The 144,179-nt window shown below is 38.1% G+C and overlaps 2 protein-coding genes across 2 annotated transcripts; one reads left to right on the top strand and one right to left on the bottom strand.

Moving 5' to 3' along the window:
* Positions 1-71,541: 71,541 nt before the first annotated feature.
* Positions 71,542-89,484, top strand: LOC139717159 (amidase-like; the record flags this gene model as incomplete). The annotated part of the gene is made up of 12 exons (XM_071628660.1): positions 71,542-71,557; positions 72,117-72,214; positions 79,836-79,966; positions 83,125-83,297; positions 83,698-83,837; positions 84,525-84,725; positions 85,757-85,831; positions 86,274-86,439; positions 86,819-86,881; positions 87,432-87,532; positions 88,070-88,256; positions 88,666-89,484. Coding segments are annotated over 12 exons (1,581 nt in total), but the record flags the coding sequence as incomplete, so codon positions are not given.
* A 4,707-nt stretch (positions 89,485-94,191) lies between these two features.
* LOC139717158 (monocarboxylate transporter 12-like) lies at positions 94,192-117,586 on the bottom strand. Its single transcript, XM_071628659.1, has 6 exons — positions 117,174-117,586; positions 114,713-115,009; positions 102,187-102,623; positions 99,147-99,372; positions 96,075-96,218; positions 94,192-95,319 (listed from the first exon to the last, which is right to left on the bottom strand). The coding sequence occupies exons 1-6, from the start codon at positions 117,385-117,387 to the stop codon at positions 95,114-95,116; spliced, it is 1,524 nt and encodes a 507-aa protein (XP_071484760.1). The 5' UTR covers positions 117,388-117,586; the 3' UTR covers positions 94,192-95,113.
* Positions 117,587-144,179: the final 26,593 nt, after the last annotated feature.

Here is a 144,179-nt window from a genome sequence, read left to right as displayed (position 1 = left end):
TCGAACCAGAAAAGACAACGTGTAATGAGTAAGTTAAAAAAATACTAACGTCATCCAAATTGAACCAAAAACTTGACAATTCAAATCGACCTCGACTGCGATGCAGTGGAAGTATTTATGAAATCAAACAGGTGTGCAATGTGTGATGCCTCCATGATGAAATGTAGGAGCACTTTGGCAGTGTTTCTATCAAAATCGATAACGTGAGATTGTTGTTTGTCTTTGAAATAACGACCTCGGTGTAAAAGGACCTCAATCTAAGTAGTAATTACACACGTAATACCTTGTTTAAAGTCACATGGGAAATCACTGCATATTATTATCATATAGCGTGTGGCAAATAGATTATTTACGCTGCCCTTACAATGCATGCTAACAAAACACACTTGCAACCACACCTAACAACGCCTGCGGGGGGAGAGGGATAAATCCATACGCGTAAGTCGGTAAGTGTTGATTTGAACTATTGCTGTGATAACTGACAGTGATAAAGTGGTATTAACCTTCTAAATATTTGAATTTCTCCTCACCTTCTTCTACATGTTTCTAATGACATCATCTTTATGTTTTCCCTTCCAGGTATGTTCTGTCGTGGTGACGCACAGTCATTATAAACGAAATGTTTTCTCCGCAAATAGTGATCGGTGAAAGTCGGTTGGTTACAGTTGGGTGGATAAAATCAACAAATCACCTGTAACCACCGCATTTCTTGCCGGCGGGATTAACGATTTTCTCAATGTCACACGTAACAAAATGTGATCCTTAGTATTAACATAGAGCTGAAAAACTCGAACAAGGCAATCAAACAATCTGAGCAAATGAAGTGAAGGACGAAAAAAAAGCCACCCACAACCAAATAAATAAACATAAGAGGAAATCTGTCACAGTCGAGCTTTAAAAAGATGCGTAGCCAACACATAAAGAAATTCACAACTTTTTCAATTTCCCGCAGGGCATCGCCACTTCAAATTCATCATTATAAAGATCAGTGAGCGATCACCACGAACGTTGACTGAAAATACACGCGCAGGAGCTGCAGTTACCTCTCAGTAAAACCACCAAATTCTTCCATCACAAGTCTAGTAGAAGGACTTTCACACTTATCATGAATTCGTTTGTAAACTTGTTTCTTAACACGTTTCATGTATAGATGGAGTTTTTTTTTTTCTGGTGGGGGCGGAGGGAGACTGAGTGCAACCCTTGATAAAATCAAATCGGGTTAGACAGAATCAGATGTTTTTATATACAAATTTACTCTACTCTGGGTGAGGGTTTTTAGTATCATAGGTTACACTGCTGAAACCCCATCACTGGCAATACGAGGGGGTGCCCTCCTTGACCTTGTATTACGTTCCGCAGTTTTTTGCTTGCACATACTACGCTTCATTGGTAAGCAATGGACTAATTTCTGTGTCTTGTCACTTAGTGTCACAAAACACGTATCAGATACATGCTGAAAAACGAGTTTCTACTACGTGTAAAACCTCCCTATATCTCTGCGCCAAACGCAATTTTAGCTACAGATATTTATACTCGAACATGTTAACAACCCATATACAGAGTTACGAAAAATTCTGGTGCCGCTGGACGTGGTGCGTGGTTTGGTTTGGTTCGTTTACTTCACCACATACGACATAACGACATATCCAGGGGCTGTGAGAATCATTTCTTTCAATCAATCTTTTCCTTTCTCAGTGACGATACTGGTATGCTGTTAAAACATGCGCAAGATCAATCATACACGTTTATTTCGCCAAGAGGGAGCGGTCGACAATTTGTAGGCTGTTTGCCGCTGAGCTATTCTACGCCTTACTTTGACTTCAGATTATGTGCATACGATATACTTCTCATTACGAGAGTGACGTACTCATGAAAAGATGGCCGGCGAGGGGGACGGGGGTGGGGTGGGCCCTCCTTTTTTTTGCAGAAGATATAGGGACTGAATGTCCCCCCTCCCTTCCCCACTGTTTTGCAGCAAATATAGGCTGGGAGGGAAGTAGCGCTGAAATAAAAAATGCATACCTTTTTAAATTATATCATTTATCTATTTATTTTTGCTTGTCAGCCACTTTGGGCCCCCTTACTATCAAAAATGTAGCGCCGCCCCCGATATATGCTCTCATTTTCAGAGTGCTTTCAGATCTGTGCAAAGCAGACAATCTGATGTAATATGAATTCAGAAGTTGGCCGGTTTCGAGCAAACTCACTTGCAGGTTACATAAAAAGAAAGAGAAAAAGAAAGGCCTAGAGAAGCCGCGAAGCAGCTGAAAGGCCAAGGCCCTGTAGGCGCACACCAGGCTGCCGGACCGCAGCTGATGTAATTTCTCGCATGTCTTACAACTCTGAAATTAGCGAGGGGGTACGCTCAACACGTCAGTCACTACAGTAACCTGCTGGGCAATTATCCAAAATACTCTTAGATATCGACTGTAAAATAGAAATGCAGGGGATATCATTGTGAGATGTACACACACAAAAAAAAATCAAACGTGCTGGAATAACTCATTGATGTTCTCTCTCCCCTCCCTCTAACCCCTCCCCTCTCTCTCCTTCTCTATCTCTCTCTCTTCTCTCTCTATGTAGGCCTAACAATGTACAAAATGCACTGGAAGAGGGATAGTGAGGAACTTTGGGTGATGTTCGTTATTCCGAAAGTTCGTAATCCGAAAATAAAATTATGGTTGATTTTATACATACCGTTTTCCAAAGGCTCTTTATTCCGAAACACACAAATGTTCGTTAATCCGAAAATGGAAAAAAAAAAGTTATCGTTACTCAAACATTGTTTTGTGAAATTAATCCAAAGGTTCGAAATTCCGAAAATGAAACTAGGTTCGTTATTCCGAAGGTTCGTTAATCCGAAAATGAAATAAGGTTCCTTATTGCGAAGGTTCGTTAATCCGAGAATGAAGTAGGGTTCGTTCATTCGAAAATGAAAATAGGATGCGTACTAACGACTCTTCGGAATTGCGAACCCTATTTCGTTTTCGGATTAACGAACCTTCGGAATAACGAAATTTATTTCATTTAGGGACTGAAAAACCTTCGGAATGAAGATCTGTAACTTCAGCTTCATGCGAGGCAAGCTCAGTGCAGAATTCGTCGTAAGTATGCTTGTACACTAAAACGGGAAAGAAGGAATCGGATTTCCGCATTTAAGATCTGAGAGTCTGATCTCTCTCCATATGCTTTTCTCTTCTCTTCTCTCTGTAGGCTTTGTCTTATACTGTGATCCTCTATCTCTTTCTCGAGTTGTACATTTTAATGCTGTTGAAAACAGGTGACGATTCAGTTGCTGCTGGGTGGAAAGTTTGTATTATGTAGTCAATGATTACTTTGGGTTTAAGTTCACTCGATTGACCTGTGCGGAAGATAAAGGCTTGTTGACTACATATCGGAAGCAGCCTCCCCTATATCTTCCATCAGTCACAGGTCGTTATTCCCAATGTTCGTTATTTCGAAAACGAAATAGATTCGCAATTCCGAAGATTCGTTGGTGCGCACCTTTTTTTTTTATTTTTTTTCATTTTCGGACTAGCGAACCTTCGGAACAACGAACCTTATATGTCATACTGATCAAGGAACCTTATAGGAACAACGAATCTTATTGTCAATTTTGAAATTACGAACCTTCGGAATTACGGAACTTTGCAATAACGCCACAAATGTTCGGATTATAGTGAACCCTTTTCATTTTCGGATTAACGAACACGTAGGTATAGGGAATTTATGTGCTTCAGAATAACAAACCTTCACATAACGAACATCACCCCTCTCATTTACCATGCGGATAAAACAGTTAACATGACGAGAATAACATGGGGATACAAAATATACCTCTGTACGAGGTTTTATGATCTCAGCTTTATATGGCACTGACATCATGACCTTAAATCTAAGTAAATCCTGATGATTTACTTTCGAATTCATTGATATGACATTTGGTATACTAGATTACAATCTTGTTGAATTAAGAAATTTCAAATTCTCGTACTTATAAGAGCTTATGTCCTTAATCACTCACTTTTTCATATTAAGATAATTCATCTATACACATCGCATGCGTTGCAATGACCAAATCAATTTTACTGTATGTATCGTGACGTAGAAAGTTACATGTGTCTGTTAAGTGGACCCCTCTTGAAAACAACTTTCCATGTCGTCATTGCTGAGTAAGGCCACCAACCCGTATTTTTGGCAACTAAAATGGAATTATTATTTCATATAGATAAGTGTTAATTATTATCTTTAGTCGGAAATAAATTAACATACCATGCCGTCTCGGCCCAATTCTCTGATATATCTAATATTGTTAACTCGTGTCTAAATAAGCGAAACCTCTTAGAAGGCTCTTTGAATTCTCACACTGCCTGTAATCTGTGGACATATTTTTCATCTATACAATTACGTTTGTAATTCTAGTAGTTTACAGCGTGGCTGTTCATTTTTACAATGTTTGAACTACATAAGGAGAGAAAAACAAAGAAAACAAAGAAAGTAAGAGAAGGATACGTTTTTCAAATCGGTTGTAATAAAGCGCAGAACAGAATTAATGCTATGCACACTTGACGTCACACTTGTGCAGCGACATGAACAGTGTTGGGAGCTTGATGCAGCAAAGTCAGGTTAATAAGAACTCGGTATAAGAAGGCAATAACAAAATTTAAAAAAAAGATCAGTTTACTGTATCATCCGGAGGCTGTCACTGGAATCATCACGAAAGAAAAAGAAAGTGGAAGGCGGGAATTATATTCTGTTCTTGAATTCACGAGTGTAAAAAGTTAATTGATCGTTTGTCGTACGAAATAACTGCTGAAAGATGTCACCCGTCTGAGCAACAACAGTCGTAATTCGATTTCTTACATTGTCCATCTCCTCCCACTGCGCGGCACAGTATTGAATTTGGAAGAAGGTTCCGGATGATGGGGTGTACATACGCATGCGTGGTCAGTCCGTAATTCGATTAGACAATATGCGAAGGAAAAAAAACAACAACATTTGACAGCCGTGGCTCAGGTAGGAAGGAAACAAACAACCACGAAGTTTGAGTTGAAATGGGACGTGAAAGAGAGGAAAAAGAGGGAAGGATTAAAGGAAATGAGGAAGATGACAGGAAGGAAGGAAGGAAGGAAAGAAGGACAACAGATTTGATAGGATGGATAATGTAACACGTGTCAGGAAGGCAAAGCCATATCATGCGAAATGGAACCGTCAGAAAGCCTGGAGCTTATAGAAACGTACAGAGTGGGCGTGTGTTAACCTAGTGTGGGCGAATCTGCAAAAGGTTCATGTGATTTTTAAATGACGGTAAAATGAGAGAAATGGGTTACAGAAATCGGAACCAAGTTCTGATGTAGGTACGTTAATTTTGAGAGAGAGAGAGAAAAAAAACCCTGCTTTGAACATCGCAAGAATTCACGAAGAGATATAAGTATATCCATGATCACCGTAAAATCGAAAACATTCATTCATCAAACAGGTCATTTGGAGTCTCCAAACTGCACTCAAAATCTTCTTGTTTAATACATTTCAACCGACGGTATGACGTTAAATTGTCTACGTGAACTCCAGTCTGCTTATCAAAACTATTTTGAAATGTATCTAAACATGCCATATGAAAATAATGATTACTGTGTGACATTCTTTAATCCTACCATATGTAATCTAGTGTGGGCTACAAGTGCAAAAACTAATCTCAACTCTATTTATTTATTACAAAAGAAAGCCATACGCATCTGTACTGGCTCACAATACTTAGCCCACACCAATCCGCTTTTTTATCAGTTAAAAACACTGAATGTATTTGATATAAATACATTTCACTCTTTGCTTTTTATGTTTAAGTATTTGAACAACTTACTTCAAAACACTTTTCACGATTTCTTTAAACTGAATTATACTGTCCATTCGTATCCCACTCGCAATTCGCAAAATTTTCATTTACTGGTAGTAAATCCCCAAATTATTAATTGCACAAAAATCTATAAGACATAATGGACCAAATCTTTGGAACACACTCCCAGATTATGTTAAATCATGTAAAACGTTATATTCTTTTAAGGCTAGATTGAAAACTGTCAGATTACAATCTATGAACATAGCATCTGAATATGGAATTTGTTTTGTTTGATCACATTTCTTTTCCTGTAAATTGGATTTAAAACTACAGCAAATGTACGCAATGTTTCTGTGTCTATCATTTCATTTCATTCCCATTATCTTCATCATCACCACCATCACTTTCATCTTTATTATCACATTTTCCCCCTCATCATTACCCTGTCATCATCATTATCATCATCATAATTCACTTTACTTTTATTCGTATCTATGCACTAGAATATAAAACATAATGCATTTAAAGTGTATTATATTTTGTAGTATATCCCCTTTCCGCAAACAATATATGTGTATTATGTAGATAGGTCCCTGGGCTGCCACGTGTTCAAGCTTTTGCTTATAGTGGCCGTCCTTCTTCCGCATAATTTCTCAGGTAATTATTTGGAAATTTGGTAATACGAGTTATATTTTGTTAATGGAATTAATTTACACATCAATTTTCCTTCTTTGAAGCATGTACATTGTAATCTGTTTACTGATATTCTGTGTGATATTACTGAAAAGAATCTTGATTTATGCATGAAATTGTGTTGGAAGAAAAATAAATCAAACAAACAAACAAACAAACAAACAAATTGTACAGAATACGTCTTCCGACCTAACGAATACTCCTTCCATATCCCCCAACACCTTTCTCTTTCCAAGGAGGAAAGATTGCTCTCATTCCATCAAAGTAAATCTACTGTAGAATGCTCTGTCTTCACAATAAGCCAGTTCGTAATTATCTCATGTATAGGCTGCACAATTGGACAAATTTGACCTTTCTCTTTTTTTTTCTTTCTCTCATTTGGTTAGGAACTTCAGTCGTTGTCATAGCGACATGATGTATAAACTTGACCGACGTAACAATCTATGGAACTCATGTTCAAACAAAGAATGAAAATGCGTAGACCAGGTGACTAAAACAACCAGTCAATTTACACATGGAGAAGGATCGATTTGATCAGTCTACATTGAAAGCATTGACGAACCTTTCCTACTTATATTCCCAAATACTAGGCTTTAATGAACACATTGTTGCTATCAGGTGGATATGCAGACAAGCACTATTTATAAGGATTACGTCATGAATAATCATTACATCACAGATGCTTATCTTAGTGAATTTAAAGCCACCATCGTAAATGACCCTTTTTTTCTGCTCATGCGCAAAGTGGATCCACGAACTGGCTTAATGTTCTTCAAGAGCTCATCCCGTCGCCGAATTATAGCCCTATACAAGTCCGATTTACTAGTAACAGATCTGTTTGCTGTGCTGCATCGACCTACGGTTGGGTGTCGAAGGGTCATCATTACGAATGTGGCCTCTTTTTCCACATAAAAAATTGTTTTTACATCCTCAGTGACAGCCCAAGTAGAATTGAGGAGAAGGAGAGGGGACAGGAAGGAAGAAGAAGGGGGGAAGGGAATTATAACTCTTGATACTAATGGCTGTGGAAATTCCGCTCTATTTTCTCACTGACTTTGATAGGAAGAACGAAGCCAAACACACAGAGAGTAAAAAGTGTCAGTAAAACTCGACGAAAATGGAATTGTATATAATTAAACATATCAGAATCATGAAGTTGTTCTCTTATACGTCAATAGTAGGGCTATCAAATAAAACCACATGGAAATTGAATATGAATCATTTACGAAACATCCCCTTTGTAGAATCATTCTAACGTGAAGAACGCAATTTCTTCTTGCACGAATGATACCTGAACAGGCATGCTGACAGGATAGTCAGAAAGAACCTCTTGTTTTTGTCGTATTGAACAGGGAATGGAGTTTTACCTTTTGAATCAATTTTTTAGAATGTGGCAAAGTTTTCAGGAGAAGAATGAACTATAAATCAAAAAGAACATCTTACACTTTTTTAAAATGCAAATTCTGTCATCTTTTTTTTTTTACCTCTGTGTGCGTTGCACTTATACCCATGCCGCCTGCCAAGAACCTTCGTCCTAGTAGCATAAAAATCTTGTTAACTTTAAATGGTGCATTTTCTCTACATTGCAGTGACAAATAACATAACGCCTGTTCTCCATATAAACTGTCGATTACCACTTAAACAAATAAAATATCATGTAGTGATAGCTGAATTATATTCCTTTCACATTGTTCCGTACATTTGCATAATCTTAGTAGCACCCACGGGCTACAGCGGTCTCTGTCTGCAGTGGCGACGGCGAATACATTTTTACAACATTCTAGTATCAGAACAGACGATGGAAAACACTTCTTGCACTTCAGGCTTTGGTGTGAATTCACATTAGAAGAACATACACGTGACATAACCCATTACGGAGGAGAGAAATAAGTAACGGAAAACAGTGTCCCATTTCTTATCTCGCAACTTTTAGCAACATTTAATTGACAACTTTGTTAAAAACTTTTTTTTTTGAAGTAAATGGAGCCTACCAGGAAAAAGAGCTGTCGTACTGTATTTTCCCTCTAATAAAATTCTCTTTATTATACCTTTGCGTAGAATGAATTTACGTTGGCATTTTCAGGATCATATATTTCCTCCAGGATGTTCAAACTCTCTCCTCCTCCCCCCCCCCCCCCCTCCCCCCGCCTCGGTTCGACGAGGAGAATTATAGGGGCTGAAATGCTCGTAGCACAAAATTATCTTCTTTTTTTTTTTTGGAGGGGGGGAAATAAAGGCGGGTAAACTGTAAAGTATAGAAACAACGAATCAAGTCAGCACAATGAGCTACTCTTTCAACAACAAAAAAAGAAAAAAAAAGGCGTTTGTCCATAAGCACCGATTACCTGACCGATTGATATAATGATACGGATTGAATTTACTGCAGATGGTAGACACATTTTTTTTTTTGTATCAAAGGTAATTGAAAAAATATCACGAGAATATATTAAGCCTTTCTTCAAGCCCACTACTTTCCATCCGTCATCATTGTGCTCTTTCGAATATAGGCCTACCTCATTTGTCATATTGCTTCGCATCGACTGAAATGTCACTGAACTTTTCTTTTAGGATAATTAAGTAAGACTTCAGGTTCCTCTGTCATTTCGATTATTTTTCGTCTGGGGTATTCAACCACAGCCATGCACAACCACTTAAAATAACATAAGTACAGGTTTTATACTTTGCAATTTAGCCGAAGAAAATCTGATGCTATCTTTCTTTTTATTAAAGAAAATAGACGTGATGCTATCTTCTCTTTCTTTTTTTTAAAATTAGCATATGCGGGAAGCATTCTTTAAATTGATTTGGAGTCTGGTATTGAAATAATTGCCCAAGGTCAAAATACATGATGAAATCCGTATGTAAGATGTAAGCGTATGAAACGAATTATCGAGTAATAAAACTGCGACGGTTTCATAATTTGATGATAACCGATTTTGATCAATCATTTTGATTTGGGAAATACATATCAAACTCTTTTGGATAAATTACTTCTGCTACAAAAGAAGTCACTACGTATTATATGTCACACTGCATATTTGTCTCATACTGATCCGTTATTTTTTGAAAATAAAATATTTAAAATTAAAGATTTGTATTTGTTTAATTTAGGACAATTTATGTATAATTACAATAAAAATAATCTTCCATATATATTTGAACCAATGTTTTCAAAAAATCAATCTGTTCATAATTATCCTACAAGGCAATCCAACGAATTTCATTTAGCATTTTTTAGGACTTTGCTGGTTTCTTTTACTTTGTGTACGTATTTTTTGAGGGTCCCATACCCTACAAGCTTTGCTTTTTAAGTGGGACCCTCCATTTCCATTCTAATCTTTGTATTAGGTATATACCTTAGAAACGAAATTCTGTTGTTACTCGTGACCACTTGTACGTTTTCTTTGAAATTGTTATAAATTTGTTCTGTAAATGGATTGTATATATTTTTTCTGTTTATTCAATGGAAATGGAAATAAAATTGAATTGAATTGAATTGAATTGATCAATTTTTGTCACTAAACTCCAGTCAGATATGAATAATAAAGGTAATAGATTTGTATGTTTAGCGTTGGATGATCCTGACACCGGTTTTGTTTTGTTTTGTTTTGTTTTGTTTTGTTTTGTTTTGTTTTAGAAGCAAAGAGACAATATGTATGAAACGCCTTACAAATATTTGTATCATACCCAGCAGCTTCAAGTGGTCAAAGTTGATGGCATCTCCAGGGACCAAGTAATTGATGATTATGGTGAAAAGGGAGCCTTTTCTTTCACTTTTCCCCCTAAAAGGAGGGCAGAAAGAGGGAGTGACAAAAAAAAGGAAAGAGAAGGAGAGAGAGAGAGGGGGGAGGGGGGGAAGAGAGGCTGGAAGATCAATCAAAGCAGAAAGTGGATAAGTAAATGATGAGCCATGAAATTTGTGCAAAGAGGCAAAATATGCAACGGAAAATGAAAAGAGCGGGCAATTGCCATGTCCGCTGCGCGAGCACGCACCAACAAACACTCGGACGGGGTGACGGCCCGGTTTCATAATGCAGTCTCCTCCCATATTTCCAGGCTCCCTCCTTAACTTCATTAGCTCTCAGTAAATGACGGTAAGACGAGGCCGATGAAAAGCTCATAGCTGCCATTAGGTGCCCATAGCACCCTTTTAACAACTATTTAAGGCTACAAAATGAGATATAATCACAAAGAGAAGCATTTTGCAATATGATTACGCAAACTTGCAGGTTAGAAAACACTCAGAAATATAAAAGCACTTCTCTATTGACACGAGACATAACGCTAAAGTAAGAAAGAGGACATACAAGTATAGTGAATTCAATTTTACATGGGGTCGCTCAAGTGGTGTGCATTGATGGAGCGTTTGGTCGGGCTTGCCGATTTTCGTTGATTACCATGACGACGGCTAAAGGTGAACAGATTGCAGAACGTGGCCAGGATGCCGGGATCGAAGATTAAACTGAGTGATTTATTTAAAATTTAAGGGAAGGGATCATCAAACTAGACCTTCTCTTCTTCAGAATTACCACTAATATCCGTGACTGACCGACCAATTTTACAAGAGCCCCGCTGTTTTTAGCGTATATCAGCCATGTTTATTCGTCTGAGTGATGTTAGTTCTCCACTCATCGGGCGAACTCTTGACTTCACGATAAACTTTGCCTTTTGTCGTGTATAGTTGTAACGAGATTGGTATGGTTGGCACGTAATAGTTCGGTGAGTTTGTTCTTCAAAGGAGGGAAAAACACCAAACAAACGAGGTTTAATCAAGTGTAATGAGAATAACTGCCCAATCTCAAGGGGAAAAAAGTTGTAGCGATGTTTTTATTCAATAAACAGCTTAAACATCGGGCTATAATTTCGCTTCTGACTGATCATATGGTAATTCAAAAGGTGACAGGTGTGTAAAATAATTTGAAAAAAAAAGCAAACCCACCGATGATTCTAGTTCGCCGTGCTCTTCCGGTTTCCACAGATTTAGTCTTTTTTCGAGGACGTTTTCCTTCCCTATACTTCATTTCACTCGCAAGACACAAATGCCTGGTATGGTCATTTTCCAGTCCGTGGCACCAATCATGAGGGTTAATTGAATAGTAATAATAATAATAATAATAATAATAATAATAATAATAATAATAATAATAATAATAATAATAGTAATAATAATAATAATAATAATAATAATAATAATAATAATGATAATAATAATAATTGTTTTGGATATAAACTCCAAATTTTATTGTTCGAGAATGGAAATTCTTTTTGCCCAATTGATCGTGGGCCCGGCAGCCACTGAGCAGTGCCAGATCGACGTTGCTCTAACCTTTTCAACTGTTGAACGGCAAACAGGTAGCAGCAACTCCCATCTTTTAACGTCTTTTGGTATGACGCGGCCGGGGTTTGAACCCACGACCTCCCGATTGTGAGGGCAGCCGCTCTACTCACTGAGCCAACACATCGGTAGTTACTGGGTGCACTTTTGAATGAATTCTGGGGTAGTGAATTCAACTGTAATAGCCATAACATTACAATAAGACCTGAAGATGATATATGTTGGTTATCCCCCGTCTATGGATTCATCCCTAAAATACTCATCCGTTCGTGACTCTGATGAGAAACCCCATGTAATATGGATTCATCACCATATTTGATATCCCCTGCCGCACCAAATAACGAACAACAAACGAGCTTATTTGGTCGAACAGAGGAAAAGGGAAGCAGAAAAGAAAAGTATGCCATGATACTATTTCAACACAAAGACCATCAAAACAACTGCCTTGATCTCCTTAGTTTGTCTATTTTTGACGATTGTTTTGAGTGCACATCTAACACGACCTGAAGAAAATCAGAACGATACAAAGACTGCAGGGATAACTCCAAACAGTGCCGAAGATGTGTCGCTCTTTCAATGATAATACCTGGCAAATGATTTGGCATAACAAAGAAATAACACCATTTTGACCTACTTATTAACCTAGTTTGTGTGAATGTGTCCTGAGGGAAAATCATGTCGGTAAATAAGGTTCTAGTGTTGCATAGCATTTGAATGCATAATTGAGTTAGGCAATTACGTCTAATTGCACCTCACAGCTATTTTTGTTCTACTTAAAATATCACTCAATGACATAATCCTCGGGGTCAGGCACCTTTTGTCTCACCGTACGTGCGATATGATGATTAATGCAAGAAAGGTCGCAACATTGAGTTCATGGTATTCATGAATTTTCAGATGAAGTAAAGTTGGAAACTTGTTTTTGTGAACTAAACGTCTTTTTTTTTTGTCTCCTGACAGCTTCTGCATACTCAATACGTTCGTCATGTCAAGTGCATGGAAACTTAAACTTTCTCATCGTAAAGGATGAAATATGTTTTATGTACAGATTAAAAAGGGATATAACTCTACTGCCAGACATCATGACTGAGGGCATTTAATCATAAGGCTATCTCGCTTTGTGACTTTATACTGTCAAATTCTAACAACACATCGCATGGTCAAAACTAACTTTAGAATCAACTTATACACAGGCGGTCCCTGCCAAGATGTTACAAATATTACAGCGGAAAAGTTGTGTCTTCTACGCACCGAGGCTACCAATCGCTCTTCACACTCATAGTGTCATAGCAATCACCAAATTGCACAAAAGTATGATTTTTGTACCCCCTTCACGCATCCTTGAATACAGGAGAGTGGTACGTCTTATTTTGGCCGCTTTCTGAAAAAAAAGCCAAAATAACATCCTTCAAAGTCTACCAGAAAGCAAACAAACAATCAATTGAATAAAGAGGGAATTCAGTCAACCTTAGAAAGAGTCTCAATGTTTGTTTTCAGTAGCTGTCTGGTTTCCTGACGAGATCCTGTAGGAAATGAGAAAGAGAAACTCCAAACCAGAGCCGGATGAGGCTGACGGCAGGTGTAGGGAGCTCGAATCTCATGGCATCACATCGGTCATGTCTTCACCAAGGAGATACATAGCCAAAAGATACCCTATCGCCTATAGAGCTTTTAAAGAGCCGTAAAATGTGCTCAACAACGCTGTTGACGAAACTTTTCTCGTCTAACCTCGCTGGAGAGACCAGTAATTGATATCGACGACGAGGATCTTCGAGCTGGGGAAAGTTGACCGACGACCTCGAGAGGCACGAAGTCGCATCGTCTCATCGCCCTGGAGCTCCGTGGAGCACCAGGACTTCTGCCGTAAAATCCCCCATAGTCCATCGTAGCGGAATTCACCACATCGCATCAGGGACTTGGTACTAGTACTTCGCATAAAGCGCTGCATGTAAATAAAGTGATATAGTATCGGGAATGGATATGACATTTGCGATTCTGTAGCTTCTTGTATCATTGCTGTATTTTGGTGGGTTTTTTTTTCGAAAAAAAGGACAATGACATTATAATACAATTGCAAATGACAAAGACTTATTAAGATATCGATGTTTGATGGCAACCGCGACCATACAACAGGTGAGTCATCTGGAAATGATAAAGACATATCAACCATGATGATGATGACGATGATGACGATGATGATGATGATGAAATTCAAAATCGTAATGCTAATGACCATAGTGATAGCAATGATAAGAAGTAGTGATCGCGATATGAAATGATGCCATCAAATTATTTCTTGGGCATATGATGAGATATAGGAAGGTCCGTGGAAGAAGGTCGTGTCAGCCATGTGAAAAAAAAAATGGATAACTTGAGGTTCTAATGAATCGTGATGGTACTTGAGAGGATCATGACTGATATCAGATCACGTCATCTCCCACGATGGCAGTGGATAACTAGCAATACTGATTCCCGATTCACATTTATAAGGTACCATGTAAGTTCATATAATATTGCATTCACATCAGAAATTAGTAAAGGCTATTATTCCTTGTACTAATACAAGGAAATTTCAGAAGATAATTTGAACTACTATACCTTGTGCAATGAATAGTTTATTTTTTACCTCTCTCTTCAGGTGAACTTTATCCCGTGCCCTATGTCCTATATCATGATTACGCCGATTTTACATCGCTAAAATAGAATATAAAAAAGACTAAATCGTTCAATGTTACAATTCACCAAACTTATGTCTTGACATTAAATGCTTGTCGGCAATGACGCTTTACTACGTGTAAGTTTTTCTCTCGCTCAAACAAATGAATGCAAAAGTCTGCTTTTTAGGTACATGGATTTTATAACAATAGCTAGTAGTTCACTGGTACTGCGTCATTAGATCAGATTTTATGACCTCCTTTTACAACGGACTTGATCTGATATAGAAGGATTACTTCAAAAGAACACCATGCACACTCAGAAAATGCATCAAGTATTGAATAGAAGGAAAATGATTACGACAGTTCAACGTGTCCTGCTAATCTCTGCAAAATCAATACCCTTTTCTCTTCGAGAGAGAAGGGTCTCTTTCCAGTATTAATCGCAAAAGTGCATGCCTGATTTTGTCAAAGGATTTTTTTTTTTTACTCACCCTCGATCGGCCAGAGAGGAGTGCGACCTCCTTAATTAGGTCGTGGTAGAAGGGAGGTTTTGCGTTGATATCTTGTCGGTGTCTTCATGCTAGTGATGTCATTGATGACGTCTGAATGTCTGTTTGTACTCCTTAAGGCAGGAAAGAAAGGAAGAAGCTTGGAGAATTCGGCGCCATTACGAAAATGACGAGGGAAAAAAAAACCTCACAAAATCTGGCAGGAGCATTAATGGTCTCTATTCATGCCCGCAGTGCGGATAGCTCTTAGTAGATACTCGTGTGCAGACGTTGGGTGCGAGGCATAGCCGACCGTGCGAGCGGCGCAAAATGATCACCTAGCGAGCAGATCACAATATGACACAGACTTTGGTGAAAGATGGCAAATGCCAGGGGGAGACAGTCTGTGCTGCGTTTGGATCCCTGATTAGCTACCTGAGTGTGGAAAATCGACAACAAAAGCCCATCTTTAATGTCATTCCGGCAAAATCTCCTTCCTTGGCGTTGGCTTTCTTTCTTTCCTCTTTTTCTTTTTTGTTCGCCCCTCCTTGCCAGGTTTAATCATGAAAGGTTGAATGCGGCCTTACTTGTACTTTACGCCATCATCTTTCACATCTCCTGCGCTTTGCTTTATCTTTTCAACATGAGCTGTAGGAATACAGGGCCCCTTGATCTGGCTAAATGATTAAAATGCATGTGTCTTGTGACGATACTTGATGTGTTGTTAGAAGCCATCATGACCTTTCACCTTGTCTTTATGTAAAAGGGTGTTGCGCCTAGAAAATTAATGAAAAGATTTACGGGTGTGGACAGTATAGGAAACTAGCGCCTCTTTTCCCTATCTATAAGACGCAGCCCAACACTTCGACTGAAGGTGAGGTATGAGAGATATACAATATCTACACACTCGAAATAACAGTATGCCTACATGATAATTACAGAATACAAAACACAAAAGTACAATCTAACACATAATTAACCTGTATACATTGCATGTTGTGAATAGTTTTCCCGGGTAGCTCTGGTCGTAGAGGGAGTAAACGATGACTCGGGGTGAGAAGAATAATGTTATCAAACTTTCATGTCAAATTGTGACAATGAGACGATCTATAGTTACAACCACATGGCTTTGACGGCAAACAATACTACGCTGAAATCCATCTAACATTAATGGGTTGTGTTAACGTTACCCGTAGCCAGTGCTTCAGTTTTTCTTCTCAAATATTTGAATCGACCGTAAAACGTGATAATGTGGTCAGCTGGTGAAAAGGGTGAACGCACATTACATGTTCTGTTGCGTCTGCCTCACGCCCCGCCCATTTCGAGCTTCCCTCTTTTTTTTTTTTTTTTTTTGTGGGAGGTGGGAGGGAGTTGAATACTTCTTCTCCTACTTTCCCTTCTTCTTCTACTTCTTCATTCCTTCCTTCTCTCTATCTCTCCCGCGAAAATACACACATCCTTTCATACTCCATTCTGTTACGCGAGCCGTGCCGTATGCTCGTACGCTCCGATAATTCTTCTTCCCCTTCTCTGGTGTATTATCTTCCCCAGCATCTTTTTTTTCCCTACCACATTGTCATTTCCTCTCGTCAAACTTATCGTAATACAAATGAGGATTTTTTTAATAGTTGTATTATATACATTGTATGTAAATTCATGAAACTGGCGCCATATCTAAAAGACCTGTATAATATATTATTTTTAAATTCCCTATTGGAAACTAAACTCTGCGTGATAGCCTTTTTATACCCTCACTCAAGTCCTTATCCTTTTTGTCAGAGCAATACAAAGCTCAAGTGTGGTATAAATTACATTTCTTTTCGCTCACAAATTGTCATGTCCGTTCTCATGTAGGGTCTTTCTTGTTGTTCTCAAATTTAGATGTCTTTTCAGTAACTATGAAATATTTAGTTGAGCCTCTTTTGTTACTCTTTATTTCAAACTATGCTGGTTCTTGCTTTATTATCAGCAAATACAACATATTTTGATTTGTAACAATAATCAATTTAGATTCTTTTCTTGCATTTGGTCATGGAAAATGTATATGACGTCCAACAGTCAGAGTTTAGATATCTCAACAAATGGTATATCTTATTTCGAACGATTTCTTTGTCAAATTAGCAGATTTTATGCTTTACACTGACAGTTACTTTCATTGCTTTAATCTGTTAATCAAAGCCGCTTGCTCTTGCATTGTTTTCCCCCTTAATAGCACACGTATAGAGCGACGATGAGTGAAGACATGCCTTTAAACCGCTTTACTTCACTCCTGACATGACGGTATTCCCACCAAGCGTTATACAGTGACCATGGGTATACTACAATACAACAATGGCCATTCAATTGTCAACTTTCCTCCTACATTTTAGTTACAAGATTCCACTAGCATTTTACGGTATGTATTTGATAACACACACACACACACACACACACACACACACACACACACACACACACACACACACACACACACACACACACACACACACACAAAACAACAAAAGGATACACTCTTTCACTCAGGCACACATGATATGTCATGTACAATGATTTTCACGTGATACAGCACCATGTCAAACCTCCCGTAGTAAAGATATGTTGTGTTGCCCATCTCTCTCTGTCTCTCTTTCTGTCTTTCTCTATCTCTATCGCTATCTCTATCTCTTCAAGACACTTTTAATTGTTTAAAAGTAGCAAATCCTCTTATATCTCATAATGCATGTTTACAGATATGTTTTTCGATTCTGATGTGCCTTGATTGAAGTTGTTTGCATTGTAAGTTGATAAAGTTGTCTTATTTTTTCAAACGATAAAATGACAAAAATGTATTCCTTTTGACTACCATAGATTGAAATCTCAAAGCAGACTTTACCTTTGTCGTTAAATCATTATTTCAGGTTCTGGATTCTTCCTGAAGAGGAAGAGGAGGAGGAGAAGGAGGAGGAGGAGGAGGAGGAGGAGGAGGCGGAAACACTGGAGTTACCATAAATTATACTGCATACATTTGGTGATGACGAAAAATAATGGCGATTGCATTCCGGAGGTGAAAGCTCTCCAGCAACACGTGGGAGCCAGTTGAATACACGAGTTGATGCATGGAATGTAACACTTAACACTTAACGTCAAGCATCACCATAATAGCCTTCAACACCGCATGACACCAAGTATCCTATGACAACACCAAATATGACACCAGTGCTGTATCAGCAGACACGTAAGAGGGCGATCACGTGGCGACATGTTAACATTTTACCGGTGACAATCTCAATGACGTCTCTCCTCATTATAGCGATGCAGTCATCACGAGTGTGACAGCAGCCTAATTAGTACGCCTGAAGCCTCGCAGCTGTATGTCGAACGTGATTCTGGTTGCTGGAAGAAACTGTAGCCATGCTTGACACATGTCCACAAGCTGATAAAGCACATGGTGCCTTGTCATACGAGAACGTCTGCTCATTCAAGATTATTTGAATAAATGTATCAACTGAAATGTCAGAGAGGAACCCAATTGATATACTAGCACCTTTAGTGGGTTACAAAAAACGTTATCATTCTTCAATTCAGAGTCATATTGTATCACATATAGATTCAACGTCCTCGAGCGGGGATTGGATCAAGAAATGCAAATGGGGCTTTCTACCTTCATTTAAACCTTTCTAGCAAGATGACTTGCGCTGACAGGCACAGACAAACGTATTTCCAGTAACAGAAGAGAGAATGACGTGAGCGAAAAGAAAAACTCGACGACGTGCAAGGAAGGTCAAGCCACTTTTCGTACAAGCTATCAGTGACTGGTCCGTTGCATCGAGCATTAGACAATCAAATATCCTAACGAAATAAAGGCAGTCATGCCGGCATTGCTCCTTCCTCCACAGTTTCGATCTCTTCCGAGCTTTGCGTCTGCATCCCACGCGGTGGTCCAGTGGTGGACATACACAATGTCATGTAGATCAAACAATTCTCTTTACCCCCTCAAACAAACAAACAAACAAACAAACAAACAAACAAACAAACAAACAAACAAACAAACAGACAAACAGAGCCAATAAGAAACATACATACAATCAAACCAACAAACAATATTAAATAAGTATCGTCAACAATCCTCTCTTTAGGTTTAAAATGCGATCTGATAAACCTTCATTAAAGTCGGCTTTCATGGTTTTCTAACCGACGAAAATTTTTCTCAGATTTTCATGGTTCACATTCTTCCAGCAACCGCAAAACAAAGTGAATTTCGATCTCGGGATTGAAACCTCTCCCTGAATCTTTCTGTAATGAACGAATAATTTCCTTTCATCGATACCTGCGAATATGAGCTTTCTCCCATTCTTACAATGCTCACAATTTGAATCAAAATCTACTAAATATAATGATTTACAAACTACTAGAGATAATACTAGGGAAACGTGGATTTTTGTAGTCATGCATTAGCTTGTTCGCCTGGCACATAACAAGCGAACGACACAATGTGCACCATCTTTACTTCCTGAGGAACATTGAGTGCATGCATGCTGGATAGCTGTACGTCAAGAGCAAATGGCAAGAAATACAACGCCCTCTTTACGTATACTGTTTTGAGAGAGATGCAACTGTGTGGATAATAGATGTCCGACTTTATTAAACTGGTTCCATGATGACAAAATTTAAGCCATAATCGTACTGTCAATTTGCAGAGTATTCAACTATGCAGACTGTGGATTCACAACAAGGCTGAAAAAGTGTAGAGAGCTTGTAATACCTGTAATCAACATTTTTAAAAGTTTTTGAAACGAGGGCAGCTCCTGTTGCCTCGCTGGTCACTTCCCCTGTCCAGTCGGGGATGATCTCCCTCCCTAATTGGTCATCAAATCAGATCAAAGAGGATATAATCAAAGAAGTCATGAATGGATCATGAACAATTCTGTTTGCTGGTCATCGGTCGAAAGCAATATGGTTTATCTTTTCCCCGGACAAATCGTGACATTTATACAACCGATCAACTTCTACAGGTTTTTTGTTACGAAACCTTTAAAATTCGGAGTACCCCTCCTCCGCGTTAGTTACCCTACACTTATTTTCAATCCCAAGAACAGATTTTACGTTTGAAAGAGATGAGAAAGACGGTGGAGGCGTAATTGATCGCTTGTTGAATGTGTGGACGATTTGTCCAGCGGACAGCATGATATCGATTCATTGCGAACAAAACGATCACATTTCCTCTTCTCGTATTATGTTCATCGAAAGTGTTTTGTTGTTCTTTTTGTTTTGTACCAATGGTCCACCCTGGAAGGATGTCCAATTGTGTTGACTGCTGCGAATCTTTGACGGAGAAAGAAAAAAGAAAAGTGTGGGTAGCCGCACGACGCCGCTGCTCCCAGCTAGGCTTATTCGTGGCGAGGCTGAAGAAATAGAAGTACAAGGCATATAACAGGCAGCAGGTCACTACGCGACACAGACACATTTAATTAAAAACGAAAATACACCGTGAAAACTGTAATGTGATATAACCATGTAGAACATGTTCTGTTTCATTACACATCCCTCTCTCCGATGATGTATATATATATATATATATATATATATATATATATATATATATACATACATATATGTATATATACATATATATATACATATGTATATGCATATGTGTGTGTGTGTGTGTGTGTGTGTGATTACAAACATAAATGTGTGTACACATGATATGAAAAGAAAGTGTGCTTATATTTATAAGCATTTATTTCACTTTATTTAGATATTCATTTTATTCGATCTTATTCAACAACGGGGTAGTCTTTGCAGAGCCCTACTTATATTCCATCTATATCGAAACATTATCAAAATATTCCATAGATTGTGAAGCCTAGATGCATGATATCTATATCAACTGTATTATGTGAATAATATCGTTTTTGTTCTGCTTGTTTGTTTGTATGTTTCCTTTTTTTCATTTAAAAACATGGTTGGATAGCCCACATTCTGAGGATATGTCACGACAAAAACTATCATTGTGAGGCGTCCAAGAGAGCTTACTGTCTGGTCTATGGTTAATTTTTTTTTTAACTGTCTTTTTACAATACGAACACGGAAACCTGACTGACAATATACAATTACAATGAAAAGTACACACAAATACGGATGCAATCCGTATCATATCAGCTCAACTCAATTTGGATTGTAGAAGGTGATATCTTATGAAGATATAAACACATTGAAGAGTGAATAAACAGTGAACGTTCAGATTTCGATGAGGATCTTAGTCTCAATCTCACCAGGTCTCCCCCCCCCCCCTCACATCTGTCCCTTTTTCACCTTTGGGTTTCTTGACAATGATCATTCCTGAATCCACAGTTTTAAATCTTTGCTTTCCAGACCTCTTGTCACCCTCTGGTATAGTGCTTGAATTAAGAGGTATCATGGCAAGCTTTCATTGATAAAGGCTGCCTTGAACCTAATGAAGTCTTTTCTCGAGTTGAATCTGGCCTCGCAGACGTCCTCTCTGTAATTTGGCTTGTACCGCATCCATGTAGATCATCTAAATTTTCCATTGTCTTTGTCTGCGTTTTTGTTGTTGGTGTTGCTATTCATGCATTAAATCAATATGTATTTAAATGAAGCGCACATATACCCTGGATTCAACCACACGTTAAAATCGTGACGTCAGTGTGAGCTCACAAACGCACCTGGACGTAAACCACTTTTTGACGTCATAATTGCCAATGTACGCAGCCAGTCATATTGCAGAGTACAGTTCGTCGCTAATACTTTAGCATTCGTAATCATTATACACACTATTGAGTGTCGCATTGGTTTAAACTCTATATTATGAATAGAATGAGAAGAACAAAAATAATAGTTCAAATGATTACTTACTTTACTTAAGTGTGCAAACAACCAGCGAAAGCACTCCTATACAGAAAATACGGTCGTGTTGATTGATATTAATTTTGCTTCATACATGTGACTAAACCTATTCAATAAATATAGTTTTCACTTATGGTTTTCTTCACTTTCAAGTTTTTATTTTCATTCTTTATTTTCCTTATAATTACCAGGATAAAAGAAGTGACACAAAACAAAGAGAAAGCAAAACATGGAAAGGGTAGTGATCTTTAAAAAAAGGAAACCCACGCAGATAAACACAGATACGATCAAGATATGGGGCAAGAAGGCGAGGCGTGATTTCATCGAGGACTATTATCAATCACTATCTTGACAGCCACTCTGCGGATTTCTAGAAAGGAAAATCTGAAACTGTTTATGCCACTATGTAGACTCACAACGATCCATCAACACGACATTGTCTCTTGATAATCATAAAGATAAGTATTAGCATCTTTCTCGTTACCTTCTATCCCGTCATCACTCTGCTCTGATGATGACCATGACTACTACTGGGTTAATCATTCCCCATAAATCGTAAAAATCACCACCACCATCATCCATAGAGAACTTTTGCAGTCTTCCTTAATGTCCAAACAGTTTGTTTTGCGGTTTCCTCGGTTTTTAATACCACGTTAACAGTTTAAAACATACATCAATAACACCGTATCATCATTTTAGCACTATTCTCTTTTGTGACGTCATTGACGAGTCCAAACTCTTGATCATCGTCATTGGGACGATGATGACCGAGAACTACGTCATCATCAGCAGTATCGTTGTCATCATAATCTTCCGTCTACCACTGTCGATGTCATTGTCGTGGTCGTAGTTATCGCCATCATGATTTTGGCCACCAACATGTGATCATCATCATCTTTTAAATGCTCTTCGACTTAAAGGAATGATATAATTTTGGTTGAGATGGGGCTTCAGATGTTTTCCTTTTTTAGAAGATAATGAGAAACCACTTGTGAAATATGAAAGAGTATATAATTGAAGTGGAAATGCAAATTAATTTAAAGAAAATTGGTTTTGAAATGGCTGAGATGTCCAAAACAAGCGATCCTAATAATAGGTGAGACCCACCTTTTATTTGAATTGTTTTGTTTTACTTTGTTTTTGGATATCTCAGCCGTTTCAAAACCGATTTTCATCAAATAAATTTTGGATTCCGTTTTGAATGGTATGCTCTTTAATATGTTTTTCATAAGTGGTTTCTAATTATCTCACAAAAAGTTGAAAGCTGAATCCCTATCTCACCAAAACTATATACTATCCTTTAATAACTTCCATCGTTGCTGTTGTCATGGTAACTGCCATTAATATCATGACTCTAATCAGCATCATCATTATGTTACTGTCATCATTACCACCGCCACCACCATCATCAGTATATCATAGAGGCAGCAGTTGCTTAGTTGCTTAGAAAGATATGCCCGCAAAATCCACAGACCGGCGCCCTGGCAAGCTGTTCTTTAAGCCTGTTTCAGGCGATGTGATTGATGGCTGTTTGTGACAACTGAAAGCCCTCCAGATAATTAATTCTGGTCATCTCGTCTCATAGTCCCTGACAGGAACAGGATGGAAGCTAGTAGCCATCCAGCTGAGGTCTTTGTTATCAGACTCTGAAATTGTAACTCTCTTGCCACCCACAAAAGAGTGGCTATAGATCGCTGCAGAGTGAACTGAACCGCTGTGGAGCACCATTACGAAGGGGATTGGTTGCATGGGGAAAATCATTTGCGGCGGGAAAGCATCTTCAGAAAGCGAGTCCATAGTTTCCCGACTTTAAGATGACTCGAACCGAGAGTGATACAAACAGGGAGATGACACAAAGAGGGGTTTAAATGACGCTTAGAGCGCCATGTGATTATGTTTCGGGGAAAGTCAGTAAATAGGATTTAGGAGCGCATTGATTTCACTGCGATCACAGCCAGACGAAAAAAAAAAATCATTTTAAAATAGAATGGTGGTCATTGTGTCGTTATGTCATCGTACTTGATTGTCAGTGACGTTCAAAACATAGAATAAAGATATGTTCAATTCAATTCAAGAGAACGTAACATAATACAAAATACACATTTGGGAGAGAACATTGCATATATTGCAAAGACGGCAAGTACATCACACGCTACCAAAAACTACGGAATGACAAAGCATCTTTCACTAAAGGAGGCGATTTTCTGGCGATTTTTTTTTTTTTTTTTTGGGGGGGGGGGAGAGACAATGAAGATCTGTTAATTGTTTTAGAGCTTGTATGTTTCCCAGGTTTTTGAATATACAATATGAGATACATGTTTTTCTTCCACAGACTTCTGTAGGCAAGCAAGTCAGGTATTTTTTATTCCTATTACGTGCGAGGAGAGCGAGCGAGCTTCAAAGGTCAGATCACATGTGCAAGGGAATGGTATGAAACCCTGGTCTTGGAAATCAACAGATCCAACACATTTTTTTTTTTTTTTTGGTAAACTGCACAGACTCACAGAAGAGCGGCCATTGGCTGAAGTGAGCGAACCGTGCAATGTAATGAACGCAAACTCAAACACATTATCTCGTAAGACTACAAGTAAAAGTGATGTGACATTAAACAAACAATCAAACAAACAAACAAACAAACAAACAAACAAACAAACAAACAAACAAACAAACAAACAAACCTGTGCCATTGTCTCTCCAATCATTCGACATTCCTCTTTTGATAAGTTGTTGGTCACGTGGTCTGCTGCATCGGATGACGTTTTACATGACAGCGTGTTTGCGTGTCTTATTTCTTTAATATGAATACACCTGTAAATAGGACAAATCTGTTGGGTGCTACATTTTCTATACATTTCTTTGCATGGAGCGGGAAAAAAGGCAACATTTCTATTTTCGAGGGAAGGGAACAAGAAGCCAAAGTGAAAATCAAAGCATACATCAGTAAGGTTGCATTTATCCTTTATCTGACCAAGTATTGAAATATGGTTTACGTCATTCATGATGGTGTAATAATCATTTTGTTATCAGGTCCTACGGTAAGTATATCTCAGAGAGATATGAAAATATGATGATGGCCTAATAATGACCTTGCTATTTTGTTATCATGTCCTATATATTTCAAACCTCGTGGGTGAGGAGGGAAGGCCTTTGCATACCAATTAGCTCGCCTGTTTCGACTGTGATGAAAATGACCTAGACACATCGTACCGCTCAAATAGATTCATTTACTGTAATTATCATAACTTTTTCAAGCTTTGTGGCTGGCCCCATTCATCTGATCAGCCAATTTTATCTACTGCATACCAAAAGCAGTTATAACAGAAATTCAGACGAGCAGTTATAGCGGTGACCTTTGCAACACAGTGTCGAACAGGCGCGTTCATTCCTTCCAGACGGAGTACATAGTTACCTGCTCTTCAATAATTTTTCGACATCACATACAATACCACAGTTACCGCTATAAAATTATTCAGGAGAATATAGGCAAGAAGCAAACGCAAGTATATATATATTTCTTTGGATAAAGTGTCCCTAAATATCAGTTGCACAATTGCAGCGCTATTTTTGATAGAATTCAATCTTTGCATTGTACACAACATACGATTCAACATAAGATTATCAACATAAATGACTCATGATTAACCATTTTACGAAATTTCCCTCTGGGCGCGACACAACGACAAGAAAGTAATGAATCATCTAAAGAGTATTTCCATTGAAATGATTACAAATGTCTTATTTTTCCTGTACGGTAATGGCATCAAGAAGTACAATAATACGTATGCTTATATAAATGTGTACAAAAAATATCTCCTTTCCACCATTACGTGAACACACACACACACGCTTTCTAATCTATTTGATTGAACCTTCCGCTTAAAGTGCTTGTTCAGATAAAAGAAAATGTAATCATATACCCCCTTACGCACCGATTTAAATTTGTCTAAGCACACCAACTAAGACAAAGAGACATGTAGTAGACACACACGCGTCATCTGAAGAGACATGCACCAGCAGAATTCCCGCAACTTCAGGCGTCATCAGTGGCGCTTCCCCCCCCCCCCCCCCTTCCCCCTTTCCATGGAGATTAATGTAATGCCGTTTAATAAGGCCATTGTGTGACAATCAACCAATTCAGATTCAGGAAAGAAGGGAGAGATAGGTAGAGAATGATGAAACACAAACCGACATTTGGTTAGAGAGACGCAAGATGTATTTCAGTTACCCCGAGTAATAAAGCATTACAACCCGTCTAAAGTCAAGTCACTTTCCCCCCCACATGTATTACATTGCCAGTCAGCCCCTGGTAGCGGAGATGATCAATAGTCATCTGTTGGGGGCGTTCTCCATGGTGAGCATAATTTTTTGCCTGTTAAGTGAGGAGGTCCGTGCGGTACATCAAACTGATCGGCCGACAAGGGTATGGCATTTCAGCTAACGACTTTGCTACCACAGCTGGTCTTTACATCCTGGAGAAACAACGAGTGCGCCATCAAGTTCAACCTCCCAACGATTCTCATGCCCTCACTTTTCCAGGGGGAAAGAAAAACCATCTCACCCTTTTTGCATTACTAACAGCTTGAAGACCGTGAGCTTTTGAATCTCTTACAGGGCAGAAACTTCATCTCTAGCTGTCTGTAGTTCTTCTAGCAGAGGCTTCTCTCTAAAAAAAAAAAAATACTTCAAATCTGAATATGGTACTAAAATGAATATAGCATCAGTAGATGATCTTTTGCAGAACCTTTATTGCAGATTCATAAGGAGAAAGAGAGAGAAGAAAAGAGAAAAAGAGAGGATAATATCGTTCATTCTATAGTTATATAAATAGGCTTTGTTGACAACATAGATCAAACTGAGGGACTTCGATGTACTTGCGAAACTAGAATGATAAGAACGGTTAAAATGATAAAAATCACCACCTTTTTTATTTTCGTTGTCCTGTATTTCGGTTGAACAATAAACATCCAGGGTGTGTAGTTCAAGGGTTGAGGAAAAAATATCAAATTTTGGTTTAAATGCGTTCAAGGATCATCCAAAATGAATTCTCATACGATTTTCTCAAATCTCTGGAATCTTCGTTGGTGATGTTTGCTGAAGTTTTTTTTTTTCTCGTAACTAAGTTGTCACAGATCGTATTTTCTCGTTTGCACTATGATTTGCTTGTGTAATGAGAGTTATGATCGTGACGTTGTAACTAACGTAATTTTAATCACAAACTGGATGAGCTAAACGAGAGAGGGCGCTGGTGAATATATCTGTCCTCGCTGTTGGAGTACGTGTTCCTATATTTTCCCGTCAGTGTAGATTTGAAAACCAGAAACACAAAATGGTGAGAACTGAGAACATAAAATCCTTCATACATAGATGTAAACGAATATGACGATAGGAGCTCGGTGATGAAAAACTGTTGATTGGTAGAGGGTAATAGAGATAATGTGCATGATATAATTTCATAAATCTTGTATTTAGTCCGACAAAATAACAGTTTAATAACAGCAACAACAAAAAAGTTTACGATTTTTTTCTTAATCTCTGTCATACAGCATTATCAAGGAAGGTGAGAAATATATACTTTATAGAACATAACGAAATTGAACTGAAAAAATTATACACTTAAGCATAAGGGAGGGATACAATTCATAGAAGCATATAGATTGTAAAGCACAGGTTATCAGTGACGTAATGGCCAGAGGTATGGAAATATTCATAATAACAACTGAGCTTTTAAGGAAATACGAAAAAAGAAATCATAGTCTCTCTATCCTTAACCAGTGGAAAGTGACCATAGAAAATATATGGGAATCTTTAAAAGGAAACACTTTCGGATGATGTGCAACTTTCTATAGTTCAAAATGTACCTATTATCAAGTATCTTATTGTATTTCACTGTGATCTTTGATAACTGATGAGGTACATTGTAGTAGAGTGGTTAGTGTATACTTCTGTATGTTTGTCTGTCCGTCTCTCACTGTCTTCCTTTCTCGTTGTTTATGTTGACACAGACATCACATTTCGTTTACTATGAAGGACATTTCACGCCGTTTGAAAAACATGAAAAGGGTCGAACAGGTGAATTATTACTGGTCATACAGTATATGTAGCAAATTCTAAAGATTTTACTCACGTAGGTGGTTGGCGACTGAAAATTTTAACTACATAGCTTTAGACTATAGATGGCGTTATCCAGCTTTGCTCGGTGGAAAGATCGGTTCTCGTTTAATGTCGGTCTCACACCAGTGGAGAATAAGCCAGCAAAAGCTCATGTACACATCGATACAAATGACCTATCTCCTTTTGTTTTGTTATGTTTTTTTTTTCTCAGTCGGTTAAGCACTTCACTCGTTTACAAAGCTACATAATGCTTAGACTTGCCCGACGTAACAAATGGAAACAATTAATCATCTGCAAACACAAGGCTTGCGTACATGTCCAGGTAACCAGGATGGTCCTTAAATAACTCTTGGGAAAGCATCCATTTTATTATTTTACATTGAATATGTTAATAGTCTTTTTCTATTGAATTCATCTTTTGCTGTCCGGTAGATGTGCTGGCTAGCACCATTTGCAAGGTTATTTGAATAATCATTACATCACAGATGTTTATCTCAGTTACTTTAAAATTCAGCATGCCAAATTGGTACAAATGACTTTTTTTCTGCTCATGCGCAAATTGGAACCCCGAAATGGCTCATTCTTCGTAGACACATGAATTTAAATGAAATATTGAAAATATGTAAATACATCAACAATAATCATTCAATGTTTGAAAGTTCCATATTCATGTTAAGATAATTTGTTTCACTTCAATCATGAAATTTGCCGGGGAGGGAATGTGGTTAAGTTTAAAGTCCACCTCGAAGTCATTATCATTATCATTATTATTATTATCTATTATTGTCATTATTTTCTAGAGATACGCTAAACAAATATTCTATCAAAAAATTCACAAAAATTAACCATATCTGATGCGTATTTCCGCGCATGAATAACTTACTTTAGATTCATATACCACGATCATTTATTCTTTAATTGCTATTTTTTTTTTTTTTTTTCAACGAAGTAAGGGCACGGCAAGGATTGGTCCAGTCTATTGACACACAAAAGAATAATTATCATGGGAAAGTTAATTTTTTCACCTTTCTCTAAAGAAGCAAAGGAGAAGAGGTGTCAATGTATCGGTAACCTGTTTGTACTGATGATACACATAGGGATTCCAAATATACGAGGAGCACTTGAGACCGGGCGTATGAGGAGGCAGGTTAGATCGGAGATCACAGCAAATCATACGCGTACATGCCGGCGCCACGTTTTCATATGTGGGGTGGGGGCTCACTTCCGGGTTTCATGAGCTAACAAGCATGCAAGCAATCAAGAAAAAAAAAGAAAAAAAAGAAGGCCTCTGTTGCCACTTCCGGGTTTCTGCTTTCTTTCTTTTTTTCTAGTGCCACTTCCGGGGTAAAAAAAAAAGTGGAGGGGGGGGGAGCAACAAGTGGTGACACCCTATGTATTCCTATGTAAGGGTGCAAAAAAAAAAAGAGAAGAAAAAAGTAGGGGGTGGGGCGGCCCCTCCCCTGGTTCCGCCGGCCCTGATGTATTTAGCTAAGTAGTCCATATTATTAGGCACCTATATAGCCTGGACTGTCTTCGTACTCCCCTTACCGTATAATATGAGCGAGAAAATGCCAATTGTCGCCGCTGATGGCGTAGTGTGTGGCGAATCCCGAAGAGAGGCGGGAGCTTCGTGGGCATATAAATCGAGAGACGAAAACACATGTCGCTCACATACGAGAGTTGTGAACGATAAAAAAGGGCCAGAATTGGTCTAAGGTTTGATATGACTCCTGGAATGCAGTGAACATTTTTTGTAGACTTGCCCACATGTTCCATGTTTCTGTTTCAGGTAAGCGCACTGGTTGTCAGGTGTAGCTTCAATAAGTATGTTATTTCTGCCTTTCTGTCTACAAGTATGGCGTGCAACGTTATACACGTGTATAAAGTCGTTTTGGCCCATGGAAGTAGAAAAAGGCTCGAAAAAAGGACCGATTCAGGACAATTTGTCTATAGAGTGTAGTTTATCTTGATCATCATAGTCATGCGCATGAGATTTTTCTCATAGATCAAACACTTCTCTTGTTGTGTGTTATTACATGTTGTAGTATTTAGTATATTTAGATGTATGATATTCTAAAATATATCATTTATAATACAATTGTAACATTAGATATCATAAAATTCATATAGTATATGCGTATATATGTATGTATCTGTGATGTGTGTATTAATTATATTTAACATGTATTATGATAAATGTTGGTAGAGAGAGAGGGAGAGAGGGCTTGTTGAGATTTCCATTCATATGTACAGATATTTCAGGAAATATAGACATATCGCACAACAATACTGACGCTGTGACCGCGATGACAATGAGAGGGACAATAGCTTCTATGAATGACATTAAAATGTTACTAACATTTGCAGATGAAAACAAAAGCTTTAGTTCTTCAAAATAGTTCTAAAATGTGAGATAGGGATAAAAATAACTTTTAAAAGATAAATCGGTATAATGACTTTCAAGCATTGTTAGATATGCAAAATTTTAACAATAGTTTTATCAACGACTTTTTTTCGAATAAACTGTCACCGTGACGATTTATTGAGAAAATTAGTGATATCTCCTCATATTTCCGGCTTTACTGAGAAGTGTTTGTATGTATAGGATGTTTTGTGACAAAACTTAACTATACATATGCATCTGTGATAATTCATACATTTTTTGAAATCGCTGCTCCCAATGTTAAATAGTAGCTTTAAGCTAGAATCACACGCCCCAGATTGTCTCCTCCTTCTCCCCCTCTCCCTTTCCTCCCTTCCTGTTTTTTCCCCTCTCTTTCTTTCGCACTCTCTTCTTCAATCAGTACAGGAGTAGTAATTAGGATTTGTTTAGAACCATCTGACGCGATACCATCAGTGACCGTAATCCCTCTACCAGTCACGAGCCCGGTAATAATAAGCGTCACCGATGCAACGGCTCGCCGCCGCATCATCCTTCCACCGGGAGCCGAATGACACCCGCCGGGAGAACAGCGGCGGAGTAACCGACGGAGAATGCTAGGAATCCGACTCGACATTTGAACGGCTACTCGTGGGACAGGAACGCCAATTATACCATCAAGATTTGGCGGCCAGAAGCGCGGAGAGACCGCTGGAGACGGGCTGAGAATGAGAGGATGGATTGTCCCCTAGGTCAACGATAACATGCTGACGGTCTCCTGCTTCCTTCATGTCCTTGTTGAATCAAAATGCTTCTTTCATGATTTTATACAGCCATAAATGTTTTTGAGTTATAACGAGTATGCTGCAGTAGTTAGATTGTATTTTTAATTGGCTCTTTTGAAATCTAGTTAAATTGTGTTTAATTCTTTACAACAATGGGATTTTTTTTTTTTACTTGAGAAGCAGAATAATGCAAACAAGCAAACAAACATTGGGAATGCAATAAAACTCTAACGGTTATACAGCAGCATGCTAAGTAACAAAGTTGCGTTTGTGTGTATGTGTGTGTATTGCGTGTGGAAACACACACACACACACACACACACACACACGCACGCACAGACAGACAGATAAACAAACGAACGAACGCCGAAAGAAAAAAACAAAACAAAACATAACCTCTGTGGCGGAGGTTATTAGCTGTTTAAAGTTCAAACACGTGTACCGTCAGTTTAGCACGTTCATAGCGTGCCAGATATTTAAAATAAGCACCAGGGCATGATTGACGGTCGAACTGTGATGTCTCGAAGGTATGCATGGTGTGTAAGCACAGAAGGTCATCGGATTAAATGCTAGTTACGTGTGCATTTGGACCTTAATCACCGTATCAGGACCGTCCAGACTCGCACATTGCATTCTAGTTCAAACTAATATGCCCATGTTGACTAGGCAGATTAAGGAATCTGTAAATATGTAGACCCTTGCTATATAAATATTTTTTTTTTCATGCATGAGTGTTTTCTCTTTCGATTTGCATTTTTAAATTTTCAAAAAGAAAGACATGCTAGTTTTGATTGGACCATGAGAGTGAAAGCAGTATGCTCCACGTCCAAGGTTTTATATGTTACTATATCAATATGGCTGATTTCCAAGTACTATATTCAAGGGGAAGTATACTCAGAATCTAAACCCAAATCATATGTACTCATGAGAGGCGCCAGATTCTGTTTTTAATTCATATGCTAGGTATTCATTCTCTTGTATATTTGATGTCTGGTTCTGTCTGAGGAAAAGGAACATAAGCAGGAACGTATGTGATTTCAATTTCAAAGTGTGCTCACAAACTTTGTTAAGATCATGTTGATGACAATGAAGAAGTTGACAATATGATTTCATATTTGTGAATATTTTAGTTTCAGAAATTCTTTTCTAGCAAAGTTATCAAAGAACCAGCAGTATGAAAATTAATGTATTTCGGTAAATTTGAGTCTCGCCGAAGAGGGATATGACTATACATGGATCGTCTCAGATGTGAACAAGTTAATTAATGCCAATTTCTTCAAATAACGAGAAATTTTGTGAAAACAGATAAACAGAAATGTTACACAGTGAAAATAGAAAAAAAAAATCGCTTGTGTTTTATGTTGCGTATTTCAGGTTTGTGCCTCTGTGTGTGTGTGTGTGTGTGTGTGTGTGTGTGTGTGTGTGTGTGTGTGTGTGTTTGTGTGTGTGGTTGTGTGTGTGGAGATGGTGCATGGTTGGTTGAGGAAGGGGCGCTGTTTTAGTCATTTCAATCACTTGTTACTTTGGTGCCATGTCTCCTTGGTAACGACGGCACAATGAGAATAATTACCGATCTGTCTTCCTCATTATAAAGTAAAGAGCTGCTGTTGCACTAGGCTAGCTAGATGGACTTATAGTCTCCTCTTCCTCTTGAAGAAGAATGGTTAAAGAGAACCCAGAAACTGAAAGTTCTTTAGGATCTTTTTGTAGCTCCCCTGCACAGACCATTTGTACAACAACAACAACAACAACAACAAACAGAAAAGAAGGAGAAGCTTTCTTTTGAAAGGGAAATCAACGTTCTAGGGATCATTGGACGGTTCACTATGCATTGACAGCATAATTCTCAAGAGCTGTCTGCAGTGATACATAAAAATTTTCCAGCAGACGCTGGCGTCCTTTATCTCTATATAACCATCCTCCTGCACAATCACTCTTTCCTTTCTTCTATCCTTCCCCTCTGTCTCCTATTGATATGCAGATTATTTGCTTCCTGAATGTTTCCTCATACAAGAAAAAAATGTGAGCGATTTCAGCCACAGTGCGTGATATTCTCTGAGTGTATGTACGTTTTTAGTTTCGATGGGAAAGGAAAAAAAAATCTGCTCCTTCCTATTATCCCATAAAGGACAAAGGACATACTGATTTATTAAGTGGCTTTATTACAATATAATCCTACGAGCGGTCTAATACAACGTGCATTAAAGTATTATACATGTATTAGTATAGGCAGAGAAATTTACGCAGATAGATGAAATAATTGTGAAAAAAATAGCAAAAGCCGTATTTACAGTGATGATAATAATCGTAACACTAAGCACGTTAATAGTTATCAACACTAAGCATGATAATAACTATCACAATGAATAAGCTACAGTTAGTATACAGTTAGTTATGTGAACTCTGGGAAGTATGTTAAAGAAGGGTAGAGAAGTAAATTAATGACTATTGCATGCAGTATTGATAATCAATAATGACAACAGTGTAATTTTTGAATAATATATCTTTCCATTCTACCTAAAAGGATACTCATGGCTCTATGGAAACAGAAATTGATAGGTATATGTTACGTTACAACATAATTTCATATCCAGAAGAAACAATCAGAAAAAAATATATATATATTCATACATGTAAACAATTGTCAATGTAGTCTTTATTGTCTTCTTTATCCATGATGGAGAGTATCCTCTTTAGTGTTGCCAATATTATTTTAGGGTCCTACCATTGTTATTACCCCAGCGCTGGCAGGGACCCATTTATACATCAGGATGGAGAGGGGCATAGTGGGTAAAAAGATCTCGTCCGAGGATGTGAACAAGATAACGAGCACTTTGAAGGATTCGAACTTCGAACTTCGTATGTGAGAGGCAAAGCTCTTAACCACTACAGCACAGCGCCTCCACACCATTGTTTTGTACATCATCTTCCATTGCTTTGCTACTGTTTATGTCAATATCTTGCTTATATTGCTCGTAATTTTGACATCACGGTATATAACCTACCTGTATCACTTATCACCACACTGCTGGCTTTGATAAAGGGGGAATCCAGTCCAAATATAAGTTAGTCTGATAAGAAAGAGTAAAATATTACGAGTTCAACGGTAAAAAATTTGATCGAAATAGGATGAAAAATAAGGAAGTAATGACATTTTGAAGTTTTGCTATTTTTTCCAGGAAACAGTTATTGAACGGTCAATATGAATATGCAAAAGGCAAAGTGAGCATGTCATCCCCTCACAACTTTTGAAATTTCCAGTTTTTCATCAAATGCAATTATGCCCGAGACTCAAATCCTTGTATATCTAACCAGGAAAAACATCATGTTTCAGACTTCAATGACAGAAACATTGAATTTTCGTCATTTTTTTTTACAAGATCAATGGAAAATTGTGAGGTTCATGGTTAGCTCACTCATCTGCATATTCATATCCACTGTACATGAACTGTTTTGCTGAAATTAGCAAAACTTCAAAATGTCATAACTTCCTCATATTTTCATCTGATTTGAGTCAAATTTTTTCATGTTCAACTCGTAAGATTTTACTCTTTCTTTATCAGATAAACTTATATTTGGGCTGGATTTCCTCTTTAAATATCCACTTCAATCTTTTCTTCCTAAAGGGAGTGGAGATCACTCAGGCTTAAGCTATCATTTTGTTTGTCCTGTTCACAGATCAACGGTGAATAAGTAGAAGATTGCTGTGTAACAATGTTTACACTCTTTCCAGAACGAAACTTCAGGTAAGTCGTACCGCTGAAGAGGTTTACTCGGTAAATATCCTATCTGCATTTTTCTCACTCGCTTGCCGCTTCTTTAGACGTACACTATTGCTGTGAATTGGTATTGTGTTCTTTGCATAACAAACACTGCGTCTTGCTGCCCGAGAATGGCATGCGTAAAACCTAGAGAGGTTTCATCTATATTTTGTGCACATGTTTTAGGGGTAGCATCTGGCTTACAAAATATTAGATTTTTTTTTTCATGCGTACATAATTATGTACTATGTATTTGTTTGTCTCTTTCTTCTTCTCTCCTTCTCTCTCCCTTTCTTCCTTTCTTTCTTGCTCTCTCTCTCTCTCTCTCTCTCTCCCTCTCTTATTTTGTTCCTTATCAAAATATGGGGAAGAGTTCAACTTTAAGTTCATTTATTTCACGCTAGTTCTACCAAAGGAATCATTGATAGAGACAAGGGTAAAAGCATGAGACAGATGATAAGAGAAAACAGAATAATATTACGTGTCGAGGGCAAACAAGCACTTATCCAAAAGAAAGTCCTCAGGATTTGATACTAACTAGATAATTACAGGTGACATAAAAACACAAAAAAGGGAATTAATTCGCAGGCATGTGATTGAAGGGCGTATAAACTATAATGAATTTTGATTTAAATTCTTTTTTAAAGGATGACAATGATGGGCATTTTCTTAATTCCAACTGGAGGCCATTCTACAATTTTGGACCTAGATGTGACTATCGTGCGAAAAAACGCAATAAATTAAAACTAGAGATGTAAATGTGATTGGAGTTCCTTTTTTTGGGGGGGGGGGCAGTTTGGAGTAAGGAACGAAAGACCCATTCTCTTGAAGGCAATCACCGAGAAACTAATTGGTAACAGACTATATGTATAATTATACATACATTATTTATGTTAATTGTGCATATATACACTAGTATAGGCACGGTCAGGCATTGAATTAACATTCATCGTGTGTATGCGTATTCATATATTTTAATATACTTACTAAATATACTATATCATATGTATATACACATGCATGGGTGTGTGTATGTGTCTACATTCTATCATTAATTTAGTGTTTTGTCAAATTATATTTGTCAAGTTGTGATTTGTCTTCACTTTGTATTTCCATAGATTTATGAATTTACGATGAAAGAAATGACATTTATGAATCAATGCGTATTTACAGAGAATGCACTTACACTGATCAACTCTGAAATAAGATATCATACACAAAATGATGTATAAAGGCACGTTATTGCAAAGAATACGTATAATAAACGCTACAATATGCATGCGTTAGGTTTGTCTATCAAGACGTTTTATATGTCTTATAAATTTACCTTGTCATCTGTCTATACACTTCCTCTTAGTTTCTGAGTGTCAGGCTCGTTCCTTATTCTGTGCTTTGTATTTGCTCTCAACTACAATCATTAAGACATAATTGCAGGCCAGTCTCGATCCCGACAACCCGCGAGTCATCCCCAATTACCAAATAATGACTTCGAGACCGGGTGAGAAGTTGGAGATTTATAACCCACCCTTTTATGATGCAGCGTGTTAAACTGTGGATTATTGATGAGCTCGTGTCATCTGCGTCGGAGTCTAATGAATCTTGCCCTGACCATGGAGCTACAAGACACCTCTTGTAGCTCCATGCCCGGACAGCGGCGCTGCGCGTACGGCTGGCCGAGCCGTCATCAGGTTGGCACCGACGCTTTGGATGCTGCACGCCTTCATGTACATGACTAAGTTTTCACAATGAGAAGTTGTATGGGGCGTTCGGGGTGACAATTTGTTATAAGCCATCGAATTCAAAATTTCTACCAGCTATAGTTTCATAACATTCCCCAAATCACCCAAACTAAGAGCTTTTTCATTTAGTTAATATCAAAATTGCCAACGTTGTCCAAGTAGGTCTTCAAAATGTTAAACCATTATCATGTATCAGAAACGTCAAATATTCTGAAACTCACTCTCTATGACATAATTATGTTTGGAACATTGAAAAAGAAATGTGTGGACACTGGCACTCATCACCTTCGTCCATGTAAGGTTCCTCGGATAAAATTACCAAAGTAGTCCATGGGCCAAGACCCGAAAAATGGGTTGTTGGTACCATCTGAGGTGGCACAACCTTTTTGGTGTCATTTTGTTTGTCGGGCATAGATATGCTTATCAAGCTATGATAGCATTTCCAAATGAGTAGCTTAGTCATAATAAATGAATTTTTAACCAATTTGGTCTCGTATTTATATCCCTATACTTCTGAATCGAAACTAAACCGCTATACAAAGAAGAGCACTGCCTTCTGTACACACAGAGAAATTACGGTTCTAATTTGCACCCTAGAGGGTGCATATCGTTGTAACACCAGCGGCTCCATTTAGGGTTCTATTTTGGGGGGTGCTTATTTAGCACCCTATATTTAACACCATATATGGTGCATATTTGCACCCCTCCATTGGGTTCCCTTTTGCACCCAATAGGGTTCATATCGTTGTAACACCAGCGGCTCCATTTAGGGTTCTATTTTTGGGGGTGCTTATTTAGCACCCTATATCTAACACCAGATATGGTGCATATTTGCACCCCTCCATTGGGTTCCCTTTCTGCACCCCATAGGGTGAACAAAAATTCAGGTGCAAATTTGCACCCTTTCTGGTTCATATTGTTGTAACACCAGCGGCTCCATTTAGGGTTCTATTTTTGGGGGTTCTTATTTAGCACCCTATATTCAACACCCTATAAGGTGCAAATATGGACCTCTATACAGGGTTCCCCTTCTGCACCTCATACCTGCACCCATTATGGTTCATACTGTTATTGTTGTAATTTTGCACCCTATGGGGTGATAAAGTCACCGCAATATAGGATGCAATACAATTTGCACACGTCTCTATATAGGGTTACCTTTCTGCACCCCATATGGTGAAAATTATAACCTTTTTTTAAAACCAAAATAATTATATACTGGATGCATTCACTGACTTCACAAACAATTACCTAAGGTAACACTCCAGACATGAAGCAAAATAGCATGCATAGATTTACACACAGTTTCTCAGTCAATTAAATCCACAATCTTACGAAAACTAAAGTCAGAGACTTCAATTCAACAACAAATAGAACATAAACATGATGAATACAGTGCATACTTACATATAAATTATTAATATTTTATTATATGTCTCATGGAAGAGGTACAAGTTAACAGCGGTTTTCTTTTTCATGGTTTACTTTAAAATGAACATCAAATATACATTGTATTTCTACAAATTCTCAAACGAGATGCATATTTTGTCATAAAAAGGGCAATGTAAATCAAAAATGTATGAAATTTGGTCAGTACACTGAATAAGAAGAAAAATATTCGTTCTTTCCATCAAATGATTACTTTTTCTTCTTTTAAAGGAAGTTACCACATTGACAAAAAGCACTAATTCTTTTTATACAAAAAATCCCTGAAGCTTGTGCAGAGTAATAGTAAACTATGTGACAAATATCTTTCACATTGTCCTTCTACTTCTAGAATGGATCATAGATATGTACCTTGAATTTACTGGTACATCTTACGGTAATCAAAAGCACCTTTATGACGCTCTTAGACATTAACAGCGATATGTCAACTCTGATTTCTCGTACACAAGTTATTGCCAAAACAATGAAGGGTATCTCAAAGTTCTGTCATATATATTTGAAACTCACTACTTGTACTGACATATTCCATCCAATTCCAAGCTTGAGAGCTTGCGAATGTGTCCCATTATACAATTAGTATACTTCACATTTTGTTTTTCATATACAATTACACCAATGATAAGAAAGGTGAAAAAAAAAGAATCAAAAAATGAAGAATGCACATCTAAATTTGGTTACTTTTTTATGAACACAGCTAAAGATATGTCCCAGTTATAAATCTCGGGCAGAATAGCACATCTGAAAACACTTTTCATTGCATCAAATTAACATTAACAATTCCACAGAAAATGTTACCTCAGAAAGGCAAAATAAGGTTAACCAATCAGTGGTATGACAAACTGGACATAAAGAGGAAGGAATATGTCTTCAGTGAGACAAGTTTAAAAACGATTTTTTTTAATACATTGTTTTTTTTTCAAGCGATGGAAACAAGAAGCACATTGTACTCAGTAGACCATAAATATAATTACACAATGTATGCAGTTTAGCCCCAACATTCAAAATATTGTAAAGAGCAGTCGATTTTTCACATTTATAAAGCAGGTATTGGTATTGGCACCATCACAAGCATAATGATCAGGAGCAAAATATATTATTATTACTATTATCATCATTATTATTCCTATTATTATTATCATCATCATTATTATCATTATTACTATTACCATCAATATTTTACAGAGATTTATGATCATGCATGAGAAATACCTCAAGTGTTGATGTTACAGTCTCACAACTCTTCCAATCATTTTTTAACACTTAATTTTCACCAAACCTTACACAAATATATCAGCACTTTATACAACCTACTTAAAGAAAGCTTGAAATTATAATCAGAGTTAGAGGGCAAGTCCACCTTCATATAGACCTACATGTGGATTGAGTGAATGCGCAGCAATAAGCCAGTCCGGAGATAGCTCATGTGCACATAGGTACAAATGACCTTTCATTTTTCTCAGTTGGTTAGGCACTTCACTCAATGCAAAGTGACATAATGCAGCAGCTTGCCCACCATAGCCATTTATGGAACTCATATTCAAACAAAGAATGAACCTAACCAGTGTAGATGAAGTGACCAGTATGGTTCGTCAATCAACACTTAGGGAATCATCTATTCTATTAAGTGCTGTCTTGAATATGTTAGCAAACTTTTTTTGTGTGTTAACATTGCCAAATACCAGGCTTGCTGTCAAGTGGATGTACTGGCAGGCACCATTTATAAGGATTCCATGAATAATCCTAGCATGACAGATGCTTATCTCAGTGAAATTAAAAAAACCAACCTGTCTCTCGGTACAAATGACCTTTTTCTGCACATGCTCAAACTGGTACCCCGAACTGGCTTATACTATTAGAACACATCAGAAAAAAATTGAAAAGCGGACATTCAGTTCAAAAGTTAATAATCTTTAAATCATTTGTGCAGTCGCAGCAGAGTGAGAAGAGTTTATGATGTCATATGCGTAGAACAATTCAAGGAAAACCTAAAGAGAATTTCACATTTTTTTTTCTTTTAGGAAAAACATGCACATTTCCTTGACAAGTCACTGACGTATGTAAGGGCAATGATAATAGTTTCTGCCTTCTTAAAGAGTGAAGTCCAGTGTTCTTTTATATGCAAAAAAAAAGTAGATATGATATGTTGAGCTTTCTCAGGTTTTGGAACAAACTCTATTTTTCAATCCTTATATACATAAAGGGTTTGTGAGAAAATCATGCTTTTGTCAAGTGTCACAAAGCTACTCCACTTATGACATTGCATTGCCAGAGATTGCCCAAAATTGACATACATTGTGTGGCTAGTGGCTGTCTACTACAAAAAACAGCAGGCGACTTATTTTTTTTTTGTTCCCTACTTAAACAATCAATTCAAAGTGTGCATGTGTTGTTGAAGCACTGAGGCTATCGATGGTAAAGAAATAACTAATATATGAACAATACAAACTAACCCCATCTAGTATGAAATATAATGGAAAGCATACTTTGAGTATTTCATATCCATTAGCAGATTCATATTTTCATCCATAATCCACCCTCCCCCCCCCCAAAAAAAGATAAAAGTGAATAGAAGTCAAGTTCTCTTTAGACTGTGTTTAAATTTGTAATTTGCAAGTTCGTTCTCTTGTATTTTTCTATTATATATTTCTTTAGAGTATTCTTGTTAATATTCAAGGCCAGTGCATTCTAAGAAAGAGAATAACCTGACAACAGTTTAGAAGACAGAATAAATAGTTACTGTTATCTATGAAATTAGACATTTTCACATATATTTTGCAAAAAAAAAAAATGCTAATCTTCATTTCATGGAGTGGCTTTATTCTCACCCTCGGCTAAAAACAGGGAGGTGATTACTTTCTGGATTAAAATGGAAAGATGTTTCTAGAGCCGTGGTGTTTAGCAATTCTAAGGGGGGGGGGGGATTCAATGTGGCCCGTTTCAAATTTCATATGGTTTAAACATACATGACATATAGGAGTCTCACTATTATGCCTCCGCCCTGAATGGTGCCGGAGGCATATGTTTTCAGGTTGCCTGTCTGTCTCCCGGTCTGTACGGATGTATCTACGGAAAAATTGATGGGCTTTCATCAAACCTGGTTCAGGGATACTACATGATGCTGATGATCTTATTGGCTTTTGCTCTATATCTGCTAAAAGTCAAAGAAAATTTGAAAATAACTTTTTTGCTACTTCTCTAGCCAGGGAAATCGGTGCACTCGTGTGTACTGGTTGGTTGGCGCATTCAGTTGGGTACAGCAAGGTTTCATCCTCTGCTTTCACAGGAAAGCCGACTCCCAACTTCTTGTTCTCGTAGTCAAGGTATATCTGCTCCTCTGCTTCAGCAACCTGCAGCATGGTCTTCATAGCTAATCTCATCTTACGCTGCATAAAGTCGAAACTCCTCGAGCTGTAGTTTTTGATGCATTTCTATAGCAGCTGCTTCAGCTGCCAAATAGTATGCCCTTCTGGCCATCACTCTCAAAAGAACTGGCATGGCTTCCACACTGACTCAACGAGGAACCAGGATTAACATCCTGAACATCTTCCATCTCCAGCTCTGGCATCCTACATGGCTCACCAGTCTCTCGAGGTTGACCTGCATCACTCATCCTGAAGACCATTATTGAACTTCATGCATAGTGAACTCGATGATAAATAATCGATCAAACACAGGTCCCTTTGGCCCAGTATGAGACCAAGCTAACACCATGCATCAGCGTGGATCAGCAAGGTTCAACCTGTAATTGAATAAAACAAAGTTCAACATACAATCAATATTGGAATATCTACCTGCTAAAGTATGGGATCAAGTATTTGTACTTCTGAAGTGATTTACCGTTTACATACCTTGTTTGTGTGACTTATTTTATGTCATGTCTAGCACATGCAACTTCTCCAGTGGATATTATCTAAATTCACATATCGTGTATCATTGCTTATGCTCTGTGACTATGGCATTGCTAATTTATAACACACATTCTATTTTCATTGATCTATAGACAACAAGGAGTCAAGGCCAACCTAAATTTTCTGACTTCAATCTTCATACATGTCTTAAATTCTCCTAAATGAACCAGGAACACTATTTTTCTTCATTACGCACATCATACATGCCTATATCGTTCTTTCTGTCAACTTCACAGAAATCAATGTCCAACTGAGCCTCAACTCGGCTCAAACGTAATAATTCCCATTAACGAAAATGATGCGAATATATCCGGTCACCTATTTACGTACGTACCTTGGTAACTGCGTCCAGCAGCCCCATAGCGTAATTACGCTATGCATATGGGGCTGTTGGGCTGTTGGTCGTAGTTAGTACCTTGGTTGAGGCTTTCCGTATTAAAGACCTAATAAAATGCTTGCAAAATGTTTTAATATGCAAAAGAAATGTAAAACATATGTCATGATTATCAATGTAAATATGTTGTCAGTGTCGTTCCGGTTTTTATCGCTTCTAGAAACTCCCCCAAATATCACATTTTTGGAGGACCCCGTTGCAGCTTTTGCGAAAAAGATAGTCACGTGACCAACACCCCTGAACCGATTGATGACGTATAAGCACGGAGTTGTGCTCAGTTAGCAGACGCCGCTCAGCACAAGCACTCAGATTACTAGCTTGGTACACGCGCGTACACGATAGCTAGCCCGGCCAGGCCCGGGCCCCGCGGGCGGGATGTGCGCTCCCGGTCGACCCACTGACTGTCGACATGTACGCATTACCACGTACAAATATCACTAAGTTAGCTTGCACAGATACCTGGTACCTCGAGCATAATGTCTTCCCCTATATGGGTAAACTTCGACATTGATGATGATGATGAAGACTGCAGCTCTGACGATAGCGGAGAAGAAGAGGAGGCACATGAAGTTGAAGGGGAAGATGGGGAGGGAGAGGCAGCCGATGAACCAGAACGTTATCGTGGGGCTGCACCTTACCGATATGAACCAGCTGCATCTCCCCCGCTGCCAGTGCAAGAGCGTATGAACATGGCACCAAGCCCGAGAATAGACCTCACGGAAACGATCGCCTGGGAAATACAGAGTGGTATGTCTGGTATGCCCCCATATAGTTTAACCTTAGAAAGGATATACTGTATTCTACATGATTGACATTGTAAGTTGTAACTGTTTGTCTAGTAAGTAGATTAGAAGAACAGGCCCAGCTCGCTCACAAAGTGAGCGGCTACTTCGGCCGCAGCAAGCAAGCGGGAGCGTCCCGGCCGTGGCCTGGCCCGTCGGCCGGCGCTTACAAGTTAAACTACCAGTAGTCGTCTAGTAGTAGATCAAGTAGCAGTCTACTAGTAGTTATAGTAGTCTACTAGTAGTAGTAGTCTACTAGTACTACTACTAGTAGTAGTACTATTACCACTACGGCACTAGGTCTAGTAGACTAGTAAGTAGTAATAGCAGAATCTTTGGTAGTAGTACAGAGGCTACACTCTAACGCCTAACGGTTAGGGGGATATGTTGTTACAGGGTGGGTCGTGGCTCAAAAAAAAAAAAAGCCTAACCAGTTTCCCATAGTCAGTTTCTGCAATGTTTGTTATCAGTAATTTAGATGCGCCATTTTCTAAGAAAAACGATACCAAGAATTATCGTCAATTTTGGTCGAGTAGTTTTTGTTTTATGCTAAAAATCATACTGTGGAAGGAAGCCCAAACGCCGTGCTTATCTACCGATGAATGCCACGGTGGGGCTGGATTCACGAGTAGGTCTAGGCCTATAAAGCAGGCGAGTCGCCGTAGTATTAGTACAGACACGCAGTGATGGTGGGCTATCGTGAAATAGGCCCCACCGCAGTGCGCGTGCACCGTACCCGTGCGTTTAAAGCAAGCAAGGGTAGGTCCTCCTTGGGTTTAGGGTTAGGTAGGGTTGTATTTATGGTTAAATTGGCCGTTAAATTAGTCGAGGGCCATATTATGAAGTCATTTTCGCCGCATTCACGAGTATTCACTGTGGAAGGCAGCCCCACCACCGTGCTTACCTACCGAGATGAACGCCACACGGTGGGGCTGAAACAGGCGAGTCGCCGTAGTATTACTATTAGTACAGACACGCAGTGGTGGGGCCTATTTCACGAGTTTGCCGAAAATAATGGATATCCAAGCGTACCACAGCTGTAATCTGTATTATTGGCGGTATTAAATCCGATACAGTTCATTAAATATTCTTTTGTCTAAAGGCTTAGCCAATGACAATAGTGCAGCGCAGCACCTGCTATGCGCTCGCTAGCTCGCTCCCCCGCCAGCGCTAGCCAGTGCATTCAGCCGCCGGCCGGCTGTCGCTGCGCTGCGCTAGCATAGCCTTGCCAGCTCGCTGGCTACGGCTAGACTGGTCGTGAACGACTCCGTTCTTAGACGTCATCACAATTTAGAAGTGATAGTGCGCCGCATGCGGTGAAAGTATAGCAAGTTTTCCAAAACCGAGGAAATTGCATCCATTATGTTAACAAATATAGAACAAAATTCAGAACAGTAAAAAACCCCGCACAACCATAGAATTACTTAGAATTTAACATTTAATATTATAACATCATTGAGAAAAAAATGCCTAAACCATTTTATTAGGTCTTTAACGTGCACTTTCATTGACTTATTCGCTATGCTTTACTGTATGTATGATCGCACTTCTGACATGTTAGTACACATGTACCTCGATACAACTCTTTCGCATCAGTTTTCACCACTCAGTATTCTATGAGCATAATTCACACATACCATTGATTACTGTGAAATATTTTCAACGGAATTACAGTACAATTATCTACTCACAACGTTTGGCCCATCAAAAAGATTAATTCATCATCCCTACCTCACGGTCGTCTGTCCATTCCAAACGAGGAACGTCAGTAGTATGCACGTACGTATACCGCGCGACCTACGGCGTGGCGTGCGCATGCGATTTTAGCTTTGCCATTGACCAAGTGCTCAACGGTCCACGCGTGCATGCATAATACGTGTACTTGTACTCGTTTGCTTTCTCTCTATGATAACGTCATTGAAATGATATTCTTGATCCCGGTGCGAGAAGAAAAAACAAGTGTTTAATTCAAGTAGTAATTTTTTTAGTACAGTATTACTGATGACACTGTTACTCTTTAACAACGTGTAGTTATATTTTCAAATAAAAATATACGATAATATCCAAAAATAGTGTGGCATTTTAAGCAAACACCATTCAACACCCACATGTCAGCTTTCGGGAAAGACTATGGAATGGTTCCAAATTCGAACCCTTAAGACTTGGCTCCCTTTAGGGTTCGGATTTGCACCTCTACATCCATCCCGAACCCTATAAGGTGCCACTTAGTTAGATTTGCTCGTAGGGTGCAAATAAGAACCCTAATAGAACCCTAATTTCTCTGTGTGTATGTCCACAGGTGTTCTGTTGTAAACGCGGTGCGCTTAGTCTTTAGTCAAGGCAGCGAAAGGAATATCCAAAGGGTTATGATGTCCACAGCTGTCACGCGGTGCGCTTAGTTCTTTATCTAGACCAATGTACCGTTATCATATCTAAAGTTCCTCATAAAAGGGATTATCTATACTATTTTTATACTACCCTATCAACAAATACATCAGTTTTAAACAAAAATCACTCTGTTCATTTACAATATCATTCATTATAATGTATCGTAGTGTACCGGTACATTGTTTTTGCATTATCTTATATTGTTGGAGGGAAATAAAGCGACATTGGCGTGGTATCAGCGTTTTCACCGTAGCGTTTTCACCGGAAAATGATAAATGATTGAAAAATACGGTAAAATTCACTAGGAATTGCTTTTGTTGTTGTTGTTGTTTTTAGATAAAAGGATATACACTGTATCATACGCTTTGGATATTCCCTTCGCCGTCTAGAATAAGGACTAAGCGCTGTGGACATCATAACCTTTGGATATTCCCTTCGCTGCCTTGAATAAAGACTAAGCGCACCGCGTTTACAACAGAACACCTGTGAACATACCATATAGCTGCATTTTACAGCTCTATGGAACATACAGAAGACAGTGCTCTTCTTTGTAAGGCGGTTAGTTTCGATTCAGAAGTATAGGGATATAGCAACGAGACCAGATTGGTGAAAAATTCATTTACTATGACTAAGCTACTCATTTGGAAATGCTATCATAGCTTGATAAGCATATCTATGCCCGACACACAAAATGACACCAAAAAGGTTTTGCCACCTCAGATGGTACCAATATCTGGCCTGGCCCATGGACTAAAGGACACGCCTTGCTTGTACCGTCTATAGCTGTGATGACCTATGCCGTGTATTGAATTTATTTCCTGTCTAATCGGTTGTCGTAGGACGACGCGTCATGTGCGGAATGCTTTGGACATGTTTATTTGGACATGTTTATTTGCTTCAATGCTACCTAAGCAAAACTTGGATTAGGAACATGCGACTTAAAATCTTTTAGTCATGCTGATGTCGGTGATGATGATAATAATGATGACGATAATGATAACGAAGATTTTGATTTATGATTATTTGTTTTATCATCAATCATTATTATCATTATCATTATCATTATTATTATCACTACCATAGTTATTATTATTATTATTATTATTACTATCATTATTATTATTATTATTATTAGTAGTAGTAGTAGTAGTAGCAGCAGCAGAAGAAGAAGCAGCAGCAGTAGTAGTAGTAGTATAGAAGTAGTAGTTATAGTAAGAACTATTATTAGTAGAAATACAACAGCAGCAACAACAACAACTACTACTACTACTACTACTGCTACTACTACTACTACTACTACTACTATACACTACTACTACTACTAGTGCTACTCCTACTACTACTACTACTACTACTGCTACTACTACTACTACTACTACTACTACTACTATACACTACTACTACTACTAGTGCTACTCCTACTACTACTACTACTACTACTACTACTGCTACTACTCCTACTCCTACTCCTACTGCTACTACTACTACTACTACTACTACTTCCAGTACTACTACTACTATCACTACTAAACTACTATAGTAGTAGTGGTAGTAGTAGTAGCAGTAGCAGTAGTAGTAGAGGTGGTCTAGTAGTAGTAAATAGAAGTTGATGATGATGATGATATACTTGGTACAAGAAAACGACTGAAATGGAGGTGACAAAAGTGGTAGAGGTGTCTGGTGGTATTGCTATATACTGTTCATTGCATGGGTGCTACGTAGTGGTAAGGATTTCCAGAAATGTCAAGCATGTCTAGTGAGGAGAGCGTTGTTGATCGATAATGAGGAAAAGGAAAAGAAGAAGAAGAAGAAGAAGACAATGACAAGGATGATGAAGCCGGAGATGAAGAGTAAAATGAAGAGGAGGAAGAGGAGGAGATGGAGGGAAAGACGATAAAGGGGATAAAATTTTTATAAACGCCCTTTTTAGATGATTGACTCAAAACAGTTTACTATTTCTGTAGGTACAAGAACAAACTTCTTCGGCACGAAAAGCCACAAAACTTTATAAAAGATAATTACGTATAATGCGAGAGCGCAAGCAAGGCAGAAAAGGCAGAAAAATAATGAGAAATTACAATTATGTCTGATTGTGAACTATGACAGGGAATTAATGTCTGAATGCGGGATCGTATTAAGTCTGTCTGAAAAGATTTTGTAAGACAACGATGAGGGTATTTCATTTAGATGAAAACAAAATAGGGTTTTCATGAATAAAACTCATCTGTCTGCGATAATCAAGCAAAGAACAATAAATTCAATTCAATTCAATTCAATTTATTTCACATCTTTCAAAAAACCACAAAAATAGACATATGTATAAAATGTACAGAACATCACACAGAAATATACACAAAACAAAGCATAAGCAGTACAAGGACAGTTACAGTGAAGTTACAGTGAAGTATAACCACAGTAAGAACAGTAAGAACTGCAGCAGATGTGAGGAAATAGCAGTATGAATCAAGGAAAATTCAAAATCATTTTAGTGTTATGTTTTCAACCAAACTCCATACTTGCATTTAAATATGTAAATTTATTTTCAGATTTTTGTCAATATACAGCAAAGTCTGTATACCGCTGTGATATGTTAATTACATCTTTTGAGTACATTGCCTATCTCCAGAGTCTGTGTATATGTCCCTATTAAAAGCTTGACATTGATTAACTACGCCTCATCGTTCTTCCCATGCCCAGGCAAGATTTAATGTTTTCGGCGCTCTGAGTGCATGACTTGACCCGTGCTTTGGTTCGTTAGGATTCGAAGCGACCGACCACCTTGCGGGGGGATGCTTTTAGCATTACTCTCGGTAGGTATACCAAGCGTGTGATGCAAGGACGTCTTGCTTATCAGGACTAAAGCAAATCAGATAACTGTCCATTCATGCTTCCTTCTCGTTTTTATTGTCTGGCTGTCATGGAGGAGGAGGAGGAGGAGGAAGGAGTACCATCTCAATCATCTTTGAGAGCCTTTTTAATCGACATCCTCCACACGCTATATCATTCCATCGCGACATGTCGTTTCCTCCTTTTTCGTTTATTTCCTCTCCTTCATTCCGTCATATCAGACAATCTCTGACTCCATCATGCCGTGACTCTCCTCCTTCCCTCCCCTCCTCTTTTCTCCTCATCTTCTCATCTGTAATAAACTCTTCAATCTGACTTCTAGTCTCTTAAGCAACTGAAATAAGAACGAGAATGGATGATGGAAGAGCCAAACAATAATTCACCCTTGCGTGTTCGTGTCATGTCCCCAAATGAGATGCTCTTCCAAAAAAGAGGACCAAATTAGAATACAAAAACAGACCTGAACCAGTGATTAATTTCTACACTCCAGTGACTTCTTGGTAAGTGACTGTGTTCCTTACACTTCTCTCCGCACCATTTCATAACATGGGGAAGAGAATCGATATTAATCTCCGCTAATGGATGGATGAAACGGTGGAAGGGAGTCTGTGAGTCACAGACACCCGCTTTCGCCCGGGCCTAGTGGGCGAAAGAGAAAAGATATCGTCTTGTTGTTTCCACTGATTGGGAAAATGACTGAATTGGAGGTGAATTGGTTGACAGTCAGTTTTATGACTTTGCCATGATTCGTATCAACGCCATGCGACTGCCGAATCTTGCAAGATATCTTATTGGTTTTATTCATCAAGAAGGATTGTCTGCCGCAAAAGCAAATATGAGATATAAGACTACTTGAATATAATCAGTGAATTGCATACAATCGAAACCTGATTTTCATGAGATGTCTATCTACCTGTACACTAATCTTTCAAAATGCATAATAATAATGATAATAATGATAACAATAAGTATATATTATATTCATTTATTTTCGTATTTATTTATATTTACATTTATGTCATACATATATGTATGTTTAAAGAATAGTCCATGTATTTACATATATGTACACACACACACACACACACACACACACATATACAGTATATAATACATACTTACATATTATATTGCCTCTGAAAGGGATTTTTTTTTACTGACTGAAACATCACCTTGTCTAATTATTCATGAAATTCTTCCGTCGAGATGTTTTCATTGCAACTGATCGACAAATTGCCCTACATCGACGTAAATAAGCACTGAATTGATCAGTTCAGTGCTTATTTACGTCGATGTAGGGCAATTTTATCAATCAGTTGCAATCACCTTGTCTAATTCCACACGAATCAATTTGGTCAGCTTCTTTGTTGATTATATTTCTATGATATCCTCTATTATTTGGAATATCATAGTCTTGTATTTAGACTTATTTCACGTGACCACCAGTAGAAAATACCATGGATATCAAAAAGTGATAATGGCATATCTTTCTCTATCGAAGATCAATTTCATGCACGTATGTTTTGGGAAAATGCTTTTACAACTTGTGCATAACTTTTGTTCATTTGAATGATAACTGATGATATCATATGAGATATTGTAATTCTATGATTTTTATGTGCCTACATTTTGGAATTGAATTCGGATTGAAATAAAACAGACTTCATTGTTACATGTATATAGCATGATCTTATAAGTGCGTATCCTAATTTTTCATGATATATTGTTTTCCTAAACAATTGTCTCTGTGTGTGTGCGTGTGTGTGTGTGTGAATGTGTGTGTGCAAGTTTATGTAACAGTACTTATAAATCAATAATATTTTGATACTTCGTATTATATAGCCTTAATGTCTGTCTTTGATCATTTCCAAAATGTCAAGTATATTTTTTTGAATAAGTTATTCTTGCTTACTGTTATGACATTGAATTTAATCTCTTGTCTTAATGACATCATATTGCTAATGTTTGTGGCATTTTTAATTAAAATGTTCAATAAACTGAAACTGAAAAAAAAAGTCTTCAAGGAATATCAAATTATGATTGAAGTAACTCCAAAATGTAGAAATGTGCATGTAAAATGCATTGTTGCTCTCCAGTGTGTATTGGTTTAACTATGCATGCAGTAATAAAGGACACGTACATGAAGAAAATCACCTTGCGCTCAGTTTCTTTGTGTGTGAATACATGCATGCATGAGTGTGTGTGTGATGGTGAGTGTGTGTGCGTGTGCGTGTGTGTGTGTGTGTGTGTGTGTGTGCGTGTGTGTGTGTGTTATTTTAAGTGGATGTGGATGTGTGTGGAGCATTTGATAAAGTTTGAATGTGTTTTAACAAATATTAGTGGTAAGAGTCTGAAAGAGTAGCCCCTTCAATCTCGTGCCTTTTTCTGATGTACGTGTTGAAAGGCTTTACATCTTCTGAAGAAGGGTGTGGCGGATTTAAGCAATTGACTAAAGTTTGAAAAGGTCACTGATCTATACAGTCTTCTAGATGCTACTTCTTCACAGGACCAATTTTTTAAAAGGGTAAAAAAATGGTTGGCGCCCTTAATGTAGAACCCTTTATGATGCTTTGAAAGGCTTTATATCTTCTGTAGAAGGGTGTAGCGGATTTAGGCTCTTGACTTCAATTTGAAAGTGTCCCGGAACTACAGTCTTCTATGCATTTTTTTCAAAGGACCCATTCTTCATTAAGCTCATCAAATGAGATAGTGTACTTTATATGCATACCGAGAGATCTATGGTGCCGTTCAAGTACTTCCGAGTTCAAGCATAGGCTTTACTGGTTTGGGGTGGCAAAAATATATTCTTCTCCTCTTAAATTCAGTTTCAAGCAAACAAAACTTTGACTAGATAATGAAGGCTCAATTTCGAGGACTTTCAGAATAGAGTTATCCTTCTTGTCAACTAATCCCTCTCATGGTGTGTTGGGGATTGGGATGGTATCACATCTAGCGTGAAAGAGATTGATGTAAACCTCAGAAGCAATGTTTTCTATCCTTTATACTGAATACCCGAGAGTGCGAAAACTTCTGAAAGTTTAAATTTGTCCAATATTATGACTTTAAGAAAGACCAAAACAGTCTCGTTGACTAAGGACAACTGCGTAACCCCTTCAGAGCTTTGTGGAGCGAGAGAGAGAAAGGGGAAGGAATTGTTTAAAGTCACGAGTGCAATGATTTTAAGTTAGTCTTAGAGAGAAATGATTTTAATTCGTCATCATTTAAGGCCCTAACTGGGAGAAACTTTGTTTTTGTTTGAAGGAAATTTAAAAGGTTATTAAGTGGAAAGCATCTTTTTTTTTCTTGCAGAGTACACCGTCATAAGACATTGCACAAGTGACTGTTATCGTGTTGTCTTGATTGCCGCCATTAATACTCATGTTCAAATATTCTATCCAACACTATAACATCGATTCAATAATGCAAACATATCAAGTCATAAAAACAAAACAAAGGAATGGTTTCCACATAACTTCAAGCTGGCGGAAATTCAGTAGCACTGTCAACAATGAAGAAGAGAAAGTAAAGAGAGTGTAGATGGTATACTGTATAGGTGCTCATAAAAACAAAAACAAGAAGAGGAGTAGGAAGAGGAAGGAGAGCTACGGCATTTACATCTACAAGGTTCTGAAGCACATCACAATTAACGTGATTACGCGTAATCCACCCTCGGTACAAAATACATGGTGTTATAATCTCATTAGGAGAGTAATTAACTGAAGTGGTCTGTGTTATGTTTGTATGTGTGTGTGTGTGTGTGTGTGTGTGTGTGTGCGTTTGTGTGTGTGTGTGTGTCTATGTATGTATATGTACACGCAAGAGAGGGAGAGAGCGTGTGTGCGTTTGAAGAGCATAGGTGTTACTCTTTAAATGCACCATAATACCACCTATAGAAATAACATTAGTATTCTCCATTTCTCTCTCTCTCTCTCTCTCTCTTTGAAAAAAACCCCGCTCACTCGTATCCTTTCTATCTATGTTGCAGCTGTACATTATATTACATGAAGTTAATATATATATATATATATATATATATATATATATATGTATATGTATATATATATATATATATATATACATATACATATATATACATATATGTGTAGAGATATAAAATATAAAAAGATATGCATATATATATGTGTGTGTGTGTGTGTGTGTGTATTTGTACTGATTTTCTTCTTCAAAAGGGCCCACATTTTAAAAGTATTATTGTCTCTATCTGGACTAATAAGAGGGAGTCGTTGTGTTGTCGTGGAGTAAGCACACTTTAAAGACGAAGTAGGAAATACCAAAATGTACTGTTAATGTGGCATAAGGGGTCAAAGATGAAAGATGTGTCAGAACTACTTTTGCTACCAATTATTTTCCAAGGGAATAATATGCACATCAGATTGTTTAAGTATGACATTAGGAATAACTGAATATAGGTAAAAAGGTGGAGTGAGAATCAGTGACGTGTAGATATTAAACCTTCAATATCATCGTGGGCCAAAATGAAAACAGCATAATATGCACCCTTCATTTGAAATGGTTGACTTTGGCAAGTAGTCTCCTACTTGTATTTTCTTTAATATATAGGAATCACACGAGGCATAAGAATACAATATAAAAGTGCTTACAAAATTTAAAAAATGTGTGCGCATGTGTTTCATCAAAGGCCATTCATCTTGAAATATTAGCCAGCCACCCGTTACTATTTTTCAAACTGATTTAGCCGGCCTATGATGGAGAATGCTTCGATGCTTTTCTACTAGTGGCATATTTCATGTAGAAGTTGTTTATTTTAGCATATAGAACCAATAATGCGTAGATTGTAGAACGATTTTTTTTTTTGTTTTGCATGAAATGTCAACAGCTAATGGCGCTAAAATACGTATCTCATGAAAATGTAGATTCATGGAAAACGTTTTTTTTTTTTACTTGTACATACACGTATTCTAAAAGGATATATATATATATATATACGCTGTCCACTCCTTTTGAACGATGGGTAAATGAAATATGAAATAGGAGTATTATTCATGGTTCCTAGACGTTGCTAATGAAGACACTCGTCTCCTATCTGCATGGAAAGCGTTTCAAATATCGGAAGCAGCAAAGTTAATCCACGATTGTCATACAAATGCGCACATGTAGAATAATCTGCTAAGATAAGGAACTTGATTCATTATAAGATTCATATCAATCGAAAACAAAAAAGAAAGGTCTAACTTGAGCTGGATGACACAAAATGTTTTAATAAAAAATAACAACCACATCAAATAAACAGCAGACAAAAGGATCCCAGAGCAGTAACACAAGGCGCATTAGCAAGGGCTATAGCTGTCTATTCCGCGCGTACCACGCACATAGTCCAAACTTCGCATTTGCAGCGCTCATAATAATACCGCCAGCTCACCGCCAGCTCACAACCAGCTCGTGTCTTACTACTATGTCGTCGGCGGAAAACAGCCGCAAAATGAGTGAGCGAGCAGGCGATGTGCAGCTCGTGGAGCGTGTTCTGGATCACACGGCCGAAGAGCAGGGTTAATGACAAGGAATGTAAAGGAATGGGACAATAGCATATGAACATCTTTTTTTTTAATCACTGACTGTTTACTTACATCAATTTAATTTAAGTTTTTCATTTTCAAGGTCCATTGACTTACTTGGCTATTAAAGGCTGTAAGTCAGGTATTTGACATTCAGAATTATGTTTACAATTATTACAGTTATGTTGTGTCTAGAGTAAAAATAGGCTAAGGATAACATATCGACAGTGTCATAGAAATACGAGCACACAGAGAAAGGCACCGAGAGATGGAGAAATACAAAGCATAACTGATGGCATGACTTTTATTTGGAGAACCCAGAACTTTTATTAGCATATCTCACCAAAAAGGTTTAAAGTGAAATTGAAGGTATTGCTTTCTGACCATAGTATCCAAAAAAAAAAAAAAAAAAAGCACGTCAATGTCTTCACTCAACATAACCCTGAAACACATTTTATTAGAATATACTGCAACAACATATAACTTTTGTCATACTAACATCATAATTCCCAAGAACCTTCCATCGGACCATGTAATTATTACAATAATCGCTCTTCACGAAATACGCATATAAAAATTAATCCTTACTTGCGATTGATAGGCTGCAAGTATATATGATTCCCAGTATGATGAATGGATACTACACTACCAAGAACAATGTCTCTTTCAAAAATGTATAAGTTTAAAAATTAGGGTTCTGTGTTAATAATGTCAATGAAGCAAATACAGATTCCGCGTATTGTGTGGCCCCTTGCCGTAGTGATAGGATTTGAGTGTGTTCCCCTTCTTACATGTATGATTGTGCGCATGATTTGCACAACAATGATGATATATGAATTATGGGTCAAATCAATCTAGCTACATGCTGTAATACTGAAGATGTGAATGAACTCGTGATCGATTGATTTCCAAGCGAGAAAAGTCCCCCAGAGACTTCATTGATGGCGCGTCTATGCACAATCACCGGACCAGTTCATTCTCTTAATGTTATGTTTCGTTTCCAATACTTTCTTATATATTACGAAAACATGCAGTAATTTGTTTGCTCTTGTTGTTGTCATTTTAAGTCTGACCGCCTGTACAAGCTATGGGGTATGTATACACATGACCATATTTCACATACTTAGTTGGCTCTATTATCATAATTCTTTCATTTACATGTTTATTTTTGTTTTATCACAAAGCTTTTGTGCTCGCAACTATAAACTATATCTCCCATTGCATTACTGCAGCAGTGCAACACAGCAACTGTTCATGATATTGCGTTCTGTGAATACATACAATCGTATTTTGGGAATCATCTTCTGTGACAAGCAGAATGTAGATAATGAAGTTTGAGAGAGGCCACAATATAGTAATCAGGTGAAATTAACATTGGAGTACCGTTTTGCGGGGATTATTATGTTCGCCATGATTTCATGCCATCGATATGTACATCTAGAAGAGCTGATATTCTTTCACCGCCTTGTGCAACGTTACGTGAGGTTTTCAGAAAGATGCAGGTTTCAATCGAATGAAAATGAACTCTGACATGCTGTAAGCATAATGAATGCATACTATGCTATGCAAGAATATATTATCATGAATATCACACCATTCCCTATAATCCAGCCAGTAATGTTCTTCCTCACAAGCCCGTATGTCGCATTGGGACCAATGAGCACGCAAGAGCGATCCAGCTCCAAGTTGTCGACGACACTGCGCATGCGTCATTGAATCCACTCGACATACCAAGCCGCATAGTTTATGCTCAGTTGTGTCATAGACGCTGAGACCGGAGGGTCCCCGCCCCTCCCTCTCCGCAGTGTTTACCGGTGGGAAATTCCACTTTTCAGACCGATTTCCGGTTTTGCCATAGGAAACCTTGCCGAGGATTTACTTACTAATGGATTTAACTTTGGGAGAAAGTTGTGTCAGTGACTGACGAATATCGGATTCCTCTAAAAACTGGTCTAAAGTTGCCAATCTCTGTCCGAGTACAGCTCAACTCTGTGTGTATCTACGACACAGGTAGGTTTGTGCATGACGTAGTGAAGGAGCTATGATAATGTGTGTCAAATACATATATATTTTTTGGTGTGTACCATTTTGTGCCCGGTGGCTGACCTCCACTTCTCTGTTGATTTTGACGCAGCTCAATAGACCGGCCAAGTGGCGGGATTTTGAGAGATGAAAATAATTCGGCATCTCCGCGTTCGATGTTACTCCTTGATCTCCTTCCTGTAATTTTGAGGGGGTTGCGGGTATTTCCAAAACTAGTGTTAACAAGTTGTATTATGAAATAACTCAAATGGTAGACGCTCATTTTCGAAGCGTCGGCCCTTGAAATTTTTTATGCAAATGCGCAAAGTGGATGAATGCTCGCTCGTTGTAGGGTGACGATTTTTGTCTCCGATCTTCGTCAGATATTCTCCAACGCTTAATATCCTCCTTTGGACGTGACTTCAGCCTTCTGATCCCTGGCATGGAATGTTAAATAAGCGGCATTGTTTTATGATTTATTAAGAAATTCTTCACCAAAATATCAGGATAGGGTGTGGCATGGACGGACGTTGCGTCATCACATATTACGAAGGCGAGACTGTCGACTGAGGAAGAAAAAGCTATAAAAGGAGTGACTGCTCTTTTTAACTTCTCTCTTTTCATTTTCCTGCTAGCCAGAAGTAATAAGGAAACATGAAAAATGGTAAGTTGGAAGAACAAATTGATTTGAATTCGCTCTTTCATTTTACTTAACGAGTGAGGCATGATGCGACAGGCATCTCATTTACAGGAGCGGGAGTAACGGTGGAATCGCATCAATATCCGCACAGAACGTCATTGTCACGCACTCGGTGCGAGCTGCGAACTCTCATGCAAGTACCCGTTGTCTAACATTGTATATATGTTTCAATTAATACAGCAAAAAAAAAACCCAAAACAGAACCCGTTGTCTGCACGTTATTCAGAGAAATTTGGTGCAGAAATGCTTTGAGAAATCTTCATGCTGATTCTGAACGATAAGATGGGCACTTAGAAGGTTTCTTTTGAGCCAAATGACAGGATGATATCAAGGGTTAGCTTTGAAATTTCACTGAAAACATAGGTCACCGTTGTTTATGTTTGGAAGTGTCCTGGATATCCGCTTTCATTCCATGACTGCAGGTGATTTTTTTTCATATTTAGTAACAAATTACATTTTATATAAGGCAAAAAATAAATAAATAACCGCACTATGTTGATTTGGTCTTTAAGTAACTAACATGCACGTAGTATGTAGTGGGTATCAGGGTACAACAGTTCTCCCCAATCAGTTTACACTATAATAAGCGAGGAAAACCCAAAGGAACTACTCGTATATGAATTCCTCAACCAAATACCATTTAACTTTCTTTTCATGATTTATGGAATAATGAGACCTATATACAAACATGCAGAAGCAATCAGATGATTGTTTTATTTTCTCCTGTATAGTTTCTGTAAATTCTTGTTCGAGTGTAAATCGTTCTTGCCTGCGTCACAGATCAGAGAATGATATTCACAAATCTGCCTCTGTCAAAGAACTACCACCAAGGTACATGCGAGTAAAATACATAGTGAAATAGAATGATTACATTTTCATGTCTAATCAATCTTAATTATGCATGATACTATACATTTTATGAAGAAAGGTTTCCATCTCCCTTGCTGTAGAATCGTAAGCTCCGATTTCCGTGACTGAGCGATTGAAGTATAATGCATGTACCTATAGCATATACACACAAACATGAACTCAATAATATGAGGCTCGAAATTACCATGTTATTCAAACAGGTTTCCAAAGTAAAAATAATCAGATTCGAAAAACAAAAGTGCAAGTAGTAGGCCCTATCCATTCGAGTACATGACATGGATACGTATTTGTGTATTAGTCGCGATTATGTCACTACAATATAAGTGCGAATATTGTAGGAAGTAAAGGAGCTCTTATTTCTCTTCAGTGAAACGAATAAAACGAATGTTTTCCCCTCGAGGATTATGGTGCATCAATATGCACTCAATGTTAGTCAATTCTACAGGACAGGCACTACAGTATGGCTATACCACACTATCTTTACCGGCACCACTGCCGCGCTGTTTCCCCATGAGCCGGAAAAGCCGGCAGAGACCCCGGAAGGATACGGACAACCACAGTCTCTTTTTCCAAGTTCTGTCTTTTTTTTAGCTCCTAACAGAAGGCGTATAAAATTCACAAAGTCGGTATTCTTTTCCGTAATGTGTACTGTACAACTTCATAAACCGGGATATTGGCCATAAGCCGTTGTGTGTTGGGGTGTATATTTCATGTTCTTAATTTCATATCGTAATTTGATTCCAACTGGCCTATGATCTCTTCGTAGCTTCACAAAGTAATTCAGGCTTATAGCAAAGCTAGCAAAAACCTTAGGCACATTCTTGACGATCATAATATCAAAGCTGATCAAAGTTATGTAGGAATTCAGTCACCTCATGTCATATTCGATGTACTAAGACCATTTCGGTGCTTGCGAATAAGACATTTAGTCCATGGGCCAAGACCCGAAAAATGGGTTGTTGGTACCATCTGAGGTGGCACAACCTTTTTGGTGTCAGTTTGTTTGTCGGGCATAGATATGCTTATCAAGCTATGATAGCATTTCCAAATGAGTAGCTTAGTCATAATAAATGAATTTTTAACCAATTTGGTCTCGTTTTTATATCCCTATACTTCTGAATCGAAACTAAACCGCTATACAAAGAAGAGCACTGCCTTCTGTATGTCCACAGGTGTTCTGTTGTAAACGCGGTGTGCTTAGTCTTCAGTCAAGGCAGCGAAGGGAATATCCAAAGGGTTATGATGTCCACAGCTGTCACGCGGTGCGCTTAGTCTTTATCTAGACCAATGTACCGTTATCATATCTAAAGTTCCTCATAAAAGGGATTATCTATACTGTTTTTATACTACCCTATCAACAAATACATCAGTTTTAAACAAAAATCATTCTGTTCATTGACAATATCATTCATTATAATGTATCGTAGTGTATCGGTACATTGTGTTTGCATTATCTTATATTGTTGGAGGGAAATAAAGCGACATTGGCGTGGTATCAGCGTTTTTACCGTAGCGTTTTCGTCGGAAAATGATAAATAATTGAAAGATACGGTAAAATTAACGAGGAATTGCTTTTGTTGTTGTTGTTTTTAGATAAAAGGATATACACTGTATCATACGCTTTGGATATTCCCTTCGCCGTCTAGAATAAAGACTGAGCGCTGTGGACATCATAACCTTTGGATATTCCTTTCGCTGCCTTGAATAAAGACTAAGCGCACCGCGTTTACAACAGAACACCTGTGAACATACCACAGAGCTGCATTTTACAGCTCTATGGAACATACAGAAGACAGTGCTCTTCTTTGTATAGCGGTTAGTTTCGGTTCAGAAGTATAGGGACATAACAACGAGACCAAATTGGTTAAAAATTCATTTACTATGACTAAGCTACTCATTTGGAAATGCTATCATAGCTTGATAAGCATATCTATGCCCGACAAACAAAATGACACCAAAAAGGTTTTGCCACCTCAGATGGTACCAATATCTGGCCTGGCCCATGGACTAATTATGAAGACTTCTATTGATATGAATGTTTCACTAGCTCTACGCAAGAATAGAATTCGCCCACTGGGTATAAAGGTCTTTTTTGTTTTTCGACAGAAATAGAGGGTGCGTTGTACACGCACCCCCTACAGCGACGCTACAGTAAGGTATATACTAGTAGCTTGGATTGGCTTCCAGCAGAAAGCGGTTACTAAGGAAGTTACGGCACAAACCCAGGCCACTCTTCACTGATTCCTGCAGTGGTGCCGTATTTGTGCTTTTGTTAAGGCGTATCACGTGGCTTTATGTCAAACAACCATCTTGCTTTAATGGGTTTTCGGTTAGATAAACGTATTATCATAATAAACAAAGGCGAATAAAGACTGATTCCACAAAATGCAAATCAGATCATCGAATGAATTCAAATGGGCAATTTCACGCAGTTTTCGTTTGTATTTTGTTTTGTTCAGAATGAGATGTCAGTATTTCCCAAGTCTCGCATGACGAAAACCATAGGCAAGATGTCCCACTTCTCTGATGGCAGAGCGTGTGGAGTAAAACTGAGAAACATTCAGGTTAATACATACAAACTTCAAGACAAATCCCTTGTATGACAATACAGAACTATCCTCGGTATTCCCACATAGAAAGCGGCAAAGAAAGGCGCAAGTGAGCGAGGGCATTCCAACCGACCTGAACGCGTCGATGTGTACATAAGAAGTCCTCCATCCACGGAGCTACTGCCCAAACTAACACGACCTCGTGAAGTCATTGTTGATCGTTTGTGTCCTTTGTTTGTTTGTTTGTTTGTTGATCTGCTGATCTATTTGTTTGTATAGTGAACATTATGTTTACCACGTGCTATTTCTCGCGATCTGAATTTTTCTTATTCATCGCAATCTTCAAGGAAACGCAGTATAAGTGATGTTTACTTCACCAGTGGTCCTGCCTTTGTATACGGTATAAACTGAATAGATTATGTACAGCTGAAGTTTGATAATTCACATGGCCGATGTTTTGATGAGCTTAATTTCAGAGTGTGTCACGATAATGATTTTTCCTTTAAAAATATATATATACAGAATTTATTATTGGCTTTTATTCACACGGCTTCTTGATTATATTTCACATTACCTGCGTACAAGCACATAAAGCAGTTAAAAGTGACGATGTATCAAGGAAGAAAAGAACAATAAAACAGATTAAAGGGAGATTAACAGCCTATTCGTTAGATTTCATCGCTAATCAGCAAAACGATGACCATCATAAACTGGATATCTCCAGTCTAATCAACAAACAAACGAACTTGAAAAACACGGACTGCCTGACACAGTTAGAAGACTTGAACACTTGCAAACTACATTTCTGCCACCATAGCAGATATGGTGAAGGATAAACGGACAGGATGTTGCCCAATGCTCCCAGTGTCAAAAGGGATTGTCAATTGCAAACAAAGGCGGTGCATTTTGGGCCGATTGCAAAATCTCCTTCATTTCCATATATGTCAGTAACTTCTGCTGTCTTCCTTTTCAGTCGGAAATCACAGGATGAAATGTCGCGAGATCGAAAGTTCACAGGGTTCATTACTTCCTTATAGTAACATGTCAGTATGTCTTATCATAAACGCCATGTAGCATTCAGAAACTTTCTATTTCATTCCAAATGAAGTATTTGATCAGATTATGTGTGAAGAACTGCTCGTGACATGCACTTCCCCATGCATCATCACACCCTGTATTAACGTAAGATTTCCACTGAATACTGGTACGTTCACAACACCAAAACAACAGCATGGCAGCAATTACCATGCTTCTGGCTGATCCTTATATATAAAAGATAATTATAGTTTAATTGACTGACAGTACACTCCACGCTCTCCTTAATACTAAATTTTCCAAATATTTAACGCTTTCTATATCGTTTGAAAATCTAAACGCTCCACGTCTTCATTGTCACAAAAAAGCGGTCGTGTCTTCCACAGCATAAGACCATACCAGCCGCGCCATTTATGAAGAAGCCGCTGTGAACTGCTTGGTCTGCGGTACTTCCCTTTTGTAGGTTATAGAAGCAACACAAAGCACAAAAATTTGCCATCTTTCAAATTCGATGACGCGTTGCCGACCAGGTATGCAATGCGACGTTAATTTGTATCGGATGAAATGAGAAAAACGCAAGGAAGAAACAATGTTGTCATCTATTGTCACATGCGTACACGTCAATGTTGTTGTCGAACGCAACAACAGATCATCTTCTTGGGTTCTTGAACGTAATCTACACGAAACTCTGTTCTACTGTACATTTTTTTTATTGAATAAGCAGAAACATTGCATAAAATCATGACGCGTTATGTTACAGCATTGACTGAAGAGAAAAGTTATCTACGGTCTGTTTTATAACAACTAGATTACACTGTAATAAACTACGTTAAAAGTCACCAGCATGCTTTTAAAAAAAGAGCGATTAATACATGAGCACACAAATCAGAATAGAAGGCAGTAAACGGGCTTATAACATTGCTCCGAATAGCGTAGGCTAAAATTTGCCGCATTCTGTTGAAATTCGGCATTCAAGCGTGGACAGTCTATTCTCACTGTGAAAAAGTCTTTCAATGGTTAGCCAACGAACGCGGACTGCAGAGGATTCCAGATCGACGGTGCGAAACAGCCATTAAACTCCGACTCCCGTCAATTTCAACGCTTCATCTGTATCATTACGTATAGTGCATGGCAATTAAGACAAAACAACTAAAACATTAACGAGCAATTATTTTTACATAATGTTTTTTTTTTCTCGGCGATCATAGCTGTTTGTGATCCAGACATGGGAATTTTACTTCTACTATTTTCCCCCCAGAATATAGGCAGGATCTAAGTCTCATAGTAACTCATTGTGCAGAGCGTCGATTTGTTTCGTTTACTTGGTACAGGAATAAAAAAAAAAAATGTACGTTCAATTGTGAGGTTTCGTTTCAACTGTTCAAGATGGCGAATCTTTCCACTATCAACTTCAGGATATCTTTCCTGTGACAAAACGACGGGTTTTCCCAACGAAAAGCGACCACTCACTCTTTCAAGCGTTCTTGTATCCGATGGTAGATCCGATTTAAAGTCGTGTAAAGTAATCTGCTTTCTATCTCGTCATTATCCACGTGCAAATCTCGCTGTGGTTTTTCTTGCAGGGAAATTTTATAGACGACAAAGATTGGACAATGACCTGGGGGAGAGGGTTTTAGAGTTTCTTGAGTGGACAACGGTATAGATCCTAAAGCAGATTGCGAAAATCACTTTTTGTGCTAATCTCTCTTTTTTTAGTAACCTTCGATGTCTCCTTGCTGAAATATATTCTGGTTAGATGTCCTTCAGAATAAAGGTAGGAAAATTTTGTGAAAAGATTCAGCTAAAATGAAAGTCACATATGATAACTTATTGCAAGTCTGTATGTTGTGCTTTTACCTTTAATGTTCATAACTAAGCGTTCAAATATGGTTACAAAAAAACCCCACATGCCTAGAATTATCATAACAATGGTTGCCCTTCGTAACTCTCTAGGATCGCCAAAGGTATCTGCCCGACATAGCAACGAATATTATTATGTAACACTGACAGGACATTTAGCTATCACAGCGAGGCAGTGAAGTCGACACAGAGAAAGGCGATTTGTGGAAGGAACGATTTCGAAAGAAACAACAATTGCGCTGACATCAGAAAACATTTCACTCGCAATCAACCGATTAAAATAGACAGCAGGTGTGGTGTAAACAGGAACTTTTTAGACGTCGATGTTCCTGGACTATTGGACTGAACACGTGGCTATCCAGAATGAGAAGCTAGTGACGGACCAATGCTGTGATACAGCGAATGCTTGTAAGCTATAATTGTCTTCTTCAACATGCACTTCAGTGTGTTTCTCATTAGTCTCTTACAAGGCATTCATATTTAATAGCTTATCAGAGGGTTTTTTTATGTTTTCGAGCATAGAAATGAGAGAAATCAGGCTGTAGAGTTTTATCAACCAATGCAGTATCAATAGCCTGTGCTCATCTGGGCTGTTTCTATGTGTGCAAACAATGCAAAACAAAAATGTCTCAGAAAGTTTAATTGCACTACAAATTTGCCTCGCAAAGAATAAAACTCCCAAATAATTGAACTTTGTGCATCACTTCAATCTCAATTCCATCACGTAAGGACTTGATCTTCTCTTTGTGCTCAACATTAGACTCCATGACATTTTTGTGAATAACCTTGTGTGCGCAGGGGAGAAAAAGAATGACGAGTGTTCGTCAGACATTCACGTGAGTTTTAATCAATCATACTTAGCCTAATGAACTTTTGTGTATCCTGCAATTTGTATTCGAGTGGTTTTGAATGTCAAAAGAATGGAAAAATAAATACACTGGGTCTGCTGTCGGGAGCGATACTAGCAACAAATGTACATACGGAAACACACAAAGTGATCAGTACCCGTTGTGCATGTTTCCTGTAACGGTTTTGGTCCCCTAGAGAGGCTGTACGATTACTTGATTAATGTCATTGTAATTGTCCTTAATGTATTCTTGAGAGCTTAGGTTTGTGGTTAAGATGGAATAATGTGAAGCGCAGATATCAAACCTAGAGTTTACAGAGGAGAGAAGGCATTGATCGAATGACCTCTTGTATTTTGTCAGGAGAAGCTTAAGCAGAGTGATATTTACCTGTTCCTGTTGTTATTATTGTGAATTTTATCAAAGTCGCCAAGATATTTGAGATTTATTCACAGTCAAAGAAAGTTTGACACCACAGGGGTGATCAAAGTATAACAATGTTTGTTTCTGATAAACGGACAATGACAACAAGATTTCTCCAGCACGTTTTGATTAGTATCCATACATATCTCATCATTTCATGCAAACTCTATTTAGCATACAATGTATTTGCGAAACACGATGATCTGTGAATCTCAGCTCCAGTTGTGTCGATACCAGGGGATTCGCCCTACTGGAAAGTACATATTGTCCCACAGTGTTTTCACAGTGTTTTCACAGTGTGTTCACATAGTCAACTATGTGAAAACGCTCGAATTTAACAGTGTGAAGATGATTTCACACTGTGGTGTGGTTTTCACAGAGTGTTTACATAGTAATGCTTTGTTTCACACTGTGAATTGATGACTCACATTGTGTCCACACTGTTAAAACGCTCGAATTTAACGGTGTGAATAGATTTCACACCGTGTTCACAATGTATTCATAAGGTTTTCACACTGTGTTCACAACGTGTTTCTCACACCGTAAGGCACTGTGTTCTTTCCATCAGGGCACATACCAGCATTGTGATTATCGAGACAATCCAATCCAAGCCAATTATTTAATGTCGCTGTGAGTCCAACTCTCGTTGTAATTTTACCACTTCCTCATAAACTTAGGAATGAAACCGATATTGTTGTGCGTCTCTGAATTCAGAGTGACCCTGTACTACTTTCTTAACATATAAAAGTGTCCGAACATCAAATGGGAATCTCTGACATATAGTATAATTCCATTGACAACATAATGCCCTGAGTGTCTATCACACAGTTCTTCACTCTAGTTTAACGTTTCGTGAAAAAACCCACACTCTTTGGAAGGAGTTCAAAACTTATGATAGTTTATCCCTTCAGCTGGTTAAAATCGGACGACAAAACTATTTTTGGCATTAAAACCATCGGGTTCCCCCCCCCCCCACAAAATTCATTAAAACAAATGTTGCTTGGGATGAAAAGGTCACAGGTCTATACTTATTGTAATTTCTTGTGACATTCCACTCTACATTCAAGATGACTTTCCAGATGACAAGTTAACCGAAATATGATGAACAGAATTGTAGAAACATACTGCAGAAATCGATATTACAGAACCAAATGTAATAGAACCTAAAATCATCGAGTGGTTTATACCGGTTATTAACACCAATCGCAGTCACAAAGCTTAGGAAAAGAAGTTATCATTCTACAGCTATTCCTTCGTTTTATGAGGAAAGCACACTGTTATTTTCTATCTAAGAATTACAATCCTTTCCCCCATAAAGTTACGTTTTGTAGGCATTGAAAAGCAACAAGATTTTGATGCAAGGACTGCATTTTATTAAGTTTTGTAAGTTAGAATATAAATATGAATGAATATCATTTTGTGTGTAGGTAAATTAGAGACGTTTACAAAAATAATTTTCATCACATCATCTCATTTGCAAACGTGGTTGCCACTAATGTCACGGATGTTGTGTGATTACAAGTGAAAGGAATCCGTTACTGTATTTTTAGATTGATTTTTTTTAATATATTCAAACCAAAGTAAACATGGGGAGTCATTCTACTTCACTGGAAAGCCCATTTATGACATCGTCTCATATAGTTCTACGAAGTACGCTGTATAGTCTGTAGTGAGATGACGGGATGATAAGTATTATATATATATATATATATATATATATATATATATATATATATATATATGTATATATATAAATAATTAAAAAAAAGAAACACTATAAATCATATCACGCTGTCATTCTCATCATATCCCACTATCTCGCACATGTAAATAAGTTGGTATTTCCAGACTTAGTGAGTCTTTCGAGATTGGAATAAATTTCAATAAAAAAGCTGCAACCTCCACATGGGCGGAAAATATTATTCCTCTCACGTGATTCCTTTTACGTGATGACTCATCAGAATGCTGAAATATTTAGTTGTCAATATAGGTAGCACCCAATCCCAGAACAAAGGATGTTTGCTAAATTGTAAATTGACATTTCATCCAGAAGTTAAAGTACAAGGGAGAGAGGGGGATGGGGGGAAAGCTATTCAACGACCACTTGAATCACTTGACGAAGCCAGCGATCGGGCAATCAAAATGATACCAAGGCGAGAATCGCTCGGCAGCTCCTCCGTTTCATCGCGGAGGGGAGTGGCGCTGCCATTAGACTAATTGGGTTACTCGCAGCGGCTTGCCACTCGAAAGAGCGAAGAGTACAGGTTTCTCTCGGCAAACGTTTGGCGGTGAAGGGACCCCACGTAATATATCGTCATCAGCACAAGTATGCGAAATGATAAAATAAGAAATTTAAGAATTGAGGAGTAAGAGTAGGAGAGGAAAGGGGGAGAAAAGGCATTGAAAGAGGAAAGTGCAGCTAGGCATTTTCCTGCATAGTGTCCATTGTATTCGCTTTTGAGGCCTTAAACACCATCTTATACGGTTTTTTTTCTCACTCATTAATTCCACGTGCACAGGGTATCGAGTATGCCGGTGTTTAATTGCTCCTCAGGGCAGGGGAAAACACACGACACCGTATTAAGCAAAGAGATTATCATCCCCAAGCATGTTTACTGAAAGATTTGAATGAATTCAGAGATTTTTATCTCGAAGTCCGTACATACAGGTCATTGCTACGAGCAGGACAAACGGGACTTGTAATAATATTATTTGTTTGGCCAGGACTGACCAGACCTGGGGTTTGACCAGTTAGTATGGACATAGACAGGGAGAGAAACAGCCCTTTGATAATTCATATGGAATATTTGAAGAATGTATCTGAAAGTTTGAAGAGAAACGAACAACGATCAAATTTATGATTTTTCTTAATGACGGGTATATTGACAGTTGAGGTAAAGCGTTATTCCGTGTAGAATCGTCTGTAATCTATGATAACACAAATTGACCATCGCAAAATATGCTGTAATGAATATGTGTGGAATTTTCATGTGTGTTCTGTTTGACTTTGTTTTACTAGCATGTCATGTCTTTATTGGAAGGAATTTTCATGAAATTGCAGAGAGTCATTTAGGAATATTGTTATAATCACATTCGCCTATTCATTCGTGCATCAGCTAATTATTATGACGCATAGTTTATTCGCTCATTTCGACTGCCATAAATTACCGCTCTCATAATTGCCTAACATTCTTTGTAGCTAGTGCCAATTCTACGTTCTATGACAGAACGTGGGGTCTGAGTGGTAAGGGAATATTGACATTAGCGCACATTCAATCGCGATAATTGTGCCGAATGGAATCAAAACGATATCATACGAAAACGCAGTGGAGCCTGCTGTGTATGATAATTATCATCTCTTTATTCTTTGATCAAATATTTATGTACCAATGAGCTACATTAGACAAATTACGCCCTTTTCACTCCGTAAACGATGTGCTCCGTTCAAAATCTCAATTAAGAGAAATGGGATGAGGATTTTTTTTTTTTTCTGTATCACATACAAGGTGTTACAAAAAACATTTCCCACGTTTGATCCTTAAAACTGTACATCAGATAACACTGTCATTGATATGAGTAATAGCTGATGAGTGTACACTTTAGTTGGACGTGATTTGAATATGAAAGCATGAATAAGTTTCATTAAATCCATGATTGATTTTAAAGTTAAGTTCCAGATTTAGGTCAAATTTGAACCCTCTGTACAAAATTGAACTTCGCACAGGAAACCAATGATGTGTATGTGAGTGTGTGCTTACAATGACCCTGAACAATAGACATGAATACCACGAATACCACCTTTTCAGAGCTCTGCTGACTAGGTTTCTGGTCTTTTGCTCCAAGGCACATCAATGCTTTATTAATGATTCATGATGGATTGCCCTGGGCGCTGCTAGTCTGAATTCATGGTAAAGGGTAAAATGTTTGCACATGAAAAAAGTGAGCACATGTTTTCATGTGCTTGCATACACTACATTTCAGGATGAATCAAGACTAGCTGTGATAGAGGAATTTTTGATGAATATGTAATAGAGCATTCAAACCCTGGCCATTGCTCAGGACCATTGTCTGGATGTTAAAGGGACTGTGCAGTACTGGTTGAGGTGGGGATTCATGTTTTGAACATTCCTAAGTGAGATAATGAAAAACCTCTGATGAAATATGAAAGAGCATGTCATTTCAAGAAATATTCAACGTTTATTTGATGAAAATTGGTTTTCAAATGGCTGAGATATCCAAAAAAGTGATAATCATAAAAGGAGACAGGCCACGCCTTTTATTAGGATCTCTTTGTTTCACCTTGTTTTTGGATATCTCAGCCATTTCAAAACCAATTTTCATCAAATAAACTTTTGATACCTCTTGGAATTGCATGCTCTTTGACATCTCATAGAGTGGTTTCTGAATATCTCTCAAAACATTAAAAGCTAAATCCTCACCTCGACCAGAACTGTACACACCCTTTAACCACACACTCCCATACACAACAAATTGACCTCTGTGCTAAATTAAAGTTTTGAACAGAGGGTTGAAAATAGAGCAAAATCTGAAACCTAACTCGAAAATAAATCTTGAAGCTAATAAAACTGATTTATGCTTTCATTTTTATATTACCTCCAACAAAATTGTACACTATTCAGATATTGCTCAGTGTTACCTGATATATAGTTTTTGAAATATTAAGAATCAAAAGTGGGAAATGTTTTTTGTAACACCTAGTATTATATGGACAACATACAAAGATACAGTAATATACATACATAAATACATACATACATACATACATACATGCATACATACATTCATACTGCAGTGAGTGTGTATATCCTCATAGCTACTATGCATGCTTTACATATCAACGGCATTAGTCTGTGCGGGCCTCCCGACCTCTCGTATTTCTCAGTCACGTAAAGAGTGATATTGCGCATGTACCAAGGAGTCACAATGGCAACTAAAAAGACAACTAAATTTCTAGGCATTATTATCGACTGTGATCTAAAATCGAAGACACAGGTGAATGAAATATTGTTAAAGAAATCTAAGAACATCGGAGTTATGAGTAAATTAAAAACTTGTTTGCCAAAATGTATTCTTTTAACCATTTATAATTCATTAATTCTTCCTCATTTGTTATATGATAGTCTTGTTTGGGGTGTTTGTAGTAAGTATTTATTGCATCGTATTTTCTTATTGCAGAAAAGAGCGGTACGTATCATTTCAAAGTCTTCATATGATAGCCATACAAAGCCATTGTTTTTTTTAATTGAATATACTGCCAGTATTTTTACTTGATGATTATCAAGTGATTTGTTTCATGCATTCATATACTAATAATGTTACCAGAAGTATTTGATATTTTTTTTGTGCAAAATAGGTCAATTCACAATTACAAGATGTGCAAATGAGGAAAGACCATAACAAAAGACTGAGCTCGGATCTTAAAATCCAATTAGGGTTAATTGCCACCGCGGAATCAAGCTGTACCAGTTGTGCACTTTTAGAGGCGTGTCTTTTGCTCGAACCTCACACACACACACACACACACACACACACACAAACACACACACACAAACATAAACGATGTATTTATTGAACACGCATGCTTCCACCAGAGGATTAGGGTTTACACACAATTGTGATGCTTCGCTCTCCATACTTATCATGTCTTTCATTCGAATGATGATATTCCTTTAAATTTCTAACAATTCTCACTTGCTTGTCCCCTAAACCAATTCTTCTTACTATCATTGACCATGAAACAGACAATTTATTTCATTAGGTTTGTGTTGTTATAGAAAAGAATGATACGCATTATAACTGGATCACCCTCATTATTACATACAGATCCATAGTATTTCAGGAAATTAACCACTTAAAGTTCTTGATATACCCAAATCGCAAACTGCATTTTTTTTTGGGTTCTTATGTACACATAATCTGTTGCCAAAGATTCTCAATTTTTGTTTTCTTGAAAATAGATACTTTGTTCTATATTTCACGAGGTGGCCAAGTCGCATTCATATCCCTAGATTTGATAATGAATTTTCTCTCACAACAATCACTTATTTGGTCCAAAATTGTGGAATGGCCGGTCTCGAGGTAGAATTAAGAAAATGCCTCTCCTGCTTTGACAAGAAATTCAAAGCAAAACTGATTTATTCATACACCCTTTAATTACATAATCATCTGCGAATTTGAATTTCTTCTCTGTTCAGTAAGAACTATATTTAGTAAAATTTCTTGGGATAAGCCATGAATAGGCCCTCGACCTTTGTTTGTACCTCACATTTGATATTATCCTGTGTTAGTTTTTACCTTTGTATCTTATCAGTATTAAATTCATTCAGTACCCTTTTTGTGGTGTATTTTGTCTGTTTTCATCAAATATGAACTAAATGAACGTGAACGTGAACTTTAACAATACAGTGAAACAGTACAAAATTCTACACAAATATACATTACATATAAGAATGGCACAGAACGACGAGGAAAGGATAATACGACATGCTGATGTGGTCTGGCAAAAGTAGTATTAATATGGATTGCTGTTGATTGGAAGCATGCCAAACCAACATGAAGCATTGACAATTAGCATATGACGAAATCGAATTAGATAGTATAAGCATTTTATAAAAATATGCTATACGAAAAAATGATATAAAAATGAAAATCATCTACATTATAAATTGTAGATGAATAGGCCTAGATATATGAATCATTTCAATATATTGAAGTGTGATATTAATGTAAATCCAAATCTATTGTTTTCTGTTGAGAACTACAAATACTGAGATAAAAGCAGTGAACTGTTACACTGAAATATTCATTGATACACGGTAAGTTAAAAGAGATTCATCATTCGTTTAACACACTCCTAACTTGAAATCTGATCATTAACGGAGTTTGCTTAATACTTGCTCAACTAGATCACAATAACAAAAATTTTACATATAATGTATGCTTATTCTTAACTATCCCTCCTCTCCTTACACATTTTCCCTTCTGTCCCCTCTCCCCCTCTTTCTGCCCTCCCCGTTCTCTTTTTCTCCCCTCCCTCTCTATCTCTCTCTCTTCATCTATCTTTCTCCCACTCCCCCACCCATCTCCTTCTCTTCTTTTCCTTCTTCGGAATACCTGACTAACCCCAAAGTTTTCATCCACTACAATCTGGCGCAGATCACACGCCAGATGACAACGGATCCTCGCCGGGGCATACCAGAATGGCGGGAAAACCGATGTCTTCGAGGTATCCCATCAACGGAGAGGCGCTGCCGATTGCTTCAGAGCGACCGAAACTGCAGGGCACGACACCGCGCCAGAATGGTAGGCATCAGAGATGTCCGTTCATATGAGTAGCGACGGGCGCCTCGTAGCGTCGTGCATTCAATCCGCGATATTATTTATCATCAAGTTTAAGTTAAAAGATATGGTTCCGTTCGAAGATACCTCGATAAAATGTCCCTTCTTATCCTAATCTGAAATGGAAAGATAAAAGTTCCTGGTTTTGCTACAGTTTGCAAAGATAATCTAAGTTTGTCTACAAGTAATACGATGAAGTGTTTCTTGAAGGGGCTTCTTTTAAATTCCAAAGCAAAATCAAGTTTGTATAACATTACACAATGATTGCAGTCATAATCTCAAGGTAACAGTCCCGGTGGGTTTATCAGAGGCAAAATATATTTGCAACGATGACTTTTCCCCCCGTTTCATGGGATTAAATCATAGCAACAATTAAAGATTATCAACGTGAAATTATTCTAGACAATAAAAGAAATGGTACATTAATAGTATGTTAATGGCTTCTTTAGTAGAAGCAAAATGTTGGACATGAATGGAAACAAGAGGTTTAACAATCATCGCGATGGGGGTTTGTTCTCCTCAGCTCTCTACTCGTCTCCACCTGTGAGGATACCCTCATTGGAGGAGCTGAAGAGGATTGCTCGGGACCAAGGGCTTGACCTCAGTCAGGAAGAATTACAGGTAAGCACCCACAGCATGAAGAACCAAAGTTACTGGAAGGGGGAGGGGAAGGGGGAGGGGGTGGGAGCTAACCGGAGCTATTACAGTGTGCAGCCAATTATAGTGTAGACTCCTGATGAAATTTTGGCACATTACTACCGATGATGTTTACAAAAGTTATGATGGTCAGTACCAAAAGGCTACAATTATGATTGTTACAATTAATATATGCTGATTACCATGCAAAATGTAAAGATGTTATTATAGATTGTGACAGGCAAATACTATGTGAAATAATGAAAACAAAATTTGACAAATTATGCAAGCGAAAAAAAAAGAAATTTGATTTGAATGAAATTATCAAAACCAAACGATCAGTGACGATATCAAATGCTAATGCTTTTTAATACAATCTTAAAGAAACAGGCCTACTGAAAGCGTGTTGGTAGGATTTAGACCCCATGGTGAAATAGAATAAAGAAACCATAACAAAGTTACGAAGAACAAGAATCGAGCATGAAGAATTTGCTACGAGGTTACATGGACATGTTCTGAGGTATGAGATGAAAGTAACAGTCTTCACGACTACCCCTTATACATTTTAATGACCAATTGTCTCTTTGTAAACGCATCGGAAAAGTCTGCCATATAGGCCCTAGTATTCTCTTGTTCTATTTCCATTTATGGCTTTCAAAATGCATTTCGTACAATTTCCAGTCACCCTCTTGGGAATTATTACTTTGCCGGATACCATCAAAAATTATAGCGTTAATAAGACTCAATACCGTAGTTGTGTTACAATTCGACCTTCATTATTTACGATTTGTAACACGCTGTTTGGAAAAATTTTGCTAATTGAGTATTCACGAGTCTGCCGTGGTTTTCAGGCAATTGGGTGTTATTATATCGATACTGGTCGATCAGCGAATGTACGGCGCGCCGTACACTCGCTGATCGACCAGTATACGCGGCGGCTTGATATGCCCCGTGAGCGTGCGAAGCGTTGCTCATTAAAATTCATGCAAAAAAAATTAGACCATCTGTCCTGCTCTCCTGCCCAACCAATCGATACAATCCAGTGTTGCAGTTTAGGGCGAATGACAATGACACGTGGAGAAATGAATGAACGGCAACCACCACACTAAGCTTCTGAATTGTTCGAGGATATTTGATTAATCAAAATACCATGTGTGTGTTGATTGTGATAGAGCTATGAAGAGTCTGTGTATTTGTGAAGACAGTCGTTCACGGAGGGATGAATGGAGGTCAAAGAAACTTGATTAAAGGGGAAGTCAACGCTGAAAATAAGTTTGTGTCTTTAGAAGCAGTGAAATAAGAGGAACAGGACAGTGAAAGTTTCGGCAAATTCCGATTGAAACTGAGAAAGTTATGCTTTTGTGAAGTTTTGATAAATCAAATTGAATTGGCATTTCTTTGATGTCACATGCGAGCTCACCCCTCTCAAATTTCTTCTGCACTTGAAAAAAAAAAATGCTCGTCTTCCCATCATAAAAAGCCCCAGTCGTACGTAGGCTACATGTACCCTTAAATACAATCAAGCAAAATACTTTTCTGTAAAACCCCTGCGTGCAAAGAAAGAAAGAATGAAAGATAACATATATTTTGTCATCAATATTCTAAAAAAAGAAGAAGATATTATGGAATTTTATTGAAAGGGCAAATAGTAAGTATAAACTCACATACTACACAGGTACATCACGGAGTTGCCAATCCGTGCTTCAATAATTCTAAATTGAAGGGGAAAAAATCATACCAGTGGCTTTCATCAGAATTTGTACAAACTTTCACTGTCATGCTCCTCTCGTTTTTCTGATCAAAGTCAAGCAAACTAGCTTTCAGGACGTGCTTACCCTTTAAGTGTTACTGCCATGAGAACAGAGAGAGAGAGAAAAAAAAAATGAGCACCCTCGCTACCGCGAACATTAAGGAAAATCACGACATATCTCACATAACTCGAATAATATCTGTTGTGCCCAATCAGTGCGACGTATTGCTGACGTGTGGCACAGACAAAGCACTGCCGCTTTCCGAAATGAACACTCTTATAACAACCAATAACTCCATCGTGTGACGAGCCTTATTTTTCATTTTTATGTTTTGAAAAAGGCACCACATAATCATCCATAATGTTTTAAGATTTAGTCATCGAGTCTATTATAGTAAAGTGACATAGTCACCACAGCAACTAGAATGCTTACTTCATATTATTGAATCAACTGCAGGGCCAGAGAGAAAAAAAAAAGTCTGGGTCCCGTTGCATAAAACTATGGTAACTTTACAAAAAGTGGTAACTCTGCAATCAACTGCCAAAGCAGCACTATTCCATAGCTAATCAAAACCATGCAAGAATTCACTGATGGTTACCCCTGTTTGTAGAGGCATTATTAATTGTAAAGTCATTATATAGTTTCATGCAACAGGGCCTAGATTGCTTTTTTTTTTCTCTCGCAGTGAGTAATACCCGTATTTTCACTCTTTTATTCGAAGGTCAGGACCACTTGGAAGACAAGTACAAAATGTGCTTGATTTTGCTGTTGAGCGCTAGCAAGACACGCTGTAATCGACACGAGTGCATAGAAGAATACCAGCTCTTTACGATGTTACCTTTGCTCTTTCATTATGTATCTGTGCCAGCATTTATATTAAAGCAACATTAAGCTTCTTCAATGGATTAGTAGGCGTACTGAGTACCTCTTGGTATATGCATGTCATGTACCACTATCTTAGTAAGGCTGTTTCTTTTTTTTTCTGAGGGTGGTAAAAATGATGTATGAAAGGGCTGGGAAGGGACTAAGTAACTCTCAGAACAGAGAAACAAACAGCGAACAAACCGTCGAGGTGGTCACGTGCCAACTAAACCCCCCCCCCCCCCCTGTGCCTGGGTTCTCGTACACCATATCCAAATTATCTTCGAGATGAGTATTGTATCAGAGATAGAGATTGATTGCCGTGAGAGACACATACCACCACCACAACCATCTTGGCACAAAAGGATATCATTTCAAAGCCCAATCCTTAGTTTAAAGGGTGTGTACAGTTCTGGTCGAGGTGAGGATTTAGCTTTTAACGTTTTGCGAGATATTCAGAAACCACTCTATGACATGTCAAAGAGCATGCAATTCTAAGGGGTATCAAAAGTTTATTTGATGAAAATTATGTTTGAAATGGCCGAGAGCTCTAAAACAAGGTAAACAAAGAGATCCTGATAAAAGGCATGGCCTGTCGCCTTTTATTATCATCACTTTTTTGGATATCTCAGCCATTTGAAAACCAATTTTCGTCAAATAAACGTTGAATTCTTCTTGAAATTACATGCTCTTTCATATTTCATAACAGGTTTCTCATTATCTCACTTCAGAATGTTCAAAACATGAATCCTCACCTCAACCAGTACTGTACAGTCCCTTTAAAATATAATCTAATCAACAATAAAGACGACAAACGTAATTTGTCACTTATACGTTTAAATCAGACAGCCCTAGGACAGAACCAGAGGGAGAATAGATTGTCTGATAATTCAAAACAAGGAAGTTTTGAGTGGCCCTTGAGGTGATAAATGTGAACTAAAGTCTCTGGTGGTTCAAGACATCACTGAAGTGTAGGCCTATAACAGACTCGGAGGAAGACAAGCCCAGAATGCAGGAAGTATAGATGTAATGCGTCACAAGGAAGTACAGATAAGTGTGAAATGGTGATGAAAGGGGGGGGGGGGGTGCTTTGAGGTATAACCAAGCACATTGTGGTAATTCCATTATGTAGAAAACTTCAGGGCAAGTTCGCTATGTCAGTTCTACATTACAGTGGAAGAATGATGTGGGTAGGCCATCTCCTGCAATACCAGAAATTCGAACGTGGTAACAGTCGTGCTGATATCCGATCATTGCAGAACCAGGGATATGGGGTTTCCCACTTCCCTGGTAGAACCTAGTGTGTCATTGTACATACATGGCCTTCGTGTTAAGAAGATTAAAAATCTCATGGAGGATCTAATTTCGCGATTGCTGTAGGCCTACTCCTTTTTAAACCTTTACTTCAGAGCTTAAATCCTTAAGTGCTTAAATTTTAAAGCAAGTCGAGTTAGTATTTACTAAGCTTTAAGAGCCCTCCTTCGAAAACGCGTGTAAATCTTCCGAAAGTATTCTTTTCATCTGAACAAGGAATATATATGACGTAAAAAGGTAGGAACCATCAAACACACTCAAAGTCAAACGGTACTGTATGTTAAATTTGACTTCACTGAACAAGTGTAGAATAGAAAACAAAAGAGCAGTATAAAGGTTTCCTGTCATTACTTGTGTAGAAGATCCCGATAATGTTATCTTGAAACGGCGGCTGAATTGCAGCTATATAATTTATGATATGCAAATTGGATGAGGCGACGATGTAATCCTTACAAATTTATTCCACTGGTCTATGATATAAAGTACTTAGGAAAAAACAGATCATTTTGATATCTGATCAATAACGTATTGCAACAACAACCACGACGGTCAGTGCTCTACTCTATTACAACTACTTTGCAACATGATGTGAATTGAAGGTATAAATGGCTGAACGGGTAATCCCCTGTTTCTTCATATGTATATGTATATGTAATGTATATGCAACTTGTGTATATTTATAACTGGAGACGGAAATGAAAACAACAACAACAAGGTATCATTTATTCCTTATGGCCTCTTGGAGTCCCTTTGGACTATGCTCCCTCTTCATGCTCAATTACCACGGTGGTGAAAGGTTGTAAGAGCCTCGAGGATAGTGCTGAGAAGTCAACACCTACTGAAAGTATAGGAGCTCCCTTCTGAAGGGACTGTACAGTACTCGTTGAGGTGAGGATTCAGCTTGTAACGTTTTGCGAGATATTTAGTAACCACTCCATGAAATGTTAAAGAGCATACAATTTGATATGGGGGATCAAAAGTTTATTTGATGAAAATCGGCTTTGAAATGACCGAGATATCCAAAAACAAGGTAAAACAAAGAGATCCTAATAAAAGTTAAGGCCTGTCAATTCTATTAGGATCGCTTTTGGATATCTCAGTCATTTTAAGGCCATTTTCCATCAAATAAACGTTGAATCCTTCTTGAAATTGCATGCTCTTTCATATTTCATAAGAGGTTTCTCATTATCCCACCAAAAATGTTATAAACCTGAATCCTCATGTCAACCAGTACTGTACAGTCCCTTTAAAGGTGCAGCATTGTTGTACCGATGGGACCTATTTCTGCATGTAGTAGGCCCACGCTGTACCGGAGGTAATGAGGCTGTAAATGGCCAATCAATCCGTAACAGCACAAACCTCAGGAGGACGCATACCACGCAGCTTCAAGGAACGAAGTCTTGCAGACTTTGTTCTAGAAACCTCTCCTGTAGAGATTCTCAGTTATCTTGTACTAAAGGAGCCACACAGTGCTCAAATCAACATTTTGATAAATATTTTCAAACCCCTTATGATATGTATAATACATTATTATTATTGTTATTAATTAATTAATTCATTTATTTTGCGTTCACAGTAATCATTCCTGCAGCTGTAAACACTATCAAATTTTAGCACTTTTCAAATTTGGATGGCATCTGTGGAAGGAAATGACATTACCAGTAACATTCACTAAGTAGTTACGTTTTCGAGAGTATCATGGTTTTGCTTTGTTTAAGAACCATCAAAGACTGTATGTAGACGGATTTCCATAACTAGACGAAAAGCAATAATGATAAGTAATAATATACAAATATACTTGGCCTTGAGAGTTTCTTGTTAAAACTATGGGCAGAGGTGACTCCAGAAGAACTATTCACTGAGGGGCGCAGCCCCGGAGTGAATAGTTCTTTTGGAGGCGCCGAGGCCTATAGTTTTAACAAGAAACTCGAAATTAGGCAAAGTATATTTGTTTTATATTTTGGATCAAAAATTCAAAAAAAAAAAAGGAAAATGAGGGAAATGCAAAGCCAGAAGTCGTAAGCGTTTTTATGACGTCACAATCGCTTTGTTAGGAATTGGTACATTTTCGGAGTGACGGTACGAGCAGTGCGCAATGTCAAAATTGCTCTGTGGCGTCACAATTGTTTTGTTAGAAATTGTTACATTTCATAGACTGATGGTTCAAAGCTGCGCACAATTTCAGAATTGCTTTGTGACATCATTTTGCAAATACAATGGAGTATACTATTTGCAAAATGTCACAGAAGTGACGTCATTTTGCAAATAGTACTTATGGACTGTCAACTTTCTGAAATAGCTGAAAATACCTTTAATCACGTGAAGCTCTTTCAAACAATCATCAGAGGATATTTTTTTGATCCAAAATATAATAAGTAATAAGCAATAGTAATAACAGAGTAGAAGTAGTAGTAAGGTAGCAGCAGCAGTTGTTGCAGTTGTCAACTGTTGGAGTAGTTGTAGTTGCGTACCTATAATGTAGTAATAGTAGTAGTAGTAGTAGTAGTAGTAGTCGTCGTCGTCGTAGTAGTAGTAGTAGTTGTAGTAGTAGTAGTAGCAGTAGAGTAATAGGAGGAGGAGCAGAATACTAGTAGTAGAAGTTGAAATCGAAGAAAGTGAACAGTAATCGGCATTTATCCTAGCTGTTGTAAAATGACATTGTTTACGGTGATCCTTTGTTTGCAGTTACACAATAACGATCACAACCGTACAAACAGATTGAATATGTGTACAATAGTAATCTAATTCACTTTTAGTTCACTTTCCATACGGATGTCAACACATTTATTAGACGTTATAGCAATACCATGTAGTAGAAAATGGTGTAGTAGAAAGAGTGGAAGAAGAAATGACTGTTATACTCTTATCTGTACGTTAATCAAAGTTGTTATAACACTCTTCTTCAATGGACACATGTACAAATACCTTCAAAAACAAACAAACAAACAAACAAACAAACACAAACAAACAACACAAACAAACAAGGTGGAAAACCTGACGTGAAGAAAGGTTCACGTCCTTTAAATCTTTCGATCCTTGTCGTGGGGACTAAAATTATTTCGAGTTTCGTATTGAACACGGGAAGGTCTGGAATGCTCACTTCTCAATAACAGCTACGGGTACAAGTTATTACTTGTGATGTTCTCTCCGAAGCGAGACTGGTAAATGATCCCTGAATTATTCCGGCAACGCGATACCAGGTCCGTGTCAACTGTGATATTCAATCGACGTGTTGACATGATTTCTCACGTCGCAAGAGAATGATCACCATTCTGTTGTAGTCTACACGTTGCATTGTTTCGTCTTTCGAGTCCACGACAGGAATGCGATACCCATTAAGCATGGAATGCTTTGCAAACAAGGACCAAACCCTGTCTCCATTATTTACTTCAAAAGACATAAGTCACCTATATGACTGTGTTCAGAAAAAGAGGAATGATAATTTGATTTCCTGTTAAATGACTTTTGATTAGGCCTACTAAGTATATAGAAGCATTCATCCTACAAGGTGGGGTTGTAAATCGTGACTATATTATCATTATGTATTACAGTAGGAAACCATAGGAACTGACTATGGCTGCCTGTGACGATTCCTTTATCTTAACAGGGTATCTCTGGTATCTGATTCCTGAGTGTCTTTTTTTTTTTATAATTCGTTTCCCTATTTTTCCCGTCTGTAGGCGTACGGCCCTGTTGTGCAACGCCAAATAGAGCGGATAAACGAAGCCAGCAAACTACCCGAGCCACGCCTCCCGGTGAAGTACCCGAGGATGCCTGGCCGCAAACCGACTGAAAATAGATACAACGCATGGTAGGTACTATAGCATGCAGACATATGATGACGGTTCGTGAACGAACCAAGTGGTATGAGGTAGTTTCTCAAAGGCTGAAATGACAGGCATGCTTATCACATGACAACATACCTTGAAGGAGATCATCTCGTTTATATTTGCATTATACTTATTGTAATTATACAATACACAGCCTCTTCGAAAAAGAGATTCTGCAAGATACGTCTCCTAACTCCCTCATTTTTTCCTCTCTCTCCTTTTCTGTTCAGAGAAATTAATCCATTGTTGTTTTTTTGGGGGGTGATATGTGCTAAATGAATGGAGTTAATCATCTTCATTTAATTGCTGTTATTATTGTTCTCATTACTGTTACTGTTGTTATAATAATGATAATGATAATGATAATAATAATAATAATAATAATAATAATAATAATAATAATAATAATAATAATAACAATAATAATAATAATAGTAATAATGATTATATCTACTAATTATAATTACAATTATTAGTATTAGTATTTTTAATAATAATAATAGTAATAATAATGATAATAATAATAATATCGATAATAAAAATTATGATAATAATTATGATTATAATTATTAGTATTGGTATTGTTATTATTATTATTATTATTACCATTATTATTGTGAATATTATTATTATCATTATATCATCATCATTATCATCATTATTAGAGTCTCTCTGAGAGCATGGGCTATGTTATGTATGTAGATAATGAGGGCAATATGTAGCCTACTGACGCTCATCCGTATTCTATTCCAAGCATAAATTGTATGTGGTGTCAGAACTAATATCTATTCATGTATTCATACATTCATGTATATTCATTCATTTATTTTTTCTATTTTCACAGAAACATATGAATATTTTACAGAAATTGAATACGTAGATTACATCATAATACATAATAAAAGATAAGTTTACAGAATATTTTAATCATACTGAAATACTGGAAATGAGGAGGAATGCTAAAAAGCAGAGCTTGTATGATGCATTCCACCCCCACACGTAATGCTGATATACTGTTATACATAAAAATAAGAAATACAAAAGAAACTAAAGTATGGAAACCTAACTATAACTAACCCGAAACAAAAACCCTGGACAAGTCGCTACACTAAGTCGCTGTCATGCAGGAAGAAAGATCAGAACTATATCATAGCAAAGTCACATATTCTTTTCCCCGACACTACTATGTTTTCTTTAGCAGCACTAATTTGCGAATACTGACGTCAGTAGATTGTTCAACAATACGTGATTGTTTCTGTGGAAAAAAACAAACAAACCCGTAAGATGAAGACATAAGAACAATATGCGTCATCAAATTCCGATCTACAGTATACAAGGTACACGAATGATATGACCCGTTACGTGATATTGTAAACTGTGTTAAAAGTCTTACCTTGCGGGTTATTTCACATGACAAGAACTGACATTCTCTGTAGAGCTATATACCTCATGGGGAAAGACTATTACAGATTCCTTGATACATGCTCGAGGTGTGTTTCAGAACGGAAATACACTGCAGCGGCAATACTCATGTTAAATAAAAAAAAAAAAAATCACATTTGATTTTACTAGGTCGAAGTCACTTAGGAAAGGATTGCTAATCACCAAACCTTGAACATTGGACTTCCTTTTCATCAAAACAGCAAAATTCCAGTCACGAGTATGTTGTCAAAATCCGCGAAAATCAACATAAGCGACAAAAGAGCGATAATATCTGCAAACAGTATGTTCATTTCAGCATTGACTCAATTATTCAGTCCCGAGGGCGTTGATGCGAAGCAATGAGTTTCCTGACAAAATAATTATTTACATTCCCCTGGCGGGGATGAGCTTAAATTTCAAGTAGTAGGAGGCGGTAAGATGTCATCTAAACGTAATTAATTATCGTGCTCCATGAGGTCACCAAATAATTCTAATAAATTTTCACCATTGACACGTACTACTGGAATCAGCGGCACCCATTAAAGTTGATGAATTGCATTGTGTGACGGAATAACGACCACATTGGGGTTAATCTATCCCCGCTCAGCCGATGGTAAGGGAGCTAGCCCAATGATTTAAAGTGCAATGTCACACCATGTCCAAGTGGACGTTAAAAGATAAAAGAAAGATTACACACACACCAAAAAAAAAAAAAAAAAAATGTGTGGCGGAGGTTTCATCATATTCCGGCAAAGAATAGGTTCACATAATAATGGGATATTGACATTAGATGCAAACCACACACACACACACTCATGAGGAGAAGCAAGGGATCGATGACGTCACAATGTCGTATTCTTCCCGTTGGTTTGTACTCCAAAGCCATGAAGTTCAATTATTCTGTGGCGAGAAAGGAAATTTAGTGAAGAGTTTATGTGCTGGTCAATGGGAGATCTTTGAGGTAATGCCTTCATCACCTCCAGCAAGATGCACATGAAGAGTTGAATGCAAAAAATCGACGAACGCTATATTCAACGTGTAAAGCGATACTGTTAGTTTTGGTTGAGATAGGGGTCAGGCTGAACTTTTTGGGGAGATACTTTGAAACCACTTTAGAAAATATGAAAGGGCATGTAATTCTAAAAGGAATTCAACATTATTTGCTGTAAATCGGCTCTGCAATGGTAGAGACATCCAAAAATAAAGCAAAGTGGTCCTATAATAAAAGATGGGACCCACCTTTCAAATACTAGGACCTCTTTGTTTTGGATTTCTGCACTCTGCCATTTCATTCCATTCTACTTACAACTTAATGCAATGTAAACAAACCGTCCCACGATCCAAGTTCAAGTTCAATGACATTAATTTCCAGCAAACAGTTTATCACACACAAGTAAACATATCAGTGCGATTATTTTGGACACGCGTGAAGTACATCTCACACTGTCAAGAACTTGTGGCGAGTGTAACCCAATTTTACTGTGCAGTAAGTGCATACGTATTTCTGAGAGATCAAGATACATGTACACAAACAGAGATGGGGACAACGTATATCATAAGGATACAGACAGAAGCAACGCCAAAATCGTACATATTATGGACATTGATACTGACGGGAAAGGAAATCGAGAGTTTCAACTGAAAATGATATGCATGTTGCTACTGTTTTCCACGAGCCGTAGTAATTGGGAAGGTGTACTCCATTGCTCCCGAACAGGAGTGTCGTGTGCGGTATCTGTGGAGCCCCATCTGGGAAACTTCAGGGGAAGAAGATCGGCGTCAAGGACAACATAGCCGTAGCTGGCGTCCCACTGCAAAATGGCTGTCACGCCATGGAAGGTTACATGCCGGATTTCGACGCTACAGTCGTGACGAGAGTGTTGGATGAGGGTATGTCAGCAATCCCGCACTCATTGTTAACTCATTTTACAAACAAACATGCTAAATGTATTTCCTGCTTATTTTTGTATTGCTAAGATAGATCATCTTCTATCCTCTACATTATGTTTGCTTGTTGCACTGCTCCGTTTTGTTATATCGGCTCAGAAAAGTATTGATTTTGTTGCATTATTTCTCATTTGTCATTCGTTTTTCTATGGAATATGTGCCAAGCATGTACCAATGTCTTGTTCTGTTTTTGGTAGAAATAAATGGTGGAGATTAGAAATGGGATTAAAGTAGACAGATTATTTTTTACTTGGCTTTGTTTACTAGTCAACAATTACTGTTTTTTATTAGATATGTAAGAATATGGATATTTGCTGTAGTAAACCATTTCTGTCTGGTACAGGTGGCGAAATAAGTGGAAAGATGGCGTGCGAAGACCTATGTTACTCCGGCAGCAGTTTCACAGGGGCTAACGGTCCGGTCCTTAACCCCTACGACACCGAAAGGAGCGCTGGTGGTTCTAGTTCTGGTTGTGCTGTGGCGGTACGTCATTGATGTATTTCTTGCAAACTTCGTGGCAAAGATATATCTTTTTGAACCACACTATCTTGTTTCATGCAAATGTTTAAATAATAATAATTTCGTTGACAGAATATTGATATTTTTTATGTCTATATGTTTCAGGCTGTTTCCAAAGTAGATTTTGCAGATCTAATAATGATTATAATACGTTAGAAACATCAAATAGCAAATGAAGGGCTTATTGAGCAACTGAAAGTGGTATATACGTCTTTTTGTTGAACCGAATATTGTTCATACAGTTATGATAAAGACTAGGGAAACTTCAGGACTAATATTTTTTTTTTTCAGTGACGCTGTACCTGAAACAATGCAGCTGTATTTAATATAGAATAGACCAAAAAACCCCTCTGTATCTAATATTTTTGATTTGTTTTAATGAATGGCAGGAAATGCGTATTAAGAGCATTTCAAACTTGTCTTTTAAAGGACCCAGAATTTCACATCACATCATGATCATGATCACATCGTGAATCACATCACGTGTCACATTGTACAACTATTATGGACGAGATGGATAAAAGTTAAAGCATTAGTAATTAAGGTCCGTCTTTTTTTTGGGGGGGGGGAGGGAGGTGGGGGAACTGGTCTCAAAACTTATCAAGTTCACACGCATTTTAATGTCATTGTAATAATTATTTCTGGGAGCAGATAGCGGTCGGTGACGTAGATATGGCTATTGGGACGGACCAAGGCGGTTCAATCCGGATCCCGGCGGCTTGGTGCGGTGTGGTCGGTATGAAACCAACCTACGGCCTGGTCCCATACACTGGCGCCATCTCGATGGAGCCCACCATAGATCATATCGGACCTATGGCAAGAAATGTCGATGACTGCGCACTTCTCTTAGAGGTATGTAACAGGGGCGTATCGAAAACATTGGAGTCAAAATTTATCATTTGAATTTGCTTGCGTCAAAATCACAGGAAACAATACATAAAATCAATAAGATTTTGATAGAAACAGCAAGACTGACAGTAATAACATTGAAACTTGTAAGAAGATCCATACAGTGTAACTCTCTGGTATGTTCATGACGAGCGTTTGAAACAAAGTAAAAGGTATTATAATGATTTCCCTTGTTACGATCTTTTAAACGTGTAATGTGTAGCGCAGTTTATTACTGGTATTCTAAAAGCTGAGGAACTCATCTACGCCTCAGCATGTGGTTCCCAGTTTTGTTTCAATTAGAGACCAACATCGGAATAGACTAGCACGTCATGTTTGTCGTGTATTCAGTCATAAGAAAAGAATATGAGTAACATCCTTTGAAACAAGTCCTTTATCTTACATGACACATGAAATTGTTTGTTTCAAATTGATGGACATCAAAACGTTAATTGTTTCCTTTTCATAATGAAGCCACTTACCTTATAATATTATATACACTGTATCCATTGAATTTGTTCCATTTTTGTGCGATTTTTGGAACGTTTGCTATAGAACATGAACCTTCTTTTTAACTTAGCGTAGAAGGCAGTTCATGGTTAGCGCATGTCTCATTGACCCCTACAACACAGACTTTCCAATAATATGGGCATGTGTTGAGATCAAGAATTCCTTGTTGAAACATGGCATCTTGTATTTTATCAATGTTGATAAAATGCATGGAGAGATTTCGCTAAACAGTGTTGATGAATGACTTACACCTGCACGTTTTGATTTAGTATGAAACACATACATTGTACTAAAATACTGCTGTAATTCATATTCTCATGGTTGCCCGAGGATTCTTTTCGTTTTAAGTCAGTGGCAAATACACAGACATTCGACCTTTGTTTTGCACATGCGCAAATCACAGCAATGAACTCCTTTATTGTATGCATAACCAACACGTTTCGAATTGAACGAGTTTGAGAATCTTTCCTCCGTTTCTTGTTCAGGTTATCGCTGGATACGACGACGGGTTAGACCACAGACAGCATTCGACAATCAGGGAACCAAAGTACACGGAAGAAGTAAGTTGGTCTCGTACCTCCGCAGAAACATGTCTGTGTTTTAAATGCATTTCCCACATCAAAGATGGCTGTCGAACAGCCAACAAGAAGAAACTATCAAAAACTATACAGCTGAAAAACATGGCTGAACGAAGAGAACCGAGATCTCATCTCGCCTTCATGGATTTGAGAAGTCGAGATGTCGAAGAAAACATCTCGTCTTCAAGGCGGTACCTACAATCCTAGGTGTCAACCTTTCTTCTAGTTTCTTTATCTTGATTTTCTCATACAGTCGTGCCGAATCCTTTAACTTTCTCCTGAATAGCTCCTGAAGCAATTGTCTTGAAACGGAATATATATTTTCAGTCTAAGGCAGAATTCCACAAAAATCAATAGATGGCTTACACATGCATAAGGAAAACTATTCATATTTTCTATATTATCCTTGTTGTCACTCCTCCAGATAAAAAATCTGAACCTTGACGACGAGAGCGTCGGTGTTCTCTTGGAGGGATTCGACAGCAGCGATGGTGATTGGCGGGTACATTCGCTGGTGTATAAGACTCTTGACAAGCTGAGTGAATCCGGGTTAAAGGTTGAAGAGGTGTCCGTCCCTATGCACAAAAACGGTAAGGATTACGTTATCAAATGTTTCAATGCTGAGTAAATTACTAGTACATCATGTTCAATTTGTGGGGAATTTGAAATCACATTGTCATAATTATAGATCAAGATGGCAAACTTCAGATAAGTCATACTGCGCTATAAGAAAGCCTAGCCTCGTAAACTGGTAAAATACCTTACACTGATGCCTCTGTCTTTGTGTTTGTGTTCTTGTTTTCCTTTCTCATGCGAATATATTATTCATCTCTATGACAACTCTTATCAACCTAGCATAATTAAAGGTGAAAACCGGGTTGCATGTAGCATACACATACCACTTGACGAAGAACATAAACTTACCCATTGCTTTCCTTTTCGTTCTCATGGTTGATCCTTTATAATCAGGTCCAACAATTTTCTCATGCTTTTCCAAGGAAGGGATCAGTGAAGCATCACTTCAAAACGGAGGTAAACGTTGAATATGATTGTTTTAAATTACTACCCAGCTGATTATCACAAAGAATTGCAATCTGTATGGACACAAATTGACACAAATTTCTCATTTTTAGTTGGAATCATAACAGATTGTAAGGGCTCAGTACCATCACATAAACATCTTTCTTTTATCATTGTATTTGTTATTTTCGTCAAAAGCTCAGAAATCTGATTTCAATTTGCTGTGTGTACAATCTGCTCACCGTAATAAATGTACCGGGGGTCCTTTTTATGAAAGTCCTGAAAGAGAATTGTCGCTAATAAGACACACTTATCTGAGACACTTCATGAAATGGATCTTACTTCTCTATACCTAGCTACATGAGCGACTTTGGCCATTCTGAGATTTATGTGAAAACTTTTATGTGATGACTTCATGAGGCGTACCCCTGGTGAAATGTGTTTGTAATCTCATGACATGCGCTACTGCTTAATGGGGTAAGTATTTAGGACAAACATAATTATGAACTGAATAAGAAGTAGCCATAGTTATCAAAACTATCCCTCGTTTGCTCCCAACTAGGCGGAGGCTACGGAAACCAGGGATTTTATCCAACCAGCATGATGGCAGAAATCGGGAAGGCATTTAAAGCAAGACCGAACGACACATCACATCGAAATAAGGTAAAACCTTCGATCATGCCAGTCTATTTAAACTGTCAGTCATGGTGTCTCTTTGACAAAAAAAAATGTATCTGAATTTTTGACAGATAGGCCTACCTTGCCAAATCTTAAATTCACATGCTCTTAATCTTCCTCACAGCAAACATTTATTGTTCACAAAACTTCCGAGTCATAGCAGCGATATTATGGGGCACTAAACAAGTATAACTATGAATGATAGAGTGGTTTAAAACACACAAACAGAAACACACACGCACACACTACAACTAAAAGGAGACCTTTAGGCTTAATTATTGGGTCCTATACGTTTTATAAGTTCAACTATAAGTAACTGACATTTTGCAATGTTTATTTTTCCTGTAGTTCATTCGACGTCTTACAGCACAGATACTTTGCAATATTAATTTGTAAGACCTTTATCGAGTTTTACTGCTGAAAAATCGTCATCAGTCTTTTTTTTTAACACTGGACTAAGACCAGAAAAAAAAAATGGCGCTGGTGAAATTTAAATCCGAAATTCAAATTCCAATCAATCAGCTGACAAGGATAGTCGGCCAGTACCTCAAGGAAAACTACCAGGGCTGCTTGTACGCCAAGGGGCGCAACCTAGTACTGAACCTCCGGAAGGCGTATGACAAAGCCCTCCAGAACTTCGGGGTACTTGCCATGCCGACCATCCCCTATACGGCCGTTAAACTTCCGTCCAAGGACTGCTCAATTTCAGGTAAATCTAACCAATTATGCCCACCGACTTCTGTTTCATACATTGTAATGGAACTGTAAGTTCATTATTGCTGTCAGTCAAAAACGAAACGAAAAGGCAACATGAAGAAGCTAAACGTGAGTCCCGGCATAGACTCACAAGAACTTGTTTGGCAAATAGGCCTATTAGTAAATGCTGGTTATTTTTGTCAGTAGTCAGTGTCGGTCGCTCATAATCGTCTTTCTGAACCTCGATCGGTGGATCTGCTCGGTTCTAGTTTGAGTTACGTGTCATTCCATTAAATTTAACGTTTGTGAAAAAAGTCACATAAATGACTGCATGAAAAAAAGGTTTAAGGATGAATCTTAATGAAAATCGATCAATGATTCTTTAGTAGTTTAATTTCATGTTACCATCGCTACTCTTTCAGAGCAATTCAACTTGAGTTCCACATGTACACTGAACACCACACCGTTCAACTGCACTGGACATCCCGCGATAACCGTCCCGGTAGGAACCGTTGACCGACTCCCCGTAGGAATCACGTTGGTTGGTCGCCATTTTGACGAAGTGAGGCTTTTCAGGGTTGCCAAGGCGATAGAAGACATCCAGCAGCGCAATGAGAAGCCGACTTGCAAAAAATTCCCATCAAGACTATGACGTGGCACAGTGTTTCCCACGGAGTATGAGAGACATTCCTCAAAACCATGGTCTACCGACTATTAGCTCATGGCAAAATACGCTACATGATGTGTGGCTACGTCGACAAATGCGGACTTGCATGCTCACCACGTTTGAATGTCTAGTGGCGACGCGACGGTTTAACGCTATATCTCAGTACTAAAAATTTGCAGTGGTGACCAATCAAATCTTCTCTAGGCCTATATGATTGTAATTGTGTGCAAGACTTCATGTTACTGGGAAGAGGCTGTGCCAAAAAAAAAAGAAAAAAAAAAGAAGAAGTTAGATCTTGATGAAACTGATTAATTCATGTATTAGATAGAGGGCGCTCCAATAAGAATGCTGATTCCATCATGACCACTTCTTCCCACGTAATACGCGGCGCCGTGATTCACGACTGCAAGTGACAAGTGTACTGATATTGTGCTTTAATTTTTGTTCAGGAATTTAACACGGGAATGGTGAAAATTCAGCGCAAAAAAATGATGTCACTGCACTGTAGAGATAAAAGCTAAAGAACAAAACGAGTGTTCTAAGGATCTACAGCCTGAATAAGAAAAGGTTACACAAAAACGATTACATATGCAAGGACTTCTGAAAGATCATGAAAAAAAAAAGGCTGAACAAAAAAAATCGTCAATGGTTTGTCGAATTAACAGGAAGGGGTGCCTGGCTTCCTGATCTCTAGCTTTCAGATTTGTTTATGGAGAATATTTCTCAAAGTTTCCTCTTTGTTATTTTCTTGCCACCCCCCCCCCACCCCACCCCACCCCACCCCACCCCACCCCCAAACAGTCACTATGAAAACAAACGTGATTCGTCAGTTCTAGTGATGGTATTGATGAATCAAGGTTTAAGATCAGTAAAGCTCGTGAAAAAATTAGGTTTTCGTGGTTGAATTGTTTCCATTCAAAAAAATTTAGATGGAATTTTAAGCATTTCTAACCTCACAAGACAGCTTTTTACTGTACGTACAGGTTTTGAAAGAGCTATACGACAGTGTTTATATATTTATTAGAAAGCTTGAATGAATATTTAGTTTTGATGTGCTTATACAGAGTCGTAACGTTGACAATTACGAGTTGATCATGGAAATGGTTGTAAGTTTGTGTATGTATGCACGTGTGCACGTGTGCATGTGTGTGTGTGTGTGTGTGTGTGTGTGCGCGCACGCGCGTGCGCCCGTGTGTACCGTGTGTGGAGATTATTCTAATTCATATATGTATTGTGTGAATTTGTAATGACAGTGGGCCCTGAGTGGGGACCCACAAGTTCTTTCGTTTCAGGGCCTCACTTGGCAAATTCTTTTCTCAATCGAATATCAACAAAGTGTGGCAAATTCTGACGAGAAATTGTCAATCTTTTTCATACGGGGCCAATACGTTCTTAGCCTTTTGCAAAGGCAGCTCACTATAATTTCAGCACACGCACACAGAGAGCAATGGACTCGCACACACAGCGCGCGACAGGCGATCTGCGAGAATACCATCCGATCGCTGTGTGCGCGCGAGTCCACCGTCCGAGTCTATTGCGAGCCGCCTTTGCAAAAGGCTAATACGTTCTTGGATTATATCTTACTATCATATCAATTTACAGTATCTACAAAATAAACTTCATACAGTGTCAGTACATGAATCTACCATCCCACTAACTGTCATAATTTATAGTACGTCACTATTTTCAGTTGGTGGTAAAATTTCAGTACTTCCTTCTTTTTTTTCTCTCTCTCTCTCTAGCTTCAACTTTCCGCTTTGCTATTCCTTATAAATAGTGCCTGACAACTAACGTGTGTTTTGTGTTCCATTTCTTAAATTATGCAGTATCAATTTGTAAAATTTTGTTGATGAATATGTACTATCTAGATTGAATTATTTTCAGTGGAAAATATAATGTTCACGTCCAATGATTGTTACTCGTTGCAAGCCTTCTCGTTACTCCGTTTTGAAGTACATGTAGGTGGTACATGTAGATGTACTTGGCAAATGTCAAAATAAATTGAAATATTTTGTTTTAAGATTATGCAATTTGAAAGGGTGTTCCCATTTATTTCAAAATCATGACCATCATTGTTATCGAAGTTGTTGCTGATATGATTATGGGAGGGAAAAAAAAAAGATTATACATCACACAAATCTTCATTCATGAGAATTCCGATGCTGTGGAAAGAGTAACGACAACACCAGTAATAAAGATAACTATATTTCATGGCACGATGGCTTATGTATATAGTTTTAAGTTAACACCTACCGTGTGTGCGCTTCGAAAATAAGTACTAGAGGGCTGGCGCTGAAAAATCGCATCAATTTAGAATCTGGCATAAAAAAGACTTGGGTATATTGTGGAAGAAAGATGCGGCATTCATCTTGGATTCTTTTCTGCTTTCGTTGCTTCTATATTTCATTTTCATCTTCGAAAATGCAGTTGATGTGTGCTGAATGTGTCTACCTCTTACAATTCACGTAATCTCACAACTGAAAGACATTGTAATTTATCACACTTCTTATTTCATTGCGATTTCAAACTTACCCCGCTATTGAAACAAACAAATAAAAAAAGAAAACGACAATCGTTCCAGTCCGGGGTATTTGAGGATTCACTATGATATTTTGAGGTATGATTAATTTTGTTTTGTTGCTGTGTCTTGCTTTGTTTGGTTTGTCAAAGTGTCTTATTATTTTGTGATAAAATAATTTTGCATGGAACATTCCTTTGAATTAAATAAAGAGCCCTGAACTGGTTACATGTATGAATTGGCATCGTGGTCTCTTCATTCGAGCTGTCGAGAAAACTTTATCAATGTACACACCGACATTACGCCATCGAACGTCACCACTAAAATAAAAGGTGTTACAATTATATTTTGTAGCGCAATATATGACTGATGAATTAGGCATATAGATCACCAACACATAAGCACGCACACACACACACACACACACACACACACACACACGTCTATCACCACTCTCTCTCTCTCTCTCTGAGAATTATCGGAAGTCTGTACATGTATAATATAATGATGCTCTCACAAAGGCGTATAGCCTGACTTAGCACCGTTACAATAAATACGGGTCATTACGCATGCATAATCTTATTATTGTGGACGGGGGGGGGGGGGGGGGGAGGGGGTCACCAAAAATGACATTTTACTGGTAGAGGGCGGCACAATCACATCTTAAAGAGGTCTTTTATCTCTATTAAATCAAATTTGCAAAATGTGCTTTGATGAATACAGCAAAAAATTCACACCATCACATACAGCATCAAAATCACCACCTTCATCATTCGCATCATCTACTGTGCACGAATGATTCATTAAAAAAACACACAATATCTACACAAGAACCTTTGGATATCTGAAAGACTTTTAATATGTTTCTCAACACTGCTTCATACCAAACGTTCCCAAATAATAGCAATATCACACACATGATGAATTGCTATTAGAGAAACGGACACACTCCATAAAGTAGATAATCAAATAATTATTAGAAATGCCTTTGCTTTGTTATAATCGAATATATAATCTTCACTAATGAGTTATTATCTAATACATGTCGTATAAAGAGTACAATAATATTCACACTCAAGAGACCCTGTGCAAAAAAAGTACAATCGACACTTTGAACAATGAGCACCATTATGTATGAGTTCCTAAAAAATAAAGATTGGATCAAAAGATATTTATTTTAACCATGCTTCAATACTTGTCACTAGGTGACCAATATCGCAATATGTCTAATTAGACAAATCATTTCAAGTATAGTCTAGATATTTTTCTACACACTTTCTTCATTTTTTTTTGAGAGAGAGTAGGTGAGTAAGTAAGAGATGAATGTTATCTTCACAAGGCAAACTGAGAGACGATTTCACACACGATACTTACCTTCCCAAACCTAGCAATATCAATAATAATGAAAGATAAAACGGAGATATAGAAAGGCGTGGTGGACGGAAAGGGACATCCCACGGTTCCAGATGAATGAAAGGATAAGTTCATCGTAATATGTGGTTTAAGAGAATGCAGAAATATTAGTAGAACACACTAGTGAAAGTTTGAGGAAAATTGGATGACCCGTTCAAAAGTTAGAATTTTGAAGTTCCAGTGCCGCCATCGCTGAGTGAGAATACTACCGCAGCTTGTGACGTTATGTGTAGAACAAAACAGAGAAAATATAATGAAAATTCAATTTATTATTTTCACTTGTTTTTGCTCGTAATTAAAGAGTACATGAGTTCCCTTTTTCAGAAGGCAGGGGGAATATCATTACCCATAACATCCGTTTGTAACAAACTGAGGGAATGTGTACTTTTTTTAAATGAAAGTTTGTGGTATTCTCTTTATATTTTCCTTATATCATTCTACGCATGTGACATCATAAACTGTAGAAGTTTTCTCATTCCGCAGTGACTACACGAAAACTCATCAACTTTGAACTGATTGTCCGGTTTTCCTCAAACTATCACTAATACGTTCAAGCGGTATTACTGCGTTCGCTCAATCCACGTGTATAATAAGGTGAACTTGTCCTAAGTAAGGTTCCCATGCTATAGATTTAAGGCACTGCAATGGGTTCATATTCGTATTTTACGTTAGTTTGTTTGTGTTTGTTTGTAAAAGTAATAAACTGACCTAAATAGGGAATGAGAAATCAGTCGGTAATTTTTCGGCATATCTACAGCAACTGCACCAGTGTCTTTCTATGCAACCAGTTTCCTGTAATACTGAATTTGGCAGTACTTGATTGGCAGTGGTTCCATTCAAACCAATAGCTGATACGTCAGGTAAGTTCATATCAAGTTCTCATAATAACTTTGGTAAACGACATTATGTACAACATTAGATCTGCATCATTAGCAAACAAGTCTGTAGCACTGTACCATATTAATAACTGCTACCAAAATTTATCAATTGCCGGTCACGGATATATTTTCTTGCTGAAAATATACGAGATAAATCATGAACTTCATTTGACAATAGAAATGATTTCACAAATATTTATAAATTCATCTCTCGTATACAAATCTATTAAATCAATATCTTTACCAAATGCACACTTTGAGAGGAATCACATTTTACTGTCATACGACATAATAAAACAACACCTGTGAGTAAGAGTTATGATACAAAAAACCCAACATAATTAAATATTTTCCTGACGAAACAACCCTGCCAGCGTTTCCACTGTACATGCTACAAACAGACGTATCGCCGATACAAGTAGGCTTGTTGTAGTACTAAAATCAAGTTAGAGTTGAATATGATCCAGTTGCATTAAATTTCCCGATGAAGCAACCCCGCTATAGCGTGTCCACAGTATGTGTTACAAACAGACGTTTCACTGATACAAGTACTAAAATCAAGTTAGAGTTGAATATGATTGAGTCGCATTTTGTAAACCAAATACAGTCAAATCTACCTCAGCGGCCACCTGTTACTGCCTTTAATATTGCCTGCACGTCGAGGAATTTCGCGGATCACCGACTTGTATGCTGGTGAAAGGTTGTGTCGGAGTCCCCCTCCCCCGTTGAGTGAAGGATTTTCCGCATTCACATACACAGCTTCACGGACTCCTCTTTCAAACCATCTGGTTTCCTTGTCGATGATGTCGACCTCTTTGTCCTCAAAGTGGTGTTCCGTGTTCTTCAGGTGGGTGAACACGGCCGACTCGTTCCCAGCTGATCCGGATCTGCGATGTTGGTAGAGACGTTATTGGAGAGGCTGTGTGATCCGCAAAATTCCTCGACGTGCAGACAATAAAGGCAGTAACATCGCCCATTCACCCTCCACGGGTGACTGCTCGCAAGCCAGACAGAGCTGAAAAAGTGACTCGGACGAGTCACGAAACTGTTCTCTCCGTGATTTTCACAAGTAAGTCCAGTCGAACAGATTCAATTTACATGCTTGTAGCATACTATCTGGATGAATCAAAATCTACATCGATAGTAACGGATTGTTAGATTTTTCTCTGTTTTCTATTCACATCGCTGCTTCCTCTAAATTCAGATGTATATGAAGGTAAACTTGTCCTTCAATTCAAACATTATCATCTAGATAAATCCTCTCTCTGTCTCTTAACAGTTACTCTCATACCAAACGCTTTCCATTTCTCGTAATGCTGAAAAAAAAAAGCCCACCGAAGTTTTCTCTGTTCTTTGCATCAAACCCCGAGTATCTGTTTGAACCCGTTTGTCTCTCACACAGTTGTTTCCTTAGCTTTAAAGACACTGATGGTGATGACGTCATCCCTATTCTCCTTTCGGCAAGAGGTGATAACACGTTGTGGCGCGAAGCGAAGTTGGTAGGACGGCGCGAGACACGAAAGAAAGGCCGAGGCAAGGAAAAGACTCATACAAACGTAGAGGGCGTAGTCGTAGGATCCTGTTCTGTCGATACTTTCGCCTTTGTAATCGAGAAAATGACAGCAAAAAAGCGACACAATGACAGGGCGAAAAAAAAAGGACTGATATCCTGATTTCACCCTCCTAGAACTAATTCAGGAATTTGCTGGATTGTACACAAAAACAAAGGTTGATATGTCAAGTGTTTACACGAACTCTCACGACCTCATCTTCACAATGAATCGCACACCTGAATTATCATTTCGGAGAGGCCTCTGTTTGTACAGTAAACTTCTGACAGCACGTTTTGTGAGCACAACTTTCAGATGCAGCATATCATACCCATGCCCTAGATACATTTCATCATTCATTGTTCCATTCCAGCAGGTTAAACTAAATCAAATTCAAGCCGTTTCACAGGAGTTGGCCATTTCCCTATCGAAAGCATGAGTAGCCTACTTAATATTAAGCATTGTACATTCGATAAAAGCGTTAAAAACAAAGCCAGAATAAGACATTAAAATCAAGACATTACACTGATACAGTAGGAGATATCAAAGCTAGTACAAGAAATCGTTATAAAGATAAATGTTGGTTATTAACGATACAGTAAAAGTTGGTTACATCTATATATAGGCCATTATCATAAAAACAGAAAATTTAAAGCATGCTACGAAATTATTTTCTACATTCATACATTGTCAAAAGGCTGCTCCTTGAAATTTGGAAATATCGAATACTGACAATCTCAAAATTTTGAGGAAAATCACAAAAACACGGATCATAAGAAAAAAGAGACATTGTACAGCTTCTAACCTAAGAGGGCGCCCACTACGTATCCGGAGCCCATAGACGACGTGATGACGGTCCATGCGACACAACACGCCCTCGGGTGGAATAGTTGGTGGCTGACAGCATGAGGAATGGTGTCTAGAACCGAGACTACGAATACACCTGAGACTGAGAGAGGGGAAACCGTATGGCGAAGAGAGTGTGTATTTGTGACTGTCAGTCAAACAGACAGGCAGAATGGAAAAAAAGGCAAACGCCATGTGATGTCTCGCTTGCATATCGCATTTTGTAATTATAGATTTTTTTAAATGTATATGTTCATTGACCTTTGACGTTTGACTTTAACTTCACCAATGTTTGAACTTGACCGACATCTTTAGGTGGTGCACCCTGCTGTGAGTTTTGTGGTCATAGCTCAAAGTTGCGCAAAGTTAGAGAGAGTACACCAAATTATTTCGACGACTCTGACGACGACGGAAAAGTGACGCTTATGTCGCGCTTCCGCTATGCAGGCGAGACAAAGACAAACAAACAAAAAAAACAAACAAACAAACTGAATCAGTGGCTAAAATTGACAAGTGGATGTATCGTGATCTCATCTTAATAGAGAGCTGTCCTTTTCGTAAATAATGATAAAATATAGGAATCTACTCCATGACCCAACAGCTTTCAAATGTTTCTGGTCATGTAATCATATCCATATCAGTAATGATAATTCTCATGTGTATACACGTGTGTATTACTTAACGTTCATGGTGGACGACAATGTACTTACTCTCTTTAGTCTATTTTTAGTCCGCTTGCAATCCTGCAGACCCCGAACCCTTAAACGATTATTTACACTTATTTGCTTATTCATGTCATACTAATTATATTTTAGCATCATCGGTGGCATATTATCATCGGTAACCGTATGCCCGGTGGTCCTGGGTCACCAGTTTTAGATGACGGGCTACCACTTTATCAGAAAAGATAATTATGTTTCACAGGACCGATGGGGCCACCAAAAATTCACGAGAGTGTATGTTGTTTTCACATGTTTTTCTCACCCCTACAGACTACGGGAGAGTAACTCACGGCTCAGTGCTTCCTTACACGCATTTCAGCTATCAATGCAAGGTTGCAAGATAGTCTCCACGGCCAAACTCAGTCTTGTTTACGGCCAAAGTCGGCCAAGCTATCTTTTAACTAACTAATATACTTTATATTCATCTAACTACGTTTAAATGAATGATTTCAGTTTCAAATGTTTCATTTTTGCCTTACTTCCCAGTCACAGTACGTGGTATTTGAAGCACTTGTCAATTCTCACACAATTATACAATTATCATGGTTTATTCTAATGATTGATGATATTATTTCATTTTTCATGTTTTTGCTCATTTATTTTCCCTCTACCAAATTTTATTGTCCGGCCATACCAAAAGAAAAGTTAGCGTCGAGCCATGTATACATGTATTATATGCATAGGCGCCGGAAGTGGGGGGGGGGGGGGGGGGGGGGGCAGGGGGGGCGGCCGCCCCCCCAATCCAAAAAGTGGGGGGGCAAAACGCATTTTTGCCCCCCAAAAAGCCCCCTCCAAAAAAAAAAATAATAATAATGATAATAAGAATAAATGAATAAACAAAGAAAATAAAATAAATATGTATATATATGAATTAAAGGGTATAAATATGGCTACAAACGGCAGCTTTTGGACTGTAAAATGTCAAAATTTTCAAGCTCGCTCGCTTCGCTCGCCAGCAGTTGAGCCCGGTGCGCCTCCCCCTTAATTTCTAAAGCGAAAAACATAGCTACGACGGCAGTTGTTGGACTCTAGAATGTCAAAATTTTCAAGCTCGCTCGCTTCGCTCGCTCGCATTGAATCGTTATGCCATTCTCCTAATGTTGCTGACAGTAATTGCCAGTAGTTACGCCCGATGCCCCCACCCCTTAATTTCCAAAGCGAAAAATAAATATAGCTACAAACGGGAGTTTGGGGACTGTAAAATGTCGAAATTTTCAAGCTCGCTCGCTTCGCTCGCTCGCATTGAATCGTTATGCCACTCTCCTAATGTTGCTGCCAGTAATTGCCAGCAGTTGCGTCCGATGCCCCCCCCCCCTAATTTCCAAAGCGAAAGATATAGCTACAAACGGGAGTTTTGGGACTGTAAAATGTCAAAATTCTCAAGCTCGCTCGCTTTGCTTGCTCGCATTGAATCGTTATGCCATTCTCCTAATGTTGCTGCCAGTAATTGCCAGCAGTTGCGCCCGATGCGCCGCCCCATTAATTTCCAAAGTGAAAGATAAAGCTACAAACCCCAGTTTTTGGGACTGTAGAATGTCAAAATTTTCAAGCTTGCTCGCTTCGCTCGCTCGCATTGAATCGTTATGCCATTCTCCTAATGTTGCTGCCAATAATTGCCAGCAGTTGCGCCCGATGCGTCCCCATTTATTTCAAAGCGAAATATGTAGCTACAATTAAAACTCCAGTTTTGGAACTGTAGAATATCAAAATTTTCAAGCTCGCTCGCTCCGCTCGCTCGCATTTTATTGTTATGCCATTCACCTTATGTTGCTGACAGTATATAATTTATCGATCGTTTCACACCGTCATTCCATAATCCATGTAAGGAAAACTTACAATGTTCCTCAATGATTGCGTTGTTGAATGTATCACATTCCGTAATGTATTGTAGTCCCATTATTGCTCACGCACACACGCATTTAAGCATACAGATCGACCGTCAAAACTACTTTATGGTTCCCCCCATGTTTCGACCCACCGTACGCCACTTTACACACACACACACACACACACACACACACACACACACACATATATATATATATATATATATATATATATATATATTTATATATATATATAATAGATGTGTGTGCGTGTGTGTGTGTGTGTGTGTGTGTGTATTGTGTAACATATGCATGGTCAAATCTTGAGCCCACTCCAATGTTTGCCCCCCCCCCCCCCCCCCCCCAATCCAAAACTGCTTCCGGCGCGGGTGCATATATGTGTATATATATAATTATATAGTGAAAACTTTGAGCAAAGAAATGGGTTTGTTATTCTTAACAGCACTTCCTTCTTCAACTCACTGGTAATATTTGCCAAGATGGCGATTAGAGTGTTTGAGGCGAGGAGTGATCCCATCATTGCTGCTCCAATAATAGCAGCGATCACCAGACTGAATATCTTGGGAAACGGAAGGTGGTCACCGATCACGGCCACTAGGGCCTTCCCCACCACCTGCGACACACCCAGGGCCGTCATCACGATGGCACCGGTCTCTTCGTTGAACCCTCTTGAGACCAGGAAATTCACCTGCATACGACACGAACAAACAAAGAAACAAGGCGTGTATTAATGACCTCATGTATACACTGTGGAACACAAGTAGAATTGGCGCTTCTTTCAATCGAGAGAATGGCGCTACGCTCGGCGACGTTCGTCAACAGGAGGGATCCATTTTTTCTTTTTATTTATTTTGTTTTAACCAAAAATAAAGAGGGGGCGCGCGCCCGGTGCGCCCCCCTGGATCCGCCACTGCAAAAGATGGCGAACATAACATCAGCCTCAATGCTTCAGTTTGTGAGTCCTTCTCACGCATGAACTCTCTCTGACATCCACGTGCGTGATCACGCAATCTATAGCGTGAATGTCGACAAATCAAACAATAACTTAAAGTGCAGCGGATCAAAGTGCAGGCCTTTGTGGTGGGAACCGTTAAGTTTTGAAGTCCCTGAATTCTGTTCTATCGACAAGACTCAAGTGCCATCGTGATGTAAATGAATTGGTTATGTAGGCAAGAAAAGAACAGAGCAGATCCAGGAATTCTCTTTTTATTTCTTTTGTTTATAACGAAAATTAAAGGGGGCGTGCGCCGGTTGCGCCCCCCCCCCCCCCTCCCTCTGGATCTGCCACTGAAGAATGTATGAGTGTGGTCTTTTGTGTTTGACATCATCGTGTCAATGTATAGCCTGATGAATAGCTACAGGACAAATAAGTTCGTCGGGTACCTATACTACAGGCTACAGGCGGGCCTCCGCCCTCACAATAAACATTGGCGGGGGTGATCCCAGAGAACTTCACGATAGCTATTCGCTTCCCGCACGGACAAGTACACGTAGATAAAGGCCGTCATCAGACAGTGTTCGGTACGGTGAGAACCACTGACTATTTGCAAATGCTTACAGATTCATAATCTCTTTTTTATCTCTTATCACAACAGCTCCTCAACAATGACAGAGGAATTATGTAATTCCTATAGTAAAGCGAAAGGCCTATATACTTTCTCAAATGACACGACAAATTCGATTAACAATCGAAATATTTTTGACCTTCTGTGACCCTGTTTAAATGTGGAACATGGACTGAACTTTTGCCTTAAAAAATCAAGTAATCAAATATCAAGGTTTCGCACCGGTTTGGGAGATGGTTACCCCATGAGTCATTATGAGCATTAAAGGGATGGTACAGTATTGGTGGAGATGAGACTTGGACTTTTAACTTTTTGCGAGATACCAAGAAAACATTATTTTATGATATAGTACAGAACACACCATTTTAAGAGGAATTCAAAGTTTATTTGAAGAAAATCGGGTTTGAAATGACTGAAACATCCAAAAACAAAGTAAAACAAAGTGATCGTAATAAAGTGTGGGTCCCACACTTGATCAGAATCTTCTTTTTTTTTTTTGATATCCAAGCCATTTCAAACCAATGTTCATCAAATAAACGTTGAATTCCTCATATAATTATATGCTCTTTCATATTTCATAAGAGGTTTCTCATTATCTCACCAAAAAATGTTAGAAACCTGAAATTAGGTCTCAACCAAAACTATACGATCCCTTTAAAGACAGACCCCCCCCCCTTACACACACATTACATTAAAAAATCATCCTTTGTCTATGCTATTTCCATCATTACGAATACAGCAAATAAAGGAAACAGATGATTGCTATGCTTGAACCGCTAAAAACAAACATTTACATCATCAAAATGTAACAATGAGAAATTGATACCGTGTGAATTCTAACGGCAAGTTAGATACAAGGCAACACATAGTGTTCTCATGTCCAGAACAAGACAATATCCGTTGCTTGTGAATGCCCACTACACCTGGTTGTTACAAGACGCCGGTAAAAACATCCGCTGTGGTAACAATCTCAACTTCACTCGGCTTACAATAACTAAGGGAGAGGTTATCGGAAGTTCATTGACCTATATTATTCAGGGTAAACTTCGGGAGAATCCTCAGTCATTAAACGTTGCATGCTGTGTGAAAATGTATGACCTTTTTTTTTTTTCTCAGAAAGTTCACAGACTGTATCAACAAGCGATCATTTTAAGATTTTGACAAACACTCGTGGGTAAGTAAGTGCATTGCTAATAAACTCTCAGACATTTCACCATAATGTAGATGTCATGCAGAAGGTAGCCTACGGAGAAATTAGTAAGAAGGAATTAGAAACTATATCGCAACTCCATTGTACTTTTGAAACAATGGTTTGATTCGCTACGCAGACCTGGCTGAGTAAAACGATAAGATAACGATTTGTTGACTATACAATAACGAGGCATACGCTATGCGATGTCTCGCTCGCCCGCATAATAAGTATAAAACATTGCAATTTTTGATTATTGGAGTATCTTTCCAACGTAAGTTCTTTGACCTCTTGACCTTTGACCTCGTCCAACTTTGTGACCATATACAGTAGCTCAAAGCTGTGGAAAGTCATTGAGAACACACAATATATGGCGCTTAAATCAGGGAATGTCCATTGATATTTTTATTACAATGTCACACAACATAATGATGTATAATCAATATTTCATAGTCTTGTGGCTTATCAGTAGCAAGGGCGAGTTGTCACGCCTCTCATACTGGCGATGTCTAAAATATCTTTTTTTTTTCTTTCAAAAGAGTACAAAGATAAAAAATTCAAGGTAAGATTTAGAATGTTCTTTTCTTAAAACATTTTATGCAAAACATTTCGCTATTTTATGGTCTGAACAATTCGACGGCTTAAATGAGTTTGTCTTATTATAAGGCAATTCATTAAATGAACATTTTAGTCATTGTCAAAGACAAGAACATGCCGTTTCACTTTCAATCACTAGTTGAACACTTACAAAGCTCATATAGAAGAAACTAACGGCTGCTGAACATGCTACCATGGAAACGGCTATCATCCACAGCTCAGGGAAGCAGAGAACCGCATACAGCCTGGGGCCCTCCTCCTCGCTCGTGTGAAGTTCACTTTCACCCTTTTGTCCTCGACGGTCCTTCTGAAGCGCCTTCTCTTGCTCATTGAGCTGCTCACGTGCAAGCTCCTTGTACAAAGGCTCGTATTGCTTGATCGTCTCTTGGCGAGAATCATCGTCCTTGACCAGATCGTACGTTCCCTTCGACTTCTTCTTGCTGCATTTCTCTTGTTGATTGGGAGCGGTGTAGGTTGACGCAGAAGCGAGACCGGTGACCAACACGAAAGCCGACGCAATCCGAACCGTGTTTCGCCAGCCGAGATGGAGGTTCATCACGTAAAAAAGCGGGTTTACAGCCAGAAGTCCTGCAGACACAGACAACAGTGACATAATACATTCCCTTTATATAATGTTTCGTCAGTCCTCCTCTCTGTGTACCGTTCTATGTCTACATCTATTATACACATACCATACATACATAATACATACATACATATTTATATATATACACGTACTGGCATTTAATTTATTATGATGAATATACAGCGTATACCATTATGTGCAGATATTACATACACTTACATTAACAAACTCTTTCTCCTCATAACATTAACACGTTTGCCTATGTATACGGAGATATGTGTGTGCGTGTATGTGCATGTGTGTGTGTGTGTAATCATTTCAGGGTTTTTTTTTCAAACAGTAGGGGTATAGATTGTTTTTTATATGTGACTTGGATTTATCTGTTATGACAAGTACAGCACACGATCAAAGCACACGATTAAATATAAAATAGTATTAGTTACTGTGAACTCTTGGTTCAGGTGAGCTAAAGGATTCGACTCCGCCGTTTTGTCCTAGGAATCAAAACTGCTATGAGTACGTCTATATTGGAGAACCCAAGCAGCGGAAATTGCTGTTCTCCTTCCTGTATAGCAGCCGCATGTTGTGGTGGTCGGAACTAATTCACGCTCACAGACTGCGCGTTGCTGGAGACAACGCACACGACAGGTGGGCTTTCATTGATTTTACAAAGTGCGTCACAATAATTGACTGAGGCAATCGTTGTTAACTGATAGTCCCTCATGGCATGTAGTTATTACCATTTCCTATAACACATTTGATAGGATTTTAATCGATCTGATTCCATTTTCTCTGTATGTCGCTGATCATGAAGTACGGTACATTAAAGGCATTATTTACCATTTGCAGATGAAACAATTTTAACCCAGCTTTAGTGCTTCCAAATAGTTCTAAATTGTGAGTTAATGGTTGCTTCAAAATATTTCTAAATTGTGAGTTAATGATAGAAACAATATTGAATCAGTTTAATCAATGTTAGGTACTGTTAAGTATACAAAATGTGAACAATAGTTATAATAAAAATATTTCTACTAGACCGTCTACAGTCATGGTTTACTGAGAAAAATAGTGATAATGATTATTTTCTTATATTTTAGGCTTTACTGCGAAATTTTTATATTGTAGGATGTTTTGTGATACAACTGACCTATACACATATGCATCAATGTTATATATATCGAAGATTTTTTAAATCACTGGTCTCAATGGCAAACAGTACCCGAAAAATACCAGGTTCGTCAAAAACAAGTCTATGGGCCCTTTAGAAGCATAATTTGTGACAAAAAAAGAAAGCAACAACAACAACACACACATGAAAATCAAAGTTTGCATAATCGCAGCACATACAAAATGATTATTATACGCGGAAGTCGAAGAATAATCGTCCATTATCCACAAAGCTTTTCGGTCCAACTCCTTCAACCGATTAAACACGGAAACACACGTTAAATATCTTGAGTGCACATTCTTTTGCATTCTCTCAAACAAAATACAGTAGTTTGTTTGTTTATTTCCATCTGAGAAGATGGCTGGATAGCCCATATTCAGTTACGCTAAGCTGGTCTTCCATGGGGTCCAGTTGGATGCGAGGCTTGACCACTTCACCGGGTTAAACACCCTGCTCTTTGCGATGAATGAATGGAGAGGGATCTTTTACGTGCATGAGCTGTGACTCTCTCATACACGGGACCTCCATTTTATGTCCTATCCGAGGGACAGAGTGTTTTGCCTCTTGCTCGAGGGGACGGTATGATCACAAACAACATTGCTTAGTCCAGACTCGGGTTCGAACCCGGGTCCCTAGGATAGTGAAGCAGACGCACTACTGGCTGAGCCAACTCACCGCCCTTACTAGTTAAATGTGAAGTCTGTGGGGAAACATAATTATCATCAAGGAGCTTCAATGAGGCTCATTAATATTATCGACCCTGCACACTGGCGTAGCCAGGGGGGGCGATGGGGGCGGTCGCCCCCCCCCCCCCCCTAAGATTTGGACCGGGGATTTGGGAAGCGGAAAAAAAAATGCGTGTATACTGTATGCATGCACATGAAGCGGGTCTCCTTTGCAACCTTTCATCAAATAAGATATTTTTTTTTAATATTTCACTCAAAGTGTGCACCAGATCGTTGAATTTCAATTCAAAATATGCAAAATCTCTCGTGCTTGGGAGGGGGTATCCCCCTCCCAAACCCTCCCCCTCTGTGCCTCTTTCCCTAGCCAAGTACACTTTTTAGATTTTTTTAAAATTCTGAATAATTCTGAGTGCACAAGACTTATCACTTATATTCCGAAAACTGAAGGTTCCCTCATGTATCTTAAGGGGAATTTCCCCTTTTAATCGACCCTTTCCTCCCTCAGCCCCCCCCCCCAAAAAAAAAAATCAGGTTTTTTTTTTTTTTTTGGTGATTTATCAAATGTTGATTCCATCAAATATGCGTATACAAGATATCTCAATTTCAACCTTAAAAAGATAAAAGCTCCATCGGAAGGGAAGGGTGGAGATAACACTCGCCCACGCCTTCTCCCTGCTCGCCCCCCCCCCCCCCGCCATGCAAAGAAGTAGACTGTGGCTATACCCAGATCGCTTTATTTCAATTCTAAAAACGCAAAAGCTCCGCGAGCGGGAAGGGGAATCCCCCTTCCCCTAAGCTCTATACCTCACTAGACTTTATACATACGCACAGATGGTGCACATTCGGAATAAGAGCTAAATTCCGTGATTTTAACACTTCGATGAAAAAGTATTGCACCAAAAATTTGCACCAGATCGCTGAATTTCAGGTCTGAATCACCTTCGTGTGGGAGGGGATATGCCCCTATATCTACACCCTTGTGTGCATGCTTTTTCTGTTTGATTGCTGAACAGACAGCGTTCATGATATTTAGTGTAAGAATTAATACAAGAAGACTAGTGTATTTAAATTATACCATTTTATAGGCAAATTGTTCAATAATAATCTACACTAAAATATACTGCTACCTTAAACAAGTGGGACTGTTTCACGTCGATGAAACACGCAAAAACATGCATCAAATTGCACCATTTGCAACATCAAAATGCAAAAAGTTCTCGCCGTGGGAGGGGGGACACCCCCCTCGCTCGCTCCGCTCGCTCGGGTTCAGTCGCGTTCATAATATTCAGTGAAAAGAATTAATACAAGAAGTGTATTTGAATTATACCATTTTATAGGCAAATTGTTCAATGATAATCTACACTAAAATATACTGCTACCTTAAACAAGTGGGACTGTTTCACGTCGATAAAACGCGCAAAAACATGCATCAAATTGCACCATTTGCAACATCAAAATGCAAAAAGTTCTTACTGTGGGAGGGGGGACACCCCCCTCCCACACCCTCCCCTCCCCCCTCGCTCGCTCCGCTCGCTCGGGTTCAGTCGCGTTCATGATATTCAGTGAAAAGAATTAATACAACAAGTGTATCTAAATTATACCATTTTATAGGCAAATTGTTCAATAATAATCTACACTAAAATATACTGCTACCTTAAACAAGTGGGACTGTTTCACGTCGATAAAACGCGCAAAAACATGCATCAAATTGCACCATTTGCAACATCAAAATGCAAAAAGTTCTTACTGTGGGAGGGGGAGCACCCCCCTCCCACACCCTCCCCTCCCCCCTCGCTCGCTCCGCTCGCTCGGGTTCAGTCGCGTTCATGATATTCAGTGAAAAGAATTAATACAAGAAGTGTATCTAAATTATACCATTTTATAGGCAAATTGTTCAATAATAATCTACACTAAAATATACTGCTACCTTAAACAAGTGGGAATATTTCACGTCGATAAAACGCGCAAAAACATGCATCAAATTGCACCATTTGCAACATCAAAATGCAACTAGAGATTGTAATTTGTCATCACTGACAAATTAAGGTGATCCGATTTTTTTTAATCAATGATTCGAGTTCTGATAGTGCAAAGTCTCAGCTACAACATATTAAAATCTGAGAGAAATTCACCGAAGCATAAGTAAGATAGTGCTCGATAAAGAGAGTCATGTCAATTTTCACATCTAAAAAATTCCCTCCCATAGAGATAATACGTCATAGCGAAGATAGAAAAAGAAGTACATATGACCTTTGACCCCACTTTGCACAGACAAGATGGCATCTGAGTAAAAAGTAGTTATTTTATGAAATGATTCCTGTAACATGGTCTTTACGTGTGCAAAATATGGGAAAGATAGGAAATGTATTCACCAAGATACAGGATGAAACATCTACGACCTTTGACCCTAATTTACATACCCAAGATGGCGTCTGATTAAGTAGTTGTTATTTTATGAAATAATGGTCGTGACATGAACTAAACATGTGCAAAATATGGTGGTGATAGGGTATGTTTTTCTTGAGTTATTGCAAATAAAGTTGTAAAAAGAAAGAAATATTACAATATATCGAAGATAAGCTGTAATTTCAACCAAGTTTTTTTACGTGATCCCGACAACGTATGAAAAAACAAAGGGCACACTTACGATAGCCCTACGTCTCAGCTACAACATATTAAAATCTTAGAGAAATTCACCGAAGCATAAGTGAGCTAGTGCTCGATAAAGATAGTCATGTCAATTTTCATTTCCATAAAAATTGCACTCCCATAGAGATTACACGTAAACTGGTCAAATTTGACAAGGTTACCTTCAATCCATTTTTTCGAGGTGATGTCGTCATCAAATCAAAATTGTTTAATTTCATTTATGAAAGAGCATTTCATAAGCTACAACATATTGAAATTTAGATGAAAATTGGCAAAGGATAAGTGAGATACGCTCGAGTGAACTTGAAATTTGATGACGTCATTTTGAAAATTTACTTTTTTTACTTTAGTAAGAAATTTGATATCTTTTAATCATTTTTCCAGCATTGCCAACCCATGAAATGACATGTACAACTCATCAGCTTTCAGAATATGTAAAGAAAATGGGGGGTCACCGTCCATCCTGACGAGTAAAATCGGGTTTAAAATTGGCGTTTTTTTGGCATAGTTGCACTGTTTAGCGCCATTGACGCGCGCGCGGAATTTCAACTTTGACGGGCCCGTATGACGTCATATTGAATCGGATCGACTTGAAACTTGGTAGAAATATTCCTTGACATTTCGGACATCTGATCCGTGTGAAAAAATTGAAAATTTCTATTTCATATTAGCTGTGCGTGCGAATATGTGCGCGCGCGTACGCGTCCGTCCAATTTTTTCAATTTTTCAAAAAATGCTCTAAATGGTCTGAAACGTGTGCAAAAAAATTTTGAGCTCGATTTGAGCATACAAATATTTCAACGCGCGCGTACGCGCGCGTTTTGAGATAAAAATGAATTTTGAGAATATGAGTAGAATTCGCTTGACTTGAAATATATGTGACGTAAATTTCATTGAAGAATTCTATTCTGTTAATGAGATATGGATGAAAATGTGTTTTCATATAATGACGTCATAGTGACGTCACGGTCGACTGATCACTATGATTTATAAAATTTTTCGTCTTTGGGACATGATACATATATGGTATGAGTTTGAAATTGATACTGCGAGAACTTTCTGAGTACGTAGATACACAACTTTTGTCCAGAAATAAAGAAAGAAGAAGAAGAAGAACAAAGAATCCGTACAGATACAGAAGGTGATCCGAGAGGATACTCGGATCACCTAAAAAGTTCTTACTGTGGGAAGGGGGACACCCCCCTCCCACACCCTCCCCTCCCCCCTCGCTCGCTCCGCTCGCTCGGGTTCAGTCGCGTTCATGATATTCAGTGAAAAGAATTAATACAAGAAGTGTATCTAAATTATACCATTTTATAGGCAAATTGTTCAATAATAATCTACACTAAAATATACTGCTACCTTAAACAAGTGGGAATATTTCACGTCGATAAAACGCGCCAAAAACATGCATCAAATTGCACCATTTGCAACATCAAAATGCAAAAAGTTCTTACCGTGGGAGAGGGGACACCCCCCTCCCACACCCTCCCCTCCCCCCTCGCTCGCTCCGCTCGCTCGGGTTCAGTCGCGTTCATGATATTCAGTGAAGAGAATTAATACAACAAGTGTATCTAAATTATACCATTTTATAGGCAAATTGTTCAATAATAATCTACACTGAAATATACTGCTACCTTAAACAAGTGGGACTGTTTCACGTCGATAAAACGCGCAAAAACATGCATCAAATTGCACCATTTGCAACATCAAAATGCAAAAAGTTCTTACTGTGGGAGGGGGGACACCCCCTTCCCACACCCTCCCCTACCCCCTCGCTCGCTCCGCTCGCTAGGGTGCAGTCGCGTTCATGATATTCAGTGAAAAGAATTAATACAAGAAGTGTATCTAAATCATACCATTTTATAGGCAATTGTTCAATAATAATCTACATCAAAATAAACAGCTACCATAAACAAGTGGGACTGTTTCACGTCGATAAAACGCGCAAAAACATGCATCAAATTGCACCATTTACAACATCAAAATGCAAAAAGTTCTTACTGTGGGAGGGGGGACACCCCCCTCCCACACCCTCTCCTACCCTCTCGCTCGCTCCGCTCGCTCGGGTTCAGTCGCGTTCATGATATTCAGTGAAAAGAATCAATACAAGAAGTGTATCTAAATTATACCATTTTATAGGCAAATTGTTCAATAATAATCTACATCAAAATAAACTGCTACCATAAACAAGTGGGACTGTTTCACGTCGATAAAACGCGCAAAAACATGCATCAAATTGCACCATTTACAACATCAAAATGCAAAAAGTTCTTACCGTGGGAGGGGGGACACCCCCTCCCACACCCTCCCCCCCTCGCTCGCTCCGCTCGCTCGGGCTCGGTCGCTTCGCTCCCTCGCAGACTAACCGCCCCCCCTAAGATGAAATCCTGGCTACGCCGTTGACCCTGCATCAACCCTAAGAGACTTTGAGATACATTACACTTGCCTTCATGATAACAAACAGAATCAGGTTAAATCACTGAAGAATAAACCTAGTAGAGTATAGACTCATGTGCGAATGTACAGACCAAATAGTCCAGCGGATATAGAGCACGTATAGGGTGAATCATGCACATTATGGTAAAAGCACCATACTTGGTACACATGTACATGATGCCAATACAAGTCATTTCTGATATGGAAGCCACTCTGATTCTGCCTGTGGCGGCCATGGCCGTCATTTTTCAAAATGGCCGCCATGTGATATAGCAATACTGTGTATTTTGGAAACTATAAGTCCGATTGTCGTGATTCTTGTACCAAAGTATAGGTTTTGAGGGTCAAGGATTCTAATAAAATATTTTTTGAGAGGATAAAGCCATGGCAACCTACTTATTAGCGGCCATTTTGAAAAAAAAAACATGGCTGCCGCTCTACATTCTTTTCATATAGGCCCTATCTTTAACACCAATGGATGCATCTTCATGATTCTGGTACAAAAATATGTTTTTGAGGTTCAATTATTTAAATGGATACATCTTTTCGTGTATACAACCATCACATGTTTTGGCTGCCATATTAAAACAAGGCCACTGCAATATATACTATACTGTACGTCTTTGAAACTAATTGGGGTCAATGATTTTAAACAAGCATTTGTTGATGAATAGAACTAACACATTTCGTTTTCATGTCCATTTTGATAAATATGACTGCCGCACTACAAAGAGTATGCACACACACACACACACACACACATTATATACAGCGTGGCCTAGAATTAACGGAAACGCGAGTTTTCGCAAATATTTGCACATTTGCATTACTTTGATGCCAAAATGACAGAGTGATAGAGAATTTTTCTAGAAGACGAATGACTCCAAAATCATCCGATTTGGTAGAGTAGTTTTCATTCTACAGATGTTTTTGTAAAGACGGGTCGAGCGTAACAAATTTCAGCATCGAACAAAAGCCACTGCCTTGGGAGACTAACAAAGAATTGAGGCCGCACATCACAATGTGGAATGCTTGAATAGGATAATTGTCGAATATTGACCTTCAATTGTTGGGTAGTCTCCGTTGCTGAGCTTTGATAAAATAAAGTAAGAAATTAATGATCAACAAAAACATGTTGTCTATAAAGAAAAATACTCAACCAAATTGGACAATTTCGTTTTGGTTTTGAAAAAAATATTCGTTTCCGTTTTCTGAGGGGCCACCCTGTATATATACACCCTCACTTGCCATATAATATGTATTGTCCCATTGACAAGAATCGTTCACCTATTACTGGTAAATGATCCTCCTTTGTTGTTGCGGCGTTTAGTTCTTTATTGTTCATTGATTGTTGTTGATTGACCATACCTCTATCACATTCTCTATTCAAGTAGGTATTGAACATCACATAAGTACAATTCTTGCATACCTGGAATACTAAAGATAATTATGTTGAATATCAAAGGTAGAATAAATGGTGAGAATGGAATAGAAGACTTTCCCCCCAATTTTGGATGCATAGACAGGAGAGTACAATTAGTGTACTGTCATAGTTTCCAGCCACAAAGACATGATTATTGCGGTCTTATAAGACCTACTGATTTCTGAAGTTTGTTTTCAGTTCTTGTTCATTATTTCGTAGTATGACCTTGTCAAAACTGTTACACAAAAATATAAGGAATCATACGAAGGAATCGAATTAGCTCTGACAATCCAAAACCATTATTGTTCCTGATCATCCATTGATGAGTGGTGATGAACGTGAATGCATAGATGCAGGTGCGTTTTAGAGAACGTCTTCAGTATTTCTACTGGTGCCGGTAAGTAAGATCGATTTACTGAATATTTTATTCTGCAGTTTTATCTTCCAATAATTATGAGCCTAAAAATTTGTATTTATTTGAGGTTTTCCTTAAATTCATAAATTAGCATAATTTTTCTTGTAGTTTATATTTTGGATGGGCACTGTTACGTTATAAAATTGTGTTGAAATGCCCACTGTCCATTTACCTGTAGAAGTTGCTTTTGAATTATGGAACCTTAATCCTTATTCCATAAGGGAATGGCAAATGTATCAAATATATATTTGTATAATTTCTTTGGGGTTACGGTAGGGTGAAATTCAGTTCAAGAGGCTAAAATCATTGATAAAAAGTAATGCATAGATCAACCATAACAAGTAATGCATTCAGTACACAGAAACAGATAATTTGATTTTTCCTTGTTCTTGTTCTTCACAAATTATTGTACATCGAAAGCAGGGGCGGATCCAGGAATTCTGTAAAGGGGGGGGGGGGGCGCAACTAATATTTCTGGTGCCACTTCCGGGTTTGATTTCTTTTTTTTTCTTTTGTTTTTAACGATAAATAAAAGGGGGGGGGCGTGCGCCTCTTGCACCCCCCTCTGGATCCGCCACTGAAAAGGTAAAATTCACAACCACAAATCTATTTAAAGAAAATGTTTGTCACATTTCTAGAAAAAATGAACACCTAAAGTTATTTGCTTTACCTCTGTTAAGCACATTTACATAAAATGTTATCTTTTTAAGTAATTGGTAACTGGGTTTATTTGTAGGATAACATGGCTTCAAAAGTAAAGCTCATTTCAACCGATAAACCAGCTCCCAGGAAAGAAACAGATTGGACCAAGTGCATCATATGTCAAGATGATGACACAAAAAACCTATCATGTCCAGCTTTGTCTAAAAGAAATGATGTTGGTAGAGGATACAAAACTTTGGCAGAAGATCTGATTTCTTTTCATGAGGCCGATTTTTTCCCCACTACGCTGCAAATGACAATTAGATGTAACCTATAAAGATGTATTGTATAAATACCTATTATATTTACTTATCGTTTGATGTATAAGATTCAGTGTAGTTGTAAGTATCAGAACAGCCTGGTCAATCATGGATTTTATAGACATACATAAAATAGTGTGTTTACATTAATTTGATGTAGGTGACCCAAGAAGTTTTAGAAGTTTTCTCACACTTAGTGTCATATTTCCAAAGAAAACAGATGTACTATATAGGTTGGAAACTATGATTTTCATTCCATGGTCCAGGGACCAGAGAAAGCGAGAGTCTATATTTCTAGAAAATGTATAATCTTGATTAATATGTACTTCAGACATGAAATTGTGAAGATCATGTTTTTCACATACACTGTACACACAGAAATCCTATAAAAGAGATTGAGCATATTTTCCAAAATGCTTAAAAAGTTAACTATGCCCAGATGTTCCACATTAGAATACTAAAAATGCGTGAACAAGTAATTGTTGACCCCCAAATCAAACGTTTACACCAGAATCACAATGGGCATCCTGCTTTCATAACACTTGTACGCTATATAACTGGAGGGAGGCCATATTTATTAAATGGCCGCCAAAACAAAGGATGTGATGAACCTATTCACTTTGCTAAAACATCATTATATTGAAAACCGTCATCCCAACACTATACTTTAACACTTGAATCGTGACTATATATCTTTTGAGTTCGAAGATATACCATATTCATTATCTGTTGTATGGCAGCCATATCTATTAAAATGGCCGCCAAAACGTAGGATGAAACGATTCATATTCACTTACAGTTGAATTTATCGGAATCCTTGACCCCCAAAACATATAAGCTGGTACCAGAGTCATGACCCTTTGTCTATACGTTTTAAGGATATGTTATATCTAGCATGGTGGCCATGTTTTTTTCAAAATGGCCGCCAATATGTAGGTTACCATGGTTTATCCTCTCAAAAATTATTCTATAGGAATCCTTGACCCTCAAAACCTATATTTTGGTACAAGAAGCACGACAATCGGACTTATAGTTTCCAAAATACACAGCATTGCTGTATCACATGGCGGCCATTTTGCAAAATGGCCACCACGGCCGCCAAAGGGAGAATCAGAGTGGCTTCCATATCAGAAATGACTTGTATTGGCATCATGTACATGTGTACCAAGTATGGTGCTTTTACCATCAAGTGCATGATATTTTTCTATATCGGCTGGACTAAAAAGGCCAGGAAAAGAGCGGAGAAACGGATTTCTCTCATCACATTATCGGAATCAACTTCGACACTTTCATGACTTGAGCACGCAAATTGTCTCAGAGTTCATCGAGCTACGAACACTGGGGCGGATCCAAGAATTCTGTAAAGGGGGTGGGGGAGGGCGCAACTAATATTTCTGGTGCCACTTCCGGGTTTCATTTCATTTTTTTCCTGTTATTTCTTTTGGTTTTTTTTTAACGAAAAATAAAGGGGCGCGTGCACCGGTTGCGCCCCCTCTGGATCCGCCACTGGAACACATCGCGCTACGAATCGTCGAATTCTTATTACCCACAGATGAACGGCGAAATTAGGAGCACTATACATGGAAACTGACCATAATATCTGTGATACTGAAAATACTGACTGAAAACATACGTTATACAGTGGAAAGCCGGTATAAGAGATCCTTGGAAACAAGAAAATTTTTTTCTTTTTTATGAGATATTTCGTTATATCAGTAGTCAATAAGCAATTCAAAACAAAGGAAATAAATTCATTGTGACCGGAAAATTAGTTTGTTTTATGAGGTCAGGTATTTTGTTATATCAGATCTCTTAACATCAAGTTTCCACTGTACAACAATTTCAACCACATTAATAAGAGTATTCTTTGCTGATAAATGCTACTGGTGGCTACAGAACATAAATGACACATCACTCGATTTTTAAGCTGCCTCTTGTTTGTGTGTGGGTGTGTGTATTTTTTTTTTTTTTTTTTGGGGGGGGTCTTTTTGGGCAATATGCTTAGTTTTGCTAGTTCAGCAATATAGATATTGAAAGAAAGATGAAAGAAAGATTTGTACCACAAAAAAAAAAATGTGAAGAAATTCACACCTTAATATAGAGATTGTTTATGAGAAGAACGCAAACTACAAGCCCTGTTTGTTTGCTTGTGTTTGGTTTTTTTTAGCAGTCCCCTCTATTTCTAACAATTTTGATTTTGTATTTGTCATAGAGGGCACATTTATTACATTTCAGTTCACAGTGTTTTCCTTGATTACACTGCTGTATTGATTTTGGGTCATGATGTGTATTTAAACGTTCAAAATAATTCAAATGTTAAGAGATCTGTTTCAAGAAGATGACTCCTACCTGTACTGCATCCGACCAGAGCCATGGTAACGGAGCGGGCCGAGTTCTTCTGCGGAAAGTAGCGAAGAATGATGTTGAGCCCGGAGACGGTTACGAAGTTGAGACCAAATCCGTAGAGCAGGCTGAAGGTGAAGAACATCGGGAAGATACCGGGCATGAAAGACGTCAGGAGTAGGCCAGCAAAGCAGGCCACGGTACCCAAAATGGCTATCACACGGTGTTGGAACCTAGCGATGAGGGCGTTGGAAAGCGGGCTGGCGAGGTAGGTGAGTCCGAACGGAATTGTGCCCAGCCATCCTGCCATCGGATAGATAGCGAGAGAGATAGTTATAATAATAAATTAATACATTAATAATAATAATAATAATAATAATAATTATAATAATTATAATACAATAAAAATAATAACTATAATAATAATAATTAAAATGATAACAAAATAATAATAATGATAATAATGATAAGTTATACGCCCCAAATCCACTCTGCAGAGTGGTCAAGGCGCATACATACTAGAAGTATTGAGAAAGAAAGGGAGATGTGAGACAGAGAGGTATTAGAATGAGCGAGAACAAGAGCAAAAGATGAGAGAGAAAAAGATTCGACAAAAAGGGAGAAAGAAGATGACAAAATCATGAGAAAAAGATGAGATGAGAGAGAGAGTGAGAGAGAGAGAGATTAAATTCTATTTGTTTTGTTTTTTTCTAGATCTGATGCATTTTGAGGTTTCCCCTAAATTATTCTCAATATGCATGCAGGTGATAATGAATATGCATAAGCCGATACATTCATCACAAATTTATTATGTATTAGAGAAAAACTGCTTTTCTTGACACGAGTATAAAACAATCCTATCACTATGCAGTCTGTGCAAGGGCAGCGTAATAATGTTTTGGAGCATCACTCTTACTATGTCATTATCATGCTTGTACACTCACATTTCGCTGAACTGTATATAGGCCTATCTGCTTGCAATATCATTGCTGTTGTTGACTAATTGAGAACAATATTATTGATGATCATCATCGCTATTTCCACGTACTACTATCATTTTGTGTGAGAAAAGATAGTATTTGACTCTTTAGAACATATGATAATTCAAGTTAAATGGGGGTGAAAACAAATGGAGTCATCATTAAGAATCTAAAAATGGAAAAGAACCTCGTGTACCTGATATCAGTTTGTACAATGTATTCAATCTTCTACAGAATGCAACATATATATATATATATATATATATATATATATATATATATATTTCCTTGGACAGGAGTAAAAAAAACCTTGGGTCTAAACAATGATCATTGTCCTCTTTAGTTTGCAGGCAATAAAAACAAATCTAATCTTTACGGTTATGCGGCGATTTCCATTTGGAAAAAAAAAACATGTATCACTTTACAAAAAAAAAAAACTGTCTTCTCTTCCGGTACTACAGTATAAGAACATCTTTTAAAAACTTTCTTTTAATTCATAATTCAATCATGGGAGAAGAGCGCATTACGACGACATGGCCTTTAAAAATCGATCGATATACCTACCTCATTATATCCTTGATTTTGTAAAAGAAGTTATATTTTTTTACCTATTGATTACGAGATAGTTGAAGCGATTTGCATATGAATGGAATATTCGATCTCTACGAGTTAATCACTTTGAAATGATTTTAATTCATTATCAGCTATAGCATAAACACGCAACGTTCCAAAGTTCGAATTGTCCCTGTAGGCTTCAACAGTCTAGACACAGGCCGAAGAGTTTTAAGGCTGACATTTTCCACAATGGGTGAAATGGTGCATGCTCGAGAGGTTTAACAAGGGGACCGAGTTTAGCTGATTTGAAGTAGTCGGCGGTAATACCGCTCCTCTTTACAGAAATGAGGTTGCAAATCAGTTTGGTTCCCTGGCAAGTGGGAGCTCCCCGGGCGAATCATGCACACTGTCTTTAGCAGAGGTGACTAATCTCTGTGACTTCATCATTCAAAGAGGAATACAAGTTGGCCCGTAGTACAGGACTCACGTTTTAAATACGGGTGCACGTCAAGAGACCGACACCCACGAGTCATACAGCCCACGACGTCATACAGCTCACAAGTCATACAGCCACGAGTTATACAGCTTACGATACGAGTCATACCGCCCATTAGTTACAGACTAAGCTAACGAGGCCCATGAGACCGACACAATAAGTCCCGTGTTGTATACTCTGTCGAATCTGTCGAACGGGCTGTTTTTACCTCGTGTCGAAATCATGGGTTGTATGACTCGTGGGTGTCGGTCTAGCCAAAATTTAATGACCCCGTATATACCGCATATACCGGTGTAAATAAAAACCAATCACGAACCCATTCATCGTCATTCTCGACATGTTAAAAAAAAATAAAGCGTCCGATGTGGATTTGGCTTCATTATATAAAGAGATGTATTTCATCATGTTTACTTAAAGAAAGCCTCATGATAGAAACCTGTTATTGTGGCGCCACGACCGAACTCGTGCTGGAAGATGACCAAGAGTTGACCGTACGAGTAGAGGAAGCCGTAGTTAGCGAAAAGGTGGAGGAAGGTCATGAGAGTGATCACCCAGCCCCAGTGGCGCCTCAAATGACCCATTATCGCTGCAATTAAACCAGTCGGCCTCACCTGTGGACGAGATATAGAAAAGTGCAGATAGGAATACATGCATGCAATATTGGTATGGTGACCTTGGTGTTCCCACTGCACTTATGCAGCCATAAATGTCACTCTCCCATATTGAGGCCTGTGACGGTGGCGAGCTATATTGTTAAACATACACATTACTGTTTTCGATATCATTGCTTAAAATCGTCATATTATTGTCGCAATGAAAAATTGTCCTGCTTTCTCCACGTCAAGTAAATTGCGGGAGTTAACTATTGCAGAAATATGTACAAAAACAACAACAACGTTTGCCTTGTATATCAATACAACACGAAACACTCATATTCAGTGCTCCCTGTTACATATTAAACTCATGCACTTATATATACGGTTCACCTATACGGCTTCTCGTTGTGGGGCAAAACAGGCTTTCGAGTTATGTCTCAGGCGAAAATATCTCCACTTGCTCATGTTTTGTGCATTTTCCACCAAGGTAGAAGTGGCTTCTCTCATTTTATTTTTTTTTTGAACGAACCTTCCATTACCTTCATCATGCAGGCGTGATATTACCTGGCAAAACACCTTTTTCATCCTTCTTTCTCTTATACCGCTTACTGTATAGGTGCCATGACAGCGACATGTACCCTCACATTCCGGTCCTGTGTCTTCCCGTCTCTTTCTCTCTTTACCATTCTGCCTTTTAGTTTTAAAAAAAATGTGTGAGTGCATACGTCTTTTCTAAAAGGAAGAGTTTCGAGGTGAAGAGAGTCCACAATTTTAGCACTTAGGCCTATGGATAGGGATATCTTTAAAGACTTTCTCATGCTGAATATACCAGAGAAGATGTACCTCCCTGAGAAAAGAAGGCTAGCCTGGCATGCTCACAGTAAGCACATTTTGGGAGAATCGGATCAAACACCAGGAAGCCGCACTATACACCTACACTTTGTATTCCGGAATATTTCAGAAATTCCGAACTAACCCTATTCGGGACCCTATTTCACGGTTGTTGAAGAAAGACTTGAAAACCAGTCCTAATTAAAATATTCCGGGGAAAATTCTAAAAGACCGCCTATTTCACTCCCGAACTGAGCCCCTACCCCCATTTATCATACCGAATAACAGGGAACTTGCATGCTGTGCAGATGACCACCTGAGTATTGGGGGGGGGGGGGGAGGGGGTGAAAGGCTTTGCCTTCCTCTTCCGTCCACCACTTTAGTTGTTTGAAAGCGATCACGTTAGGCTAGCTTTTGCCACTGGGAGCAGTGATTTTATGTTTATTACAACTATTGTTCATATTTTGCATATTTAACAATATTTAACATTGACTATACTGATCCAAATTTTTACATTGGTTGTTTCTATTCCTAACTCACATTTCAAAACTATTTTAAAGCACTATAAAGCTGAGTTTTTTGTTCAGTCTACAAATGGAAAATAAAAACAGGATTAAAGAGGGCGACGTTAGCGCTACCGCTGAACAGGATTAAAGAGGGCGACGTTAGCGTTACCGCTGTCTTCATTACGAAGATCGACGATGTAAATAAAGCTCCCTTACTGTCAATCAAAGTATATCGCATGTCCGTATTGCGCACTCTCTTTTATACAGGTTAAAGCCCCCGTTCCACTATCATGATCTGGACTCCAATCTTTCCCGATCTAGCAGATCGGGAGAGAGCGGGCAAAAGCGTACAGGGATCGGAAGCATCGTAACAGCAAGGAGGTTCGAGAGATGGAGCTATAACTGACTATAATTATTCAATCAGCTGTCAGTTTTCTATGGATGGACAAAAGATTTCCACAGGTGCATTTGTGCCTTTGATGTTCGATGCTTGAAGCCGCCATTTTTCTGAGCAATCTGAAGATTCATTTTTAACGCTAACATAATATCGGGTATATGCTGCTCGTTTATATATCAAATGCATTGAAATTTCACCTAATGATAAAGCATATGAAACAAAAGTCAATTCCGTTCGAAAATATGTGCAAAAGTGTAAATCTGAGCTGTATTTTGTGGAAGTGTCTGAAATTTTAACCTCATGGAAAGCCGGTTTTATCACTTTTCTCCTTATTTCCGCCAAATGAAACTAATATGGTATCATCTTCAAGTATAGTTCTTTATAAATTAATATGTCAGATTAGCGTACAGACCCGTACAGTCGAGTAATTTTGATATCTATTTCAGCAATATTTGAGCAATTTCTATTCGCGCACCCCGTGCCTTTACCATTGTCTACCGCCCATCGTTTGTAAGTAGGGATGATATAGCGAAAAGTAATTACCATCACAAAGACATATCTTCCTTGGAAAGTGGGTGGTGATTATGCAATGAGACACGAGTCAATTGTCTTCGCATCTGAGCGGCAGATCCAGTTTGACACATACTTCAAATATTTTTGAGTGACGGCTTCGAGCATGGGATTAAAGCAAATAGACTGTTGTGACTCCATTTCTCGAACCTCCTTGGTAACAGCGACGTTTGGAGGACGGTGTTGGAGTGGGCATTTTTTTTTTCAGATCGGGAAGAAAGTTTTAACCCGTTCAAAATTTCTTCCCGTTATCCCCGACCAAGTAATTGACCAATTTTGAATCGTAAGGCAAGCGGGTAGAGCGTAGTGAAAGTGTATGCTACACTGCGGGATGAGCGTAACGAGACCTTTCTGAGCGTAGTAACTATAGTATTAACATCGGCACAAGAACGGGAATTAAACTACGGGGTAGACACCGACGTGGTCCCGCTGCTGCTCCGCTCTTCCCTGATGAAAGCACGACCTTCCACCTTCAACGCCGCTCTAACTACGTTCTCTACTGTCGTATGGAATCAAGGCCTGTTCCTACGACGCTCTCAGTACTTTTCATTCCCGCTTTAGTTACGCTGTTTCCGCTTTCGCTACGCTGTTCCTACGCTTTTCCAGACTCAATTACGCACGTCTTCCGCTCTCGCCGCTCTAAAGTAAAAGGGACGCAGCCGATACGCTGGAAAATTCGCAGTCAAAATGTCTGCCAGAAACGAGACCGAGAGGCAAAACTGTTGAGGCGGATGAGGGCGTTGTCACTGCACCTGTCGAGGCAGTTATGAAGAAGGAGAGCAAATATTCCAAGAGGAGACGAAGACAAAGAAGAGAAGAAAGCAGCTACCCACAGACACAAGGCGAAGAAAGAGAGACTGCACGTGATGTTAACAGAGGAGGAAGAACAAGACTTTTTGAAGAATATGAAATCATCTATGCCAGGAAGAAGACGGACTATAAAAGCAAGGACATCAAGAAAAAGCCTTGGAAAGATCAGCAAGTCTTTGATTGATAATGAATTGCTGTGCACAGAAGAACCGTGAGTTCAGGAGCCTCTCCGAGGTCCACGGTATATATCTCTTTGATTCTTCATGTAAGTTGACTGAGAATCGGCAGTCGAATCGGGGTACATCGGGGCACATTTTCAGCTCTCTGGACGGGCGAACAGCATGATGAGATCGTATAGAATCTAGATCGTTCAGTTCGCAAGTACAGCGTGCATAATAGATTGGATAACATCGGCAACATAGCACTGACAGCGTAGATACATCGTTATAAAACGCAACTACAGCGGCAGAGATTTTAATGTCTCATTCTGCAGTCATGTAAGAGCGTAGTAAAGCTCGTGTTAGTCGTAAATATAGCGTTCTTATAGAGCGTTCTAAAATCGTACTGTGTCAAGATCGGCTCATTTACTCAATCCTTCGCCCCGATCTGAGAAAATTGTCAAATCGTGAGGAGAACGGCAGAGTGGAACAGGATAGTGATACAATGTGTAGTTGTTTACGCGTACGATTCGCCTTGGCCGTGGTGTACGTAGTTTAAGTACAGTATGTGCATGTTTGACCTGATCATATCATATCAATGTTATGTAAATCGTGACCTAGTTCGACACTCACTCAGCAATTGATCTGTCGACTACCACGTACCTGTTACACGATGTAGTACGCTATGTACACGCAGGGTTCCGTATCTAAATAACAAGTGAACAGACGTTGTCATCAAAGGATGTAGAAGGTGAAACCAGTTAGGAAAAACGGCCAAATCAAACCACGAACTGAGACTGATGTTGTGTTGACTTCTTTCACATAACTATACTCAACAAACGAATCGGTTTCTATTCAAACATTCATGGATGCGTGCGTCTTTGCAACAACAGCCTCACTCACGTGGGTTTTTGCTGCTGCTGTTGTTGATGTTCTCTCTCTCTATCTTTTTTTTTTTTTTTTTTTTTTTTTGGGGGGGGGGGGCTATTTTTCCGAAATCTTATACTTGTGCATCTCCAGGCATCTTCCAGCAACGCACACAAACACGAAACACACTCTCGTGAGTGAATACATATTTTACATTTGGAAGCTGGAAAATACATCTTGTAACAATAGGTTATCGTATAATAATTTATTATGCCCTTTCACCATCTCAAAAGTCATCTTACCAATATCCAAACACTCGTACCTGTCACATCTTGAGTGCTTTTATCGGATCTATATAGGGCAAGAATTACCCCCCCCCCCCCGAGACAATTACCCCAGACGTACCCTTTTCCTGGCCCTAATCCTAATCCTAAATCCTGAACCTAAACCTAACCCAAACTCTAACCTTACCCTAAACCTAATCTTTACCCTGACCTTTTTAGCCGGGGGGGGGGGGGGGGGGGGGGGGTTAAAGGTGCATGGTCCCCGTGTTTTAGTCAAATGCGTACGCGGGCGCACAGCGCAAGTTTCCTATAGAGACCTACGCTATTGACTTCTCTTTGGCGCTTACGCTTTGGCCCACTTTCCCGAGTCCGAAGAAGTCCGATTCACTGTAGTCAGTGGTCCGATCACAGTTCGGCTCATGATTCGGCTGAGGGGGATGACAGCTTTAGCAAACTTCTTTTGTGATGTCATAATAACAAGCACATATGCACGCACCCTGGCATTACTACAGACTGCGCGATGCGCAGAGAAGACAACAAAGGCAACGTTACTTAGCAACACCTACGCACTTTACTCTTGATGACAGCTCTACTTCGGTAATCTTCGTATCAATGCTAACGGCGATCGGCAGTATCATCAACAGCGCCATCTACACTACCGGGACTATGCCCCTTTAATTGCCCTCGGAGGCTAATTACCCTGATTTTAACATAATCTACAGTGGCTATATATAGTTGTCATAGGTTGTGGCTCGTTTCTATATCCTGACCTTTTGGACTTGCATTTCAAGCTATATAGGCTCTACTGAACAAGAAAAGAGATTTTATTCCCCCAATCCAATTGTCGAGTCGCATGTTTGACAGAAACATTGTACGAGTGGGTGAATTACACACTACAATTACAAACGAGTGCCCTGAAAAGGGGTGCAACGACGCATTCACAATGCGTCTTATGAGCACCATTATGACTAATTACTGTATTATGAGCTCGTTTATCATAAAAACTGATGCACGTACAGGACAGAGTGGATCGGTGAGAATTCGATGCGCGAGTTTAACTTTGGAACTGTTTAAAGGGGCATAGTCCCGGTAGTGTAGATGGCGCTGTTGATGATACTGCCGATCGCCGTTAGCATTGATACGAAGATTACCGACCAACGAGTACAGCGAGTGGGTTTTAGACTGTTCCAAAGTTAAACGAGAGCATCCTATTCTCACTGATCCACGAAAGAGGCCTGTGCATCATTTGTGCTATAAAATGGGCCCATAAATTCATGAAATACAACCATTTTCCCCATCATGCGTCCGGTACACCTACAACACTGTACAAGACTTGAGCCATGCGTTCGGATTTTACCGGACGCATGGCTCAGTGTGGATAAGTAAAAAACAATGCATGAAAATTGACCGATCAGATCGCAGAGATTCTAAAGCCCATTTGATAAAGTAAGATAAACCCCGCCATTCATAGTTTACACAAAACGAAACAACTTTCAGTTCAGGAGACTCATTCTTGATGTATACACGTCGGTCTTTGAGAAACAAATTTCTCAGTGACTACTTTTTGAGTCATAGACGCTTGAATGTAAGTAGGCACCTAAATCAATATAAGAAAGTCGGTCAAAGAATATAATCCAATCGATAAGTCAAAAGCAGGTATACCCGTATATCGATTATCATGATGCTACTTGCAAACATTGGACACTTTTCTTCTGATGAAAGCGTCAATCATGCAAGTTCTATAGTATATACAGACATAAGGATTATGTGAGTGTGTATGTATGCAGTGATTTAACCAAGAAGGTAGAGCCTATAGCCCTCATTGGGTTTCATGACAATTGCTCCTACGACAATTGCTCCCATGGAATATCTGCACGCTAAGCCAAATATAAATTCTACCCACGAATATATAACCTTAACCCTATAGGCCCGATCATATTCCTTACCTTAAACTAAACCTAAAACCCTATCACAACCCTAACCCTATAAATCCTAGGAGCGATTATTGTCGCTGCTCTTCCAACAATAATCACACAGTATCAATCGCTGCGATGGTCAAGGGACTAGAACAAAAAAGAAAATAAAGATAGTGATAGTTCAGCTCAAAATCGTCAACACAGTTTTGATTCCTGTTCGTATATAGGCCTACTCACTCGTATTTTGTCCGACACATTGTACTGATTCACCCTCAGAATCAGCAGAATCATGTAACAAGCGTGTATCTGTTTTTTTTAAATAAAAAACACGTATCATAATCTCGAACGTTTAACTATGGATTTCCAACACTATAGTTTCATGGTTTATTAAGCATTCAGCTGCAGGAATTCAACTGGTCAGTATGGCAACAGTGTCTACTTTTTAGACTAACATCGCTGACTTATCTTATGGCGATAGTAAAGGGCTCACACCCATAAATATTTCCCCATAGGGATGTGTGTTAAAAATCAAATTTCAAAAAATTCTGTAAAACAGCTGGGAGAAATGAGGTGTTTCAGCTTCACTAACCTGGATAAGTTAGATATACCCTTTCATCCATCAAATTCTCAGGGTGGATAATTCAGTTCAAATTCTGTCCAGGGGTCCGCAAAGCCAGACTACGAGTTCTTATCACTCAAAAAAGCACCCATTTTCCGTACACGTACCCAATGAAATATAGTCCCCTCAAATTCCACCAGAAAAGCTTTCATCTTCCAACCAAAATGCAACTTGTAGAGGAATTCATACTCAATATCTACAGCTATTCAGTTTTTTGCCAAACTACATCATTGATTTTTAATCAATTTGTTTCTTCATTTATTTTGGTATCTTTGGTACGAATTTGTGAAGGGGCCTGGGGCATTCCCTTGTATTTACGGGTGTGAGCCCTAAATGACCACGAACGGTCCATGGCGGACCCAACATCGCTAGCTAATGGGAGGTCAGCGGAGAGCGCAAAGTTCCTGCATCAATGGCTGGAAGGATCGCAAAATAACGAGCGTGGCTGATGCAACATCTTCACTTGTCAAACGCAGAAGGCCACCTATTACTCATTATGCAATGTAAAAAAATACAAAAATTCTCTCTCGAAACAAACAAGCGAACCTTGATTCTTTATTAATCAAATTGTTCTGGTTGCGCTTCTTCTGTTCTCATCAAATCCGCGGACAGCCAGCCTGGATAAAAACAAGACGGTGCTTTGAGAAATCTAAAAACTACATGCGCAGAAGATATACTCTTGAATCAAGAAGAATGTATGTGTAGTTGCTATGCATATTGGAAATCGTTGCTCAAGCAATTTCATTAGCGAAATGCACGTACTTTACAAGAGAAAGCAAATATTTTGGCAGGTTGATTGTGATTTGATGTAATGTATTTTTTTCATCCATTTTCGCACAATCCAAAATAATCAGAGATTACAATTCTAAAGGCATCAATGATTGAACTATAATCTCTGATTATTTTGGATTGTGCGAAAAATGTATGAAAAATACATTTCAAATCACAATCAACCTGCCAAAATATTTGCTTTCTCTTGTAAAGAACGTGCATTTCGCTAACGAAATTGCTTGAGCAACGACTTCCCATTATGCATAACAACTACATTCTTCTGGATTCAAGAGTATTATCTTCTGCGCATGTACACTGCAAAAAGTCCGGTGTTAAATAGTGAACACCGAGCTGGTGTTAAATTTTCGGTGCTCATTTATGGTGTTAAATTAACACCTCCGGGTGTCATTTCCAAATTGTAAACTGTTTTTTGAAGAGTTTCTTAGTAACTGCACTTCTTGTTGATTTTTAATTTAAACAAGACGATCAAGAATTTTACATTAAAATACTAGATTTTTGAAAAAATGTGAAAATAAATTAACACCAAAGTAACACCAGCTGGTGTGGTCTCTTATTGAAGCTGGACGGGTGTTAAACCATTGATATTAACACCAACAAATATCAAATCAACACCATTTGGTGTCATTTTTGAATTAAAACCAGTACAGTGTCAAAATAACACCAGGTACAGTGTCAAATTAACACCATGAAGTGTGAGGTGAACACTTTTCAACACCATCACAGTGCATTTTCAACACCTGTGGGTGTGGTCCTTTATTGAAGTTTGATCGGTGTTAGATTTAACACCCGTGGTGTTAAATCTAACACCGATGTTTTTACAGTGTAGTTTTAAGATTTCTCCAAGCACCGTCTTGTTTTAATCCAGGCTGGCTGTCGGCGGACAAGATGAGATCAAAAGCAGGAAAGCATGTTTAAAACACAATATTGTTGTGACGCTATTGACAGAAACAGGTACATGTACAAGAATTAACGAACGATAAACATCCATGAGTATAGGTCTATTGTATATCCATAGCTCTCATTCGTGTGTTTAATTCGTAATCATTCAAAATAATCAAGTAGGCCTTGTTTGTTACGTAAATATCATTCCATCCGACTGATGAAACGAAATACAATTCTCGCTATTTCAACCGTAATAAGAATCTTGGGTATATACATCATAATTTTCAGCAACTGACAGAGTGGTAGAAAAATACCTCCTTTCCACCTCCCTATAAGATCAGTGTTTGGGCCGATTTTCAAAAAGTCTTCCTAAACGCCTAGCCCTTAAAATGCGTGCAGAAGTTCTGATTTATCTGAAACACTATACTGATCGACTTATCAATTAATTCAACCCCCCGTTATTACAATTTAAAAAAAAAAATTAGAACAGAAAAATTGACTAAAGTGGCTGAGGATTATGACATGAAACTGTCACGACGGAAAGGTTTAGTCAGAGAAGACAGAATTTAAAAAAAAAAAGTCGAGGGAGCACGCAATACGTGTTATGCTTCAATGTGTTCCATCCGTTATTGATGGAAAACCCTAAACCGATCTTGATTTATCGTTCTTGCAAATAATACCATGACATCGACATAAAGCTCCAACGATTTTGTGAGGGGATAATATATATCAAAATCAGGGTGATGCTTGTTTTCATTCCGGAAGTTCGTTATTCCAAAGACACAAATTTCGCAAAGTCGGGACTCGTAAATCGGATGAAATGGGCTTCAGTATATATCCCAATATTTTTGATTATTAATAATGTAATAATCACAATGTTTCGTTATACCTAGTGTTTGTTTCTGTCACAATGAAATAAGATTCGTTCATTGTTTTGTCCGTTCCTTCAAGCCCATGTGGACGGAAAGCCCTTTCAGCGATAGAATTGTTTTCAAATGGATTCGAGTTTTTTCTTCCTTTGATAGAATCTTGTCATTTCTGCAGATAATCGAATCTTTGGATTAACGGAATGCGAACGTATACAGATATCGAACCTCGGATCAAATCTTTGTAGGATTCGGACCTTCGGAATTACCGAAATAACTTGGCAAATTCCATATCTCACACACACACACACACACAAAAAAAAAAACTTCATCACTATGCAGAGTGCAGTACCAGATAATGAATGGCTTCAAATTTGTGATACGAAGTCCAGAACAGAGTTGAAACTGCAGTATGATTTCAACTGCATTTTCCAACAAAACCAACCTGATATTTCACAGCACTTCACTCCAAGGACAAACTGCACCATCCAGGTTCTCTACTGATTTATTTACACACAATAGGCCCGTTCACAAACAACGAAAATCGAAATTTCAATCGCGATCCAAATTTCGATTTTTTTTTCGACCGTTCATACACAGGGAAAAATCACACTTCGCAGCAAGGAAAGAACGATCAGTGGCCAAACTGCGCATGCGCGAATCTTGCATGACCGAAGACTGACCCCGCAGTCCCAATAGAGTTTCGCACGCGCTACGAACGATGGGATTAAAAATACCGATTTCCGAATCTCGATCGCGCTCACACACACGACGCTTGACAAAATAATCGCGATTATTCTGAAAAATCGCACTAATAGTGCGAGTTGGATCGCGATTAGGATCGCGGTAATTAGTGAGATTTTTCTGTCCACACTGGAAAAAATTTCGAAATTTTGATCGCGATAAGAAAATCGATTTTTAAATCGCACTTTTTCCCTTGTGTGTGAACGGGCCTAATGTCTGCTCATAAACGTCTGTATTACAAGGAAAATTCGACTCCGCCATCTTAAGTCAACTTCAAAGAAAGCCGTAAAATGGATTAGTGGCAGTTTCATATAAAACAAGACGAGACTTATATACAGTTATGAAATCTTTCATTCTTTAATGTTTCTATCACTCTAAAAAAATCGAGTGAAAATGTTCACCCTTGAAGGAGTGAATAATAGAAAAGTGAGTTTAGAGTGAAATTGGAGTGAATTTTGAGTGAAAATGTTTATTTTCACTAATTTTGGAGTGATCTCAGGGATCACTCCAAAATCTTAGTGATCCCTGAGATCACTCGAAAAATAGTGTAAATGAACATTTTCACTCAAAACTCACTCCAATTTCACCCTAAACTCACTCTTTTCTGCATTTGTATATTCTTATGTATCCAACTCTACAAAGGTGATCAGTTGTCTCAAGCCTTTGGCTTTCTTTGTGAACTCCCCGACACACTTTACACTGTATATATTTCTATTTTTATGATTATCAATAAAGTGAATTGAATTGAAAAATTGAAATTGAATTTTCTGTTACTTTTTTCATTGTTTTTTTTTTTCATGGAAGTGTTGAGTGAACCTGAATTCACTCCTTCAAGAGTCAACATGTTCGTTCAATTTTTTAGAGAGTATACGAAGACGTGAATCGGTGGATAATCAATTATTATTCAGCATTAGATCATCAGGTATAAAGAATGCCTCACACTTTGCAACGGCGTTGTAAGGAAATGTACACATTTTTCCACTGATTACTATTCAGCATCTACAACCAACTCGCGCTCAATGTTCATCGTTGTGAAGTTACAAAAAATTCAACATTTTGATGAAAATTACATGATCTCTTCTTCTTGATTTACCTGAAGAAATACGAAAACTATAGTAAAGATTGTGTAGATCAGTTTATGGACAGATGTGATCCAAAATATGTTGTGCTTTAAGCTAGAACAGACTGAAAAGTGACTGTGATGCCTACATGAACAAACCAGGGAATGAACCTCCCTGATCTAAGAATAAGCTGGCTGGCGGTCACAAGACTAATGCACTCCGTGTTCACTTGACGATCGATTCGATAAGAGACACAGGCGACGGAACACACAGAAGCCAAGCGTGAACACTGCACCCGACTACCGTTAGATCTGTGGCTGCGACCGTTAATGTTCGCAAAAGGATTAATTATACCAAGGAGGTATGCTCTCATACCTCCTTGATTATACTAACTGACCTCCCATTCACTCATGGATGAATAGTCAGCTATGAGACCCGCATGACTGCTCGGCAAGCGAGAGAGTAGAGACAAAGCATTACTCGTCACTTCTCTTTTGAGCCTTCTATGTCCAAAAGATTTTCATTCTTGTCCTTGGTTCCAGATTTGCATCGCTGTCTATCAATAACTGTCCGTAGAGTGAGAGGGTCTTTGACGAAGGCTATCTCCCAGCTCGATCATACATCATGCCCTCACCAGCGTATTATACGGGTATTATAGCATCTCTGGCACTGGGGCATCACTTTTGCAATACAATGGTATCAGGTACGATATTGACCTCGAGAATGTGAAATAAGAAGGCCCCATGACCTTCCCGTGTCCAGTCAACAAAATGCTGCGATAATTGTGTTTGCCCAGGAAACACACCGTCTCTCCCAAAGAGATTGCGTCATACGCTCCCCACTCCTGCCGTCGCGTCAGTCAAGTGACAAGTGCACTATAGCCAAGAAGGGCAAAAAAAAAAAAAAATAGAAATGGAAAGAAATCAAACAGAGGAGTGGATTTTCTAGATTACCTCCTTTGTTTTCTCCTCGATTTCCAAACCAAGTTCGAACAGGGCCTCGCACGTTTACCTATAGGTTAGTACCTTCTTGGTTCCTCCTTGATCTCATACCGGCGAGCCGTGTGTAAATACAAATCTAACAACCCGGGGCCTGGGTATCCATTGTCCAATATCTTTTGTGCACTGTTATAGTTGACGAGTGTGCACGTTGTTATGACTGTTCATTCCGTTATCTTCACAGAATCGTCGTATTACTATTACATGTACATATTTCATACTTTCTATTTCTGCCATATGGCGATCTCTTAGCCATGATTGCGAGTGTTTGTACTGACAGTTGTGTTGCTGCTGGTGTCTGCCTGTGTGTATTGGTTGTTCCGTGTATGTTCTTCTTGTGTGTGTGCCTTGCTTGTTTAAACATGCAGGTTAGTTAAATAATAATAATACAGGGTACTTATAATGCGCAAGTTCCACACAGTTAACGTGCTCAAGGCGCAGTAGAAGAGTAAGTTATGAAATACAAAAATCCTTACACAAACATGCACATGAAAATGAATGACACAGTAATGATAATGAAAAAAATACACATCATAATATACAATTCTACTGGAAAATGGTCATGAACAAATGAGTCTTGAGGGCAACTTTAAAAAAAGAGTCAACATTCGAAATGTGACGGATAGCTTGAGGCAACTGATTCCACAGGTAAGGTCCAGCATGTGCAAATGACCGATCCCCCCATGATTTCTTCGTTTTTGGAACAACAAGCAATCTACAATCGGCTGACCTTAAACATCTGGAAGGATTATAAAATGTAAGTAAATTAACATTGTACTCTGGGGCAGATCCGTGTACGCAATGAAAAACAAATAGTAATAGTTTGAATACAATGCGAGATTCAACAGGTAACCAATGCAATGAGGACAAAACAGGGGTAATGTGAGTATTTCTCCTGGTAAAGGTAACAATGCGGGCTGCTGAATTTTGCAATTTTTGTAACCATGAAAGTTGAGATTGTGGTAGCTGAAATAGGAGTGCGTTACCAAAGTCAAGTCGGGATGATATAAGAGCATGAACTATTTTTCTGTGGCTGAACGAGTTAAATACTTGCGAATAATGCCCAAATTGCGTAACAGATATCTCACTGATTTACAGACAGCAGAGATCTGAACAGACATGAACATTGTAGAATCAAATAATACTCCAAGATTTCTACATGATTTAGATGGAGCAATAACCACATCATTGTCAACCGTTAAAGAAGGAAGACTAACCTTGATCTCATAGTTCGATCAATATGATATGTTTTTGCTATGTAGCGGTATTTATCATATAGTACTCTCAACTGGTTAAATGGAGAATAATTTGCAAGAAGAAACAAGATTCCAGTAAATGGAAGTAATTATGTTGATTGGGAAGTTTTTCAAGGTATAATTAGATAATAATTTTGATATTTTAGAAGTAAATGCTATAGTAGAAGCTTCAATAAAAATTATCATGGGAGGTTTTATAGATCTTATGAATTATGACTTTGAGGATAAGTTTAGAAATTTTGATGACTTGATGAATTCAAGCAGTTGCCTTACTAGAGGATTGTTGTCCACAATGCATGATGTCGTGAACTGTACAGTAGTTTTCTTCTCTAGCAATGACGGCACGAAAACTTTAACGATTCATTTTTTTTTTTGTTTTAAAGAATATTTTATTCTTCATCAATGGAAACATAATATACAAATAAATTGATACAAAAATCTCCGGACCAATTTTATAGTCCTTTACATCAATGAATGCAAAACTGATACCAAAACTTTACATCGGTTTAACATGTTTTGATACACTCTGGTACATTTTTTTCACAATCCATATACACAATCCATATATAAACATCTCTTCTTTTCTAGTTTTACATTACTAATTCCTCAATCTCTTAACAATTTTATTCTTTCATTACATAATAAATTCTATTAACTGAATCACTTACCCAAAAAAATAATTTCTTTTCAGCTTTCATTCAATCCAACCTAAAATATCAATATCCATTGATTGAAGTTTTTTGTTAAAAAAACAAAACAAAACAACCCCCCTCGCAACCCCCCCCCCCCACTCAATATCCCCGTCCATTCTCCCTCTTACTACCCCACCCCATCCCCCCTCCCCTTCCAAAACCCCCATCACAACAAAACCTCAAAAACAACTGAAACCTGTGTGTCCTGACTTACATTATAACACTTAATACGAGTGCGTGGAAAAGGCATTTCCTGGTGGATGTGCAGCAGACCATACTCTATTAAATAAACGCAAAACAAATTCTCAATTCTTTTTCCAGTTTTCCCACTTTTGTAAATGTATTGACAACGTCTTACGTATAACTGCCAATTTTTCTTCTTCTAACTTATCCTGCTCTATAGACCTTTTAATGAAATATTCCGTTGGGGGTGTCTTATTTTTCCTTCCTAAAAAAAGCAATTTCTTCACCAAAATCATAACATGGTTAACTAACTGAGCTTTTCCTTTATCTGGTAGCTCTATACCAAAAAATATCTCTTCCCAACTCAACTGTTGCAAATCAACATATTAAAAAAAAGTACTACATTTTCCCCAAACTTTCCTAGCAAAATCACACGTATAAAATATATGTTTATACGTCTCTTCCTCTTTATGACAAAAAGAACATAAATTATCATTTACGAACTTAAACTGAAATAATTGATGATTTGTGTACACTATTCCATGCAATAATCTATATTGAAAATCCCTCAAAGCAGAACTCAAAGTGCTACTTCTTGTCCTATTAAAAATACATTTTATATCTCTATTAGAAAAATCACAAAAATATAAATTTCTCATTTTTTCTATCACCGAAGAATCATCACTTACTTTCCGCACTAATTCAACATAAATGTCTTTAGAGGTAATCTTTTCCAGAGGAATTTCCTTGCCATTTCTTATAAAAGTCATTTCATCTACATTTGCATTCTTCTCTACTTCTGTGTTCTCTGTATTCCTTTTCCAACCAACGGGAAGCGCTTCATATATCTTTTGAATACTCAAAATATTCAAATAATTAAATCCTTTATTATAAAAATATTCAACCGAAAATAATTTACCATTCCTATCCATTATATGTTCCAATCTAAAGCATTTTTTCTAAAACAATTTTTCATCAAAACTGCATTTTCCCTCAATGCGAATCATCTTATCATTAAAAAAAACTTCCTTCCTTATTTGATTATAATTACCCCTGAAATCCCTTGTTTTCACCCATGTTTTCAACAGATCCCTGTAAAATTCCGGTATAGACAAATTCAAAAGATAAATAAAATAGTTACAAAAAAATATAAATTTACCTCCAATATGTTTAGTAACAAACTGAAAATATTGTTTCCATTTCATTTCTTGTTTACCATAAAATAACCTTTTAACCCACATTACTCTTTGAGCGTCTATCAATGATGGAAAATGCATAAATTTTATTCCCCCGTGTTCATAATCTAATACCAACACAGTTTTTTTAATTTTTGGTTTCCCTTGCCAAATAAATTCCCAAACAACCAAATCCAATTCTTTATATACCCATTCTGGCAAAGGGGTTAGAGACCCCAACATATATCAATTTAGAATAAATAAAAGTCTTCAATAACTGAATTTTACCAACTAATGTCAAATCTCGTTGCTTCCACCATATCAATAATTTCTTTATTTTACTAAGTATTTCTTTATAATTCAATTTTTCTTTCACCTCTGGATCCAAAGTAAAATATACCCCTAAAATCTTTAACTCCGTCACTTTTTGTCCAAAAGAAAAATCATAAGCACTATCTTTACTACTTCCCAATTCTAACACAGAGACCTGTTGAAAACAATCAAAAATAAATTCAATCCTCTTGATTGACTCAAAATCTTGTACCAAAAATGTAATATCATCCGCATAGAGCACTTGTCTAACTTCATTCCCTCCAAAACATAACCCTGAAATCTCCTTGTCTTTTCTTATCGAATGCGCTAACACTTCTATACATAAAATAAACAGATAGGGTGACAGTGGATCCCCTTGTCGAACCCCCTTTTCTATCTTAAAATACCCTGTCGATTTACCCCCGTTAAAAACACAGCTAAGAGCATTATTATAAAGAGTAGAAATCCATTTTCGGAATACAGGTCCAAAACCAAAATGTAACAGGGCCTGTTGTAAAAAACTGTGAGCAACGGAATCAAAGGCTTTTTCGAAATCAATTGCAACCAAATAACCTGGTAACTTAAAGTGGGAAGTATGGAAAATCATGTCATCAATAATACGTATTGCTTCACCTATATATCTACCTTTCAAAAACCCCAATTGATCTTCCATTGTAATTTCCTCTAAAACCTCTGTAATTCTCATTGTTAAAACTTTAGAAAGAATTTTATAATCCACATTTAATAAAGAAATAGGTCTATAATTCTTCATCTGCAAAACATCTTTACCTTCTTTTGCAATTAAAATAATCATTGCTTGTCTTTGGGAAGCCGATAGTTCCCCATTATAATACGCTTTATTTAAAGCTTCTACTACTAATTGTCCGATAACCGGCCAAAATATTCTATAAAATTCAACCGTTAACCCATCATTCCCTGGTGATTTATTCAGTTTCATTTTTTCCAACACCTGTATACACTCCCTTTCTACTATTAACCCTTCACAATAATCTTTGGACTCCTCATGACTTATCAATCGATTATCTGATTTTCCTCAAACTTTAATTGATGATTGTGTTCTACCAATATTGCTGCTTTCACTCAATTCACATCTATATTTAGGCTTCGGTTTCCTTTAATCATGGTATGAACTTCTGTTCAGTATAAAAAAAAACGAAAGCCATCCTCATTGGAACAAATAAAAGGGAAAAGTGAAGAACGGTAACCATGTACCCAAGAACTGATGATGAATGCGTTGAGCGGATTAATATATCTAAATAATATATTTTGGAGTGATCATAATCATTTATCAACGCCTAAAATTGAACAGACAGCCCTCTTTATACCAATTTTTATCATTGTTGCATATGGGGACTTCGTGCTGAATGTTACCGCACAAATTATAGAAGTTATAAAATCGGCTTGCCAGAACGCACATAAACTATAGCATTGGTGCACCACCATTACATATCATATTTGATTCCCTCCAAGAAATAACCTTTCCCTCCATGTCAGAAAAAACAACAACGAGAAATGTCGCTACGGCGACTGGTATGCCTCCGCCCTAATGCATGGTTCTCCTAATAGGTCTATAGTACAATGTCTTGACAATGTGTGATGACAATTTCACATAATTGGCAAAATATTAAAATGACAGGTTTGTCACAAATGTGCTGAATGTTCACTTTCCTTGAACTAGGTTAGCTGAATGACTAAGTTGTCAGATTGCAGGTATTTGGGAATTTGAGGATTTTCACTTGACTTCAGACCCTTTTATAAGTTAATGCATTGAGTAATTTACAAGGTATGGAGAAAAAGTGTAATTTCAGTATTAAATGGTAAAATATTAGTATTTTAACCTGGCCATTGACCCTTGACCTTGATCTTAAAGTTCCAAAGAGAATCACTGTTAGGTAGAACATGCATAAGTATGTAATAAGTTTCATGATGATACCTTGAGTCCATTTTCGAGATATGGAGGGAGAAGTGAAATTTAGCCCTTGCACTTGACCTTTGACCTTTTGGCAAGAAACTTCTCACAGAATATATATCTATTGGGTAATACATGTATATTTCAAGTTTCAAGAAAAATCCTGCAGGCATTGCATAGATATGAGGTCAGTAGTGATCGACATTTTGAGGAGTTGACCTTGACCTAGATCTAGATCCCTAGATAATCACGGCCAGTCAGTACATGCATATATATTAAGTTCCACGAAGACACCTTGAACCATTTGCGAGATATGGAGAAAAACATACAATTTCTTGACCTTTGACCCTTGACATTTGACCTCATGACCCAAAACTCTCTCTGGAGAATCTTTATTTGGTAGTACATAATATAGGCCTATACACTAACTTTCAAGAAAATACCTTCAGGCATTGCATGGATATGGGGGCAATAGTGAAATTTTGAGCATTTGTCCACAAAATTGATGACGGACGGACGGACGGACGGACGGACAACCCAAAAACATAATGCCTCCGGCACCACTTCGTTTGATCTTCACACGTCAAAGCTTTGGAACAAGACCTAGGCCTATAATGTCCAGGTTGTAAAAACTTTTATGTGTTTAAGAAAAAATGTAAATTGTAAGCTTTAACAATAGATGTTGTCTTAAAATCTATTGCAATGAGTGCAATTTTGACCCTCACCTCTATAACTTTATATAACTGAGTTGATATAACGGTTGTCAACTTCTCCACCTCTATATCTTGTGCTTAACCCTATAAAAAGACTGGGGCCATCATGCCCCCCCCCCCCCCGGAAATTTGCCCCCCTCCGTAAATTTTGCGATCATTTCCAGAATTTATAAGATCTCACCCCAAGACGTCATGACTTTTTTTTTCTTTAGGGTCTTACGCATCTTTTGATACCTAATATGCGTATATACCTGCAGCGGTCATGGTGTTGTCTTGACATTTTACGGTCACATGTCAGTCAAAAATGGCGTATTTGTATGTGTTTATGTGTAAAATGAATGAGGTTTTGCAAGATTCTGTGTTACTTTGATTTTTCTTGCAGTCTGTTTTTCAGCTATTAAAATCTGATCTGATGCTGAAATTAATTTTTCTGAAAATGAAAAACATAAAACAATAGAAAAATAAGAAATGAAAACAATAATTTACATAAGAAAGACTGAGATATATATATGCGAGATTGATATGTATAACGAATATAAGTGTTTGATTAATCACCTATATTTTGGTCTTAGACAATCAGTTTTCAGTTTCACATATTTCACATTTAAGGGATCACTAGACAACCATATTGGCACAAAATAAACAAAAAATAAAAAATCAAGAAAAATGAGCATACTTGCATGATCAATTAGCTTTAATTAGGTGATCCGAGTATCCTCTCGGATCACCTTCTGTATCTGTACTGATTAGGTGATCCGAGTATCCTCTCGGATCACCTTCTGTATCTGTACGGATTCTTTGTTTTTTAGGTGATCCGAGTATCCTCTCGGATCACCTTCTGTATCTGTACGGATTCTTTGTTTTTCTTCTTCTTCTTTATTTCTCCTCAAAAGTTGTGCAGAGGTTAGCTCAGAAAGTGCATTGCCTCTCAATGTCAGACTTATAACATATATGTATCATGTCGCAAAGACGACAGCGCAAGTAAAATCATAGTGATCAGTCGACCGTGACGTCACTATGACGTCATTATATGAAAACACATTTTCATGCATATCTCATTAATGGAATGGAATATTTCAATGAAATTTACGTCACATATATTTCAAGTTAAGCGCATTCTACTCATATTCTCAAAATTCATTTTTATCTCAAAACGCGCGCGTACGCGCGCGTTGAAATATTTGTATGCTCAAATCCAGCTCAAATTTTTTTTGCACACGTTTCAGACCATTTGGAGCATTTTTTGAAAAATTGAAAAAATTGGACGGACGCGTACGCGCGCGCACATATACGCACGCACAGCTAATATGAAATAGAAATTTTCAATTTTTTCACACGGATCGGATGTCCGAAATTTCAAGGAATGTTTCTACCAAGTTTCAAGTCGATCCGACTCAATATGACGTCATACGGGCCCGTCAAATTCAAAATTCCGCGCGTGCGTCAATGGGGATACACAGTGCAACTATGCCAAAAAACCGCCAATTTTAAATCCGATTTTACTCGTCAGGATGGACGGTGACCCCCCATTTTCTTTACATATTCTGAAAGGTGATGAGTTGTACATGTCATTTCATGGGCTGGCTATGCTGATAAAATGATTAAAAGATATCAAATTTCTTAATAAAGTAAAAAAAGTAAATTTTCAAAATGACGTCATCAAATTTCAAGTTTACTCGAGCGTATCTCACTAATCCTTTGCCAATTTTCACCCAAATTTCAATATGTTGTAGCTTATGAAATGTTCTTTCATAAATGTAATTAAACAATTTTGATTTGATTACGACATCACCTCGAAAAAATGGATTGAAGGTAACCTTGTCAAATTTGACCAGTTTACGTGTAATCTCTATGGGAGTGCAATTTTTATGGAAATGAAAATTGACATGACTATCTTTATCGAGCACTAGCTCACTTATGCTTCGGTGAATTTCTCTAAGATTTTAATATGTTGTAGCTGAGATGTAGGGCTATCGTAAGTGTGCCCTTCGTTTTTTCATACGTTGTCGGGATCACGTAAAAAAACTTGGTTGAAATTAAAGTTTATCTTCGATGTATTGAAATATTTCTTTCTTTTTGCAACTTTCTTTGCAATAACTCAAGAAAAACAGCCCCTATCACCTTCATATTTTGCACATGTTTAGTTCATGTCACGAAAATTATTTCATAAGATTACAACTACTTGATCAGACGCCATCTTGGGTATGTAAATTAGGGTCAAAGGTCATAGATGTTTCATCCTGTATCTTGGTGAATACATGTCCTATCTTTCCCATATTTTGCACACGTAAAGACCATGTTACAGGGATCATTTCATAAAATAACCACTTTTTGCTCAGATGCCATCTTGTCTGTGCAAAGTGGGGTCAAAGGTCATATGTACTTCTTTTTCTATCTTTGCTATGACGTGTTATCTCTATGGGAGGAAATTTTTTAGATGTGAAAATTGACATGACTCTCTTTATCGAGCACTATCTTACTTATGCTTCGGTGAATTTCTCTCAGATTTTAATATGTTGTAGCTGAGACTTTGCAGTATCAGGACTCGAATCATTGATTAAAAAAAAAGATCGGATCACCTTAATTTGTCAGTGATGACAAATTACAATCTCTAGTCTTCTTCTTCTTCTTTATTTCTCCTCAAAAGTTGTGCAGAGGTTAGCTCAGAAAGTCCGCTGCCTGTCAATTTCAAAATTATATCATGTATGCATCATGTCCCAAAGACGGCAAATCTAATGTATCATTGTGATCAGTCGACCGTGACGTCACTATGACGTCATTATATGAAAACACATTCTCAATCATATCTCATTAATGAAATAGAATTTTTCAATGAAATTTACGTCACATATATTTCAAGTTATGCGCATTCTACTCATGTTCTCAAAATTCATATTTTCTCTTAAAACGTGCGCGTACGCGCGCGTTGAAATATTTGTATGCTCCAATCGAGCTCAAAATTTTTTTGCACACGTTTCAGACCATTTGGAGCATTTTTTGAAAAATTGAAAAAATCGGACGGACGCGTACGCGCGCGCGCATATACGCACGCACAGCTCATATGCAATTGAAATTTCCAGTTTTTTCACTTTGATCGCATGTCTGAAATGTCAAGGAATATTTATACCACGTTTCAAGTCAATCCGACTCAATATGACGTCATACGGGGCCGTCAAAGTTGAAATTCCGCGCGCGCGTCAATGGCGATATACAGTGCAACTATGCCAAAAAACTGCCAATTTTAAATCCGATTTAACTCGTCAGGATGGACGGTGACCCCCCATTTTCTTTACATATATTGAAAGCTGATGAGTTGTACATGTCATTTCATGGGTAGGCAATGCTGACAAAATGATTAAAAGATATCAAATTTCTTAATAAAGTAAAAAAAGTAAATTTTCAAAATGACGTCATCAAATTACAAGTTTACTCGAGCGTATCTCACTTATCCTCTGCCAATTTTCTCCCATATTTCAGTATGTTGTAGCTTATGAAATGTTCTTTCATTAATGTAAAAACAACATTTTGACTGGATGACGTCATCGCCTCGTAAAAATGGATTGAATGTATCCTTGTAGAATTTGACCAGTTTACGTGTTATCTCTATGGGAGAGCAGTTTTTCTGGCAGTGAAAATTGACATGACTCTCTTTTTCGAGCACTAGCTCACTTTCGCTTCGGTGAATTTTTCCCAGATTTTAGTATGTTGTAGCTGAGACTTTGGGCTATCGTAAGTGTGCCCTTCATTTTTTCATACGACGTCGGCATCACGTCGAAAAACTTGGTTGAAAATGGCACGTGGCTTCGACGCAGCGTCATTTTGCTTAATACACAGGGCCTATGGAGCATGAAATAGGTCATTGCATAGCGCATCCGACTCGTAATCCTAAGGTCCCTGGTTCGAGGCTCACCCCTGCCAATATTTTTTTTTCATTTTTTTAAACACTTTTTTCTTCTTTTTCTTTAGTTAGTCTTAATCTCCCTTCCTAACTTTATCTTTTTCTGATTTTTTTATGCTTCTCCTTCAAATTTCTATAAAATAACATATTTTTTTCTTTATTTTTCTTTCTTTCTACTACTTTCTGTGCAATAGATGAACAACAACAATGGCTATCAATCCCATATTTTGCACATGTTTAGTTCATGTCACGTACATTATTTCATAAAATAACAACTATTTGATCAGACACCATCTTGGGTATGTAAATTAGGGTCAAAGGTCATAAATGTTTCATCCTGTATCTTGGTGAATACATGTCCTATCTTTCCCATATTTTGCACACACAAAGACCATGTAACAAGGATCATTTCACAAAATAACCACTTTTTGCTCAGACGCCATCTTGGGTGTGCAAAGTGAGGTCAAAGGTCATATGTACTTCTTTCTGTATTTTCGTTATGACGTGTTATCTCTATGGGAGGGATTTTTTTTTAATGTGAAAATCGACATGCTTTTCTTTATCGAGCACTAGCTCTCACTTACCCTTCGGTGAATTTCTCCCAGATTTTATGTTGTACCTAAGACTTTGCATTTTGCATCTTGGTGAATACCTGTCCTATCTTTGCCATATTTTGCACACGAATATAGACGATGTCGCAAGAATCATTTCACAAAATAACCACTTTTTCCTCAGATGCCATCTTGGGAGTGTAAAGGTGGGTCAAAGGTCATATGTATTCGTTGCTGTATCTTCGTTATTCAGTGTATACAGAATTGGTACCAAAGATGGCAGATATGACTCCCTTTTCTAAATGAGAATCCAAACCTCACACGGCCAATGTCTCTAAACACAGATGAAACTTGTATTGTCATGCCTATTACGATCAGGACTCGAATCATTGATTAAAAAAAAAATCGGATCACCTTAATTTGTCAGTGATGACAAATTACAATCTCTAGTTAGGTGATCCGAGAATCCTCTCGGATCACCTTCTGTATCTGTACGGATTCTTTATTCTTCTTCTTTATTTCTGGACAAAAGTTGTGCAGAGGTTAGCTCAGAAAGTCCACTTCCTATCAATGTCAAAATTATACCATATATGTATCATGTCCCAAAAACGACGGGTCAAGTAAAATCGTAGTGATCAGTCGACCGTGACGTCACTATGACGTCATTATATGAAAACACATTTTCAATCATATCTCATTAATGGAATGGAATTTTTCAATAAAATTTACGTCACATTAATTTCACTTCAAGGGAATTCTACTCATATTTTCAAAATTCATCGCATTGTTAAAACGTGCGCGTACGCGCGCGTTGAAATATTTGTATGCTCAAATCGAGCTCAAAATTTTTTTGCACACGTTTCAGACCATTTGGAGCATTTTTTGAAAAATTGAAAAAATCGGACGGACGCGTACGCGCGCGCGCATATACGCACGCACAGCTCATATGCAATAGAAATTTCCCGTTTTTTCACTTTGATCGGATGTCTAAAATGTCAAGAAATATTTCTACCAAGTTTCAAGTCAATCCGACTCAAAATGACGTCATACGGGCCCGTCAAAGTTGAAATTCCGCGCGCGCGTCAATGGCGATATACAGTGCAACAATACCAAAAAACTGCCAATTTTAAATCCGATTTTACTCGTCAGGATGGACAGTGACCCCCCATTTTCTTTACATATTCTGAAAGCTGATGAGTTGTACATGTCATTTCATGGGTTGGCGATGCTGAAAAAATGATTAAAAGGTATCAAATTTCTTAATAAAGTAAAAAAAGTAAATTTTCAAAATGACGTCATCAAATTTCAAGTTCACTCAGGCATATCTCACTTAATCTTTTGTTGATTTCGTCCAAATTTCAATATGTTGCAGCCTAATAAATGGTCTTTCAGTCATATAATAACAACGTTTTGATTGGATGACGGCATCACCTCGTAAAAGGGGATTAAAAGTAACATTGTTAAATTTGACCAGTTTACGTGTTATGTCTATGGGAGTGCAGTTTTTCTGGAAATGAAAATTGACATGACTATCTTTATCGAGCACTAGCTCACTTATGCTTCGGTGAATTTCTCCCAGATTTGAATATGTTGTAGCTGAGACTTTGGGCTATCGTTATGTGCCCTTCATTTTTTCATACAATGTCAGCATTACGTCGAAAAACTTGGTTGAAATTAAAACTTATCTTCGATGTATTGAGATATTTCTTTCTTATTGCAACTTTCTTTGCAATAACTCAAGAAAAACAGCCTCTATCACCCCCATATTTTGCACATGTTTAGTTCGTGTCACGTACATTATTTCATAAAATAACAGCTACTTGATCGGGCACCATCTTGGGTATGTAAATTAGGGTCAAAGTTCATATATGTTTAATCCTGTATCTTGGTGAATACATGTCTTATCTTTACCATATTTTGCACACGCAAAGGCCATGTTACAAGAATCATTTCACAAAATGATCACTTTTTGCTCAGATGCCATCTTGTCTGTGCAAAGTGGGGTCAAAGGTCATATGTACTTTTTTTCTGTATCTTCGTTATGACGTGTTATCTATATGGGAGGGAATTTTTCTAGATGTGAAAATTGACACGATTGTCTTTATCGAGCACTAGCTTACTTACCCTTCGGTGAATTTCTCCCAGATTTTAATATGTTGTAGCTTATTATTTGCTCTTTCTGTTTTGTTCAATCATAATTTTGATTGGGTGACGTCATTACCTCGTAAAAATGGATTGAAAGTAACCTTGTCAAATTTGACCAATTTACGTGTTATCTCTATTGGAGTGGAGTTTATCTGGAAATGAAAATTGACATGACTGTCTGTATCGAGCACTAGCTCACTTACCCTTCGGTAAATTTCTCCCAGATTTTAATATGTTGTAGCTGAGACTTTGGGCTATCGTCATGTACCCTTAGTTCTTTCATACAATGTCGGGATCATGTTAAAAAACTTGGTTGAAATTAAAGCTTATCTACGATGTATTGAGATATTTCTTTCTTTCTGCAACTTTCTTTGCAATAACTCAAGAAAAACAGCCTCTATCACCCCCATATTTTGCACATGTTTAGTTCGTGTCACGTACATTATTTCATAAAATAACAGCTACTTGATCGGGCACCATCTTGGGTATGTAAATTAGGGTCAAAGTTCATATATGTTTAATCCTGTATCTTGGTGAATACATGTCTTATCTTTACCATATTTTGCACACGCAAAGGCCATGTTACAAGAATCATTTCACAAAATGATCACTTTTTGCTCAGATGCCATCTTGTCTGTGCAAAGTGGGGTCAAAGGTCATATGTACTTTTTTTCTGTATCTTCGTTATGACGTGTTATCTATATGGGAGGGAATTTTTCTAGATGTGAAAATTGACACGATTGTCTTTATCGAGCACTAGCTTACTTACCCTTCGGTGAATTTCTCCCAGATTTTAATATGTTGTAGCTTATTATTTGCTCTTTCTGTTTTGTTCAATCATAATTTTGATTGGGTGACGTCATTACCTCGTAAAAATGGATTGAAAGTAACCTTGTCAAATTTGACCAATTTACGTGTTATCTCTATTGGAGTGGAGTTTATCTGGAAATGAAAATTGACATGACTGTCTGTATCGAGCACTAGCTCACTTACCCTTCGGTAAATTTCTCCCAGATTTTAATAGGTTGTAGCTGAGACTTTGGGCTATCGTCATGTACCCTTAGTTCTTTCATACAATGTCGGGATCATGTTAAAAAACTTGGTTGAAATTAAAGCTTATCTACGATGTATTGAGATATTTCTTTCTTTCTGCAACTTTCTTTGCAATAACTCAAGAAAAACAGCCTCTATCACCCCCATATTTTGCACATGTTTAGTTTGTGTTACGTACATTATTTCATAAAATAACAGCTACTTGATCAGACACCATCTTGGGTATGTAAATTAGGGTCAAAGGTCATAAATGTTTAATCCTGTATCTTGGTGAATACATGTCCTATCTTTCCCATATTTTGCACACGCAAAGACCATGTTATAAGAATCATTTCAAAAAATAACCAATTTTTGCTCAGATGCCATCTTGTCTGTGCAAAGTGGGGTCAAAGGTCAAATATACTTCATTCTGTATCTTCGTTAGTGTATACGGAATTCGGTACCAAAGATGGCAGGTCTTACTCCCTTTTCTAAATGAGAATCCAAACATCACACGGCCAATGTCCCCTAAACGCAGATGAAACATTTATGGTCATGCCTATTGGGATCAGGACGTAAATCATTGATTTCCGAATAGATCGGATCACCTAATTTGTCAGTGTTGACAAATTCCAAGTCTAGTTCTTTATTCTTCTTT

The sequence above is a fragment of the Diadema antillarum genome, unplaced genomic scaffold (assembly GCF_040938485.1).
Source record: "Diadema antillarum isolate AM-2024a unplaced genomic scaffold, OU_Dant_1.0 scf00000072, whole genome shotgun sequence".
NCBI lineage: Eukaryota > Metazoa > Echinodermata > Echinoidea > Diadematoida > Diadematidae > Diadema > Diadema antillarum.
The sequence above is the reverse complement of the archived record's forward strand: the minus strand, read 5'-3'. Positions and strand labels throughout refer to the sequence as shown.

Bases quoted from the DNA above. Each gene is read 5' to 3' on its own strand.
- LOC139717158 (XM_071628659.1), bottom strand. From the start codon at position 117,387: ATGTATTCCTATCTGCACTTTTCTATATCTCGTCCACAGGTGAGGCCG. The intron at 102,624-114,712 runs GTAGGAGTCATC...CTGTGTCTGCAG, and splicing joins TCTGGTCGGATGCAGTACAG to GACTTCTGGCTGTAAACCCG. The intron at 95,320-96,074 runs GTTAGAAGCTGT...TCGATTACAAAG, and splicing joins CGTAGTGGGCGCCCTCTTAG to GCGAAAGTATCGACAGAACA.